The 140,573-nt window shown below is 44.2% G+C and overlaps 8 protein-coding genes across 12 annotated transcripts in view; 6 read left to right on the forward strand and 2 right to left on the reverse strand.

Annotated features, from left to right (window-relative positions):
* The window catches only part of SNX29 (sorting nexin 29), a 181,904-nt gene extending 167,195 nt beyond the window's left edge, over positions 1-14,709 (reverse strand). The window contains exons 1-6 of one of the 2 annotated variants that reach the window (XM_087878406.1): positions 14,633-14,709; positions 9,776-9,840; positions 9,488-9,540; positions 5,207-5,331; positions 1,432-1,612; positions 444-514 (exon numbers count right to left, since the gene is read on the reverse strand). In XM_087878406.1, the coding sequence (XP_087734532.1) occupies positions 444-514; positions 1,432-1,612; positions 5,207-5,331; positions 9,488-9,540; positions 9,776-9,840; positions 14,633-14,639 (502 nt within the window). In that variant the 5' untranslated portion in view covers positions 14,640-14,709. The remainder of the gene's footprint in view (positions 1-443; positions 515-1,431; positions 1,613-5,206; positions 5,332-9,487; positions 9,541-9,775; positions 9,841-14,632) is intronic. The other variant, XM_060692920.2, reaches the window with a different exon arrangement.
* Positions 14,710-18,207: 3,498 nt separating this feature from the next.
* Positions 18,208-52,199, forward strand: GSPT1 (G1 to S phase transition 1). Of its 2 annotated transcripts, none has more exons than XM_060692923.2 (15): positions 18,208-19,096; positions 30,869-30,913; positions 31,589-31,630; positions 33,610-33,834; positions 35,021-35,054; positions 35,881-35,958; positions 37,842-38,022; positions 38,992-39,146; positions 40,790-40,930; positions 42,579-42,672; positions 42,918-42,998; positions 47,539-47,712; positions 48,591-48,680; positions 50,096-50,264; positions 51,618-52,199. In XM_060692923.2, exons 1-15 carry the CDS (start codon positions 18,733-18,735, stop codon positions 51,668-51,670), a joined length of 1,926 nt encoding a protein of 641 aa, XP_060548906.2. In that variant the 5' UTR covers positions 18,208-18,732; the 3' UTR covers positions 51,671-52,199. The 2 variants fall into 2 exon arrangements, with proteins under 2 accessions (XP_060548906.2, XP_060548904.2); XM_060692921.2 differs by having other exon boundaries at positions 18,229-19,096; positions 33,607-33,834.
* A 5,126-nt stretch (positions 52,200-57,325) lies between these two features.
* Positions 57,326-68,527, forward strand: RSL1D1 (ribosomal L1 domain containing 1). Its single transcript, XM_034430237.3, has 9 exons — positions 57,326-57,484; positions 59,465-59,607; positions 61,313-61,451; positions 62,217-62,365; positions 63,461-63,562; positions 64,784-64,877; positions 66,834-66,956; positions 67,656-67,871; positions 68,077-68,527. Exons 1-9 carry the CDS (start codon positions 57,437-57,439, stop codon positions 68,395-68,397), a joined length of 1,335 nt encoding a protein of 444 aa, XP_034286128.2. The 5' UTR covers positions 57,326-57,436; the 3' UTR covers positions 68,398-68,527.
* Positions 68,528-69,918: 1,391 nt separating this feature from the next.
* LOC117673075 (uncharacterized) lies at positions 69,919-74,022 on the forward strand. Its single transcript, XM_060693063.2, has 2 exons — positions 69,919-70,636; positions 73,736-74,022. Exons 1-2 carry the CDS (start codon positions 70,099-70,101, stop codon positions 73,807-73,809), a joined length of 612 nt encoding a protein of 203 aa, XP_060549046.1. The 5' UTR covers positions 69,919-70,098; the 3' UTR covers positions 73,810-74,022.
* Positions 74,023-75,182: 1,160 nt separating this feature from the next.
* On the forward strand, positions 75,183-96,655 carry RRN3 (RNA polymerase I transcription factor RRN3). Of its 3 annotated transcripts, none has more exons than XM_034430235.3 (18): positions 75,183-75,439; positions 77,779-77,882; positions 78,351-78,407; positions 80,443-80,532; positions 80,633-80,762; positions 82,544-82,600; positions 84,018-84,081; positions 85,511-85,580; positions 86,195-86,293; positions 86,777-86,854; positions 87,605-87,722; positions 88,968-89,098; positions 90,322-90,452; positions 90,578-90,762; positions 91,614-91,722; positions 92,760-92,912; positions 93,502-93,589; positions 94,337-96,655. In XM_034430235.3, the coding sequence occupies exons 2-18, from the start codon at positions 77,790-77,792 to the stop codon at positions 94,481-94,483; spliced, it is 1,800 nt and encodes a 599-aa protein (XP_034286126.2). In that variant the 5' UTR covers positions 75,183-75,439; positions 77,779-77,789; the 3' UTR covers positions 94,484-96,655. The 3 variants fall into 3 exon arrangements, with proteins under 3 accessions (XP_034286126.2, XP_034286127.2, XP_087734536.1); XM_034430236.3 differs by having other exon boundaries at positions 75,202-75,359; XM_087878410.1 differs by lacking the exon at positions 75,183-75,439 and adding an exon at positions 76,329-76,509.
* Positions 96,656-101,188: 4,533 nt separating this feature from the next.
* On the forward strand, positions 101,189-109,712 carry LOC117673081 (CTD small phosphatase-like protein 2-B). The gene is made up of 9 exons (XM_060693062.2): positions 101,189-101,270; positions 101,623-101,725; positions 102,436-102,529; positions 103,394-103,480; positions 104,533-104,595; positions 104,784-104,863; positions 106,132-106,258; positions 107,759-107,854; positions 108,738-109,712. The coding sequence occupies exons 1-9, from the start codon at positions 101,189-101,191 to the stop codon at positions 108,807-108,809; spliced, it is 804 nt and encodes a 267-aa protein (XP_060549045.2). The 3' UTR covers positions 108,810-109,712.
* Positions 109,713-112,494: 2,782 nt separating this feature from the next.
* On the forward strand, positions 112,495-122,829 carry NTAN1 (N-terminal asparagine amidase). Its single transcript, XM_087878412.1, has 10 exons — positions 112,495-112,654; positions 113,639-113,741; positions 113,829-113,894; positions 114,871-114,979; positions 116,682-116,755; positions 117,447-117,500; positions 118,175-118,228; positions 118,515-118,612; positions 120,134-120,247; positions 121,385-122,829. The coding sequence occupies exons 1-10, from the start codon at positions 112,574-112,576 to the stop codon at positions 121,559-121,561; spliced, it is 930 nt and encodes a 309-aa protein (XP_087734538.1). The 5' UTR covers positions 112,495-112,573; the 3' UTR covers positions 121,562-122,829.
* A 2,469-nt stretch (positions 122,830-125,298) lies between these two features.
* The window catches only part of PDXDC1 (pyridoxal dependent decarboxylase domain containing 1), a 42,217-nt gene continuing 26,942 nt past the window's right edge, over positions 125,299-140,573 (reverse strand). Inside the window, exons 15-23 of the mRNA XM_034430234.3 lie at positions 139,678-139,754; positions 137,753-137,858; positions 136,715-136,886; positions 135,895-136,001; positions 134,003-134,124; positions 131,439-131,531; positions 131,248-131,344; positions 129,494-129,598; positions 125,299-127,874 (exon numbers count right to left, since the gene is read on the reverse strand). Of these exons, the coding sequence (XP_034286125.2) occupies positions 127,627-127,874; positions 129,494-129,598; positions 131,248-131,344; positions 131,439-131,531; positions 134,003-134,124; positions 135,895-136,001; positions 136,715-136,886; positions 137,753-137,858; positions 139,678-139,754 (1,127 nt within the window). The 3' untranslated portion in view covers positions 125,299-127,626. The remainder of the gene's footprint in view (positions 127,875-129,493; positions 129,599-131,247; positions 131,345-131,438; positions 131,532-134,002; positions 134,125-135,894; positions 136,002-136,714; positions 136,887-137,752; positions 137,859-139,677; positions 139,755-140,573) is intronic.

The raw sequence follows: 140,573 nt of genomic DNA on the forward strand, positions 1-140,573 counted from the left end.
GGAAACAAAACAGCCACTTCATAAACCCACTCCCTTAGCCTATTTAAGGAAGGATGACGACTGAAGCAATTTGCAGGGAACAACTTCATTCACTCTCCTTCGTGCCTTAGTCTTAGTTCTCTGCAAATTGCTTCTGGGTTTTCTGCCAACCATAGTAAGATTTAAGATGATTTATTCTTTGGATTCTTGTAGGCTAAGAAAGTTAATTAACAGCCTTTGTTTGAAAAAAAAAGCCCTGATTTAATTTAGTAAACTAAGGTTTGTACAGACTTTGTGTATGCTGCGTTCTTTGGGGTCCGTAGCTGGGGCAAAACCCCTTTGCTGCAGATTATTCAGCAGGATACATCTTAAATGATTTGCTTAAATCATAGCTAGACAACGAACGAACCCAGAAGCTTTTTAAGCTGCCTTGGCTTGGTTCTAAGACATTGGGCCACGCTTACCAGCTGCCATGGTGGGAATCATACTGGAGCGTTCTTCATCCATCAAGAAGGACCAGTCTTCATAGAAGACACTGGAGACAAAAGGCAAGGTAAAAATACAAACAAACAAAAAAAAAGTACTGTCTTGCTTAGCAGTGGAAATTTTGGGCTCGACTGTCATAAGTCGAGGACTACTTGCAGTAGGGTTTGGAGGATTTCTAGCCCAAAAATCTTTGCCCGTGGAAGGAGATCCAGTACAATTTCAGACAAATGGATATCTGTTTTATTATTATTATTATTATTATTATTATTATTATTATTATTATTATTATTATTATTATTAGGACTGATGCTGTGGTCCAGTCTGGTAATGAAACGTCTGCCAGAAAACAGCTACGTTCCTCCTCTTCCTCCTCCTCCCCCCCCACAAATGCCCCTCCCTTCTAGCACCTGATGATATTACCTATTTGGGTAATAAAATGTCTGTTAGGAAACAACCAAACTCAGAGAGCACCAAGAATCCCACAGTCCTCCTCCTCCTCCTCCTCCTCCTCTTCCTCCTCCCCCCCTGCAAACTCCACTCCTTTCTAGCACTGATGATGTTACCTATTTGGGTAACAAGATGTCTGCTAGAAAACAACCAAGCTCAGAGATCACCAAGGATCCCACAGTTCTCCTCCTCCTCCTCACAAATCCCATACTCTTCTAGCACTGATGATGTTACCTAGTTGGGTAATAAAATGTCTGCTAGGAAACAACCAAACTCAGAGAGCACCAAGGACCCCACAGTCCTCCTCTCCCTCCCTCCAAACTCCCCTCCCTTCTAGCACTGATGATGTCACCTATTTGGGTCATGAAATGTCTGCCAGGAAACAACCAAGCTCGGAGAAACCCCACCGTTCAATGCTTAGCTACGAATGTTCTCTTTTCCCGAGAACTACGGCATATCTACCTAAAAGCCCCGTTTTCAAAACCTTCCCCCATGAAGAAGAGCAGGTAGAAAACTTACCTAAGATGGTTTTTATCTGCAAGCAACATGTGCAAATATCTTTCTAGGGAATGTTCATTGAGAGCACAGCGTAGCCAAGCCCGCCCTCGCCCCGTATCCGTAGTGATGTTCCTCAGAGAATAGAAACGTTGCAGTTCGTGTTTATTAAGAACTTCCTTCACATAGTACCAGAATATGGATTCTGAGGAGAAAAAGGGTATTTTCACAAGTACGCTTGAAGTTTGCACCGGCAAGATTGGCAAAAATGCATAAAGACAGATCTGCTAAACGTTGGAAGTGTAATCGATCATCTGGCACATATTACCACATGTGGTGGACATGCCCGAAAGCCAGAAAATACTGGATGAAAATACACACGTGGCTTGGAAAAAAAAATGATAAAACAACACATAGATCTGAAACCGGAGATATTTTTGTTGGGCATTCTACCAGAAAAATATGATTAAAAAGACTTGCATATTTGATCCTGCATATACTAACCGCAACTAGAATTGCATTTGAGCAACAATGGAAACAGGATGAGTTCCCGTCCGAGGGGAATGTAATGAAGAAAATATTAGAATGTGCAGAAATGGACAGATTAACACTCGCTATTAAGGATAAAGAAGAAACTGAGTATTTTTTGATATGGGACATATTTTATCAATAGCTAGATAACAGAAACAGAAGTTAGAAAGGAAGAAATATAAAAAAAGGGAAATGGTAAAGTGGTAAAGTTGTTAAAGAAGAAGTGTTAAGTATTAAGTATTAATGCTATTATATTATTACGTTATTATATTATATTATCAATATAATGATGATGAATATCACAACAAAGATGGGTAATATGACTATAACACACACTGTTTATGAAAATTGAACGTTATATAAATAAAACAAATAAAACATGGGGGGGAGGAGGAAAGAACTTTTTTCACATAGTACCAGAATATGGATTCTGAGGAGGAAAAAAACTAAATTCACAAGTACGCTTGAAGTTTGGCTACCCATCTCAACATCGCAACTCTGGGCAGCTAAGAATGGATGGAGAACACAGAACTCTCAATCAATTTATTCCTTCCCAATACTTATACACTGCCACAATTACAAATCTCAAACCATTAAAAAAAATGTTTTTAAATCATAATTCATCATCTTTTAATGACCCCATAATCCTTTGTGGAGTGGAGCCTGGGCAACTAAATGGAGCTGAGTGATTACTGGCCAGATGCCCTTCCTGTCACCATCACGGAGTTGATCTCATAAAATAGCAGTAAAATTTAATACAGCCCACAGCCAATCACATAGGACAATGTTTCTCAACCTTGGAGATGTTAAGATGTGTAGAAGAATTTCCTAGCCAGCTACTCTATGATGTGTGGACTTCAACTCCCAGAATTCCCAGAATCCACGAATTTCCAGAAATCATGTCTAGAGTTCAACTCCCACAATTCATGCTGGCTGGGGAATCAGCGGCCAAGATTGGATGCTCCAGCATTAACTCAAAAGAGCTTTGCAAGATAGGCTGTTCTACTACCCTGTTTCCCCGAAAATAAGACATCCCCTGATAATAAGCCCAATCGGGCTTTTGAGCGCATGCGCTAAAATAAGCCTCCCCCCGAAAATAAGCCCTCCCTGAAAATATTTAAATGCAGAGCTGGAAATCATTAAGACGGCAAGAGGAGCCCCATCTTGTTCCACGTGCCCCAAAATAATAAGACCTCCCTGAAAATAAGGCCAAGCGCTTATTTCGGGGTTCAAAAAAATATAAGACAGGGTCTTATTTTCGGGGAAACACGGTATTTTAGAAATCTCATTTTAAATCATGTTGAAATTAGGTTTTGAGTGATGTCCAAGTTAATTTAGGCTTAGGCTTAGAACCGGGGTATATACGAGACCGCCTTCTGCCATCAACAACCTCCCACCGGCCAATACGCTCCCACAGAGAGGGGCTCCTCAGGGTGCTGTCGGCCAAACAATGCCGACTGGCGACACCTAGGGGGAGAGCCTTCTCTGTGGGGGCACCAGCCCTCTGGAATGAGCTGCCCCTAGAGCTTTGTTTTAGCCCCGACCTGCGTACTTTTCGCCGCGCCCTTAAGACCCTTCTATTCCAGCAAGCCGGACTGGCCTAGTACGAATTTTAAAATGGGTGTATGTGTGTTTTAATTAGCGGGCCAAATTTTTATACTTAATTTTAATTGGTTCTAAATTTTATAAATCTATGTGTTTTAATATCGCTGTACACTGCCGTGAGTCCTTCGGGAGAAGGGCGGTATAGAAATCTAATAAACTTGAAACTTGCGGTTGAATGCCTTGATCGCAGGGTTGATTTAAGAAATTGTGCGTGGACTTCAACCCCCAGAATTCATGCTGGCTGGGGAATTCTGGGAGTTGAAGTCCGCGCATCTTAAAGCCACCAAAATTGAGAAACACTGATATAGGAAGCAAAGCATAGCTGAAGTTCTCCAAAGACCATCGCCGTATTTTAAGTGTTTCTGAAAAGCGACTTAACTTTTCCAATTGGCAAGGAAAAGCACCAATATATTGCAGAGAGAGAGTCCACAATCAAAGGATATTTCTTCCTGACCACTACCCTCTTCAGCTCCCAAAGTGAAGTGAATTCCCAGGATCTCAGCTCACTCACCACGATGCAAAGAACCACAAGCATCAAAAAAACCCACTCAGAAAGAGCTAGTTACTCCACCGGTGTACCTGTCATTTTTTACATTTATTGCCTGCTTTTTAGGAAAGAGATTTGCAGCCAAGTTTGTTTTGTTTTTTTCCCCAACAGAGCACCTCCGGGCATACAACCACAACAGAAGAGATGTGCCCAGCATGGGAAACAATAACCATTATATATCGGTGGTGCAGTGGTTAGGGTGCAGTACTGCAGCTACTTCAGCTGACTGCTAGTTCAGCAGCTCAGCGGATCAAATCTCACCGGCTCAAGGATAACTCAGCTATCCATCCTTCCGTGGCGGGTAAAATGAGGACCCAGATTATTGGGGGCAATATGCTATTTAGTATACTGTCTTTGGTGTAAGCCGCCCAGAGTCCTCGGAGAGTGGGCGGCATAGAAATATGAATAATAATTATTATTATTATTATAAGGAGGCTCATCCAAGCTTCAACTCGGGTAAGAAACAATCATCGCCTCCTTCCTCCCCGCGATGCTGTTGAAAAGAGTTCAGTTGGCACGGGAGGAAGACCGCGCCGAAGCATTATTACGGAAACAAATTAAAAAATGAGGAAGCGGCAAGCATGCTTAGAAGGCTGAATTTACAATATTTAACATTACACATACTAACGGCAGCCCGCAGTGTCTTTGTGCAAAATTGGAAGAAGGAAAACCCACCAAGAGAAGAAGATTTAATTAAACAAATTTTAGAGCGCGCAGAGATGGACAAACTAACAAAAGAACTCAAGGAGAAAGAGGATACAGAATATTATAAAGTGTGGTGTAGATGGTATGAATGGTTGGAGAATAGGAAAAATGAGAAAGAGGAATAAAGGAGAGAGTGAAAAAATGTTAAAGATCAAGGTATAAGATAGATGAAATAAGGAAAGACAGACATTAAGTGGAGTACGATAAAGTTAAAATATGTGTAAATAGTAAGAAAGGACCACTTCGAAAGAGCTGTTAAAAAAATATAACAGCATTTATATATTATATATTATTTATATATTATAATATATATGATACATAAATGTTGTATGTTTGTGTCTTGTTTTAAATGTGTTTATAATAAAAAAACTTTATAAAATAATAATTAAACAAAAAGAAGGCTGAATTTACCCATTTCGGTTTTAGTGGAGAAACCGGTGACTTGTTTGATGGCGGCGGCAGTTAAAGCTAATCCTCGGGTCCTCTTTAAACCATGCTGAAGGACGGACTCGAATTGCGCGCAGAGACACGTGACTCTGAAAAACAAACCGCAGATTGAATGGGAAACGCCGCGCAAAAGGGAGGGAAGCAGAGACCAAGCAATAAGGTGCAATGGCAATAGAGGTGAAACCGGCGCCCTGCCGATGCCAAAGTGGTACAGGGGTTCAAGCGTAGGGTGGGAAAACGCTCCACAGGAGGCACAGTCAAATCTCAAATGGGCATGGATTAAGACAGAGATGTCAAACTCCAGGCCCGCAGGCCGGATCCGGCCCACGATGTGGTTGGATCCGACCAGTGGTGAAATCTAAAATTTGTTACTACCGGTTCTGTGGGTGTGGCTTGGTGGTGGTGGTGGCGGTAATGTGACTGGGTGGGCGTGGCCAATTTTTTTTTTAACTTTTAAAACCATTTTTTCTACAACTTCTTCGGCTGTAAAAAAATGCTTTCAAAAGGCTCTGACGATCCCAGCTGAGTTGCCTGATCGGCAGAGGTTTTTTTTTTTTCCTTTTAAATGCCTCTGACGATCAGGCAACTCAGCTTGGATCGTCAGGCATCGTCTTGGATCGTCAGCTTGGATCGTCAAACTCAGCTTGACGATCCGGCAGCTCAGCTTGGATCGTCAGAGGCATTTAAAAGAAAAAAAAAGCCTCTGATGATTGCACGGCTCAGCTGGGCATGGGGGGGTGGGCAGGGATTTTTGCTACCGGTTCTCCGAACCACCCGCCTCCATCGCTACCGGATCGCGCAATCCGGTCCGAATCGAGAGCATTTCACCTCTGGGGCCATCCTGGAAAATGTAAGGGACCAGCCCGCATCGCTTCGGCCCGGTCTACCGAATGCAAAGAGGAAACGTGCCAGCAGTTTGGGGAGTGGCGTCAAGATGCTCATGCCCACCTGGCCACACCCACCCAGTCGGCCACACCTGCCCGGCCCCCCCGAGGTCAACCACAGCCCTGATGCGGCCCTCAATGAAATTGCGTTTGACACAGGGGTGGGCTTCAAAAATTTTAGTAAGGGGTTCTCTGCCCAGTTGCTGGGTGAGCGTGGCCATGATGGGTGTGGCCTAGTCAGCCTCCTGCACCATGGCGGTGGGTGGGGGTATTTTTGCCCTCCCCAGGCTCCGGAGGTTTTTCTTGAGACTCCGGGAAGGCGAAAACAGCCTCCCCAGGAAGCCCTCTGGAGGCCGGAAACAGGCCCTCCCTGAGCCTCCGCACGTGCCCTGCACTTACCTGCATCCAAAATGGGCTGTGTGGGAACTCCTGGAAGGGGCAGGGTGGGGTCAGCCAGGAGTGGGATTTGGGGGTTCTCCAAACTGCACAGAATCTTAGCTAGAGGTTCTCCCGAACCCCTCCGAACCCCCAGCAGTCCATCCCAAAAGTCTGCACGCTCCTGGGGGAGATACACCTCTTTGGACTGAAACAACCTCAGGAATTTTAAGCCGGATGGGGAATTCTGAGAGTTGATGTCTACCCAGCTCAAAGTTCTAAGAGCTGAGAAACACCAGTCTAAGGATGAGAAAGGAAAGTCCCTTCTCTCTTTTGTTCGTTTTTAGAAAGGACAATGTTCAAACCACACATTCAATGAAGATAATCGGGGGTAACCCCCACTCCAGAGCTAAAAATCCCCTCTCCCTAATTCTGTTTATAGATTTCCTTATCAAGGGCTTAAAAGTTTTCTAAAAGCTGAAGATGTACTGCAAGGCAAAAACCGTCTCAGCCCTGCAGCTTCATTTTATAATAGCCATGATGGCATGAAAAGGAAACAGAAGAAGAAGAGAAACAAGACTTCGAAGCACCATTGCTTTTCCGGAGAAACAGACGGGATGCAACCGCACCATAACAACAGAAATCCCCTGAAAATTATTGGTTAAGTATTATGTCCCTAACCCCAAAAACAGAGAAGAGAAACTGAGGGGTATGAAAGCTTCTTATATCAACTTCCTCAAAGCTAAGTGGGAATTGGGGGCCCCATAGCCCCTGCCAGGGTGGATAAAAATCGATGCTTTTTTTTTTAATGGATTTTTAAAAAAATTAAATCAGATTTTTTTTATTATTTTTATCCAATTTATTTTAATAAAATGTTTTTGGACAAAAAATCTATCTAAAGATAGTTTTCTATTTAAGATTACATTAATAATCTAGTTTATTCAGCATGAAATGGAGCTTAGTTATGTAGCATGAGGCTGTATATTCTGCAATATTGGGGCTGTCAGTGAGTTAACAAAAGGTCAGAAGAGGAGTCGCTGCGGGACAGAGATGACAGTTGCTCTTTAAAAATTATGATTTAAATCGGGTTGATTTAAATCAAGCCTTTTTATTAGAGATTTAAATCATGATTTAAATCGACTTGATTTAAATCAAATCCACCCTGGCCCCAGCTAAGAATTTGCAAGGAGGTGCAGAGATATAATCCATTTCTCCCTCTCTCTCTCTCTCTCTCTCTCTCTCTCTCTCTCTCTCTCTCTCTCTCTCTCTCTCTCTCTGCACACATAAGATGAATTCCCTGCTGTATAATACCTGTGCTTTTCTGGGATTCCCAGAACAAGACTGATCCATTGTACTTTTATCACTTTCATTTTCAAACCTCTTTTCCATCTTACAGTTTAGAACAAGATAAAGAGGACGACAAGGACAGAAGACGAGGGGAGGCTTGCTAAAGATGATGTCTCTTGCTTACAGACATCTTTTGGGGTTGATCGAACTGTCTGGGCCATCATCAAGTCACTGGTAAGATGTCCCACCAAACCATCTCCAAATGGTTTGGGCAAATTGCATCTCCTATACGTTGAAAAATGTATTCTGATCTGTATTCCGATCACCAAATCACGAAACAGACTCGTCCTGAAAAAAAACCCCTTTTTATTTGGCTAATGTGAATTCCTAGCATTCACATCCAGCAAAGTCCCGGCAGTCTTTCAAGGATGAACTGCAACCACAGGCCTTATCAGTCCTTGGATAGTTGCCAGGCCGATATCTTCCAAATGCAATGCTGTACAATGAAATACTTGGCAAGGAGTCTCTTTGAGGCACCAACTCAGATGAGCAAATCTTCACACTAATAAACGAACTAATTGTCTCCTGCAAACACCACTCCCCTTTTGCTCCGATTTATTCCCTATGGGAGGGGCATTCAGTGTCCCCTTGTGCCTTTACTCCTGAGTCGACCCTTGTTCTTTAGCTGTTCCCTTCGTCTGGCAACTCTGTGCATGCGCACACTGGGAACAGGATCCAGCTGTTCCTCTACCTCACTGATGTCTGACTCTGAAGGTAGCTGATAACTGGCATACAGCCCTGGCCCCCTCTCTGCCTCCCATGCAGAGCCCTCATCAGAGCCTTCCCCAGACTCCAGGACTGGCCCATGTTCCTCCCCAACCTCCTCATTATCCGAATCTGTCGCCAGCTCTGCTGGCCGCTGGTGGGCCAGAACAAAAAGTACAAAATTGACAAGAGAGGCCAGACATTTCCAATGAGGGGGAGGGGATGCTGGTTGGCTGGAGGATTATGGGAGTTGAAATCCAAAAGTCTTAAAATGGCCAAGGTTGGACACCCCCTGTGTTAAAAGTCTTGGCTCAGCTCGTCCATTAGAAATAGATTGTTAGGATGACTTTTGGCCAGTCCCTCTCTCTCAGCCCCAGGAAAAAAGGCAATGGCAAACCACTTCTGAAAAATCACATGGACTCGAAGAAGCCCATTTTAAGGCAAATACTTCAGTTACTTGGGCAGTTCCGGCCAGAACAGGCAAGAAATCATGCCACCAGCCAACAGTAATCATGGACAGATTTATTTGAGGAATACAAAATAAGGCATTGAAAAGCTCAGGCAGTCTTCCTCTGTTGCAGAGGCTCTCAACAAGGGGTGAAATCCAGCAGGTTCTGACAGGTTCTGGAGAACCGGGAGCGGAAAGTTTGAGTAGTTCAGAGAACCGGCAAATACCACCTCTGGCTGGTCCCAGAGTGGTGGGGGAATCGAGATTTTGCAATATCCTTCCCCCAGGAGTGGGGAGGGAATGGAGAGTTTGTAGTATCCTTCCGCTGCCACGCCCACCAAGCCACGCCCACAGAACCGGTAGTTTAAAAAATTTGGATTTCATCACTGCTCTCAACGTCTTTTGAGACTTCATGCCCTCCATCAAACCCCTGCAGATTGAACTTCTCATTCAAAAAAAAAAAAAATCATGTTATTTCAAACTCACCTGCTATCTGAATCAGAAGCGATCTCTTTCCTTCCTCCAAATCGGATCTGGCACTGTAAAGCAAAGTCTGTGTGTTAAGAACAAACCTAGTTGGGATAAACTTTCATGCACTTAACAGTTTTGCACAACATACAATTTTAAACGCCGGATTTCTTTTTTTTAAAAAAACGAGAAGAAAAGAAAGTGTGAGATGCTGCAAAATTGTTAAGTGCGAGAATTGGACACAAGGCACTTCCCCCCCCCCCAATGTCAGCATAACTTTGAACAGGTGAACTTTCCACTTCTCACCTGTTTAACCGCATCCAGTAAGCGCTCAAGTAAAAACTGTCTTCGGGCAGCACTGTTCTGCAGCCCTAAAATTCAAGAACACACGTGTTATGATATATTAAATATTCTTTCCGTTTCCAGTTAGGTGAGAACGAATGAGACGTGACTTTGCAAAACCAGGGGGTTTTTTTTACTTCCTTTTCTCCAAAACAATTCCAGCTCCTTGGAAGCTAACTGAACTATTTCTGCAAAAGAGGGAGAGGGAGAGGGGGTGGTATCCATAACACAACTAGAGTAAGCAAAAGTGAGAAGGTTACTTGGCACACTTGATATATTGCAGAAAGAAGTTTTGTGCATTTGCAGTTTATTGAGAAATGCGGATTTCTAGCCCCATAATCCACTTTTAATAGCAGGCTTGGGTGCCCATCTTGGAACGGAGGCGAAAGTAGTGGTGGATTGCCTCTGGTTCGGACCGGTTCGGAAGAACCGGTAGTAAAACCGGCAGGAGGCTCCGCCCACTGACCCGGACGTCATCATAGGTGATTTGCGCATGCACAGAAGAGTGCGGGTGGGCGCGATGCGAACTGGTAGTAAAGTTCGCATAAAGTAGAACCCACCCCTGGGCGAAAGGATTATCAAGAAGCAAAATGAAACATGGATAGTCTTGAGTAAAGAGTAAAAACACTTTGTATTATCCCAGAAGAAAATACCAGCTGTCTGAAATCCAAAACATTTTAAAGGATACTGCACATTATTAAAGGATACTGCGCATTAATAAAGGAGACTGCATTCAATAACACTTTTCAGTCCAAGGTGCATCTATTCTATTCTATTTTGATTTTCAAGCAGGCTTGTTGGGTGGGTTCAGAAATCCACCAAAGGAATCCAACTCTAAAAAGCAACTTTCTGATCAACACACAGTCAAGGGCTCCAATCTGAAACAGGAATTTCAAGCACAAAACACGAGGCTATTTTGAGCTTGGGAAATTTTCTGGGAATTATCAGAAGGGTGTCGTAATTCTTCCTGTAAGGTTAGAACGCTGTTTTCAATTTGAAAAAACACACGCTTAAAAGCTCAAAACAAGAGTGCTTCAAAATCAAAATATTTGCCACATCATTATTAGTCAGAGGTCTACGGGAAGCGCCAAAAAAATTACACACAGAAAATTATTCACATTTAAGGGTCTCGGAATTAATTTACAGGGCTTTCAAGTAGGACAAAGAAAAATTGTGAACCAAAAACCTAATCAGCATTTATGGAGACTGTTATTAATGGCCGAATAATCAGAAACATCCATTCTGTTTCCCAGCGTCAGTTAAGAGCTAAGTTGCTAATTTTGCATTCAGTCACACTCGTACGATTTCTGAGAACTATGGATTTCAACTTTGGACTTGTGGCCCGAGCTGATTTCTATATAAGTGACCAATTATTCCTTAAATGATTTCAAGGAAACAAGAGAGGTAGGGGGAAGGAAGGAAAGGAAGAGCAGTCATTTCTGATATCAAATTGTTGTCTTGCCCAGTCTATCACTTTTCATCCTTACTCAGCAGCTGCACATTTTATTCCTGAATGCCAAAAACAAGCCTCAACACATCAACAATTCAGCTAGAGTATATTGGATGACTCTACGCAAAGCACAGGTATCAAATTGTTGTTGTTTAGATGAGTAGTCGCTGCTCCAGAGTACATGACTTGCAAAATTATATTAGGAATATCTCCATTTAGCCAAAAGCCCTGAATTCCCACAAGATTCTCTTCTTGATATGGGATAAAAAGGAAAAAAAATAAAAAGGAAAAAAGAAATTAAGGCTGTTTGCCAACAGATTGTAATTTTCAATATAACAGAAGGGAAGAGGATTTAAACACATGAAGTGTTTAATTAAGAGCATCTTCTAAGCCACTGCTTCTCAGTTGGTGTTATGGATACCACAGTGAAATTCTGATATATTCTAAATGGAACCTAGGAGGAAAGTCACTTAAACTGTAATATAATAACATCATGGCTGCAAAGCAAAGTCTTTCTTTAAAAAATGTGAGTTTTTTAAAAAATTCTGCTGGGTTCCAGATATTTTCCTAAAGTAACAGATGGGATTTAGCTATGGCAGTCGATTTGCAGAAGAAGTTAAAGGATATCTGAAACTATAGTATCCATTTACTCATGCAAGGAAGTTTGCTTACTAAGCAACATTATGCCAACAATGTAAAAATATGGAGTCAGCGTGAGAAACAAAGTTACTCAAATCCAACAACAACACGCACACACAAATGTTGTTGATCCTTTCCACCGGATTCCCTCAAGAGGTAAACAAATATTTAAAGTAACTGTAGTGAAAAGTGAAGCGATCAAAAGTGACTGAATGCATTTGTGAGTATGCAAATAAACGAATCTGGATTTTCTGCCTGAGTGCACACATGTCTTAACAGCAGCGAGGATTACTTTCGCACAATATTGAGAAAGTGAAGAAATACCACAAGAGGAAGAGATAATTAAGAAGATATTAGATTGTGCACAAATGGATAGACTTACACTGAAAATCAAACAGAAAGAAGACACGGAATATTATCAGACAAATGGTTGGGAAAAAAGGGTGGAAAGTAAGAAGGGAATTTATATTGTTAAGCAATTTAAATACCCAGACAACACGATGTTTATTAAGCACTTAAGAAATATAATAAATAAAAAATAGAATTTTTTTTTAAATGCTGTTGATCTTTCCACCAGATTTCCTCAAGAGGTAAATAAATATTTAAAGTAACGGTACTATAAAGTGAAGCTATCAAAAGTGACTGAATGCGTTTGCGAGTGTGCAAATAAATGAATCTGGATTTTCTGCCTGAGTGCACGCTTTATGGTTCCATTAAAAAGAAATCCGCTTGAGCAATTCTATTGTCAAGTAACTACATATCCGGACATCCATTCCACCACCAGCATAAAAGAGGGCGATTGCAGCCATGTCATTTAGCTCTGAAAAAGTGACTCACGGCTAGTTCAGATAGCAAGTTGAAGTTTAACAGAAGATTTAACCTAGACATTTTATTTCCACTTTCACAACCGAAGCAAAAACAATCACAAAAACAATTGGAAAGATGCAGAAGGGTTTTTACACCTCGAAGAAATAAGAGAAATAGGTGGATATCTATGGAGGATATCTATGGAGAAAAGTGCTTTCTGAATTTTCTTGGGTGGTTTTTTCCTTGAAGATATTTTGCTTCTCCTCCAAGAAGCTTCTTCAGTTCTAAAGAACTGAACTAACTGAAATGAAGATGATTTTTGGAGAAGAAGCGAAATGACTTCAAGGGGGGAAAAAACCCCAAGAAAGTCAGCTGCCATCTATCTATCTATCTATCTATCTATCTATCTATCTATCTATCTATCTATCTATCTATCTATCTAATTTGTATACTGCCCTTCTCCAACAGGACTCAGGGCGGTGAACAGCCACAGTAAAACACAACATATAAAATTTAAAAGCAGTTTAAAAAGCATTAAATAATTTTGGCCATCAATTTAAAACAACCCAGTTAAAACCAATTTGAAAACACACCTTTGAAAGAAAAATAGGAAGGTGTCCCTGAACAAGTAGAGAGTGGCCATAACCATGTCAGCAACCCCTTAAGAAAATGGGCAGACTCTGAGCAAACGCAGAGTGCCTAAAAAGCTTCGTTAACCTCTTAAGAAAAGTGGCAAGAGTGCCCCTGGGTGGGTACAGAGTGCCCAGAAGCTCAACTCCTTAAGCAAACGAGAAGAATGCCTCTGAGCAGGTACAGAGTGCCCAGGGCCACATCACCTCTTTAAGAAAATTGGTAAAAGGCAAAAAAAAAAATATTTATACAATTAGAAGAGAAACCAAAAGTATATTGGCAGAAAGTCCCTGAATTACTATAAAGAGTCCGGAATCTCCTCAAGCCGTTAAGAAAAACTGGCAAAGCCTCTGAGCGGGTACAGAGTGCCCAGAAAGTCAACTCCTTAAGCAAATGAGACGAATGCCTCTGAGCAGGTACAGAGTGCCCAGGGCCACATCACCCCTTTAAGAAAATTGGTAAAAGGCAAAAAAAAAATAAAAAATAAAGATTTATACAATTAGAAGAGAAACCAAAAGTTTGGCAGAAAGTCCCTGAATTACTATAAAGAGTCCGGAATCTCCTCAAGCCGTTAAGAAAAACTGGCAAAGCCTCTGAGCGGGTACAGAGTGCCCAGAAACTCAACTCCTTAAGCAAATGAGAAGAATGCCTCTGAGCAGGTACAGAGTGCCCAGGGCCACATCAACTCCTTAATAACATTGGCGGAGAGACCCTCTGAGCGGCCAGAAACACCCTTCCAGAAAACTGGCTGGGAATGCCTCTGAGCGGGTACAGAGTGCCCAGAATATCTCAACGACCTTACCCAAAACAATCAGAAGGCTTCTGAGCGCGTACAGAGTGCCCAGACAGAGCCTGGCCAACAACCCCTTTAAGAAAAAAAAAAAAAATTGGCAAGAGGATGAGAGCCTCTGAGCGGGTACAGAGCGCTTCCTTCTTCCTCGCCCCCCCCCACCCTGCAACAGCAATGCCCGTCAATCCCCCCACCCCAAAAAAAAGCAGGCAAAGTGCCTCTGAGAGAGTGCAGAGCGCCCTTGCCCCTGTTACCTCTGAGCATACGCCAAGCGCCGGGAGCTTTCGAGAGATTTGAAGGAGGCTTTTTTGACAGCTCATCCCCGAACCGCAGAAGGGATGGGAGGCTAATAATAATCATGGGCAAGGGAGCCCCTGAGCATGTGCAGAGCGCCTGCTCCTCCTCCCTCCCTCCCTCCTTCCCCCCCCCCATCCTCGGCAGGAGCCAGAGGGAGGGACACCCCCCCCACAAAAAAAAAAAACACCCCACCGGCAGCCCCACTCACCGCTCATGGTGCTGGCGAAGCCGGAGCAACTCGAGCTCTCCCGCCGGCCAGCCGCCCGCCCCCCGCCCCCGCCCGGACTGCCAGAGCAGGGCGGCAGCCGCCGGAAGTGACCCTCCGCCCCGGAAGCAAAATACGGGGAACCCGGAAGCGTCCTGCAGAGAGAGGGGGGAGGGGTGTTGTTTATCGTGGTCGCGGAGGAGGATGGATGGATGGGGGGGGGGGTTGGGGCTCGGGTGCTCGCCTTCCCGGGTGGGGGGGAGTGGGAAGCAGAGAAAGGAAGGAGCAGCCCACAGGCCCAGCCTTTATATATATAGGGTGCCCTCTTGACCTAGCAGGGAATTGGACTAGAAGACCTCCAAGGTCCCTTCCAGCTCATGGTATGCTATGCTATGCCATTCCCTATTCCATTCTCTATTCTGTTCTTCATTTGTATTTCTGTTCTGTCCTATTCCTCATTCCATTCCAATAGTCTCTTCTCTTCTAATCCTTCATTCCATTATTCCTATTCTATTCTATTCTTTTCTATTCTATTCTAATTCTTCATTCTATTCTAATTCTTCATTTCATTATTTCTATTCTATTCTATTCTAATCCTTCATTCCATTATTCCTATTCTATTCTATTCTTTTCTATTCTATTCTAATTCTTCATTCTATTCTAATTCTTCATTTCATTATTTCTATTCTATTCTATTCTAATTCTTCATTCCATTATTCCTATTCTATTCTATTCTAATTCTTCATTCTATTCTAATTCTTCATTCCATTATTTCTATTCTATTCTATTCTAATTCTTCATTCCATTATTCCTATTCTATTCTATTCTATTCTATTCTAATTCTTCATTCTATTCTAATTCTTCATTCCATTATTTCTATTCTATTCTATTCTAATTCTTCATTCCATTATTCCTATTCTATTCTATTCTAATTCTTCATTCTATTCTAATTCTTCATTCCATTATTTCTATTCTATTCTATTCTAATTCTTCATTCCATTATTCCTATTCTATTCTATTCTAATTCTTCATTCTATTCTAATCCTTCATTCCATTATTTCTATTCTATTCTATTCTAATTCTTCATTCCATTATTCCTATTCTATTCTATTCTATTCTATTCTAATTCTTCATTCTATTCTAATTCTTCATTCCATTATTTCTATTCTATTCTATTCTAATTCTTCATTCCATTATTCCTATTCTATTCTATTCTAATTCTTCATTCTATTCTAATTCTTCATTCCATTATTTCTATTCTATTCTATTCTAATTCTTCATTCCATTATTCCTATTCTATTCTATTCTATTCTATTCTAATTCTTCATTCTATTCTAATCCTTCATTCCATTATTTCTATTCTTTTCTTTTCTATTCTATTCTATTCTATTCTAATTCTTCATTCTATTCTAATTCTTCATTCCATTATTTCTATTCTATTCTAATTCTTCATTCCATTATTTCTATTCTATTCTAATTCTTCATTCTATTCTAATTTTTCATTCCATTATTTCTATTCTATTCTATTCTAATTCTTCATTCTATTCTAATTCTTCATTCCATTATTTCTATTCTATTCTATTCTAATTCTTCATTCCATTATTTCTATTCTATTCTATTTCTTCATTCCATTATTCCTATTCTATTTTATTCTATTCTATTCTATTGTATTCTAATTCTTCATTCCATTATTCTATTCTATTTTATTCTATTCTATTTTAATTCTTCATTACATTATTCTATTCTAATTCTTCATTCCATTATTCTATTCTATTCTAATTCTATTCTATTCTATTCTAATTCTTCATTCCATTATTCTATTCTATTCTATTCTATTCTATTCTATTCTTCTGTCAGGTTCTGATTTGGGAGGAGCAGCAGTGGAGGTCGTCTTTGGGACCACAGGCTCCATTATCCCCAGCTTGGAAACAGGGTGGGAGAACTTGAGGCACGTGGGGCTTCGAACCAAAGGGCTGTGGGAATGATCAGCCTTGGGGAGGTTCGTAGAAAAAGATGGTGAGGGAGAAAAAGGGTTAGGTGAGATGGCCAGCGTATAAGTTTTAATCAGTAAAGAAAAATGTAATAAATAAATTCAAATTAAGCCAGCAGAGCGCCACATTTTCATTCCCTTTCTTGTTTCAGTTGCTGAAATGCTTGTAAATATAGTTTTAGATGGGGGAAATTTTATTTTTCTTGGTGCATTAGATTATTTGGGTATAAGAAAATAGAAGTACAGTACCTTGGAGAGCGGATCCCTAAATAAAGCTCTATGCAGCTTTCTTCAGCATTTCCAGAGGGGATGCAAGATTAAGTTTGTACTCTTATTTGTGATCATTATGAATTTCTAATTCAACATCATCAATAATCAAGTGGAGAAAAAAACACGATTCACTTTGCATAATGTAGGATAATGAATAATGTATCTTCTGTAATATGGTTTGCAAAATCATTACAGGCAGTTGGTGATGAAAGGAAATAATTCATGTGAGAACTGATGATGCAAGGCTTACCCATGCTCATTAAAATCACCAGACGGTTAAATCTTAAATCACATTTTTTCTAACTACGATCAGATAGAGGACGATTAATTAAAGCATTATTGACTGTCCAACTAACATCCTAATACCCCTGGAGCAAATTAATTCCCTCTCCCAAGAAACAAATCTCATTTGAAAATTGTATGACTCAAGAGTGACATCCAGTGATAGTTCTGCGAAAGTTTCCTGATTTGTGACATAGACAGACAGACAGACAGACAGACAGATAGAATTCTTTATTGGCCAAGTGTGATTGGACACACAAGGAATTTGTCTTTGGTGCATATGTTCTCAGTGTACATAAAAAGAAAAGATACATTTGTCAAGAATCATAAGGTACAACACTTAATGATAGTCATAGGGTACAAATAATCGAATCATACTAGGAAACAATATACTGTATATCGGAATGGAGAAGATGGATTGATTATATTCAGAACAAATATCGGACTAAAAAGTTTCAAATAGCTTATGAATGAAATAAATATTTTCTTTTTGACTTATGTTTTGTCAGTTGAAAGGGGAGTTAAAGAGCAAGAGGGAGTTTGGAGACTACAGAAAGTTAGATTATTTTAGCTTATGTTTGTTATGCTATACACTGTTTTTGCTCTGGGAAGTGGGGGGGAGGGAGGTTGGAGGGAGAGGGGGGATGGGGGGTGGGTGGAGGAGGGAAGGGGGGAAAGAGGGATGGGAAAAATTGTTGTAATACTTGTTAAAACTTTTTAATAATAAAAAAAGAATTCCTATTCTATTCTATTCTATTCTATTCTATTCCATTCCATTCCATTCCATTCCATTCTTTCCTAATTTCATTCTATTCTATTCCATTGTATTCTAAAAAAATATTCTTCTCCTTCCTTGGTGACAAGGCTCATTAAATCTCTCGCTTTTTGAACGCCATTTCCATCAAATACATCCATCACCACCTCTCAACTCCCACTCCCTTGCCGTAAAAACTGCTTCTGATCTCTTCCTTTGCAACAGAAATCAGAAAATTCCCATCGGGAGAGGGAAGGAAGAAAGAGCGCGTGCGCATAAGGCAAGGACCGCGCGATGGCTGCTGGGGATTGTTGTTTTTGCAGAGGCACGGAGGAATCCACGCCAAGCGCGAGGGAGGGAGCGGAAAGAAAGGAAAAGGCAGTGAGCTGTGCTTCCCGTGCGTATCTCTCTCTCTCTCTCTCTCTCTCTCTCTCTCTCTCTCTCTCTCTCTCTCTCTCTCCTCCCCGACGCCTTTCGGGAGTTGTAGTCCTCAGCCCGGCAGCGCCCACGTGTCGCAAGGGCTTACGCGAGGACGTTAGGACTACCGAGCGTCCAGGCGGCGCCCGCGCCTGCGCACGGAAGACGAAGCGTACGGCAGCTGAGGGAGGCCATACTGCGTCGGGGCGGTGGGGCACACGCGGAGCGTGGCCCGAGCGAAGACCGGGGTCGCCGCCTCCGCCTCAGCTTGTCGCCGTCCGTCCGTCCGTCAGTCCGCCGCCTCTCCGCCCCTTCCCTCCCCTCCCCTCCCCGCCGGGGAGGCGCTTGGGCCGCCGCAAGAGAGGCTCGTGAGGGGGCCGGCCGTACAAAATGGAGGCGAACGGCAGCGGGAGCAGCAGCGACTCGGCGCCCGATTGCTGGGACCAGGCGGACCTCGAGCCCAGCAGCGGAAGCGCCGCCGCCGCCGTGGACGAGGAAGCCGCAGCGGCGGCGGTGGCGGCGGCGGCGGCAGCGTCGGGGCCCGGCTCGGCCCAGCTGGAATCGGAGGAGGAGCAGCAGCAGCAGCTCCTGGGCGCGGCCTTCAGCCGGCACCTCAACGTCAACGCCAAGCCCTTCGTGCCCAACGTCCACGCCGCCGAGTTCGTGCCGGCTTTCCTGAGGGGAGGCCCCGGACAACCCGCGCCGCCGACGCCCCCTTCGCCTCCGACGCCGACCGCCCCGTCGCTGACACACGGTGAGCCCGCGGAACGGCCCGACACTGGACGGGGACCCTCTTTTCCCCCCCCACACACACACACCTCCGTGGGGCAGCTTTCTAAAGACTCCCTCCTCCTTCGCCCAATTACGGCTGCCTAAGACAACCCCCCCCTTCCATTATTAAACAAAAAAAACCCCATTATTGCCGAGGCAGTTCTTGGGGGGTCCCTTCAGTCTTTTAATTCCCCTTCTGACTGGATTCAGGGGCACCTTTCTAAAGCCCCCCCCTCTGCCCAATTAGGCTGCCTAAGACAAACCCCCCCCCATTATTAAACAAAAAAAAAAAACAATTATTGCTCAGACAGTTCTTGGGGGTCCCTTCAGTCTTTTAATCCCCCCCACGACGGGATTCATGGGCACCTTTCTAAAGGCCCCCCCTGCCCAATTAGGCTGCCTAAAACAACCCCCCCATTATTAAACACCCCCTCATCCCATTATTGCCCAGGCAGTTCTTGGGGGTCCCTTCAGTCTTTTAATTCCCCTTCTGACTGGATTCAGGGGCACCTTTCTAAAGGCCCCCTCCCACGTCTGCCCAATTAGGCTGCCTAAGACAACCCCCCCCCCATTATTAAACACCCCCCATTATTGCTCAGGCAGTTCTTGGGGGTCCCTTCAGTCTTTTAATTCCCCTCACAACGGGATTCATGGGCACCTTTCTAAAGGCCCCCCCTCTGCCCAATTAGGCTGCCTAAGACAACCCCCCCCCCGTTATTAAACACCCCCTCATCCCATTATTGCCCAGGCAGTTCTTGGGGGTCCCTTCAGTCTTTTAATTCCCCTCCTGACCAGATTCAGGGGCACCTTTCTAAAGCCCCCCCCCCACCTGCCCAATTAGGCTGCCTAAGACCCCTTTCCCCCATTATTGCCCTCTGCGCCTTGGGGTTTAGGCAGTCTTCAGTCTTTTAAGGGGCTCTCTTTGAATTCCCTTTCCCCCCACACACACACGATAACTTTGTGGGGAAGGTCGCCCTGAGTTAGAGAGCCCCCTCCCCTTCCCAGGAGCCACCATTGGGATGCAGATCTGGCCTTGACCCACCCCAAGGGCATCAATATATATATGTGTGTGTGTGTGTGTGTGTGTGTGTGTGTGTAATGTGTACGTATATATGTATATGTATGTGTGTGTATATATATATGTATGTATGTATGTATGTATGTATGTATGTATATGGGTGCTCCTCCCCATCCCTTCCCCAGAATATATTGGGAGTAGGCCTGGGAGAGGGTGGGTTGCCTCTAAAGGGTTTGAAAAGGTTGCCAACGAGATGGGAGTTTCTCCCCCTCCCAAAAAAATGGGGGGGGCTCAGCAGAGAAAGGATTGTGCTCTGGGGTTGTCCATCAACAACCCTGCAAGGTAGGTCAAGGTCTAAACCAGAGATGTCCAACCTTGGCAAGTTTAAGACCGGGGGACTTCAACTCCCAGAATTCCCCAGCCAGAGTTCCTTTAACTAAACCAAGGGTGTCCAACTGGCTGAGGAATTCTGGGAGTTGAAGTCCCCCAGTCTTAAAAGTTGCCAGTGTTGGACACCCCTGGTTCAATTCTGGGAGTTGGAGCTCAACAAGTCTTAAAAATTGCAAGGTTGGACACCCCTGGTTCAATTCTGGGAGTCCCCAAGTCTTGAAGTTGCCAGAGTCGGACATCCTTGGTTCCATTCTGGGAGTTGAAGTCCACCAAGTCTTAAAGTTGCTGAGGTTGGACACCCATGGTCTAAACCCAGGATGAACAACAGGTTGGCCTGAAGACATCCTGGCTGGGAGTGGCTGGCCTTCTTCTCCCTTCCCTTCTGATAATTAGACAGCTGGTTGCTTGCAAGATTGCTTGACCCGTGTTTTTCTGGGCCTCTGCCAAGGCAGTATGATTGGGGTTGCACTCCGAAACTCCCCGAGGGGAAACCCACAGCTTGACCTAGTTCTTACCGTTTTGCCACCCTCCGTCAGAAGAGGAGGATGGCAGGGATTTTTTTAAAAAAAGCAGAGCGATCCTCACAGCCATCCCATCCCAGCGGGAAAGTCTGAACAGTGATGGAAGAGGCCCCTTTCTCTGGCCATCAAGGCAACCTTCTCGAGGAATTTCCGAGGGACATTTCCAGAGTTCAGCCTTGAGCGAGTGGGACGGGAGAGCCTCTTGGTGATTCTGCAAGACAGGTTTCCCTGCTTGTGGTAGGAAGAGCTGTTCATCCGTCTATACTGGGGCCGCTGAGCCAAGGAATGACTCAGAGCAGCACCCCCTTGGCCTGTGATGCAATCTTGAACGGTGGAAAGACGTCAACCTTCCTTTTTGGCAGTAGAGAAAGGTGTGGTGGGGGGAGAGAAGAGTATTTCCTGGTAGTCTCAAGAGTTGCTGTGAAACCGCTCAGAGGAGACTCTTCATTCTCAAGCCACTTTTCAAATAGGCGGTTGGTTGGTGATCCTTTTTCTTGACTTTTTCCACAAGGCTGCTTTTCCCTTTCGCTGTAAAACTCACTGTCTTTGAGATAAGATAGGGTCAGGAAATAAAAAGAGGTAAGCTGTGTTTTTGGGGATCCAGGCAGGTTCAGTGACTTGGAAGCCAGCAAGGTCTCAGGGGGACAAAATGTAAAGGTATTTTAAAAAGAGGAGCAGGAAGAAAAACAATGGAGACGCCCCAAGGCCTTTATTGACAGATAGAATTTCAAATAATTAACAGCATTCAATCCTTGTCCTGGAGTGGATAAGACAGACTAGTAGAGGCATTCCTAGGAATTGCGATGGGTTTAAGATTATAAAGCTAGTTTGGTGTCGTGGTGAAGCTGCTGGCCTAAAAACTAGGAGATGATGAGTTCTAGTCCTGCCTTAGGCACAAAGCCAGCTTGGGTGATTTTGGGCCAATCACCAGGAAACCGTGAGTTCTAATCCCACCTTTGGCATGATAGCTGGTTAGGTGACTTTGGGCCAGTCCCTCTCTCTCTCTCTCAGCCCAACACACCTCACAGGATTTTTGTTGTGTGGGATAATAAGAGCAGGAATATTAAGTATGTTCAGTTATATCTAAAAAAGAATATTATTAATAGTGTGCCAGGCAAGAAGCCCGATAGACCAGGGGTTTACTTAGTGTGCTAAACTCTAAACATGTTACCAAATACAATTGTAGTTTTCATATAACCTGCCCAAACACAAAAGGCATATTTGACAGTTTGATTTGACTTGGCTTTGGGGAAGAAGTGATGGTTAAATTCAATTTTCTCTTGTAGGAATTTCAGAAAAGTTAACATAAAGCTCTCGGGTAATCCCAACATTTTTACTCACTTTGTCTTGTGGAATCCCCTTAAAATGTGTTCATAATCTTCTAGTGTGCCTTTTGTCTTGGGTTTTAGATAAGTGCCTACAGCTGCTTAGCCTAGGTTAGGCTGCCTGATGTTCTCCATGTGTTTTAAACTCCAACTTCCCAGCTAGTCTAAAGGCACAAGAATGCTGGATGTAAAGTCTTAATATTCTTGCAGGCCACTAGTTTACTTTCCTGCCCCAACGTAAATCATATTTGACCCTTTGAGTATCAGTTTAAAGGGATGTCCTCAACATACATTGCAGGTATGTTCATTTTGCTCTTAAATCCAGCGTCGTTTTGCCCACCCAATATCTTCCAGTAAAGTGAGTGCGTTCCAGGACTCCTTCAATAAACACTGTCGTCCTGTTGGCAGAAGGAAAGGGTGCCTTCTCTGTTGAGGCCCCCATTCTCTAAAACAGCCTTCCCCACCCCCAAAGATAAGGGGCCATGAAGATGAGGCTTTAGCCATTAAAGCCAGCTGGCTGACTCTCTCAATCCAATCAACTTCACAGGGTTGTTGTGGGGAAAGCAGGAGAAGGATGTTTTGTTGGATACGTTTGCCACCTTATTTGCAAAAAGAAGGGCAGGACATAAATAAATAAGGGCAGCATTATGTCTCTCAGAGTTCCAGAAAGTCTTGGAAACCTTGGTTTGGTCCCAGGTCTGAGGTTGGTGTTTATTAGTTGCCTAGGTCCCTGTTTGGTTGGTTTCTAGTTGGGTTTGTTTTTACAAAACTAGGTTTGTACGCTGCTCAGAGTCCATTAGAGTTGGGCGGCTAATAACATTCGAAATTAAGCATTTGTTTTCTGGGGCAAACTTCAGTAAGTTAGACATGTAAAGAAATCCATCGTATCTTGCAACAAGAATTGATTCCAAGTAGGGAAGACCTGATTAGCTGGCTCTCTTTTTTTTCCTTTAATGTCAGATTATCTGTAGAGCTGGGTCCTATGCTTATCAGGATTGTGCAAGCATACTTCTGGAGACTGCCCAATCATTTCTATTTTTTAAAAAAAAACCTTGCCAGCATCTAAATGAGCAGTGAAACTTTGAATCCAACATTTCATTCAAGTTGGAGATTTCTGGCTTGTTATAATCCCATATGGGTCTTTCAAATATTGGAATCCAGGGCTTCGTGCTTTTATTAACTTTATTAAATATTTAGCAAACTGCTTGGAGAGGTGCCCTACTTTAACTGTTGCTTCGGGGAGAAATTCCCCGAGTGAGACCGTTTATTTAGCCGCTTGCTTGCATTATCCTGTTGTTTGATCTCAACAAGACAGAATTTTTCCAAATGTTGTCTTTTGAGGGACATCCAAAGCACAGGTGTCCATCTGCATGCAAAACAGTTCCTGCAGACGTTTTGTGAAATACCTTGTTTTTAATACGAAACCACTGATTTAGCATTTTGCAAGCTTTCTGAGTTTGAAGTAAAAAGTATTCTAAGTTGAAACACTCCATTACAGACGAAAAATGTTTCTAGAACACACAAAGCCTCCACTTCTCCCCATTTTATTTATTTATTTGTTTGTTTGTTTGTTTAGACTTATATGCCGCCCTTTCTCCGAGAGGACTCAGGGCGGCTCACAACAATAAAACAGAAAAATAAACAAAAACTCCGGGTTAAAAGTTACACATGAAATCCCTAAAATCAATTAAAATCCATATTAAAACCCTCATCAGTCTAGGCCGGCCAATTTTGCACACCAACGGAAGCTTTCGCGAAATTCCACGCATCTAACATTTCGCACACCTCTCTGCCAAGTGTGAGGATAGTAAACACACGTTTGATTTAGTCATTCCCATGGGCACGATTCTCAAGGCTAAAATAAAACCTAGAATGAAGCTTAAGGATGCAGATGTGTGAGTTTCTTTTTATCCTGTTTTGCTAACTGGGACCAGAAAAGCAACGGAGACTCTGGAAAGAATGCAGAAAAGAGCAACAAAGACGATTAGGGTGCCGGAGGCTAAAAAGAACAGTTACAGGAATTATTGGGTATTTCTAGTCTAATGAAAAGAAGGCCTGGGGGGGTGACATGATAGCAGTGTTCCAATATTTGAGGGTCTCATACAAAGACAAAGGGGGTCAACCTATTTTCCAAAACACCAAAAGGCAAGACAAGAAAAAAAACCCAAGGAGAGAGCCAACTTACCCTGTTTCCTCCAAAATAAGACATCCCCTGATAATAAGCCCAATCGGGCTTTTGAGCACATGGCAATAAGGCCAAGCGCTTATTTCAGGGTTCAAAAAAATATAAGACAGGGTCTTATTTTCGGGGAAGCATAGTAGAATTAAGGAGAAATTTCCTGACAGATCAATCAACTAGTGGAACAGCTTGCCTTCAAGAGTTGTGGGTTCCATCACTGGAGGCTTTTAAGAAGAGACTGGACAGCCAATTGCTGTCTAGGGCAGTGGTTCCCAACCTTTTTTTGGCCATGCCCCACCTAAGCATCTCTAAAATCCTGATTCTTCCCCCACCCCTCCCCTGTGACATATAATTCTTACCAGTGGTGAAATTGAATTTTTTTTTACTACCGGTTCTGTGGGCGTGGCAGGAGAGGGATATTGCAAAATCCCCATTCCCACCCCACTCTGGGGCCAGCCAGAGGTGGTATTTGCTGGTTCTCCGAACCACCCAAAATTTCCGCTACCGGTTCTCCGAACCACTCAAAATTTCCGCTACCGGTTCTTTAGAACCTGCTGGATTTCACCCCTGATTCTTACTATTCAGAAGTGACACCTACTCACACGGACGAAGCCTAAAATCCATTAACTTCGGTTTAAACAAGGTTCCAATTGCCCCCGTTAAAAATCAAATTGCCCCCCTGTGGGGCATTGGCCCCACATTGGGAACCACTGGTCTAGGGTCTCCTGCTTGAGCAGAGGGTTGGACTAGATGACTTCCAAGGTCCCATCCAGCTCTGTTATTAGTGATGCAAGGGAAGTTAGATGCCATCTGGTCTACACTGCAGAATTTGCAAATGGGTTTGCTGCAATCTCAGGATAGCAGCAGGTCTGCCATCCCTTTCGCTCCATGTTGAACCTAAGATACTGGCTTAATTGCTGACCGCATTACCTCCTCATGGCACACGAAGGGCATGTTATCAAGCAGCGTACAGAAACACAAGGCTGTACCTCCGATAAGGGTGTGGAAGCACCCGCTTTGCCCTTAAACAGATTGGCACCGGGTGCCCCCACAGGTTACAGAATAAGAGAAGATGGGATTTAACGATCCTTGGTTGGAAGAAGAAGCCTCAGGCGGCCAGAAATTCATCCCAAGTCGGAATTGTTTGTATTTTCTGCAATCCTATCCGCTAAGTAAGCATTTCTCGCCTATTCGGGGTCAGTAAGTTGCTGACCGATTGTAACCTGTTTTGTACGCGGATAGTCATCTGACGATCACAAATGTGATTTTGCACCAAAGGAAAGTGCAAAAAAAAAAAATATGAATCTGCTAGCGGTTCTTCCAACTAACTGAATTTTATTAAAAACATAAGTTTTTGTGAGCGGCAGCTCATTGGACCAGATGGAGGCAACGTAGCTCACGAAAACTTGTTCCTTTTAGTAAAATTTGTGGGAAAAGAGTTAGCAGACTCCTGAATTATTTTCCCCGCCATAATAACCTGCCCCTCCTCCTAGTGACTCTAATTGGACGTCATTAAATGCTTAGCTTTACCTTGGACCTGATTCAATCATGAAAGGGATGGTGATTCCTGTTTTTCTGCTTAGCTCACGTTTCTGTGTCTTTTTTTTTTTTTTTTTTTTGTGCCGCTTGCTTCAGTCTCTGCAGAATGGCAGTCATAATTGATAACGTAGACCAGGGTAATCAGCTCTAACTGGTTTCTGCATTCCAAGAAAAAGGCATAAATAGGAGAATAAAGAATAAAGTAACTTTTTCAGAGGTATGATTCCTAAAATTAGGAGAGAATCTCTCTATGTAAAGGTAAATGTAAAGGTTCCCCTCGCACATATGTGGTAGTTGTTCCCGACTCTAGGAGGCGATGCTCATCTCCGTTTAAAGCTGAAGAGCCAGCGCTGTCTGAAGATGTCTCCGTGGTCATGTGGCCGGCATGACTCAACCCCAAAGGTGCACGGAATGCTGTTCCCTTCCCACCAAAGGGAGTCCCTTTTTTTTTTTTTACTTGCATTTTTTACCTGCTTTCAAACTGCTAGGTTGACAGAAGCTGGGACAAGTAACTGGAGCTCAGCCCATTTTGTGGCGCTAGGGATTCGAACCGCTGAACTGCCGACCTTTCGATTGACAAGCTCAGCGTCTTAGCCCCTGAGCCATCACGTCCCTATGTAAACCCAGCCAATTGCTAGCCGAAAATTACACATATGCTGGCTCTTATTGAAAACTGCCCATACCTATGTAAGTGGAGGTTACTTACGGGTTACATAATGTCTCTGAGGATGGCAACTACGGATGGTCCTCGACTTACAACCATTCATTCAGTGGCCATTCAAAGTTTACAATAGCACCTTCCTCCTCCTATTTTCCCCCCAAGTCATCCAGCCGGCTGTCATGGCTAAGGCGGAACTTGAACCCACAGTCTCCTGCTTTCCAACCCTGTGCCTTAACCACTGGCATGTTTGAGAATCTTGACTTTAGAAAACTATTTCAACCCAGGCTTTTTTTTTTTTTTTTTTTCAAAACCACCTGTTCGAAAGGGTTTGGAATTTGTGTGTTTTTCCTTTTGCCTTCCAGTCAGTCTTAATTCCTGGCAATTGCATAGATAAATTCCGGCTGTTTTGTTGGCCACATTTTTAAGAAGGCCTTTTCTTAGGGCTGAGAAGGAATAACCTTAAAAAAAAAAAAAAAATCAGAATTGCCTGATCCAAATAATGAGGTCTTTCCTTCTCCAGGAAAAGCAAAAAAAAAAAAATTTCCATTTGCATTTGAACATCTTATGACCCTCTCTGGAACATCAGATTCTCACTTGAGTTGTAGTAACATGTTCCACAACTTTAAAAACAACAACACCTAAGTGATGTACTACTCCAGTGATGGTTAACCTTTTTGCTGTCGTGTGCCAAAAGCAGGGGGAGTGCGGGGGTGGGGAGTTGCGTGTGTGTATGCTCACACACCCTGCCCCCCCTGTGCATGTGCACCCGACACACACACACACACACACACACACACGTGCTTCCCCCGTTTTTGGCACACGACAGCAAAAAGGTTACGGTAGGCCCGCTTTTTGCCCTCCCCAGGCTCCAGAGGCTTTCTTGGAGCCTGGGGAGGGCAAAAATAGCCTTCCCTACTCCTCCCGGAGGCCCTCCAGAGATTGGAAATTTCCCGACTTCTGGTGGGCCTGGAAGGCCCAAAAATCAGCTGGCCGGCACGCGCATGCATGCTGGAGCTGACCTAGGGCACCGCTCACGTGCCCACAGATATGGCTCTGTGTGCCACCTGTGGCACGTGTGCTATAGATTCGCCATCACGGTACTAATCCCTGCTTCAAATTAATGTCTGAAACAATATCGCTCAGCAGTCTGATCTAAATTTCCATGTTCCGTGTTTAATCTCACTGATCTTCTGACAAGTATTCCTCAGTTAGGGCTTATATTTTCAATTTTTCATGCTAGAACTGTTGTTGGTTTTCATCTATTGTTGTTCTTATCATCTGTTGCATCGATATAAACACTGAGGGCAACGTGCTTTGATCACTTTGTGTTATCCTCACAAGCTTGTGAGATGGATTTGGCTGCGACATGGTGTGTGACCCATTGAGCATCATCTTGGTGTTTTGAATCTGGATCTCCCCGAGTCTTAGCCCACCATAGCTGCATGTATTTATTTAGAACCGTGATGGCAAACCTATGGCACGTGTGCCCGAAGTGGCACGCGGAGTCATGTCGCCTGGCGTGTGCGGCGTCACCCGTTGCTCTTCCAGGTTTCTGTCACGCATGCCTGCGCGACAATCAGCTGGTCTTTGTGCTTGCGTCAATGCTGGAAACAAAAGAATTGGTCTTCCATTTTCTGGTGTGAGAATGTGCGCTGGCCAGCTGATTGGCATGGGCGCATGTGCTGCAGTAACCTGAAGAAACCGCAAGTACATTCTCTGGCGCATGCATGCCCCCGGGCAACTCCTATTCCTGGTCTCGATCCAGACGACCATGCGCACACGCGCACAAACTGCTCCCTTTTCAGCACTTGGTGCCACACCTGCACGCTTCCTTTTCAGCACTCGGTGCCGAAAAGGTTCACCATCACCGATAAAGAACATATGTGTCCATTAATTAAATTCTGAAAGCAAGTAGGAAATTTTATCCTCGGATGGTCTGAAACTGGAGGAAGAGCTTCAGTTCAAACTCAAGCTTTCTTGTCTGTTTGCTGATCTTACATGGAGCAAGCAAATGCTTTTTTTTTTACAAGCTTGGTAGGACATTGTCCAGTGTTTGTACGAAAAAGAAAAAAAAAATTCCTCTGCAAAGAGAATGGAAAGATTTAAGTATTTATTGCAGTCCGGTTGTGCAATAGTCACAAACAGAACTGCTTACAGAATTACTTACAGCACGGCCGCTTCTAACATGTCACACGCTTCTTGCCTTTCATCAGAGTTGACGTAACTTTTATTCCGCTCTTCCAAAAGAATATGAAGTCACAATTCTCCTGCCTTGGTAGTTGTCAAGAGTTAATTCCGTGGAACTGGTCCCTAGCGCCAAGAAGGCTGGGGACCGTTAGCATCCAAGGTCCCTTCCAATCAGGGGTGAAATGCTCCCGGTTCAAACCGGATCACCCGATCCGGTAGCAATGGAGGCGGGTGGTTCAGAGAACCAGTAGCAAAAATCCCTCTCCCACCCCCATGCCCAGCTGAGCCACGCGATCATCAGAGGCTTTTTTTCCTTTTAAATGCCTCTGACGATCCCGGCTGAGTTGCCTGATCGGCAGAGGCTTTTTTAAAAAGCCTCTGCCGATCAGGCAACTCAGCCGGGATCGTCAGAGGCATTTAAAAGGAAAAAAGCCTCTGCCGATCAGGCAACTCAGCCGGGATCGTCAGAGGCATTTAAAAGGAAAAAAGCCTCTGCCGATCAGGCAACTCAGCCGGGATCGTGAGAGGCATTTAAAAGGAAAAAAGCCTCTGCCGATCAGGCAACTCAGCCGGGATCGTCAGAGGCATTTAAAAGGAAAAAAGCCTCTGCCGATCAGGCAACTCAGCTGGGATCGTCAGAGCCTTTTGAAAGCATTTTTTTACAACCTCTTCGCCGAAAAAATGGTTGTAAAAGTAAAAAAAATTGGCCACGCCCACCCAGTCACATTAACCCCCCCATCAAGCCACGCCCACAGAACCGGTAGTAACAAATTTTAGATTTCACCCCTGCTTCCAACCCTGTCCTCCTGTTTCACTGATGCTTTGAACAGAATTGCTAGGAATAGGGCCTTGAGCCTGGTCCACACGCCAACGTAGGCCAGTTGGGTAGGTTTTTGCCTGCCACGCTTGCAGACAAATTGGCCGCAGGGAAAAGGGCAGACCGTGATTATTTATACTTTAGTGAGCAGTAGTGAAGTGTGTGCCCCCGCCCTCCGCTCAAAGACACTCACAAGGAAGAGCTTGGGTGTGTGCAATTTCATGCTTTGAACCAAGTTGGGGAACCGATGGCCTTTTAGGCGTTACTTAGCGGCAACACCCCTGCAGCCCTAACCAACATAGCCAATTACGAGGCCCGCTGGAAGGTATAATTCAGCAACATCTAGAGAAGCAGGCTCCACGTTATAGTCTGGTTTACTCCTCCTGCTACGCCGTAAGATTGCCTGGTTTTATGTTAATGACGGGGTAAGAAGACATCCCCATCCATCCCTTAGTTCTGGTTTAAGTATAGTTTTCAAAAGCTTAATCTGAGTAGTACCAATGTTTCGGTGTTTTGTTTTCTTACCTGTTTTATAACTTGTAAACCGCCTTTATAGTTGGCTTATAGTGTCCCCCCTAGGGACGCAGTGGCTCAGTGGCTAAGACGCTGAGCTTGTCGATCGAAAGGTCGGCAGTTGAGCAGTTCGAATCCCTAGTGCTGTGTAACGGGGTGAGCTCCCGTGACTTGTCCCAGCTTCTGCTAACCTAGCAGTTCGAAAGCAGGTAAAAAATGCAAGTAGAAAACTAGGGACCACCTTTGGTGAGAAGGTAACAGCATTCTGTGCGCCTTTGGCGTTGAGTCATGCTGGCCACAAGACCACGGAGTGCTGGCTCTTCGGCTTTGAAACGGAGATGAGCACCACCCCTAGAGTTGGGAACGACTAGCACATATGTGTGAGGGGAACCTTTACCTTATAGGTGAGATGGGCTGCATAGCATTTTATTTTTTAAAAAAAAAAATGCTTTGTAAGGATTGAATTGGCCTCTGAGTCCAGAGTCCTGAATATTCAAAGAATAGGAGAAGAGCACACCAGCTTCGTTTTTCCTTCTGAACAGTGGCTAGTTTTGTTCTTCAATTTTCCCTGGAGTTATACCAACTGTTTCTTTTTCTTTTTGAAGGGGCGTCGGCAGAATCATCACAAGAAGACCTGCCGTCTTGTGAAGGTAATACATTTCCTTCTTTTTTTCTTTTTCTTTTTCCGTGTCTGACAAATGTAACGCTCAGCTATTGGGGTTAGGAAACAAATTTGTGGAGCCTTTACACAATTAGAAGCAATCTGGAACATCATGGCCCTCTAGGTGAGACCTGCCCCCATCCTATTGGTCTTATAAAAAGGCCACAAAAACCTGGCTCTGACCCTTCCCCACCCCACCCCATTGTGTACTGGTTCCTATCTCGGCTCATTTTTGTTTATGTAATGTTTTATATTGTTGCGTGCGTCATGTTGTAAGCCACCCAGAGTTGCTTGACAGTGAGATGGGCAGCATATACATTTAATAAATAACATCACCAGTAGTAATAGGAGCCTTGGGTGCAATCCCAAAACCATTGCAGCACCACTTGGCGTTGACAATCAGTCAATTACAAAAGGCAGCTGTCCTTCACACAGCTTACATCCTGCGAGTGTAACTGCAACAGCATCAAGCCTCCACCTTTGTCCGTCCCAGGCCCTTGGAAAAAGGACTCGAGAGGTGGACAGAAATGCCAAATCCAATCTGAGCATCTGGCTGACTGCGCAATGAGCAAAAAACGATGAAGTCCAGTGCTCAAAAAGAATATGAACTGGGAAGACTTGAGCTGATGCAACCCCTTTAACCTGCTTCTTCCTATTCTTCCAGGGTCAAACGTTGCCATTGGTATGGAAATCTCCGAAGCCGTTGGTAAGAAACCACATAGCATAGCTTGAACTGGGCCCTTCCCCTTGCAACCTTGAAGCTCTTCCTAACTGGTCTCTATATTATGATCGCCTCTGGTTTGTGGAACCGCTTGGCCAATTTAGAAAGCTCGGGTACTCAAGAGATGGTTACAGGTCGTCCTCAAGTTACAACCATTCATTCATTCAGTGACCATTTGAAGTTACAATGGCCCTGAAAAAACGACCGTTTTTCACCCTTACTACCGTGGCAGCGTCCCACTTGGTCACGTGATCAAAACTCAAGACGCTTGGCAACTGACTCACATATATGACAGTTGCCGTGACCTGAGGTTGCGTGATCCCTTTTTGCGACCTTTTGACAAGCAAAGTCCATGGGGAAGCCAGATTCACTTAACAACTGTGTTACTAACTTAACAACTGCAGTGATTCACTTAACAATTGTGACAAGGAAGGTCATAAAAATGGGGCAATTAGCAAACGTCCCACTTAGCAACAACTTTGGGGCTCAGTTGTGGTCATAAATTGAGGACTACCTGTACATTTGCAGTTTCTCCTCGAATGGTGTGTTGCTTCCTGATTAGTGGTGGGTCCCAGATGCTTTGCAGAAGATCTGCAAAGGTTCACTTTAGCAGTACCAACCACAGCTGGTTTTCCCATTCCAGAGAAGCCGTGCTTGGGGGGGGGGGTGAGTATTTATGGGCATGTCCGTGCCAAAGACAGAGAAGATGATCGGTAATTTCAGGAGCCATGTGGAGAAAGCAGTGCTGAGATCAGGATATCCCCAAGTAGAGTCAGTTTCCTGACCTTTGAGTGAGATCCAGGACTGCATTTATATTTGTTTAATAAAGCTGTTTCAAATCATGGAAGGACAGATAACCCTCCCTTTGTCAGCCTTTTCCAGCCTGGTATTCTTCTAGCTAAACATTATGGAAGCTGTCAACTATCCCATCAAGAAAGATACTTAGATTGGACATCCAAAAAATAGACATAGACGGAGATTTAGGAGAGGAATTTGGGAGGCAAGTCCAAAAAACAAAAAAGTGCATAGCTTTTTTTGTTGTTGTTGCTGTATTGAGTTACTTCTACCACTCTCCCTCTCTATTCTTTTTTTTTCCTTTAGGCAGGTGACATGATTAGAAGTTAGACAGGAAAGAAAAAGAACGTTTTGTAAGAAAGGGTGATGATTAAAAGCTAGAATAAGTGATAGAAATAAGGGGAATATTAATGGATACATTTTTATTTTATAAAATGAAAGTAAAGAATGAAAAAATGTGGAATAATTGAACAGTGATAGACTGCAACTTAACATAGATGTGTATTGTTATTAGAAATACATAAATTGATTGAATGTAATTATGTTTAATCTGATCAATTTCATTTGTATTGGAATGTATGGTGCCCAAATGCCACACTGTTCACACATTGATTTGATATTTTTATAAAAAATTTAAAAAAATATTAAAAAGTTGGAGAGAGAAAAAGAAGAAAGATTGTGGCAGTAGCTTGATTTTAATCCCCAAATTAATGCAACCTGTATTTTAGGTTTTCATAGGAAAATAAGCAGAGAAAGAATAAGAAAAGATGACTAGCATTCAGTAGCTCTCACAAACAGTTCCATTAGTGAATTCCAGCACACTGTTTACTCTACTAAAACTTTATGGTCTGGAGGTTGTTTTCAGCATTCCTACCGCTATAGTTGAGAAAAGGGCTTCTGTGTTAAAATAGCCAAATCTTATGAATAGTAGCTTGCTTTACATTATTTACTTACAATCAACCTCCAAGTGGTTGCTGTAAAAATGGAAGTTTTAAAATGTGTATCCCAAAACTCTGGGACAGAGGAAAATAAATAAAAAACGGAACTTAAAAAACAGGCAACTGCTCTGTAGTCTTGCTAAGCCTTCTCCTCTCCTCCCCACCCCTTCCCAGGAAAGCCACTGAAAAGCCCTTCTCTCCTTCAAGTTACTGTTTATTCCATCCTAGTAGAAAATGGAGAAACGGAAATGTCCCCCGAGGAATCGTGGGACCACAAAGAAGAAATCATTGAACCCGAATTAGCAAGTGGCCCTTCCGGTGACGCAGGGCCCATTGAAGAGAGCACCCAGGAAATGATGGAGGAAGAGGAGGAGATGCCAAAACCCAAATCCATGGTGGCTCCCCCTGGTGCTCCCAAGAAGGAACACGTGAACGTGGTGTTCATTGGACACGTAGGTAAGTTGCTCCAGAAAGCTCCAGAGATGACTTTGGAGCCAATATTCAGGCATTGTTACCTTCTGGTCCTCCATGGACTTGGCTCCCTAATCATCTATAGGAGAAAAGCAGAATGGGGAGGGCGGAGTTAAGCATGTCATCAGTTTAGAGTAGTTACAATGCCACAAACAGCCCAAGTCCAACCCCTTTTGAATTCTCTTGAGCCTTCTGTGGCACCAATTTAGTATTGAACTTTAGTTTTCTAGATTCTTGTGTATGGGCTTAAGCCAGGGGTGTCAAACTCAAGCCCCACGGGCCATATTTGGCTGCGGGGTGCTTAGATCTGGCCCGCAGGGCTGCCTTGGAAACAGTGAAAGACCAGCCCGTGGAGCCTCTGCCAGCGAAAACGGAGCTTGGCCCTCCTGAGCTCCATTTTAAGCCACGATGCCCTCCTGCAGCCCTCTGCCAGCGAAAACGGAGCTCGGTTTTTGTTGGCAGAGGGCTCGGACCACCATAGGCACTTCTGACACGAGTGACGTCAACCTGGCCACGCTCCCCCCCCTCCCCGAGGTCAAACACATGCGACCCTCAATGAAATCGAATTTGACACCCCTGGCTTAAGCAATAAATCTTTGAGCTGCAACCTAACGTTTGGTCCTGATCCTTTGCATCTCTAGGTGTATTAAAGGATTACAGTAAGGAAATGGACCACCTGTACAACTTTCAGATGTTGAAATGCAATTTCCCAGCATCCCTCTTGCTGGCTGAGGGTGCAGGGAGTTCTAGGTCAGGAACATCTGTTGAGCCAGAGGTGGCATGCCTGTAATTGAATAGAATATGTTTTGCTTTTCATAGTTTAAATTTTAAAGAAAAAGTCAAACAAACTGGTTTGTTTGATTGATTATGTGGCATCAACTTGTTTCTAACATAAATGTTAACATAAATGGGTAGACCACATTGATAGTTAGAAAATGGCTTACGTACCAATTGTAATACAATCGGTGCTGCTTATCAGAAATTTTCCAAATATATAATCCGAACAAGATGTTTCTTCAGAGAGAAAAAAATCCATCCTAAATTATTAGCCCTCTATGATTATATAGGACAAAAACAAATGCTGATGGAAAAATTAAGTCCTTTACAAAAAAATTTAGCTTAGCTGCTCATGAAGAACTAATTTTAAACATCTTTTGTCTTTTTTTTTTAGATGCTGGAAAATCAACAATTGGAGGGCAAATAATGTAAGTAATCCCCCCCCCCCATACATGCTCCATTCAGTCATCTTAAGCTTCCTTAAATTGACCTTTTAGTCTGAATCAAAAGGTATAATTATAATCAAAGAATACTGCAGCTGATCATCTGAAGCACTTTTATTACAAAATAATTTTCCATTTTTCTGAGAGCTTGTTAAAAAAAATAGTTAGCCATTACTGCTGTTCTCTCCACTTTTGTAATGTGCCACCTCTTGATCTTCCCAATTTGTTCTGAGGGAATTTTTTTTGTGGGGGGGGGGAACCCTTAACTTTAAATGCAGCTGTGTATTCTTGAAACTATCGACTGGCCGAATGGGGTTCAGTTTCAACTCGGGCTATTTCATTCCCTAGTCTTCGACTTACAGACAAGCATAATGGAGCCTGCCATTACGGTCATAAGTTGTGACGGTTGAAAAGTGGGTCACCCATCTGACCAATCTGATTTTACAACCTTTTCATGGTGGCCGTTAAGTGAACACCGTGATCATATAGCAAATGCTGCCGTCGTAAAACAAACCTGTTTTAAACTGTGGTTACGTGACCCTGGGGCATTGCATATGGTACAACATGCAGGCCGGTGGCTAAATGCTCAAAATTTGGTCGTGTGACTTCAGAGCAGGCCATTGGAATGTGGGAACTGGGTTATAAGGGCCTTTTGGGGCGGGGTCCATCATAACCTCAGACGCTCACTAAGTGACTGATCGTAAGTCAAGGAAACCTGTACATTAAAAAAAAAAAAAAAAACTTCAAATCTACTGAAACTGCTTTCTACACGTGTTTCTTCTTCATATCTCACACACCGAATTCTTTGCAGGTATTTGACAGGCATGGTTGATAAAAGAACGCTCGAAAAATACGAAAGAGAAGCTAAAGAAAAAAACAGAGAAACCTGGTACGAAGCCTACGTTTTAAAATTTTAATCCACTTTAAACGATGATAACCTCATGTGCTCCAGTTGTGCTTGACCTAGCTTTCTGAATCCCTGAGTCTTTGAACCGGAACCTAGCTTCCTCACTTCAGAAGACAAGAGAAATTGTACATCAAGATAAAAATTAGGGCTTCTGGAAAACAGATGCAACAGGCTAAATGCAACTTCTAGGTCCATGATGACGAACCTATGGTGCCCTCTCTGCAGGCACACACGCCTTCACCCAGCTCAGCTGCACCGCGCATGTGCGGGGGCAGAGCACATGTGGGAGACGCGTGTGCATACATATGGGGGCAGGGGTCGCATGCACGAGAGGGAGTAGCGCCCCCTCCCACAGCCTGTTTTTGGGCCCAGCAGGCTGCAGGAAGGACTGCTAGGCCAAAAATGCGGGGGGGGGGTCGCGCTCGCATGCATGGGGAGAGTGGGAGTCTCACCTGCATGCACGGGGGAGCAGGGGTCAGGCTTGCATGCGCAGGGGGCTCACGCACGCGCGGGGGGCCCCACATTGCATTATGGGTGCCGGCACGCACGTGCGCTTTCGGCACACAACGAGAAAAAGGTTAGCCATCATTGTTCTAGGTTGTTTAGTTATGGAGCTAGCTGGAAAAGGGGGAGCAGAAATGAATGGGCTACATGGGTGCTCAGCATACTCTCTGGGGAATTCTGGGAGTTGAAGTCCACGCCTCTTAAGGTTGAGAATCACTGAATTACATTTCTGACTTTGAGCATTGTCTGCCCAAGGAATGGATGTAATACCAATTAAAAACTGTAATCCAAAACACACACCCCTGTCTGCTCGAGGAATCCCCCTGTGTTGGTATAATGTCATTACAAATGATTTTCAATTTAGGTTCTTGCTCAGTTAATTATAAATTTGATTTATAATCGTCTGGGTCCATCCACTAGGAAGAGGAAGAAAATTAGCTCTTCTGCTAAGTTCTTAGGAGCTAAAAAAGTCTCTTTGCCACCGGGAGGAGACAGTGAGTTGGCAGACACCCAATAAAGAGTAACCAGAGTCTTACAAGTCCATAGAAACTAAGTTATCCTGAGAGAATAAGCCATAGGGAGTAGATTTTTCCCTAGGAAAGGATTAGCAGCACCTTGGATCTCTTCTTGAGAGAAGAGAGCATGAAGAAACTTCAAACTTGTAGACTGGACTGAGAAATGGATAACAGCAACCTAGAAGGGCTTAGTGGCAACCCACCAACTGCAAAAATACATCTATGTATTCGCCATTCATAACAGATGTATACAAAGGGGGTGCGGCTTCGATCACATGTTTGTGGCCACCATCTTGACTTGTTTCACCCTCCTGCCTGCAGATAATCCCCTGCATCCCATTCCCTGAGTCGCATGTCGGAGCCCAAAACAAAATCCACAACTGCAACTTTGTCCAACTTTGGCAACTAAGACTTGTGGACCTGTGGGCAAGCTGGATGGGGAATTCTGGGAATTGAAGTCCCCCAACTTTCTGGGAATTGAAGTCCCCCAACTTTAAAAAGTTGCCAAGGTTGGACACCCCTAAAAAGTTGCCAAGGTTGGACAGCCCAAAACAATATCCACAATTGCATAGAGTAAGTGTCTAACTTTGGCAACTTTAAGACTTGTGGACTTCAACTCTCAGAATTCCCCTAGCCAGTTTGGGTGGCTGGTGAATTCTGGGAATTGAAGTCCCCAGGTCTTTAAAAAGTTGCCAAGGTTGGACACCCCTGGTGTAGAAGCATTTAACTTAGTTATTGGAAAGGCTGAGAATGTTCAGAGAAGTTTTAGAGTAGCATCTATCATAAATTTATCCGAGAACAATCAGTTTTATAACAGCTATTTCCATTCTTATTTTTTTTTAATAGGTATCTCTCTTGGGCCTTAGACACAAACCAAGAAGAACGGGACAAGGGGAAAACAGTGGAAGTAGGTCGTGCCTATTTCGAAACAGAAAAGAAACACTTCACAATTTTAGACGCCCCAGGGCATAAGAGCTTTGTTCCAAATATGATAGGCGGTGCTTCTCAAGCTGATTTAGCTGTATTGGTAAGAGCCTTTCTTGTGTACGGATCGATTGGAAAACTCTCTTAATACATCTGCATGTCTTTGTATAAGTTACGTTCTTTATTTTAAAACCGCCCAATAGGTGGTAAGCGCTCTCTGAAAAATTAATACTAAGGCAGATTAAAAGCATATAATAGAAATGTGTACATGTTAGATTCTCTTATCAATCTTTGAAAAGTCCTTATACTGTAGAAATAAGAAAACGAAGCAGTGTTTTTCGGTATGGTCTCAAGTTACCAACAAGTGAAAATCTTGATGGGTGATGCAGAGTTTTGCCCTGTATGTTTTTCAGTTCATGGGTGTGTGTGTGTGTGTGTGTGTGTGTGTTAGTCTATTGTGATTGTGTTGGTTTTTTTTTTTTTTTTTTTTTTTTTTTTTGCTTTAATTTATATGCCGCCCTTCTCCGGAGACTCAGGGCGGCTTCCAATGCGTTAAGCAATAGCCTTCATACTTTTGTATATTTTATACAAAGTCAGCTTATTGCCCCCAACAAACCAGGTCCTCATTTTACCCACCTTAGAAAGGATGGAAGGCTGAGTTGACCTTGAGCCTGGTGAGATTTGAACTTGCAGTAATTGCAAGCAGCAGATGTTAATAACAGTGCTTTAGTCCATTGTTGTTTATTTTTCCTGTTAACTCCAGAAATAAAATTATAAAAACGGCTATTTAATCGTCGTGTCCACAGCACGCTGTAAAAGATGTGTTTGAATGGACACTTTTTACCTCACCGTGTATCTGTTAAGGAGATTGATATTGTGAAACTGGGAGCAGTGACAAAAACTGCTCAGACCGGCACCTATGGGCTTGTGGGGATTCTCGGCATAAAACATTAAAGCAAAGCCTTTTAGTTTGAGACCTGCCTTGTAATCCTCCTCCTTCCCGGAGGCAAACCAGATTGCATTGTAGCCAAACCCTCCAAATCTTTTAACTGGACTTCTTCTTTTCAATCAGGTAATCTCTGCGAGAAAAGGAGAATTTGAAACAGGTTTCGAGAAAGGTGGGCAGACAAGGGAGCACGCCATGCTAGCAAAAACAGCGGGTGTAAAACACTTAATAGTTCTCATTAACAAAATGGATGACCCAACTGTGAACTGGAGCAACGAAAGGCAAGTTTTTTGTGTTTAGTTTTGTGCCGAAGTTAGATGTTAAAGAGTAGCATTTGGCTGGCACTTGTAGAAAATGGATCTGGGCTCATACAGCTTTGGTGAATAAGGTCCAAAGATCCAGTGTAACTACCCTAATGAAGGCAAATATGTATAAAAGTATATGCTGGTTTCAAAAACCTTTTCAACTACCGTGTTTTACCAAAAATAAGACCGTGTCTTATATTAATGTTTGCTCCAAAAGACGCATTAGGGCTTATTTACTAGTTAGGTCTTATTTTGGGGAAATACAGTACTAAATGCACCCATCTGGCTGACAATCTTAACTGGGGCTGATTTTGGGGGTAGGGCTTATATTACGAGCATCCTGAAAAATCATGCTAGGACTTATTTTCTGGTTGGGTCTTATTATCGGGGAAACAGGGTAGTCAGGGTAAATTTGACTTAACCTCTGAGTTCAGCTCTGGTGTGCAGATAGTCCTCGACTTACAACCATTTGTTTAGTGACCACTCAAAAGTTACAACAGCATTGAATAACGGTTTCCAATCCATCCTCACTCTTGCAACCGTCGCAGCATCCCTGAGCAAACCTGATCACAATTCAGGCACTTGGGCAACTGATGTGTATTTACAACGGTTGCACCATCTATGACCACCATTTGCGGCCACAGAAATTCTTGTCCTAATTGTAGTTGAGGACTACCTGCATCTCAAATATATTTTGAGATGTGACATGTATGATGGTGATGATGATGATGATAATCAGTGGTTCTCAGCTTGTGGCCCACAGACCACTGGGAGGCCACGATGTCACAGGGGATCCATGAAGAAATGTTACAATTTAAATTTTGAGTTAAGTCTTAGGGGACCATGGTCACAAAAGGTATTAGGTATTGAAGAAAAGATTGGAAACCACTGATGTAGATGATGTCATTGTGAGACTCACAACACTGAACCACCAAATGCTTTAATTCCGATCTGGTGTGGCCCACCAGTAGCCAGCGGATCTGGCAGCAGATTCGAACAGTGAGGAGGTTGGGGAAGAACATGGGCCAGTCCTGGAGTCTGGGGAAGGATCTGATGAGGGCTCTGCGTCGGAGGCAGAGAGGAGGCCAGGGCCGTCTGACAGTTATCAGCTGCCTTTGGAGTCAGACATCAGTGGGACAGAGGAACAGCTGGAGCCTGTTCCCAGTGTGTGCATGCGCAGAGTTGCCAGACAAAGGGAATAGCTAAAGGACAAGGGTCAACTTGGGAGTAAGGCCACAGGTGGACGATGAAGGGCCCCTCCCAGAGGGAATAAAAGAGGAGCGAAAGGGGAGGGGAGTTTGCAGGAGACAATTAGTTCCCTTAATTGGTTCGTGACTCTCCGAGACTCCTTGCCAAGTTTTGAAGATATCGGCCTGGCAGCTCTGCAAGCCAGATAGGGTCTTTGAGTGTAACTTCTCCCTTGAAAGACTTTGCTGAAGGTGAATGAAAGGAATTCACTGTTTGTTTAATAAAAGGGGTTTTGTCGGGACCAGCATTCTGCTTCGTGCTTTTTGGGGAAGCCTAGGTCAGAACACTACCCAACATCTTGTGACAATGTGGCTTCATGGCTCCTCTCAACATCTAATTTTTTTTTTTCTCCCCTGCGGCTGATCTTTCAGGTATGAAGAATGTAAAGAAAAACTGGTGCCATTCTTGAAGAAAGTGGGTTTCAACCCCAAAAAGGACATTCACTTCATGCCCTGCTCGGGACTGACTGGAGCGAATCTCAAGGAGCCATCTGACTTCTGTCCTTGGTATATGTAGGTATCTCATTGAATGGGGTCCCTGCGTTGCCACAATTTTTTTTTTTTCCTACGACCCTGTAATTCCTTGTATCACTCCTTTTGGAGTGAGACGCGGTGGAGTAAGAGCGACTGAATGGAGCTGAGCATTTACTGGCCGGATGCCCTTCCTGACTCCTACGCAAAGTTTGCAGCAGATATTTACTTTTTGCACCCAGATAGAGAAACATCTTCCACTGCCTAGGATCGAACTCACAGCCTCCTGATTGTGAGGCAAGCATCTCCTCTAGACCACCATTGAGCACAATGACCAAATCAAAAAGTCTTGAAACAAAACTCACGTAAACAGAAACAGTCAAACAGTTACTCTAGGTTCAGGGATCTGAAAATAATTTGTTTTTCTCCCAGGTTGTATTGCTAACAATGGCATCACTAACAGTTGGCTAAACTGGGGGCCTCTAAGGATCTGCCTTTGTAGGATGGCAAAGAAACAAGTGATTCTCTTATTCATTAGTCTATTAATGCTACTTTTCATCTCCAAAGCCAAAAGCAGATTATTATTTTTTCTTTTTGAGGCTGACAGATTGCATATGGAAAGGAAACCAATTCACTTTGTGCTTCAGTCTTCCAGACATTCTGCTACCTCCAGTTCAGAGCATATCTTGACACAAGCAGACAACGTTGTAGGTTTTATCCTGTTAATCAAATTCAGCCTAAATCAGGCTAGTATGGGGAAGCACCCCCGATGCCCTAAGGAAGTGTTTTTCAACCTTGGTAACTTTAAGATGAGGGACGTGGTGGCTCAGTGGCTGAGCTTGTCGATCGAAAGGTCAGCAGTTCAGCGTTTCAAATCCCTAGTGCCGCGTAACAGGGTGAGCTCCCATTACTTGTCCCAGCTTCTGCCAACCTAGCAGTTCAAAAGCATGTCAAAAAAAATGCAAGTAGAAATATAGGGACCACCTTTGGTGGGAAGGTAACAGCATTCCGTGCGCCTTTGGCGTTTAGTCATGCCAGCCACATGACCATGGAGACATCTTTGGACAGCTTTGGCTCTTCGGCTTTGAAACGGAGATGAGCACCGCCCCCTAGAGTCGGAAACAACTAGCACATATGTGCGAGGGGAATCTTTAACTTTAAGATGTGTGGACTTCAACTCCCAGAATTCCCCAGCCAGGGGGAATTCCCCAGCTAGAGGGAAACATCTTAAAGTTACCAAGTTGAAGAATACTTCCCTAGTGACAGTGACTTACCATTTTGGCTGAGGATTTTGGAGATTGTGGCCCAAGACACCAGAAGCTGCCAAGTTGAGGAAGGACATTGTCACCATGGTGCATAATCACACGGGCCCACAAGAGCATATCTAACACAAGCAAACTAGGGCATGAAGCAACGGCAAGATTCAGTTTGCCCAAAGAGAATCGAGGTATTATATTTGATATTTGAGGATAAAGTGCTCTGTTCATTGAGTTCTTCATGTTCTCTGCAGTTGCTGGTAAAAAGGCATAATTTACTCCTGCAGCTCCATCTTATACCTTGACTTGATTATCTCTCACAAAGAATCTTGCTGTGTTTAGATGTTAGTTGCATCATGGATGGAAATTTTGTCCATAATCAAAAATTTTCCATAGGTTTTGATCCTGTATTCCTCTTTTTTTTCCTCCCCCAGTGGGCTACCATTTATTCCATATCTGGATAACTTGCCAAACTTCAACCGATCAATTGATGGACCAATCAGGCTGCCAATTGTTGATAAATATAAGGTACGCAACTAAATAAATATGAGGTATATTTATATTTATGTTGATCAATATAAGGTACGCTTCCAACACGGACATAGTAGTGGCAGTTATGCAACTTAACCTGGAAAATATAAAACTGTTGCTTTAGGGGGCCAGTCACATGGCACAGCCAAGTTAACTCTTGATAAGGGAATCGGACCCCGTTTTGACCATATTCTCTTAACCTGGTTGTTGTTTTCTCATTCTCTCCCTTCCCCCACGTGAAGGATATGGGCACAGTGGTGTTGGGAAAGCTGGAATCAGGGTCTATTTGCAAAGGACAGCAGCTCGTGATGATGCCAAACAAGGTATACATGTTTTCTCTTTAAGCCTCTTTCAAATCTAGCAAATGTTTATTTCTGGAGTGTCCAGCCTTGGCAATTTTAAAACTTGGGGATGTCAACTCCCAGAATTGAACCAGGGTGTTGGGGCCCGCTAGCAGATCTGGCAGCAGATTCAGACAGTGAGGAGGTTGGGAAGGAACACGGGCCAGTCCTGGAGTCTGGGGAAGGCTCTGATGAGAGCTCTGCGTCGGAGGCAGAGAGGGGGCCAAGGCCATATGACAGTTATCAGCTGCCTTCAGAGTCAGACATCAGTGAGGCAGACGAACAGCTGGAGCCTGTTCCCAGTGTGCGCATGCGCAGAGTTGCCAGACGAAGGGAACAGCTAAAGAACAAGGGTCGACTTGGGAGTAAGGTGGACGATAAATGGCCCCTCCCAGAAGGAATAAAAGAGGAGCGAAAGGGGAGTGGAGTTTGCAGGAGACAATTTGTTCATTACTACATATCGGCCTGGCCACTCTCCAAGCCTGATAGAGGTCAGTAATTGTGAACTATCTTGAAAGACTGTGGGAGAGGAAAGACTTTGCTGGAGAGGAATTCCCTGTAAATTAAATAAAAGGGGTTTATCGGGATGAGGACTCGGCTTCGTGCTGCTGGGGAAGCCTAGGCCAGAATACAGGGCTGTCCAACCTTGATAACTTTAAGACTTGTGGACTTCACCTCCCAGAATTCTTCAGTCAGTTGGACACTCCTGTTTTAGTTAAAGGGATTCTTTGAATTTGGACTGCTGCTCTATAACAGCAGGTACCAATCACGGCTGGCAAGACGGAGGATGAAATTTTTCAGGGAATATCAAGTGAGCTGAAAACCAGATTGCATTATTAGCTCAAAGTCTGATATGCGAAGTTTCTTTTCTTCCTCTTTCCTGTAACAGAATGTGACTGCCACGTTAGTTTAAGAAAAGAAAGTAAATAGATACTCCTATTACAGCACTGCATTCTGGGGCCTCCCATTTCCCATAGCAATTGTTTAACAACGAGGTTGTTAATTTGGATTGTTGTCTTCTCCTCAAATGTCCCACAGTGGTTGGCATTTAAGATTTGAGCCCGCCCTGTATTCTGCAGTATCCTTGAATCTCTGCACTCAAGCAGGAGGTAGAGATGAAAAGCAGTTCTTGGCCAAACCACTCGCAGGTGGGCAGATATATTCTAGAAATAGAACTTGAATGAGGCAGAAAATAATGGAAGTTGCTAGAATGCAGCATATTTGTATGTGCAGCCTTTTCAAGGTTTCACGATGCAGCTTTCACACAAAGAAACTATAAATATAGGGATACAGTATTAGCAACTCCCAAATGCATAGACCTGTGCAGAAGAAAGCAACATTTGAATAGAAATTACCGTAAAGAGGTAGGATTCAGAAGAAACGTGGCACAAATCTTTTTAAAGCTCAGAAGCGAAATAAGAGCTGGGGTCTTTTAAAAAAAAGGACAGATTACTTCGAATATTTCCAAAAAGATTGTTTGGAAAAAAAGGGAATTTCTGATGTGGGTTAGGACTTGCGCTGGTCGGAAGGTGCTTTCCCTTTGCTGAATTTTAACTGCAAAATATGTGAGGGTTAACTTCCTTCACCATCTGCTTTTGCACTCTTAAAAATGCTTGCTCACCAAGGACAGAGTTTGGGTCATCAAAACCTCCAGCAGATGTTCCCCTGGCATTTTAGCCTTCCTGGAAATTTTCCATAAAGGCGGTTCGAATTTCACACACAGTTGCATAAATAACATGTCTCTCCGAATCATTGGCAGGAAAGCAAAGCCAATCTGTTCTTCAGTATATTGTACACTGGGCAAACTTTTTTTATTATTATTATTATTATTTTTATTGAAAAGTTTTTAAAGAAAAACAACAATTTTCTCCAACCCCTTTTCCCACCCGCCCGCCCCCCCCAACCCCTGTCCCCCTCCCCCCCCCCGACTTCCCAGAGCAAAATACAAGGTATTTCAATTAACAATTAAACTAACAAACCCCCCCTTAACACCTTAACTCCACCATAAGTAACATAATTTTAAGATTTAACATTCATTCATAAACTATTTGATATTTTCTAGTCTGATACTTATTTTGAATATAATCAATCCATGGAGACGGGTAAACTTTTCAGAGCTAGGAACCCTGCCTAATTTTGGGCTATTTAATGCAAAAAGAAAGTGCCCTCTTCTATCACCTTCTCAATGGGGTGGTGAGGTCCAAAACAGACTGTCCAGCCGTGAAGATATCGATGGCAATCTTGGAGCTCAAGATCATCCGTCGTACCGTCGCAACGCCAGTTCAGTCTCAGTTTCATTTCTCATATTTGAGAAAATCCATATTTTCTCATATATATAGGGAGTCCTCGATTTACAACCGTTCATTTAGTGACCATTTGAAGTTACAACCACACTGAAAGAAGTGACTTATGACCGCTTTTCACACTTACGACCATTGCAGCACCCCATGCTCACGTGATCAAAATTCAGACTCTTGGCAACTGACTCACATTTACGACAGTTGCAGCGTCCGGGGGGGGTATCACATGATCCCCCTTTGCAACCTCCTGACAAGCAAAGGCAACGAGGAAGCCAGATTCACTTAACAACCATGTCACTAACTTAGTAACTGCAATGAATCACTTAACAACCGTGGCAGGAAAGATCGTAAAATGGAACAAATGTTTCACTTAACAACAGAATGTTTGGGCTTGTGGACTACCTGTAATTCATATTGAGAAGATTCATATTTTCTCAATCTTACTTTGATAGAAAATTAGATGATTTTCATTCTGGTGGAGAAAAAAACTCCGAAATCCTAAAGAAGGGTTCAGAAGCCCCATCTTCCCCCATATTTGGTGGGAATCCTCAATACTACCATAAGTATATGGAAAGCCAACGAGGAAAATAATAAAACTAACTTGGTTCTTAAGGCCTGTGATGGTTATCAAATACCGTATTTTTTGGAGTATAAGACGCTCCGGACTATAAGATGCACCTACCTTTTTCGGGGAGGAAAACAAGAAAAAACAAAATCTGCCTCTGCCTCCCAGCAATTTGCCTCCTTGCAGCAAAGAGCAAACAGCCTGCTTTAGTTTCATTTTCAGCACAGCCTGATTAGCACAAGAAAAAAAATCTGCCTCCCAGTAATTTGCCTCCTTGCAGCAAACAGCGGAGGCCTGCACGGCAATGGCAATCCCTGCAGCCTGAAACAGCTGAGTGTCGGGAGGCCGATTCAACCCACAATCAACTGCATGTGTTAATCAGGATGTGCTGAAACTGAAATGGGCTGTTTGCTGCAAGGAGGTAAATTGCTGGGAGTCAGAGTCCAAAGGGTGGGGGCCAGCAGGTGGGCGGGGCTACATTTGATGTATAAGACACACCCAAACTTTCACCCTCTTTTGAGGCGAGGGGAAGTGCGTCTTATACTCCGAAAAATATGGTAGCTCTGTGCTCCTGCCAGGCATTCTTTCTGCCCTGATTCTTGCCTTCAAAACAAATATTTCTCAGAATGTTTGCCTTCCAGCAAGGGACTTCATTTCGCAATTTTGTTTTGGCTTCCCACCAGTTCTCAAATTTTAGTGGATTGGGATGTGGTTTCAGAAGTTATAAATAACCGGTATGGGGGTTGTCTCTCTGGCTTAATGCCATGTTGGGGTCCTAGTTTTCAAAAGATTGAAGACCAAAGCAATCCTACCTGATTTCGTCGGGGCAATCCAAACATCAGAGGGTCCAGCAAGGCTCGGAGCAAAAAAGGGGACATTTCTCTTCCCTCACCCGAAGGGTTTTTCTTTTTAATTCAAAATACTGTAATGCGTTTCACGTGTGTGTCTTAAAAAGGAATGTTTTCCTCTATTGGTAAGCTTTCTTGCCAAAAGAAAAAACACATTGGTTGTGAGTTCCTTAAGAAAAGAACAAAAAAAATTCCAGTTAAAAAAATATACATATTTAGTTGGTTGTAACTCTTTAAGAAAGGATCTCCAAATGTTATTTTTGGAGTAATAAAGTGACAGCAAGTAAAGTATCAAGATGATGAGGATAAATTAATTAAATTCATGATGATGAGGATAAATTAATTAAATTCACCCAATTCCAGAAATTAATGTAGCATAGGTAACACTATCAGTGCTAAGTAATCATCATCTAGATAACATTAGTACTACCTAGCACTGATGATGTTACCTAGTTGGGTAATGAAACGTCTGCAAGAAAACAATCAAGTTCAGAGAGCACTAAGGACCCCACAATTCAATCCTGAGCTACAAATATTCTCTTCTATTGCCATTCTTGGACGTGCCAAGTTGAAATAAGACAGAAGAATAGGCTTGACGTGCAGAAATATATATTTGGCAGGCCATGTTGCAATTGTAAACCCAAAAAGCAAGATGACCTTTAAAAAATGCCGTTATTTCATGGCATCCGGAAAAAAATCTCCCGTTATGTAACTGGCAGGTAACATCACAGCCTTTTGCACGACCCTAAAATATTGTTAAGCATGTGCAACGTTTCATGCCTTCGACCACCCTAATCTCTTTTTTTCAGCACAACGTGGAAGTCCTTGGAATCCTTTCCGACGACGTAGAGACCGAATCCGTAGCTCCAGGTGAAAATTTGAAGATCCGACTGAAAGGAATCGAAGAGGAGGAAATTCTCCCGGGCTTTATACTCTGTGATCTTAATAACCTATGTCATTCTGGACGCACGTTTGATGCTCAGGTATGTCTCCAGAAGAAGGTCTGCTCTGTTAATTTGGAATACTCGTTCCCGACTCTAGGGAACGGTGCTCATCTCCGTTTCAAGGCCATTGAGCCAGCACTGTCCAAAGACATTTCCACGGTCATGTGATCAGCATGATGTCACAGAGCGCTGGTGGTGTGGCCTGTTGGCTGCCGGCCCCTCCATCAGCCAAATCAGAGGAGGAGGCATGGTTGTCAGGCAACCTGAGAGCTCCGAGGGGGAAGAGGGAGTGGAGCTATCAGAGAGAGAGAGACAGAAGCGGAGCCTGGGCCGTCCGTCAGCCCTCAGATGGAGAGTCAACAGCCCCCAGGTCTGGAGGTGGCTGATGAGGAAGAGGAGGAACAGCTGGGTCCAGTGCCTGATGCGCAGAAGGCAGAGGAGAGGAGAGCAGTGGAAATCTATGGGCCAGTCCTTGGGACGGAAGAGCTATCGCTGCTAACAAAGCCCCACCCTAGCTCGGGGGATAAAAGGCAGGGGGTGGAGATGAATAGATGTGGCAGACAACTATTCATCTTCCAGCTGGATGGACTTGTTAGCCTGCGTTGAGAGAGAAACTTTTTGCCGGGGCTGCTGGCGCTCCTAATAAAGGAATCTTAGAGTTAACTTCAGAGGGTTTGTTGTGTTTGGAGAGCTGAGTCAGAAACAGTTGGTACCTATTTATCTACTCACAGTTGCATGCTTTTGAACGGCTAGGTTGGGGCGAGGACGGGAGCTCACCCCATCGCATGGCGCTTGGGTCTCGAACTGCCAGCTTTCCAGTTGACAAGCCCAGCGTCTTAACCATTGAACCACCACCCAATTTAGAATAAATATTACTGAAATCAAGATGATTTAACCGGCCTCTTCTTTGATTACAGATAGTGATCATTGAACACAAATCCATCATCTGCCCAGGTTACAACGCGGTGCTCCATATTCATACCTGCATTGAAGAAGTTGAGATTACAGTAAGTGCAAACGATCTTCGTTTTGAGGATCGACAAATACTCGCCTGTGTCAAAGACTGCAAAGGGGCTACTAACTGGTCTTTTTTAGGGCAAAATGTCTTAGGTTAAAAATAAAAAGTCCAGGGGAAAAGGCAGATTTAGCACAGCTTTCCTCAAAGGTGCTTTTTCCAAAGGCAACTGGACTTTTGTTTTTCCTTGAAGACGTTTTGCTTCTCATCCAAGAAGCTTCTTCGGTTTTGCTCCAGAACGGAAGACTGCAGAATTGAAGAAGCTTCTTGGATGAGAAGTGAAACCTCTTCAAGGAAAAACGAAAGTCCAGTTGCCTTTTGAAAAAGCACCTTTGGGACAACCATGACCTGGATGACTGAAAATCTCCACAGACATTTAGCCTAGCTTCATGTTGTTTTAAAGATGTCATAATAGGCTGGATTTAACCAACATAAGCCATAAACTTAGTACATAAGCCACATTGGCTAGATTCACACGACCTACTAAATCAACCAGAATCAGCTCAACTCCTTTGAATCTGCCAGGAAAGAAGCTGCTTCCGTGCCTCCCAAAAAGTTCCACATTTTGAGGAAGGATGAAAGCTAGAAGGTGCTGCTTTTCTACAGCAGCCACCAAATGCTTTGAAGAAGATGAGAAAATCGCTGGGGAAAACGTTAAAAAGAGTTATTTCGGAGAGCATTCTCCCACGATTCAGCTTAGGCGGGGGAGGGGGGGTGTTATGATGTTTCTTTGTCATTTTAGCTTTAACCCGTTCCTCTTCTGAGTTTCTGGTGCGATGATCAGCTGCCCTTTTTGCATGCAGAAGTGCTGGAAACTAGAAGATCTTTCAGCTGGTCTTCCTTTTTTCTGTGTGAGCATGTGCGCTGGCCAGCTGATCGTCGCGTGCGCATGCACGCCAGACACCCGGAAGAGTAACTGGCTGAAACTAAGAGCCTTGATAGTACAGTGGTTTAGTGCACCCTGTTATTAACACAGCTGCCTGCAATTTCTGCTGGTTCGAATCTCTCCAAGGCTTAAGGTTGACTCAGCCTTCCATCCTTTCTAAGGTAGGTGAAATGAGGACCCAGTTTGTGGGGGCAATAAGCTGACTTTGTATAAAATATACAAAAGTATGAAGGCTATTGCTTAACGCATTGTAAGCTGCCCTGAGTCTCCGGAGAAGGGTGGCATATAAATCAAATTTTAAAAAAAACAAAAAAAACCTGGAGGTTCAGTAGCTGAAACCAGAAGTTCATTTTCGGGCGCGCGCATGCGTCCTGCACTACCTTTTTGGCACCCGGTAACCGAAAAGGTTCGCCATCACCATACTAGAGGTTCTTCTCCCAGTTAAAGACGTAGAGTTCCGTTTTGCGAAATGAGTGTGCGACCCACACGGTGTTTCCCCTGGGTTTCTATTCTTCCCGCAGGCCTTAATCTGTCTGGTAGACAAGAAATCAGGAGAGAAAAGCAAAACACGGCCCCGTTTTGTCAAACAAGATCAAGTATGCATTGCCCGTTTACGGACGGCAGGAACGATCTGCCTCGAGACATTCAAAGACTTCCCTCAAATGGGCCGCTTCACCTTAAGAGACGAAGGTAGGACAATTATACATTGTTCTCGTCGTTTTGGGGGGGGGGAGGGCCGATATCCAGATCTCTGAACTGTAGCACTTCAAATCTACACGTAGTCCTCGACCTACAACCATTCATTCAGTGACCTTTCAAAGTTGCAGCAAAGCGACTTGCAACCGGTTCTCGCCTAGGCTGGGACCACAATTCAACATCTCCTGATGATTGGCCCAAAGTCACCCAGCCGGCTTTCATGGCTAAGGCGGGACTAGAACTCCCAGTCTCCTGGTGATTGGCCCAAGACACCCAGCTCAGGACTAAGGCAGGACTAGAAATCACTGTCTCCTGATGATTGGCCCAAAGTCACCCAGGCTTTCATGGCTAAGGCGAGACTAGAATTCACAGTCACCTGGTAATTGGCCCAAGTCACCCAGCTCAGGACTAAGGCGGGACTAGAACTCCCAGTCTCCTGGTGATTGGCCCAAGTCACCCAGCTCAGGACTAAGGCGGGACTAGAACTCCCAGTCTCCTGGTGATTGGCCCAAGTCACCCAGCTCAGGACTAAGGCGGGACTAGAACTCCCAGTCTCCTGGTGATTGGCCCAAGTCACCCAGCTCAGGACTAAGGCGGGACTAGAACTCACTATCTCCTGGTGATTGGCCCAAAATCACCCAGCTGGTTTTCATTGCGAAGGCAGGACTAGAGCTCACAGTCTCCTGGTAATTGGCCCAAAGTCCACAAGCTACCTTATATGGCTAAGGCAGGACTGGAACTCACAGTCTCCTGGTGATTGGCCCAAGTCACACAGCTGGCTTCCATGCCTAAGGCAGGACTTGAACTCACGGTCTCTTGCTTTGTAGTCTGGTGCCATAACCACTAGACCAAACCGGCTGCCATATTTTGCTTTACAGATAGTCCTCAACTTACAACAGTTCGCTTAATGACTATTCGAAGTTACCATTTTTCACACTTATGACCGTTGCAGCATCCCCAGGGTCACGTCATTTACATTCGGATGCTTGGCAACTGACTCGTATTTATGACGGTTGCGGTGTCCCGGGGGGTGTGTGTCACATGATTCCTTTTTGCGACCTTCTGACAAAGCAAAGTCAGTGGGGAAGCCAGATTCATTTAACTAGCATGTTACTCTAACTTAAGAACTGCAGTGATCCGCTTAACAAATGTGGCGAGAAAAGGCGTAAAATGACGCAAAACCCGTTTAACGAATATCTCACTTAGCAACCTAAAAATTTTGGAGCTCAGTTGTGGTCGTAGGTTGAGGACTATCTGTATTTTATGTGAAACCCTGATGGTATTTTTATGTGAGACCTCCTAACGTTTTCTACCTTTATTCTTTCTTTTTTTTTTTTTTCTTTTTAGGTAAAACCATTGCAATTGGTAAAGTTCTGAAATTGGTTCCAGAGAAGGACTAAGCATTGTTTTTGACAAGCCTGCACAAATACTGTAAGGAGGGGGGGAAAAATGACTTTGCAGAGCCCTGTTCCACATTGCCTTCTTTCTTTTCGTTCCCCCCCCCTCCCCCTCCCCCCCCCCCCCCCCGATAATCTCTGCCCTTCTTTTGCAAAGATGATATTTTACCGCAAAGGTCCACATTATGTCAGCTTTCTCATATTGAGAGCTCTGGTATGCCAGTGTGGAAGTTTTACCCTTGAAAAGTTTCATATTTTTTTTTTGTTTTTTCCTCCTCCTCCTCCTCTTCCTCCTAAATTCAGCTCCCCACCCCCCCTATCGGAAAGATTTGGCAATAGCTTTGTAAAAGTGATGTGGACATAATTGCCTAGAATTATGAAAAAATGAAACAAAAAATCTACAGGATTTCTGTTTTAATTGTGTCCCCCTCCCGTCAGACGGAAGCATTTTTCAAAGGCAGATCATTCAGGTGTGCCCACGTGCACATGTTACAAACCCAATTACCATGTTAATAAACTCTCCAATTTGAAATCTTTTTTTTTTTTTTTTTTTTTGGTATCTTAATTACTTTGGAATAACGTTTTCATCCGGATGTCATGCCTGCCGTATTCGCTTTTAACCCACAGAGCAAATCTGAACATTTGATGACTTGGGGTTTTCTAGGGGAGTGGAAAAAAGCACGGGTTCCTATCTTTGACAGATTCCCCAACTGTTTTAAATGAAGCAATTAGACCAGTGGTTCCCAACCTTGGCAACTTTTAAGTGTGTGGACTTCAACTCCCAGAATTCCTCAGTAAGCATAGCAGGGCTGAGGAATTCTGAGAGTTGAAGTCCACGTATCTTAAAAAGTTGCTGTGGTTGAGAAACACCGAATTAGATCACTGACAAAACTCGTATTAAAGTTTCTTTTTGCCGGTTTTTTTTTTTTCTTTTTTTCCGGTGGTTCAAAACCCATCAAAAGAGGTTCGTGCAAATATGGTACTGTTTCATTCGTGATGCATCCAATATATCTCAAACTTAATTTAAACGCAGACGTGCAGGCCCAGGGTAAAAGTAAGATCTTCCAACTCTGTCCTGGAGAATATTATCATTATGATTTTTTTTTTTTTTTGGTTCCCTAGCAGCACAGGCTAGTGACTAAAACAAGTAGGACTGTTATATCACAACTCTTGCAATAATTCTGGCGTGTCACGTTCAGTACGAAAACTGAACTCGGGCGCCGGTTTAGGGTTTTAAAGCTTCCTCTGCTACTTTTAACTTGGAAGCCTGGAGAATCTTTGTAGTTTTTCTTTTTCTTTCTTGAGAAAGGATTGATTTGAAGGGAAGGCCTTGGGTAAGAGAGGCGTCTAACCCTCTTCAATCAGCAGCTGGATGTTGTCTCGGGAATTGCCACTTTTGTCCTCAAACCGCTGGGTCATTTAAATCTGAGTAGACTCTACCAGTGTTGGCGAATATTTTCAGTACTGAGTGCCGAAACGGGAGCGCACGTGCGTGCCGGAAACCGGAAGAGCAGTTACCTGGTATGCATGTGCGCACCGAGAAGTAGATCTCCTGGTTTTCAGCGTGCGCATGCGTGCCGGCCACCTGGTCTTCCGGTTTGTGGCATGCATGCATGTGCAAAGATCAGATGGCCGGTGCACATGCAGCGCCGGAAACCGGAAGATCGTGTTCCTGGCGCGCGCACCGGGCAGCCTCTCTTCTGTTTTCCAACCTGCCCACGTGCATAAAGACCAGCTGGCCAGAACCCGGAACAGCAACGGGCAACGGCTCGCGTGCACGGAGAGATGGCTCTGCATGCCACTTCCAGCACGTGTGCCATAGGTTCGCCATCACAGGTCTATACATTTTTGCATATCAGGCAATGCAAGCTAGCTTCACCTTCCCCAGATGGTTATCTGGAGATTATATCCAGGTTCCAGTTCTCAAGACACTGGGGTTGACTTTTCGGGAAGTGACGGCTCCAAACACAGCTTGTGGGCTCTTGGTTGAGGAAATAAGAACCTTACAAGGAAGCAAAGCTAGGACGTGAATTGAGACTCGTGTTTCTCTCAAACTTGGCAACCTGAAGATCCGTCGACTTCCAACACCTGGAATTCCCCAGCCAGCATTCAATTCTGGGAGTTGAAATCCACACACCTTCAAGTTCCCAAGTTTGAGAAACACTGCACTGGAATAGTTGGTAAGACTAGGATACTAAGCTTGTATCTTTGGCAACGAGTAGCAGGCAGCATCACTGCCATTGATAGGAATATAAGCTGTAGAAGAATAACTGGTGCTTAAAATCATTTAACTGCATTTCCTATTCTAGAATTCATTACAGAAGGCTGATTCTCTGTGGAGATTCTCCGTCATCCAGGTCACGATTGTCCCGAAGGCGCTTTTTTCAAGAGGCAACTGGTTTTTCTTTGAAGACGTTTCTCTTCTCAAGCAAGAATCTTCCTCAGCTCTGACTGGGCCTTTCAATTCCGTACCATCCACTCAAGAGCTGAAGAAGCTCCTTGGATCAGAAGCGTAAAACGTCTTCAAAGAAAAACCAGAAAGTCCAGAAAAAAGCACCTTTGGGATTAAAGAAGGCTGGTTTTCCAGTTCAAAATGTTTTTTCCATATTGGTTGGTAGGTTCCAAAGAGAACATGCCCCATTTCTCTTTATATAAAAAAAAAAGGCAGTCACAAGAACTGTTCCATTTTACACAGCTCTAAATTTAAAATGTTGCCTCTCCCCCCCTTTTTTTTCCCCCCTTTGTAACCGTGTCCATTTCACGTAAGGCTACATTGTACGGACTAAACAAAGTCGACTGTCCTTCAAATTCATCTACAGTTGTAGCTACCATAATGCATGAAAATTTAAATAAATTTTATTATGTCTGCAAATATCTGGCCTTTTAATTTTTTTTTTTTTTTTTTTGCAGTAATATGAAAGCTTTTTTAAGTTATCGTACCTTTTTCAACAAAATTGTCTTTGGATCATTGTTTTTAAGTAGCAAACTAGGGGAAAGGGGTTTTTTTTTTTTGTGTATGTGTGTTTTTAAAGGCTAGGAGAGTTTAGACAGCATTCTACTATCTGGCACTCTTTGGCATGTTGGATTACTAACTGTATTTGGGCATAATCTTCCACACGAGCAAAAGTTTCTGTGCACAATTCCAGAACTGATGCTTACAGCATGCAGAAGAAAATGGGGCTGTATTGTTCTGATCTAGGCTTCCCAAGAGCATGAAGCAGACTCCTTGTCCAGACAAAACCCCCTTTTTATTAAGTACTGTGAATTCCTCTCATTCACATCCAGTAAAGTCTTTCAAGGGAGACTTTACAGTCTCAGCCCTTATCTGGCTTGGAGAGCTGCCAGGCCGATATCTTGGCAAGGAGTCTTGGAGAGTCACAAACCAATTAAACAAACTAATTGTCTCCTGCAAACTCCCCTCCCCTTTCGCTCCTCTTTTATTTCCTCTGGGAGGGGCCATTCATCGTCCACCTGTGGCTTTACTCCTGAGTCGACCCTTGTTCTTTAGCTGTTCCCTTCGTCTGGCAACTCTGTGCATGCGCACACTGGGAACAGGCTCCAGCTGTTCTTCTGCTTCACTGATGTCTGACTCCGAAGGCAGCTGATAACTGTCCGACGGCCCTGGCCCCATCTCTGCCTCCGACGCAGAGCCCTCATCAGAGCCTTCCCCAGACTCCAGGACTGGCCCATGTTCCTCCCCAACCTCCTCACTGTCCGAGTCTACCACCAGCTCCGCTGGCCGCTGGCAGGCCACAACAAGTATGCTGGTATCAAGCTAACAGTCCTGACATCCCCCAATTCCAGCAAAACAATAGTTCATTGAGAATTCTGTAAGCATGCACTCCTAACACACTTTTTTGGATGTCTCATCCAAAAAAAAGAAAAAAAGGCTGGGCTAGGCTAGCTGCCATCTTGAACATATTTCAAAATAGATCTAACTGGAACCAAAAAGATCAGGTTCTAATAAAAAGGGATCAGCTGGCTTTGTACTCAAGGGAGACTAAAACTCAGTTGTCTCCTGTTTTCTAGCTTGCTGCCCTCATCTCTGCCCCAAGGTCTCAATAAATAAATTTGTAAATTTTCTCAGCAAGATTTCTGGTTTGGCATGGCCTCCTCCCTAAAACGGAATGAGAAGGACTGGCCTCATAGTCACCACAGCTGAACTTTCATGCCTCAGGTGGGACTAGAACCGGCAGTCTTCCGATTTCTACTCTAGTGCCTTAACTATCCCACGTGGTCCCTCACTCCGACTGCAGCAGAATTTAACTGCGCAGCCACCTCACCTGATCCCACACACACAACCAGCCAGCCCCATATGTGTGGGAAGAAGGATGCTGTAAGATGACTTGGGTGTCTTCAGATTCTGTTCACCATAATCTTTAGGACCCATGGCACGCTGGCCTCTGAACATTAATGAAATCTGGAGTGTCCGTTTAATAGAAAGGGAGGAGATCAGCCAAATTAATTTGGCAAAGTGAGTTACACTGATTATTTCTTGGCTGAAGAGTTATTTCTTAACCTTAGAGCACTTGATTCTTGAGAGTCCTGTCTCCCCTCCCCAGGTGTGCTCTCCTGAAAGATGCTTTCTCAATCCCTTTCATTGGCAGTGAGAAAAGCATTACTTGATCTTGGCTGGTTTTGAAAAACCTAAGCAGGATCACAACTGCTTGCCACTTGGAGGGAAGGATAGTGAAAAGATACTGTCAGAATGTTATTGTGCCATACACTAAATAAATAAACATTGTATTGCAATCTCTTGGGGGGGGCACCAGCAAATTTTGGGGGTTGTCACAGATTTGGAGGAGGTTTCAAAGCCGAAGAAGAGCCAGCGCTGTCCGAAGACGTCTCTGTGGGCATGTGGCTGGCATGACTCAATGCCAAAGGCGCACGGAATACTGTTCCCTTCCCACCAAAGGTGGTCCATATTTTTCTACTTGCATTTTTTTTACGTGCTTTCGAACTACTAGGTTGGCAGAAGCTGGGACAAGTAACGGGAGCTCACTCCATTACGTGGCGCTAGGGATTCGAACCGCTGAACTGCCGACCTTTCGACTGACAAGCTCAATCCCTTTGGAGGAGATACACGCAGTCAAAACTGGGAGTCCAATTTAATACAGTTCCTGCTTTCCCTGGATAAGCCAGCTGGGCAACCTGCAAACTGCATTGCTGGCTGGGGAATTCTGGGAATTGAAGTCCACAAAAGTTGCTAAATTTGAGAAACAACGACTATCAATCAAGGTTAAACTTAACCCATCCTGGCTGGGAATGGATGTGCAATAGTTTATTACGGGTGGGCAAATGTGGTCCTATTACAACCTGTGGACTTCAACTCCCAGAATTCCTGAGACAGCCAAGCTGGCTCAGGAATTCTGGGAGTTGAAGTCCACAGATTGTAAAAGGGCCACATTTGCCCATCTCTGGTCTATAACACTCCACTTTTGGGGGGGGGACTTTTATATAGGATGCCCCCAATAAAATCCAAATTATTATTTTTTGCATTGTCTTTTTTTCGTTGCTTTCTCCCAAAATCAAACTCGGAAGTCCTAATCCTATCCTAGGCCTCTCTTTACTATTTCCGGTTTCGTGTCTATGATGATTCGACGGAGTTTCAACATCGGAAGTCCGCTCCCTCTGCCCCACCTACCTCTATGGTGCCTTTCCTCTCTCTCCCTCTCTCCTTGCAAGATAAGTTGAAAGGCGCCTTCTGATTGCGTCACGGCGCGGCGACGCCCGGAAAAGGCTGCTCCCTCCCCACGTGGAAAGAGAAGCATGGAGGCGAAGGTAGAAGCGGCGGTGCTGCCTTTGAACCAAGGCCAGGTGAGGCGGCGGTTTGAGGGAAGGGACCCCCAGCCCCAATGTACAACCTGGGCGCTGCCTTTCCGCGGGCGGTGTGGGGTTCCCCCACGACCGCCCCGCTGTGGGTGCGCTGCCCATTGAACCCCATTGCCTGGGTTCGCCCTATGGACCTCAACCGCAGGGAGTACATGATTGTTCTTATTCTTCAATATTATTTGGTGCTTTCGACTTAAGTCTTGTACTAAGAATTCTATTCTATTCTATTCTATTCTATTCTATTCTATTCTATTCTATTCTATTCTATTCTATTCTATTCGGCATGGCTAGTCTAGTGAAGAGAAGGACCAGGGGAGACATGAGAGCAGCCTTCCAATATTTGAGGGGCTGCCACAGAGAGGAGGAAGGGGGTCAGCCTATTTTCCAAAGCACCCGAAGGCCAGACAAGGAATAATGGACGGAAACTGAACAAGGAGAGATTCAACCTGGAAATAAGGAGGAATTTTCTGACAGTGAGAACCTGTTTCACTGGGTCTCCAGCTTGGGCGGGGGGTTGGACTAGATGACCTCCAAGGTCCCTTCCATCCTGATTGAACTGAAAAGAGCGTTAGAATGGATGATTGGGGGACTGGAGACGAACGGTTGCAGGAACCGGGCACGGCTAGTCTAGGGAAGAGAAGGACCAGGGGAGACAGGATAGCGGTCTTCCAATATTTGAGGGGCTGCCACAGAGAGGAGGAAGGGGGTCAAGCTATTTTTCAAAGGCCAGACAAGGAATAATGGACGGAAACTGAACAAGGAGAGATTCAACCTGGAAATAAGGAGACATTTTCTGACAGTGAGAAACTGTCTCACTGGGTCTCCAGCTTGGGTAGGCGGGTTGGACTAGATGACCTCCAAGGTCCCTTCCATCATGATTGAACTGAAAAGGGTGTTGGAAGGGATGATTAGAGGGACTGGAGACTAAAACATACGATGAACGGTTGCAGGAACCGGGCATGGCTAGTCTAGTGAAGAGAAGGACCAGGGGAGACATGAGAGCAGTCTTCCAATATTTGAAGGGCTGTCACAGAGAGGAGGAGGGTCAAGCTATTTTCCAAGGCACCCGAAGGCCAGACAAGGAATAATGGATGGAAACTGAACAAGGAGAGATTCAACCTGGAAATAAGGAGGAATTTTTTGACAGTGAGAACCATTAACCAATGGAACAGAAGTTGCCTTCGGAAGTTGTGGGAGCTTCATCACTGGAGGTTTTCAAGAAGAGATTGGACTGCAATCTGTCAGAAATGGTGTAGGGTCTCCTGCTTCAGTGGGGTGTTGGATTAGATGATCTACACGGTCCCTTCCCAGTTAATCTGTTTTTTAACATCTGTTAAAAAACATACGTTAGTCTTGACTCCTGAATTTGATTAAGGACTGTGAGAACACAACACATCTGGATTAAAGTGTTGTGTCTGAATAGAATAGAAATCTTTATTGGCCAAGTGTGATTCAACACACAAAGAATTTGTCTTTGGTGCATATGCTCTCAGTGTACATAAAAAGACAAGATACATTCGTCCAGAATCATAAGGTACAACACCTAATGATAGTCATAGGGTACAGATAAGCAATCAAATCATATTAGGAAACAGTCAATATAAATCATAAGGATACCAGCAACAAGGTTACAGTCATAAGTGGGAGGAGATGGGTGATAAGAACGATGAGAAGATTAATAGTAGTGCAGACTTAATGAATAGTTTGACAGTGTTGAAGGAATTATTTGTTTAGCAGAGTGATGGCTTTAGGGAAAAACTGTCCTTGTGTCTAGTTGTTCTGGTGTGCAGTGCTCTATAGCATCATTTCTAGGGTAGAAGCTGAAACAATTTATGTCCAGGATGTGATTGGTCTAAATATTTTCACGGCCCTCTTTTTGACTCGTGCAGTATACAGGTCCTCAATGGAAGGCAGGTTGGCTTCGAGATATGGAGATTCTATGAGTAATAACAATTTTTGTTCTAGATCAAAAAAGCCACTCATGCATTACTTGCCTATAACGCGAACAAACAGAAGTCCGGAGAAAAAGTGTTGTTGGATGTAGACCAGAATATCTTTTTGATGATTACCGTCTGGAAAATCCCCCCAAATGAGCAAGTAATCAAAATGTAAGTCTGCCTACTTCTGTACTTTAATTCTGCTTTTCCACCCCAGTGAAATGCTATCCACAATTGGGCATAACTAGGAAGATTGGAAACTAAGATGCAGCAAGAAATAAGCCCCGTTCAAAAGCAGAGTTCTTATATATACAGTAGTGGCCAAAATTGTGGAAACTTTTTGGGAAAAGTGTATTTTCTAAAATTAGCTAATAACACCACTTTTTTTTTTTTTTTTTTGAGTAGTACCATAAAATTATATATCAATGGAAAGATAATTTAATCAAGAATGTAATGCAATCACTTTTAGGAAGGATTTGCTATTAGAATAGCAGTTGCAATATAAGGAAGAAAAGTGAAACATGTAGAAAAAACGAGATATACGAAAATTATCATGTCACTTAATATTTTGTTGGGTAACCTTTAGCATGAATTTCAACCTTACAACATCTTCCCAAGGAGTGAACCAAGTCTTTTAGGTTTGCGGCTGTTATAATGTGAAACCAAGATTGAAGGATGGCTTCTATTAACTGGGTTTTATTGCTGGGTCTCTTCTGACTAAGAAGTTTTAGTCAGCTCCATAGATTTTCAATTGGGTTAAGGTCTGGGCTATTCCCAGGCCATTCTCAGCAGTGGAATACGATTATCTTGAAACTCCCCCCAAAAAAAAAAAAAAAAAAAAAAGTGGTGGTGTTAGCCATTAAACCTCAAAAATACACTTTTCCCAAAAGGTTTCCACAATTTTGGCCACTACTGTAGAGCAGGAGTGTCCAACCTTGGCAACTTTTAAGACCTGTGAACTTCATCTCCCAGAATTCATCATGACCGGCTGAAGAATTCTGGGAGTTGAAGTCCACAGCTCTTCAAAGTTGCCAAGATTGGACAGCCCGGATGTTGAATAAAGATCGACAATGTAGGTAAGTCCTCAGCGTACGACCACAATTGAGCCCAAAATTTATGTTACTAAGTGAGACAGTTAAGTGAGTTTTGCCTCATTTTACAACCTTTCTTGCCACCGTAGCCAATTGAGTCATTGCAGTTGTTAAAGCGAATCTGGCTTCCCCCGTCGACTCTGCTTGTCAAAAGGTGGCAAAACGTGATTGCATGACTTTGCAACCGTCGTAAATATGAGTCAGTTGCCAAGCATATAAATTTGGATCACATGACCATGGGGAGGCTGCCACAGTCGTAAGTGCGAAACGGTCATAAGTCGCTTTTTTTCAGTGTGCCGTCGTGACTTCAGATGGTCACTAAACGAACTGTAAGTCGAGGACTATCTGTAATTACATCTTAGCGACCCTACAGAAGGGACGCGGTGGCTCGGGGGCTAAGACGCTGAGCTTGTTTGATCGAAAGTTCGGCAGTTCAGCGGTTCGAATCCCTAGTGCCGCGTAACGGGGTGAGCTCCCGTTACTTGTCCCAGCTTCTGCCAACCTAGCAGTTCGAAAGCACGTAAAAAATGCAAGTAGAAAAATAGGGACCCCCTTTGGTGGGAAGGGAACAGCCTTCCGTGAGCCTTTGGTGTTGAGTCATGCTGGCCACATGACCACGGAGACGTCTTCAGACAGCGCTGGCTCTTCGGCTTTGAAACGGAGATGAGCACCGCCCCCTAGAGTCGGGAACGACTAGCACAGATATGCGAGGGGAACCTTTACCTTTACTTAGTGACCCCACAGCTGTTGCTTTGCTGAAGCCTGCGGTCTGTTTTGTGTTCTAGAAACCTGCCTCATAGCATTCTGCCGGACACCTCTGAGGTTTGCCTCTTCACCAAAGACGAACCTGGCTTAACAGCGGAACAGACGGAGAACTTGTACAAGAAGCTGTTGGACCAACATGGAATCACATCCATCACTGAGGTATGAAACTTTTGGTGAAAGCTATGCCGATTCCTTTTATTTCCTATGCTCTGTCTATTTTGGGAAAGGAGCAAAATAACGGCCTCGTCCGAAGACTGTGCCCGCAAGAGTTTCTTTAAACATGTAATTATGGCTTGCTGAATAAACCACAGTTGCACCGTCTATGGAGATTCTCGGTCATCCAGATCACGGTTGTCTCAAAGGTGCTTTTTCAAGAGGCAACTGGACTTTCTGGTTTTTCTGTGAAGACGTTTTGATTCTGAGCCAAGAAGCTTCTTCAGCTTCAACCATTCCCCACCATCCAGTCAGAGCTGAAAAAGCTTCTTGGCTCAGAATCAGCAAAATCTTCAGAAATACGAACTGTTGTCTCCTACGACAACTACTCCCCTTTCCTTCTATTTATTCCCCAGCCAGGGAGGGGCCATTCAGTGTCCACGTGTGCTTTGCTTCCCAAGTCAACTCCTTGTCCTCCATTGCTCTCCTCTCCTAACAGCTCTGCACATAACGTGCATCTGGAACAGGCCCCAGCTGTTCTTCCTCCTCACTCATCCCAGCCTCCAAAGACAGCTGCCTCTCCAGTGGCTGGGAAATGTCGGACGTCTCTAGCTGACGCAGAGCATCCATCATAGCCTTCCCCAGACTCCAGAACTGGCCCAAGTTCCTCCCCAACCTCCTCATCGTTTGAGTCTGCCGCCAGCTCCTCTGGCAGCTGGCGGGCCACAACACGGGTTCTCAATGTTGTCTGTCCCCTTCTGTTTCTCACAGGTCATCTCTTACAAGACATTCAAAACCGAATACAAGCCCTTTGAAGCGAAATGCCGCCTGCTGAATCGGTTTGCTCTTTTCTTGTCCGACGATCGTATTCGAAGATTGCTGCCTTCGCAGATGGGAAAACATTTCTATCGGCGTAAAAAGTAAAAACAAAATCCCTGGCCTCATTTTTTATTATTTATCAAATTTATCTATTTATTTATTGGTTCGATTTATATGCTGCCCTTCTCCGGAGACTCAGGGCGGCTTACAATGCATTAAGCAATAGCCTTCATACTTTTTGTATATACCTGCTTAGGGCTTTCGGGGGCCCCTAAGCGGTGTTGTATTTTATACAAAGTCAGCTTATTGCCCCCACTATCCGGGTCCTCATTTTACTTACCTCGGAAGGATGGAAGGCTGAGTCAACCTTGAGCCTAGTGAGATTTGAACTTGCAGTAATTGCAGGCAGCTGGTGCTAGTTAACAGCACTTTAGTCTGCTGCGTCACCAAGGCTCCATCTCAGCAAAAAATGACTCTGGGCAGCTTGCCATGAAACGCGTGTACATACGTTATTTCAAACTTGACAAAAACTCAACGTTAAAAGAAATGGAATGTAATTAAAATTAAAAATAGACAAACCCCAGCTAGAGAGAGAATGAGTCTGTCCTTCATCAACACAGGTAGTCCTCAACTTACGGCCACAATTGAGCTCAACGTTTCTGTTGTTAAGTGAGAAGATGGGGCTTCTGAACCCTTCTTTAGGATTTTGGAGTTGTTTTTCTCCAGCCAGAATGAATTTAAAAAAAAAAATCTTAATTTTCTATCAAAGTAAGATTGAGAAAATACAAATGTTCTCAATATGAATGACAGGTAGCCCACAATCAAGCCCAAAAGTTCTGTTGTTAAGTGAAACATTTGTTAAGTACTGGACTTAAATTGAATAAAGGGAAAACTAAATTGTCGGTATCTTAGTATCTCGTGTTCTGAAGGGGTGTTTTCACATGCTGGGCATATACCATTCTCACTTTTGTCAGGATGTGTAATATTATGTATATTGACCCTTTGCTATAGCCATCTGTTATAATGCCTATAATTTCCTTTCTGATGGCCTTCCTTCGCCTTGGGGTTTTTTAGATATGTTGAGTTACATTCCCCATCATCCCCCCAACTGGGGTAATTTGGTTTGGCCCATTCTGTAGCCACTGAATTTGAAGCCGTGGAAACCTCACTTCCTACCTTCTCTCTCCCAATACCAGGGCACCTCTCTGCGTGGACTTGAAAGCCAAGGACCTAGCTAAGGAAATCCACAAACGCCTCCACGGAACAATTCTCCCAGTCACTAACAAGGGCAGTTGCTAGTAAGTATCTTGACTTGCAGCTCTCTAGTGGTGGGGGGCGGCGGCAGAGTGGCTCAGCGGTTGGGCTGGCAAGCTGGCAGACCAGGTTCGAAACCTAGCACCATGGGATGGGGTGAGCTCCCTTTCCTTGCTCCAGCTCTAGCAATTCGAAATCATGGAAATGTGAGTAGATAAATGGATAGCACTTAGACTTATATACCACTTCACAGTTGTTTTACAGCTCGCTCTAAGCGGCTTATAGAGTCAGCCTACTGCCCCCAACAATCCGGGTCCTCCTTTTACCAGCCTTGGAAGGATGGAAGGCTGAGTCAACCTTGAGCCTGTGGGACTCGAACTGCTGGCAGCCGGCAGAATTAGCCCTGCAATACTGCATTCTAACCACTGCGCCACCACAGCTCTTTGGGTACCACTTTGTTGGGAAGGTAACAGTGCTCCGTGACGTCATGCTGGCTACATGACCATAAAAATGTTTTCAGACAGCTCTGGCGCAATAGTTTGAAATAGAGATGAGCACCGGCCCGTAGAGTCAGCAACGACCAGTGGAATAAATTCCGATGGGAATTCTTTGCCTTTTTTACTCTAATCCAGGTGTTGTGAGAAGTTTAGAGGGAAGTGGCAAGCAAGCCAAGAGGACTACCATAAAAGGGGGGGGGGAATGGGGAATCTATGATGCGATGGTGGGATATGGTGGCTCAGTGGCTAACTAACGACCCTACAGAAGGGACATGGTAGCTCGGGCTAAGACGGTGAGCTTGTCGATCGAAAGGTCGGCAGTTCAGTGGTTTGAATCCCTAGCACCACGTAACAGGGTGAGCTCCCGTTACTTGCTCCAGCTTTTGCCAACCTAGCAGTTCGAAAGCACATAAAAAATGCAAAGTAGAAAAATAGGGACCACCTTTGGTGGGAAGGGAACAGCGCTCCGTGTGCCTTTGGCGTTGAGTCATGCTGGCCACATGACCATGGAGACATCTTCGGATAGCACTGGCTCTTCGGCTTTGAAACGGAGATGAGCACCGCCTCCTAGAGTCGGGAACAACTAGCACATATGTGTGAGGGGGACCTTTACCTTCTTTGATGCAATGACAGTGAGATTAAGCTTTTTATGAAGTTTGTAGGTCAACCATAGCACACAGACCTGAAGCCCCTTTCTTTGTGATTCCGAGAATACCCCAAGATGATGCTACTGTAATCCAAGAGGAAAACTTTCTGAATTTCTTTCAGCATGGTTCGCATTGGACACAGCAGTATGGACGCATCGGAGATCACTGAAAACGTCATAGCAGCTGCCAAAGCGATAGCTATCAAAGCTCCACAGGTAAGGCTGTTTGTTGACGTAAGAACAGAGCTGGGAAGGGGTGGTGGTGGAGTTAAACGAATCATTAGCCTAGAATCGTTACGTTCCCACAAATGGTCTTAGGTCCAACCCTTCTTTTTTTTTTTTTAATTTAATTTATATGCCGCCCTTCTCCGGAGACTCAGGGCGGCTTACAATGCACTCAGCAATAGCCTTCATCCTTTTGTATATTTATACAAAGTCAGCTTATTGCCCCCACAAACTGGGTCCTCATTTCACCTACCTTAGAAAGGATGGAAGGCTGAGTCAACCTTGAGCCTGGCGAGATTCGAACCTGCAGTAATTGCAGGCAGCTGGTCTTAATAACCAGCTTAATAACAGGGTGCCTTAGACCACTGTACTACCAAGGCTCTTGAATTCTGTTGACCCTTATCTGGTCCCAATTTAGTGTTGAATTTAAGTTGACTAGATTGTGGTGTATAAGCTTAAACAATAAATCTGAACTGCAATATAACATACGGCCCTGACAGTGAACTACAGGTAGTAAGTTTCAGACAGACTCTGTACAGGTAGTTGTTGACTTAACAACCAATCAGTTAGCAACTATTCAAAGTTACGACAGATCCCCTCACCCAAAAGCTACTTACAATCGAGTTCCGACGACTGCACACACATACCCATGGTCATGTGACTGCATTTCTTACTGACCAGCTCACTTTTACAGCCAGTTGCAGTGGTAATTTGCTCACAATTTAGATACAATAAGGCTCACTATAGAGCCTTGGTGGCACAGTGGACTAAACTGCTGCTGTTAAAGTAGCACTTAGCTGCCAGCTGCCTGCAATTACTGTGAGTTCAAATCTCACCAGGCTCAAGGTTGACTCAGCCTTCCATCCTTTCGAGGTAGGTAAAATGAGGACCCGGATTGTGGGGGCAATAAGCTGACTTTGTATAAAAAAGAACACCGCTTAGGGGGGTGCTGAAAGCCCTAATAAGCAGGTATATACAAAAGTATGAAGGCTATTGCTTAATGCATTGTAAGCCGCCCTGAGTCTCCAGAGAAGGGCGGCATATATAAATCGAACTAATAAATCAATAAATAAATTTATGGTTTTTTGCCAGTTTCCAGCAAAACCGCCCATAGGAATATATTGATTCGCTTAATGAATCCCCACATTCAATTTCAGGTCCCATTACAGTTACAAGTCAAGGACTAGCTGTACCTGCTTCCTTGGGGGGGTGTACAGTAGACACGTGTCACATTTGGCAAATTGGGGATGAAATGTTCCATGGAAGGGGCTGGAAGATGTTCCCCCAAAAAATGGCCTCCAGAAGTTTCTTCGTGTTGGCTGGGGAATTCTGGGAGTTGAAGTCCACCCATCTTCAAATTGCCGAGATTGGGAAGCATTACTACAAATCATACTATTGAAGGACCACTGAAGTAGGGGGGGTGACCCCATTCATCATAGTGGGGCTTCCTCCTCAGGATGCTGTTTCAAAATTCCCAAAGCAATTTGATGGGATTTACTTTTTGGCGTACGGGATGCGGTGGCTCTGTGGCTAAGACGCTGAGTTTGTCGATCGAAAGGTTGGCAGTTCAGCGGTTCGAATCCCTAGTGCCGCATGACGGGGTGAGCTCCCGTTACTTGTCCCAGATTCTGCCGACTTAGCAGTTCGAAAGCAGGTAAAAAAAGCAAGTAGAAAAATAGGGACCACCTTTGGTGGGAAGGTCACAGCGTTCCGTGTGCCTTTGGCGTGGAGTCATGCTGGCCACATGACCACGGAGACGACTTCGGACAGCGCTGGTTCTTCGGCTTTGAAACGGAGATGAGCACCGCCCCCTAGAGTCAGGAATGGCTAGCACAGATGTGCGAGGAGAACCTTTACCTTTTTGTTTTTTGGCTTCTCTCTTTTCGTTTGCTCGCCTTCCGACATTACAGGTGTCTCTTTCAATCCTCCTTTTATGTTGCTCTTCAGATCTGGAAAAGCGTGAAAGTTCTTCACCTCAAAACCAGCAAATCAATTGCACTTCCTGTGTTTCACTCTACTTTCCAAGGTGAGGCTGCTGTTCAGAAAACAGAAGGCGCTGAAAACCAACAGGTGAGATTCTGAGCGGCACAGCCAGCAATACCGACTGGGTATTTCCCATACACATTGTATGCCAAAATCTCTATTTAGGCAGGGGTTTTAGTGGGACTGATCTAAACACTGAACAACCAGTCAAGTGGGGAAGGTATCACAGTAGAAGGGTTGTGTCCTGAAGCAAGTCAGTATAGGCTGGTGTCTTCGGCTTCGTGCTTCTAGGAGCAATGTGTGTGATCGCAGCTGTTTCTTCCTTTTAACTGCCAGTGGGGGTGTGAAGCTCCCACCCAATCAGTTCACACCCCCACTGGCAGTTAAAAGGAAGAAACAGCTGCGATCACACACATTGCTCCTAGAAGCAAATATAAATTATTATTATTATTTTTTAATTTGATTTATATGCCGCCCTTCTCCGGAGACTCAGGGCGGCTTACAATGCGTTAAGCAATAGCCTTCATACTTTTGTATATTTTATACAAAGTCAGCTTATTGCCCCCACAAACTGGGTCCTCAATTTAGCTACCTTAGAAAGGATGGAAGGCTGAGTCAACCTTGAGCCTGGTGAGATTCGAACTTACAGTAATTGCAGGCACTGGTGTTAATCACAATGCTATCAGTCTGCTGAGCCACCTATTTGTTTAGCACGATGCCCACCTTAAAACAAGGGGAGCAATTGTTAAGGAGCCAATTTCTCCTTTTTTTTTTTTTTTTTTAAAGACTGTTCAAATAAAGAAGAAAAAAAGAAAAGCTAAACCAAAGATTACAGCTCAGTCAGGCACAAAAGACGACACGAATGGGGCTCCAGAAGCTGACGTGCCTAAAACAGATGTGGTGGAACCCCCTACCCTGAAATCAAAAGGAGAAGAAGAGATTGAGGAAGAAATTCCACAACTGGTTCCTATTGAAACTCAGCCCCCTGAGAAAAATGATCAGGTATTTATTTCACCTTAAGTTGGAATGTGTCAAAAAAAAACAACCAAAAAACTGATTTCCTCCACAGGTAAAAGTCGTAAAAGCTTCTCGATTTAGGGCAACGGCTCTCGGCCTGAGCAACTGTGGACTTCGACTCCCAGAATTCCTCAGCCAGCTTTCCTCTGAATGTGTCTTTCTGTCTTGGTTTTTCCCTTTCGGCAAATAGGTGGGCAAACTGAAGTTGGGTGCGAAACCAGAGCTGGAGACGGGCTCTCCGAAACTCCGTAGCAAAAGGAAGGCCGAGATTCCTGTTTCGCAGCCGGAAACACCCACAGAGGCTTCGGCCTTAGAGAAATCAAGCCGACAGACGCCTGGTCGAAAATGCAAGATGGCCAAGCAAGAGGTTTCGGAAAAGACGCAGAGCAAGGATGCCAAGCAGCCCTTGGCAAAGCCGACTGTGGCTCCCAAAAGGCTAAAAGCTCCTAAATCAGACACGAAACCTCCCAAACGGGACCTGAGAAGAATGAAAGTGCAGCTGTCCCTTTGAGCAGAGGGAGAAAATTGGCTGTTTTCATATCGGAATCAAAGGGAGGTTGGCGGAGAAGACATTTATTCAACTTGTAAAACATCCTGTATTTTGTTTTTCACCGGGGGGAATAAAACAATGTCCTATTTTATTGTGTTCTCCGAAGCTGAATTTTCCAAAGAGCTGTCTTTTTCCGTAGATAATGAATGTGACTTTATGTATACTAATCATCTAATTTTGTGTATAATAACATTTTAGAATTAATGTCCATAGAGATTCTCCGTCATCCAGGTCAAGGTTGTCCCAAAAGTGTTTGTTTTTTTTTTCAAGAGGCAACTGGACTTTCTGGTTTTTCTTTGAAGACGTTTCGCTTCTCATCCAAGAAGCTTCTTCACCTCTGACTGGATGATGGGGAATGGAAGGATTTATACTCCTTGCAGACAGGAGTATGAATGAATAATCTTTATTTATCGATTAGCCCTTAGGACATATCAAAGTGCAGAGCTCCAGAAACAATTATTACAAAAATTTGGTGGAAACAGTTTAAAATGAAATTGGAATAGGAATAAAACACGATTTAAAACGTGTTCATTTTAAATTTCATTTAAAATGAAATTAGAGTAAAATACAACCTAGAATGAAATCAGACTAGAATACAATAATTTGAAATACAAATTAAATATGATTAAGATTATATTACAATGTCCCCCCCTGCGTCTACCCAATCAGTCTTAAAACTACTAAGAGAATTACATTATTATGTCAAATGCTCTTTCCTGCAATCTACCCCATTCTGCTGCACCAACTTTGTCCTTTTTTCCATCAATATATATACACATATATACATATATATATACACACACACACACACACACACACACATATACATATACAGTAGTTTTGTGTTCCCTTTAGTTGTTTGAGCAGTGTATAAACTACTGTATGTAAAGAACAAAGTATTTAATAAGACTATTTCATTCATTCAGATCTCGGAGGTCTTCTGCTTGTGTTCCCTTTATTTTTTTGAGCAGTATAATTCATTCCTCTAGGAAAGGCGTAGGTGCTAACTTCCTACACCTCCTAGAAAGAAAAAGGTAGGAAGGAAGGAAAGAGGAGGAAGGAAGAGAGAGAAAGAAAGAAAAGAGGAAGGAAGGGAAGGAAGGATGAAGGGAGAGAGAAAGGAAGGAAGGAGAGAAAAAAATGAAGGAGAGAAAGAAAAGAAAGAGGAAGGAAAGAGGGAGAGAGAAAAAGAAAGGATGGAAGGAGAGAAAAGAAAGAAAGGAAGGAAGGAGAGAAAGAAAGAAAAGAAGGAAGGAAGGAAGGAGAGAGAAAAAGAAAGAGGGAGGGAGGGAGAGAAAGGAAAAGGAAGGAAGGAAGGAGAGAGAAAAAGGAAGGAAGGAGGGAGAGGAAGAAAAAGGAAGGAAGGAGAGAGAAAGGGAAGGAAGGAAGGAGAGAGAGAAAAAGAAAGAGACGCCTTCGGGACTTTTACAGGCTAAGACCCTGAACTTGTCGATCAGAAAGAAAAGAGGTCGGCGGTTCGAATCCCTTCCTACAGGTCTCCTGCCTGAGCAGGGGGTTGGACTGGATGACCTCCAAGGCCCCTTCCAACTCCGTCCCTGTTCAAAGAGTTCGTGGAGGCATTTCCAGGGGCGGGGGGGGGCGGCGTTGACGTCAAGGCCCCTCCGCCCACGGGGTAGCGTGGGTGGGGGTCTCATTCCCAGGATGGCAAGGGAGGCTGCTGCCCGGCGCAAGCGGAGCCGGTGCCGGTGCGCGCTGGGGCTGGCGCTGCTCTTCGACGCGCTGGGCTTGGCGGGGCTGCTGGTGGGCGGCTTGCTGGAGACGGAGGTGTCGGACCTGCTCATCTACCTGGGCGGCGTGGGCGTCTTCTTCAGCCTGCCCTGGTGGGTCTTCTGGCACGTGGGCAACCTGGAGGTGCCGCCCGAGGAGCTGCGGGACGACGTGGGGCTGAGCTGGCGGAGCGCCGACGCCTGGAGCCTGGAGAGCTGGCGAGCCCGGCGCTTGGCTCTCCTCGCCCGCGCCTTCAGCGCCCACTTCTCGCTGCCTTCCGCCGCCGCCTCCGCCTCCGTCCCGTCTCAGGTCGGCCGCCTCCGCGCCCACTTCGCCGCTTCCACCAGCCTCATCAGCCGCCCCAGCGACTTGGAGACCCTGCAGCGGCCGTCGCGCATCCAGGAAAGCCCCAGCCTGGCCCCTTCCCTGCCCGGCCTCTCCTCCTCCAGCGCCGGCACGACAGCCCCGCAGGGTAGGTCACAATGACGGCCCGCTTGGCTGCCTGCCGGGCTTTGGGGCGATCAGCCCTTGGTGGCGTGCCCATCAAATGCCCATCGGTTGAAGGAAGGGCTTGTGGCAAAAAAACTAGGTAGTGGTGTCGGATAGAAGACGCCAGGCTGGAAGCCAGGAGACGGGGAGTTCCAGTTCCTCTAAAGCCAGCTGGGGGACTTTGGGCCAATCACCAGGAGACCATGACTTCTAGTCCCCCTTTAAGCCATGAATGCCAGCCGGGTAACTTTGGGCCAATCACCAGGAGACAGGGAGTTCTAGTTCCACTAAAGCCAGCTGGGTGACTTTGGGCCAATCACCAGGAGACTATGACTTCTAGTCCCCCTTTAAGCCATGAATGCTGGCTGGGTGACTTTGGGCCAAACACCAAGAGACAGGGAGTTCCAGTTCCTCTAAAGCCAGCTGGGTGACTTTGGGCCAATCACCAGGAGACTATGACTTCTAGTCCCCCTTTAAGCCATGAATGCTGGCTGGGTGACTTTGGGCCAATCACCAGGAGACAGGGAGTTCCAGTTCCACTAAAGCCAGCTGGGTGACTTTGGGCCAATCACCAGGAGACTATGACTTCTAGTCCCCCTTTAAGCCATGAATGCCAGCTGGGTGACTTTGGGCCAAACACCAAGAGACAGGGAGTTCTAGTTCCTCTAAAGCCAGCTGGGTGACTTTGGGCCACTCACCAGGAGACTATGACTTCTAGTCCCCCTTTAAGCCATGAATACCAGCCGGGTGACTTTGGGCCAATCACCAGGAGACTATGACTTCTAGTCCCCCTTTAAGCTATGAATGCCAGCCGGGTAACTTTGGGCCAATCACCAGGAGACAGGGAGTTCTAGTTCCACTAAAGCCAGCTGGGTGACTTTACCAGCTGACTATATCGGGACGCCGGGAGCCACAGCCACTCAGTCTTGGAGGGATTGAGTCGGAGCCTGTTCCTCCCCATCCAGACCCGCACCGCCTCCAGGCACCGGGACATCACTTCAAGGGCATCGTTGGGGTGGTCTGGGGTGGAGATGTACAGCTGGGTGTCGTCAGCGTACAGATGGCGCTGCACCCCGAAACCACGGATGATCTCGCCCAGCGGCTTCACATAAATGTTGAACAGGAGAGGCGAGAGGACCGACCCTTGTGGCACCCCACAAACCAAGTGCCTTGAGGTCGACCTCTGCCCTCCAGCCAACACAGACTGCGACCGGTCGGAGAGAGAGGAGGAGAACCACCGTAAAACAGTGCCTTCCACTCCCAACCCCTCCAACCGGCGCAGCATGATACCATGGTCGATGGTATCAAAAGCCGCTGAGAGGTCTAATAGGACCAGAACAGAGGAACAACCTCTGTCCCGAGCCCTCCAGAGATCATCAACCAACGCGACCAATGCCGTTTCCGTGCTGTACCCGGGCCTGAAGCCGGACTGGAACGGATCTAGATAGACGGTTTCATCCAGGTACTGCGGGAGCCACCCGCAGTACCTATGACTTCTAGTCCCCCTTTAAGCCATGAATGCCAGCTAGGTGACTTTGGGCCAATCACCAGGAGACAGGGAGTTCTAGTTCCACTAAAGCCAGCTGGGTGACTTTGGGCCAATCACCAGGAGACTATGACTTCTAGTCCCCCTTTAAGCCATGAATGCCAGCTGGGTGACTTTGGGCCAAACACCAAGAGACAGGGAGTTCTAGTTCCTCTAAAGCCAGCTGGGTGACTTTGGGCCAATCACCAGGAGACTATGACTTCTAGTCCCCCTTTAAGCCATGAATACCAGCCGGGTGACTTTGGGCCACTCACCAGGAGACAGGGAGTTCTAGTTCCACTAAAGCCAGCTGGGTGACTTTGAACCAATCACCAGGAGACAGGGAGTTCTAGTTCCTCTAAAGCTAGCTGGGTGACTTTGGGCCAGCCAATCACCAGGAGACAAGGAGTTCTAGTTCCACTAAAGCCAGCTGGGTGACTTTGGACCAATCACCAGGAGACACGGAATTGTAGTTCCACTAAAACCAGCTGGAACTGGGTGACTTTGAGCCAATCACTAGGAGACAGGGCATTCTAGTTCCACTAAAGCCAACTGGGTGACTTTCCCTCTTTCTCTAAGCCCCACCCATCTCACAGGCTTGTTGTTATGGAGAAAATAGCAGGAGGAAGGAATATTAAGGTCTGTTTGCTGCCTTGAGTTATTAATAAAAACGATAAAGGTTTATGATAAATTTCATAAATGTCGAAGAGGGAGCAGTTTGTAGCAGATCACTCCTGCGTTCGATCTCGGGATCCTTGTCCAAGCCTTTCCACCTTTGTTCATTTCATTACTACTTTACTAAGGCAACCTTCCGGGAAGAGTAGTCGACTGGCGGCCCCCAGGGAGAGGGCCTTCTCTGTGGGGGCACCTACTATCTGGAACGAGCTCCCCCCGGAGATACAGAGGATCCTGGATCTGCGCACCTTCCGCCACGCTCTTAAGACCTTTTTATTCCACCAGGCGGGCCTGGCCTAACTTTCTCCCTCTTTTTAAATAATTTTTAATATTTTTTAATATTTTTAATATTCAGAGTTTAATTTGTTTTAAATTGATTGGGGTTTTTTAATCTGTCTGAGCCAAACTATTTAATTCGATTTTATTTCTGCTTTTTAAATTTTGTATGTATTTTATTGTTGGCTGTTCACCGCCCTGAGTCCTTCGGGAGTAAGGCGGTATATTATTATTATTATTATTATTATTATTATTATTATTATTATTATTATTATTATTATTATTATTAGTTAATCTTTAGTGAGATTCACAGCCTTTGAGGCTGGTTAATAGCTCAGCAGCTCGAGTCCTAACCAAAGACCTAGGAACTGTTAAGGTATCGTCGGAGGATGTAAGCTGTTCTGAGTAAGGTGGTTTATTATTATTATTATTATTATTATTATTATTATTATTATTATTATTATTATTATTATTTTATCATATTTGTATACCGCCGTACTCCCGGAGGACTCAGGGCGGTGAACAGCCAAGATAAAAATACAAAAAACATATAAATCAAATAAAAGTAAAGTAAAAGTAAAGTAACCGGTGGAATTTCTTTTCCAGATTCGCCTGAAACCCAAGATCGTGGAACACAAACAAGTTTTTTCAAAATCATTGGACTCCACAAAAAGACCTAAACATAATTACCCTCTCTGAAACAGTTTATAACACCCTGGAAAAACTGTTTTATGCCTCCCAGAGACAATCAAACAGCATCATAAAAGGACTGGGCTCAGTTACTGAACTGGAAGTTAATTTATGGGCCTGGACAAGGTTGATGTCTCTTATATAACAGGTGGAACCAAGCATTAGGGCTTCCGAACTTAAAATAAAAATTTAAAGTAAATGTAGAATTGCCCAGTTACTCATCATCTTGAAGCAAAAGTCAAAAACTCTATAGTAAACTTCCTTCAGTGCCCAACAACACATTAAAAAAAAAAGTTTTACTGCCGGTTGGAGTCACCCTGAGATATTGGATCCAAATTGAAGGGGGTTTGAATTGGATCCAAATTGAAGGGGGTTGAAGGTGGATCCCCCTTGGAATCCACTGACCTGAGATCCATGCTTGCCCTTGTACATTGCATGTCTAAAGGGAAACTTAAAATCAGCTACTTATAAACCAGCCCGAGGATTTTAATTTTTTTAAAAGGGTCTTTCCAATTTTCATTGTTTTCTTAATTTTGCAGGGGAAACTTTTGACTAGTTGCCATACATTGCACTGATTTGTAAACATATATCTATCTTTCCTTTTTTTTTTTTTTTTTTTTGGAAAGTGGTCTAAAAGTAACCAGAAGTTTAAAAAAAAAAATGCAACACCATGGAAAACTTGAAGCTTTTGACTATTTGCACTCTATTGCATTTATTTCCAAAAGAAAAATCTGGGTGTTTTTTTTTGAAAGTGGAAACATAAAGAATGTCATATAACTCTCTTTCAATTTATGGAAAGTGATCTAAAAGTAACCAGAAGTAAAAAAATAAAAAAAAATGCAACACCATGGAAAACTTGAAGCTTTTGACCATTTGCACTCTATTGCATTTATTTCCAAAAGAAAAATCTGGGTGTTTTTGTTTTTTTTTTGAAGGTAGAAACATTAAGAATGTCATATAACTCTTTTTCATTTTATGGAAAGTGGTCTAAAAGTAACCAGAAGTTAAAAATTAAAAAAAATGGAACACCATGGAAAACTTGAAGATTTTGACTATTTGCACTCTATTGCATTTATTTCTAAAATAAAAATCCGGGTTTTTTTTTTTGTTTTTTTTTTGTTTTTTTTTGGCAAGCAGAAAAATTAAGAATGTCATATAATTCACTTTTATAGGACGTCTATGGAGAGTCTCCCATTCCTTTTATTCCCATCTGGAATAAAACCCCTGCGGGCAGTCACCGCCCCCTCCACCCCGCCTCTTTTCTGCGCAGGCGCCTCGGCAGATTCCAGCCAACGCGGCGTTCGATGGCGAGCCGGAAGAGGCGGGGCGCGCGTGAGCTCCCTCTTTCTCTTTCGGGAGCCGGGCGGAAGTGACCTTTCGCTTCCGGTGTCGGGCGGAAGCTGTGGCGGCTGCGTGCGCAGGAGGTTGTCTTTACTCTCCGGGAGCATGAGGGGGAAGAGGCGGCGGCGCTGGCGGAGGTTTGGTGAGGCGAGGACGGAGCGCGGCTGAGCCGGCGGAGGCTGCCGAGCGGGGAGAGGAGGTGCGGGCCGCGAGGGGGGAAAGGACTTTCCGTCCCCCCCCCTTTCTGCGTCGTCTACTGCTTCACAACAGCCTTGTGAGGTAGGCCAGACCGAGGAGTCGTGTCTTCTACGTACCTGGCTCTGATGGGGGTTTTGTTGACCCCTCAGGACCGAAGCTGGAAGGGTAGATTGCCCTGACGGAACTCGAGGCCCTGGTTTCTACTACAACTCCCATCATCCCCCAGCACCCCGGTTGTATTTGGGCTGCAGGAGGGTAGATTGTCCTGCCAGAACTTGAGGCCCTGGTTTCTACTACAACTCCCATCATCCTCAGCACCCCGGTTGTATTTGGGCTGCAGGAGGGTAGATTGTCCTGCCAGAACTTGAGGCCCTGGTTTCTACTACAACTCCCATCATCCTCAGCACCCCGGTTGTATTTGGGCTGCAGGAGGGTAGATTGTCCTGCCAGAACTTGAGGCCCTGGTTTCTACTACAACTCCCATCATCCTCAGCACCCCGGTTGTATTTGGGCTGCAGGAAGGTAGATTGTCCTGCCAGAACTCGAGGCCCTGGTTTCTACTACAACTCCCATCATCCCCCAGCACCCCGGTTGTATTTGGGCTGCAGGAAGGTAGATTGTCCTGCCAGAACTTGAGGCCCTGGTTTCTACTACAACTCCCATCATCCTCAGCACCCCGGTTGTATTTGGGCTGCAGGAAGGTAGATTGTCCTGCCAGAACTTGAGGCCCTGGTTTCTACTACAACTCCCATCATCCTCAGCACCCCGGTTGTAGTATTTGGGCTGCAGGAGGGTAGATTGCCCTGCCAGAACTCGAGGCCCTGGTTTCTACTACAACTCCCATCATCCCCCAGCACCCCGGTTGTATTTGGGCTGCAGGAAGGTAGATTGTCCTGCCAGAACTTGAGGCCCTGGTTTCTACTACAACTCCCATCATCCTCAGCACCCCGGTTGTATTTGGGCTACAGGAAGGTAGATTGTCCTGCCAGAACTCGAGGCCCTGGTTTCTACTACAACTCCCATCATCCCCCAGCACCCCGGTTGTATTTGGGCTGCAGGAAGGTAGATTGTCCTGCCAGAACTTGAGGCCCTGGTTTCTACTACAACTCCCATCATCCTCAGCACCCCGGTTGTATTTGGGCTGCAGGAAGGTAGATTGTCCTGCCAGAACTTGAGGCCCTGGTTTCTACTACAACTCCCATCATCCTCAGCACCCCGGTTGTAGTATTTGGGCTGCAGGAGGGTAGATTGCCCTGCCAGAACTCGAGGCCCTGGTTTCTACTACAACTCCCATCATCCCCCAGCACCCCGGTTGTATTTGGGCTGTAGGAAGGTGGATTGTCCTGCCAGAACAAGACCCTGGTTCAACCACAACTCCCATCATCCCCCAGCACCGCCATTGTATTTGGGCTGCAAGCAGGGCCGCCAGGAGGGTACATTTTCCTGCCAGAACTTGAGGCCCTGGTTCTACTACAACTCCCATCATCCCCCAGCACCCTGATTGTATTTGGGCTGCAGGGCCGCCAGGAGGGTAGTGTCAGGTTTCGAGGTCGTCTCAAATAAATTGCATTTCAAACAAAGTCTTTGATGAAAAACTCCCATTTATTAAGCACGACATTCTAACTCCGACTCCATCGCAGCCAACACTGACTTCCAGCCCCAAAACCCTCCCTTTCCGTTCCCCACTCCCCTGCACTCATTGGCCATCTTCCAAGTCACTCTACCCCTAATCTACTGCTCCAGCTCAAAGGAATTTCCCCCCTCCCATCCCATCTCCTAGGGGATATTATCTCCAGGGAAAATAAGTAGGTGAAAAGTCAAACGTCCCTTTCCAGACGCCTCCGCTTCTCCTTCTTATGTCAGCACTAGAGTAAATGCAGCTTGAAGTGCTGACAGGTAGATTGTTCAGCCAGAACTTGAGGCCCTGGTTCTACCACAACTCCCATCATCCCCAGCACTGCCCTTGTATTTGGGCTGTAGGGTCGCCAGGAAGGTAGATTGTCCTACCAGAACAAGGCCCTGGTTTCTACTACAACTCCCATCATCCCCAGCACTCCGGTTGCATTTGGACTGCAGGAGGCTAGATTGTCCTGCTAGAACTCGGGGCCCTGGTTCTACTACAGCTCCCATCATCCCCAGCACCCTGGTTATATTTGGACTGCAGGAGGCTAGATTGTCCTGCCAGAACTCGAGGCCCTGGTTCAACCACAACTCCCATCATCCTCAGCACCACGGTTATATTTGGGCTGCAGGAGGGTAGACTGTCCTACCAGAAGTCGGGGCCCTGATTCTACTACAACTCCCATCCTTCCCAGAATAATTAACACCAGTTGGTTATCCTAGCCGCGGATTCATCAACATCAAAACGTTTTTCACTTTCATGGTCAGATGCCAATCTTGCATTGCAATTTTATTTTAAGGATTTTCTGACATGTTGGCTGAGGATGAATTCCTGAGATCGCCACCAAAGAAGACGGTCAGATTCGGCGGTACTTTGGCAGAAATCCTACTGAAATATCAACAGGTAATGCTGTAGGGTAGTGTTTGCAAGAAAAAAAATACATCCAATGTATGGGATGCGTTCATAACGTTTTCTGTTTTTAATACTGATAATTCATCCACGAGGAACTGTTTTGTCTTTGTTTTTCTCCACTGATGAGGAAATTATATACTATATCTGGGAAAAAGGATTTGTGGAGTTCTTTATCATCATCATCTTCTAACGATCCCATAATCCCTCACCGGGTAGAGTCTGGGCAACTGAATGGAGCTAGCAGAGTGTTTACTGACCGGTTGCCCTTCCTGTCGCCAATGCAGAGTTTTGTTTGGCAGATATAGTCTCATTGTGCCCAAGGAGAGAAATATCTGCCTCTACGTAGGATTGAACTCGCAGCCTCCTAATTGTGAGGCAAGAGCTCCACCTCTAGGCCACCTCACCACTCCTTGTGGAGTTCTTTATGCAGAGCTCAAAATTGCACATTTTCTCTTTCAGGGCAAGACCACTGAGTTTGATCTGCTGAAGCATCAGCTGTTGGATCCAGACATAAAAGTAAGATTTCTATAACATTCAAATACTCTGAAAGGCCTCCTTAGATTTAAGAAAGAATGAAATAAATAATTTGAATCTTTTTTTTTTTTTTTTTTAGTATTCTTTATGGGTTATAGTTTATAATTGCTGAGGAGCCAGAAAGTTACCCAAACACAATCTGGAAAATGAATCCAGTCAGATTTATAAATTCATTTTTAAATAAAACATTATCACACTGTTCTGTTCCCGTCTCACACAGGCACACAAACAGTCAGCCAGGAGTTAAATAAAACTTGCAGACAATAAATTCCTTCGATAACAGGATTGGCAGCAACCCAGTAGCTGCTTGCCAAGAACTTTACTCACAGAGGGAGGTGTTCCTCCTCTATCAGATAAACCAAAACAAATACACAAAGCCACAGAATTGTCAAGTCCAGTCCGTATTAAATCCAAAGCAGGCAGATAACGTAGTTTCAGAGATACAATGCGACTCGCTAGTAGTTTAGTTTTGTCCGTCACAGAGCCTGAATGGCCACCACACCCCCTTTTATCGCCTGTGCGATGTGGTCCAGTGACTCAGCTTAATCTCTGGCACCCCTCCTTTTCTGCTGCGTGCGCTTGTCTCTCCGACGCTGGCGTGGATCCAGCCAAGACTTATCTCCGTCACTGTCTGACTGCAACTGTTCGGAGATACCTGGCTCCTGGCCAATCTCTCCTCCTTCGGGAGACACCTGAGGCATTGCCAGAGAGGAGGCTCCTGGAGAGGGAGACCTGGCCAACTCCTCTCCTTCACCTTCGGAGTCTTCTCCCTCCGATAAGACGGGCTTGGGGGTCGGAGTCACAACACACACCTTTCTAAAATCCACCACTGTTTACCAGGTTTAGCAATCACAAGTGTACCTAGTACTGTCGTGTCAGATTAATTGGGAAAACTACATTACCCAGTGCACCTTGCCATTTGCAAATAGCCGTGCTAATGTGCCAGGCATTTTAACTGGGAAGAACCAGGGCTGGGCTCCTGGGGGTTCGGGAGAATCTTTAGCTAAGATTCTGTGTGGTTTGGAGAACCCCCAAATCCCACTCCTGGCTGGCCATGGCCACCCCTCCCAGGAGTCCCCACAGACCCTGTTTTGTATGCAGGTAACTGCAGGGCGCACGCAGAGCCTCGGGGAGGGCAAAAAACGGGCCTACCGGAAGTTTAGAAAGGCCAGAAACGGGTCCGTTTCCAGCCTCTGGAGGCTGGGGAGGCCGGTTTCGCCTTCCCGGAGGCTCGAAGAAAACCTCCAGAGCCCGGGGAAGGCAAAAATGCCCCCCCCCCCCGGCTGTGGTGCAGGAGGCTGACTGGGCCATGCCCACCATGGCCAAGCCCACCTAGCAACCAGGCCGAGAACCCCTTGCTAAAATTTTTGAAGCCCACCCCTGGGAGCGACTATATGTCCTTTTCCTCTCTATGACAAAAGAATAACACTGACAATATAAAAAGGTTTTATATGCATATGAGAGGTGGGTCTAATTTATTGGATTTCGTTGAACTAGACTACCCAGATGCTTAATTTCTCCCATTCGGTGCATGGATCCGGTGAATAGATTTCCTGGGAAAGCGCAGGACGAAACTCTTTAACTACAAATAGAAGAGAGTATCTGAAGCTCACGGTTGAACTGCGAGGTCCTTGCTGGTCTCTGAGCTTGTTGTTTTCTTGCAGATCCAACTAGGTAACTTCAGTGCTAGAAGGGAGACAGAGAGCAAAGCTCACTCCTTTCTAGCACTGATGATATTACCTACCTGGGTAACGAAATGTCTTCCAAGAAAACAACCAAGCTCAGCGAGCACCAGGGACTCCACAAAACTTTTAACTCCTTCTGCTGTTTCAAAATTGAGAGGCTGATCTAGCTGACACACTTAAGTCGTGACAAGCAATGTGTGAGCAAAATGTGGCAGGTTGTTGGCCTGATGGTCTTTATCTTAAAAGCAAACTAACCGCTTCTCACCCCAGCTAAAACTTTTGGCAGCCGGTGTGATTTAGTAATTAAGATATGATGGCTTCTGTTTTTTTAGGATGACCAGATTATTAACTGGCTCTCTGAATTCCGGTCTTCTATTACATTTTTGACCAAGGAGTTTGAACAACTAATTATCATCCTGTTGGTAAGAATTCTCTGGTTGCATTGGGTGCTCTTTTTGCTTTGGATTTGGGGGGGCACATCAGATGCTCCAACTTCTGATCCTGTTGTCTCTAAAAATGCAGAAAGTGCCATGGCTGAGACGAAGCCAGCCTGTAGTGGAGGAGTACCTAGCTTTCCTGAGTAACTTAGTGTCTGCTCAGACAATCTATCTTAGGCCATGCCTGCAAATGATCGTCTCGCACTTCGTACCCCGTAAGTACTTCCCCCCCCCCCCCCAGTTTTATTGAAAGAAATGGAATAGAAAATATTTTAACAGTCAAGAAAAAAAAAATGAACCCTCCATCCCTAAGAATACAGCTACCCAACTTAAAAAAAACCAAGAAACAGAAAACAGAAAGACTCTCCCTATATATCACCTCAAAGAGAATGAATCTACTTTGGAGAAGGGAAAGGAAAAATAATTCGTCAGTGTTACAAAAAATAATAATAATAAAATCTTGTCTTGAGGGGTCCTTGGTGCTCTCTGGGCTTGGTTGTTTTCTTGCAGACGTTTCATTACCCAAAGTAGGTAACATCATCAGTGCTAGTCAATAATAAATAAGAATAGTAATAATAAAATCTGTCTTGCCAAAAAGCATACTACTGTGTTTTTCGGACTAGAAGATGCATCTAAGATTTAGAGGAGGAAAACAAGAGCCTTGATGGCGCAGCAGACTAAAGTGCTGTTAATTAGCACTTAACTGCCAGCTGCCTACAATTACTGCGAGTTCAAATCTCACCAGGCTCAAGGTTGACTCAGCCTTCCATCCTTCCGAGGTAGGTAAAATGAGGACCCGGATTGTGGGGGCAATAAGCTGACTTTCTATAAAAAAGAACACTGCTTATGGGGGGCCGAAAGCCCTACTAAGCAGGTATATACAAAAGTATGAAGGCTGTTGCTTAATGCATTGTAAGCCGCCCTGAGTCTCCAGAGAAGGGCGGCATATAAATCGAACCAATAAACCAATAAACAATAAGAAAAAAAATAGTTTTTTGCCTCTGCTGGTCCTGTTTTTGCCCTCCCCAGCGTCCAGAAGCACTCTGCAGGCCAAAAACAGGCCTGTTATTGGCCTGCAGAGTGCTTCTGGACACCGGGGAGGGCAAAAATGGGACCCAGGGAAGGTTCTGGAGGCCAAAAGCAGTCCTGTATTTGCTCTAGAAGACGCACAGACATTTCCACCCTCTTTTTTGGGGGGGGGGGGTGTCTTATATTCCTAAAAATACAGTATTTTTTTTTTTGTTAGATAAAATCGCCCTTTTGCCCAGAGTAATAATAGCAGCTGTGGTTTACAGAATAGAATAGAATAGAATAGAATAGAATAGAATAGAATAGAATAGAATAGAATAGAATAGAATAGAATAGAATAGAATAGAACAGAACAGAACAGAACAGAACAGAACAGAACAGAACAGAACAGAACAGAACAGAACAGATGGAAGGGACCTTGGAGGTCTTCTAGTCCAACCCCCTGCTTAGGCAGGAAACCCTATACCACTTCAGACAAATGGTTATCCAACAACTTCTTAAAAACTTCCAGTGTTGGAGCATTTACAACTTCTGGAGGCAAGTTGTTCCGCTGATGAATTGTTCTAACTGTCAGGAAATTTCTCCTTAGTTCCAGGTTGCTTCTCTCCTTGATCAGTTTCTACCCATTGCTTCTTGTCCTGCCCTCAGTTGCTTTGGAGAATAGCTTGATTCCCTCTTCTTTGTGGCAGCCCCTCAGATTTGTTTATTTTAGAATTAATAATAGGAATTCAAAGCAAGGAAACTTGGATTCAAGTCTGAGTTCACAGCCCCCAAAGCTCTGTGGGAGACTGTTGTAAACCTCTTAAGGAAAGCTGTGTTTCTGATAGATAGATAGATAGATAGATAGATAGATAGATAGATAGATAGATAGATAGATAGATAGATAGATAGATAGATAGATAGATGTTCTGCAAGGCATTTTTTGTTGATCAACAAGATAACTATAAGCTCCTCTGTTTCTTCCCAGCCCGAATAACCATCCGGGAGAACGATGTGGACATCTCTGATTCGGACGATGATGAAAGTGAGTACTTCCCTTTTTCTATTTCTTGATTGATTCTTTTATCTATATGTATACTATTTCTATTTTTCTAGCTGGGTTTCTGCACCCAAGGGAGTATTACTTGATTCAGTGTGGCCCTGGTAAAAGATGGGAGTCCACAGGTTGACCAACGTACAACCATTCGTTCAGTGACCATTTGAACTTTCAACGGCATTGGAAAAAAATGACTGACATTTACAGCCATCATAGGCTACCCATGATCATGTGATCAGGTTTCAGGCACTTGGCAACTGGCATGTGTTCCGGGTCATGTGATCATATGGTGGCACAGTGTTTAGAATGCCGTATTGCAGGCTAATTCTCCCGATTGCCAGCAGTTCGATCCTGACTGGCTCGAGGTTGACTCAGCCTTCCAACCTTCCGAGGTTGGTAAAATGAGGATCCAGATTGTTGAAGGCAATAAGTTGACTTGTAAACCGCTTAGGAAGGGCTGTAAAGCCCTGTTAAGCGCTATATAAGTCTTAAGTGCTATTGATATTGCTATCGCCATTTGCAACCTTCCCAGCCAGCTTCCGACAAGCCAAGTCAGTAGAGGAAGATGATTCACTTAATGACTGCAGCCATTCGCCTGGCAACCGTGGCAAAAAAAAAAGGTCATAAAATCAGGCAAAGCTCACTTAACAACTGCCTTGCTAAGCAATGGGAATTCTATACCCCTTGCGTCAGCACTTCAAGCTGCATTTACTCTAGTGCTGACATAAGAAGGAGAAGCGGAGGCGTCTGGAAAGGGACGTTTGACTTTTCACCTACTTATTTTCCCTGGAGACAATATCCCCTAGGAGATGGGATGGGAGGGGGGAAATTCCTTTGAGCTGGAGCAGTAGATTAGGGGTAGAGTGACTTGGAAGATGGCCAATGAGTGCAGAGGAGTGAGGAAAGGAAAGGGAGGGGTTTGGGTCAGGAAGTCAGTGTTGGCTACGATGGAGTCAGAGTTAGAATGTCGTGCTTAATAAATGGGAGTTTTTCATCAAAGACTTCGTTTGAAATGCAATTTATTTGAGAAGACCTCGAAACCTGACACCTTGTCTATAAATCTTGAATGTGCCTGGTCCTTTAGTGTTCAAAACCATAGAGTCTGCTCAGACATTGTGACAAGTTGAGCGACCGCTCCTCCGTGATTGTGTCGATCTCTCTTGCAACCCTCCAAAATCAAGGCCGGCATTTTTCAAGTGCAGCCTTTTTTGAACAGGGTGTCTGCAGGAAGCAGGTCATATTGAAAAAAAGGTTTCTCATATATAGTGGGGATAAATAATACAGTAGCAACAAAACCGCCCTCAGAAATTGGAAGAAGTTCTTGACCACGTCTAAAATAGAGGTCTGCTTGTATCCACCAACTTTCTGGGTTATAAACAGACATGTTGCTTTTCAATCTCTGCAGATGTTGTCGAGAGCTTCACCACCTGCCACAGAGCATTGCAGACAATTGTGAAATATGTCCCTTTGTAAGTTAAAATATCTTTTATTTTTCTGGGCCGGGGGAAGACAATGTGTAACATAAGCTGCTTTTTTGTTGCCCATGTTGTGGCCCACCGGCGGCCAACGGAGCTGGCAGCAGAGTCGGACAATGAGGAGGTTGGGGAGGAACATGAGCCAGTCCCGGGGGCTGGGGAAAGCTCAGACGAGGGCTCTGCATCGGAGGCAGAGATGGATGTAAACAGCAGCAAGGCAGAGGAACAGCTGGAGCCTTTTCCCAGTGTGCGCATGCACAGAGCTGCCAGAAGACAAGAAAACTCCGAAAGCAGGGTCGACTTGGCAGTAAAGCCATACCTTGGAGGTGATTGGCCCCTCCCATAGGAAACAAAAGAGTGAATTTTTTTGGAAAAGCAAATCATACATTGGGGGAAATGATGTTCCATAGAGAAGGAGAAACCTGTAAACACAATCAGAATCATCGAACGTGCATAGGACAGACAGGAACAGTATTATCCTCCCCGAAAATAAGACCCTGTCTTATATATTTGCCACCAAAAAAGGGCACCAGGTCTTATTTTCAGGGGATGTCATCCACTGACTAACCTCACTTGTGCACGTCATCCCTGGCCTCGTTTTCACTGTCAGAGGCCTTCAGGAACTTCTTCTGCAGCCGGCAAGGTTTTCCTGAAGGCCTCTGCAGCCGATTTCAGAGTTCCGGATCGATCCGGAGCTTTGTTATCAACTACAGAGGCCTTCAGGAAAGCCTTGCCGGCTGCAGAAGAAATGGGACGGCGAGGCAGGCGTCGGGGTGTGCGAGGCCTGGCTGCAACTGTCCAAAGGTAAGTAGTAGGGCAGCTCCATGCACCTCCCCCCATCCCCACCCTAGCTTAATTTTTACCCATGCACTCTGGAGTGGGCAGGATCTTAATTAACAGTAATAACTTTATTGTCATTGTACGTGTATACACAGTATACCCATACAACGAAATTCACTTAACACCCAAAGACCAGGTCCAACACACATAACAATCCCCAAACATACTCCCTCTACCACAATTCCCCACCCCTAAACCACCCAAACATCCACACCACAGACCAAGCAATGCTGTCCAACAGCTCACTGATGGTGGCCCTTTAGTTCATTGTTGAGTGCAATTATAGCTCTGGGATAAAAACTATAAAAACTAATTAGGCCTTATTTTGGGGATAAGGCTTATATTAGGCACACGTGTAAAAATCAAGCCAGGACTTACTTTCAGAGTAGGTTGTATTTTTGGAGAAACGGGGTATTTGAAGACGTTTCCAGACTATGAATTAATAGTGGTGCGATCAGTTCTGGGAGCACTTTTCCACTGCATCTGTGTTTGCTCTTCTAGGCTCCCTCTTAAACCTTGCCTGTAGTCCACACAACAAAATAAAGGATGGTTTTGCTTATCTATTATATTTTCTGTGTTGTAGGACACCACAATTTCTCATGCCAGTGCTGGCTGAAAAGTTTCCCTTCATTAATAAATCAGAAAGAACATTAGTAAGTACCTGATTTTCTGGAAATGAAGATTCTTTCGTGCTTTTGGTGTCTGCTGCTCGTTTAATTCAAGGCTGCTTTAAAAAATCTGTTAGTGGAAAATGTGATCTTGATGCCTCAGAAACAACTGGTAGTCCATCATGATTATTACCGAAGCCTTCTTCTCCTTTGGATATTTAATTATTAGTTTTGCTTACCTTTGCTAAGCCCAATCTGTTTGATTTGGTTTTATTTTCCCATTCTGTAGAAGTGATTGTGTTTTGCACAGCATGGCTTGTGGCTTAGCATGTGTGAAATTAGCAAATGGCAACTTAATAAACCATAAATAAATCCACTTACGTACGAACCCAGTTGCTTTCTCAGATAAAAACATCTCCGATGGATATATTGTGTTTGAGCAGTATGATAAAAAGTGCATATACCGGAGAAGGGCGGTATACAAATTTAAAAATAAATAAATAAATAAATAAAATTTTAAGGAATGCTGTATTTAAATACATGATGATTCTAAAATAGGATATAAAAATTGGAGATCCTAAGATTTGTTTCTCTTAGTTTTCTAGATGTGATTTTTAAAATTCCTTGAAGTGTTTTCATGGGAAACTCTTCCATTTCAGCAATGTTATCTCCATAATTTGCTACGAATAAGCGTATATATCCCATCATTAAGGCATGACATTTTGGAGCTGGTTGTTGAGAAGCTGCTAAAAATTGATGTAAGTACAGAATGCTGTAAATTGTGGTTGTTTATAAAGGGTCTCCATAGTTCCCCTTGGGAAAACTGGTTTTACTTCGCAAACTTCATATTCTTCAGTAAACGATGCTGCTATGTTTGTATTTACTGAACTGTTGGGCAATGAGATAAGGAATATACTTGTTATGCATTGATAAAAGGAGAATATTTGTAGCTCAGGGTTGAAATGAGGGGTCCTTGGTGCTCTCTGAGCTTGGTTGTTTTCTCGCAGATGTTTCATTACCAAACTAGGTAACATCATCAGTGCTAGAAGGAGTGAGGTTTGCTCTTGGTTCCTTGAACATTCTCCTCTAGCACTGATGATATTACCTAATTTGGGTAATGAAACATCTGCAAGAAAACAACCAACTCAGAGAGCACCAAGGAGCCCTCACTTGTTACACACTTCTGTACCTTAACTATTAACTTCAGAAATACTGAAACTCATCCCATTTTAATTCAACAGGTAAGCGCCCCAAGAAAAGATATCGAAGCTGCCGAAGAAGATGAAGAGGGAAACAGTGAGAAGGGACTCTTCAATATGGTAAGTTTGGTCATTAAACTGTATTAATACACGCACACACATACATTATCCTAAATCTTACAGGCCAAATAGCTTTTTACTCTTTAAGGAATAGTTTCTTATCAGAAAATGTAACCAGTTTTTAATCTCAGCGTCGATTCCCATTGCTGCTTTGAAGTTCTCTTACTCAAATCAGAACTAGATGAGTTTTATTCCAGGGATATATGAAGCTCCCACAACTTCTGAAGGCGACTTGTCAGGTGTGCCTCCTTTCAATACTCAAGAAAGAAAAACCCCAACTCCATTTTCTTTGAAGAAAGGTACTTTTACTGAATATGAACTGAACGCAACCATAGAAAAGCAAGATCTGAAGCATAGGCGCGAAAATCACATATAGAAAGCATCCCCTCCCAACTGTCCAGCGTAAATCATCCAATCCACAGGTCTTCCAGGGGTCATGTGGGAGCACACGTCTGGCAGTGTCGTCATTCTGGTATGCCCCGACCATTGACCTTGAGACATATCAACTTCAAAGAAAGAACGGCTGCAAAGATTCACTTTTGTTTTACTCCAGCACGCTTCCCCCCCCCCAAGAATACCCCTAGCTCCCCCTCCCCCGTTTCCATGGCAGGCGAGCAAGTAAGCATCGAAAGAGCAGAGTCTTGACAGCGACTTCTGTTCCATGGGTTGATTGCTCTCGCTGTCAGAAAGTGAGTGAACTGTTGTAAGTTTGAGCACCACCTATATTTAGCCGGGTTTTGATTTTATCAGGATGAAGATGGGGAGAACGCGGAGAAGAGTGACATGATGGCTCACCCCATTGCAGAACGCCTCGACATCTTGATGATCGTGATGTTTTCCTACATTAAAGATGTTTGCTATGTTAATGGTAATAAACCTGGGGCAGTTTCCCAGCATTATTTGGCAGTGCTGAGCAGAGCATTTGGGCTTAATGTAGGCAGCCACTTGAAAGGAATTCCTGGATGATGTTGTAGTGTTATTGCTGTAATTCATAATTTGGGCATGTAAATGGAAAACATATCATTCTTTAGCTCCACGGTTTCTGTTCCTCTTAAGACAATTCAAGTTCTTCTAATTAAGGACAGTCAATCTTTCCCCCTTCAGATAGATGATAGATAGATAGATAGATAGATAGATAGATAGATAGATAGATAGATAGATAGATAGATAGATAGATAGATAGATGATGAATAGAATAGAATTGAATTGAATTGAATTGAATTGAATTCTTTATTGGCCAAGTGTGATTGGGCACACAAGGAATTTGTCTTTGGTGCATATGCTGTCAGTGTACATAAAAAGAAAAGATACATTCGTCAAGAATCCTAAGGTACAACACTTAATGATGGTCAAAGGGTACAAATAAGCAAGCAAATCATACTAGGAAACAATATAAATCGTAAGGATACAGCAATAAATTATGCAGTCATAAGTGGGAGGAGATGGCTGATAGGAACGATCAGAAGACTAATAGTAATAGAAATGCAGACTTAGTGAATAGTTTGACAGTGTTGAGGGAATTATTTGTTTAGCAGAGTGATGGCGTTCGGGAAAAAACTGTCCTTGTGTCTAGTTGTTCTGGTGTGCAGTGCTCTATAGCCTCGTTTTGAGGATAGGAGTTGGAACAGTTTATGTCCAGGATGCGAGGGGTCTGTAAATATTTTCCCAGCCCTCTTTTTGACTCGTGCAGTAGACAGGTCCTCCATGGAAGGCAGGTTGGTAGCCATTGTTTTTTCTGCAGTTCTAATTATCCTCTGAAATCTGTGTCTATCCTGTTGGGTTGCAGAGCCAAACCAGACAGTTATAGAGGTGCAGATGACAAGACTCAATAATTCCTCTGTAGAATGTATTAATGATAGAATATTCAGCATCTGAAAGCTGCACAAACGAACAGCCTTTTTAACCTCTTTTTCTAACAGTAACAGAGTTGGAAGGGACCTTGGAGGTCATCTAGTCCAACCCCCTGCTCACGCAGGAGACCTGTGCTAGGGATTCGAACCGCCAAACTGCCAATCTTTCTGATTGACAAGCTCATTGTTTTAACCACTGAGCCACCTTACTCAGGCTCTTAGCATATAATTCTAGGAACATAATTTTTTTTTTTTATTCCTAGGGAAAATTGATGTTGGCAACACCAAAGATTTATACCGAGACCTTGTGGCTATCTTTGATAAGCTGATTTTAACCACCCACGGATCATGTCACGTGCAATTCATCATGTTCTACCTCTCTGGTTTCAGATTGGTAAATAATCAAATAAACTTTTATTCCCTTCCTTCTTATGTTTTTCCCCTTTCTTAACTGGATCTTCCTGTCCTGTCCTATACTCCAAGAAAATGTGAAACTGGCTAAAACCTACCAAGTCACCTCCTGCTATTGCCCTCACCCCAAATCCCTGACGGAAAACAGTTATTTGCTTTTAGTTGGACAAGAAGCACATTGGGAACTATTTGGAAGTTAGAAATTAATGCTTCTTTTCTTTTCCCTACCTTTCCTCACTTCTCTCTCCCCCCTTCCCCTTCCCTCTCACTGCTCTTTTATTTACTTTCGTATTTTTGCATTTTATAATACTTTATAATCTAATTTTTAAAAAATGGAAGTTAAAAAAAAAGAAGTACATTGGGAACTATTGATGTATTTAGTTCTCGTTCTGTTCCTTTGTTGTTTATTCTATTAATTGACTTCTGAATACCTTTTCATTTTTTTTCATTTTTTATTGTAAGCCACCTAGAGTAGCCCCACAGCGAGATAGGGGGCAAATAAATTTAAACAAATTAATAAATAAAATAAACCTTTGATTCCAACTTTATAGAGAATAGAATAGAGTAGAATAGAATAGAATAGAATAGAATAGAATAGAATAGAATAGAATAGAATAGAATAGAATAGAATAGAATAGAATAGAATAGAATAGAATAGAATAGAATAGAATATTGGAATGAAGAATGAAATAGAATAGAATAGAATTCTTTATTGGCCAAGTGATTGGAAACACAAGGAATTTGTCTTTGGTGCAGATGCTCTCAATGTACATAAAAAGACAAGATACATTCGTCAAGAATCATAAGGTACAACACTTAATGATGGTCAAAGGGTACAAATAAGCAAGCGAATCATACTAGGAAACAATCAATATAAATCGTAAGGATACAGCAATAAATTATGCAGTCATAAGTGGGAGGAGATGGGTGATAGGAATGATCAGAAGACTAATAGTAGTAGAAATGCAGACTTAGTGAATAGTTTGACAGTGTTGAGGGAATTATTTGTTTAGCAGAGTGATGACATTCAGGAAAAAACTGTCCTTGTGTCTAGTTGTTCTGGTGTGCAGAGCCCTATAGTGTCGTTTTGAGGGTAGGAGTTGAAACAGTTTATGTCCACGATGTGAGGGGTTATCTTTTCTCTGAACTGACTAACTGATACCTGTGGTCACTGCCCCAGCCTTAACAGCTGTGTATGTCCTCCAGGTAATCGCAGAGGCTTTTGTGGAACATCTGTGGAAAAAGCTACAGAATCCAAATGTTCCTGCTGTGATCCGACAAACCACCGGGAACTACATTGGCAGCTTTTTGGCACGGGCCAAGTTTATTCCCATTGTGTAAGTAGGTCACCAGAGTGATCCTTGGGTGGATTAACCTGCCAAGTAAGGCTACATCCCAAAGATGTCAGCCCACGTCTGGTTACTTAGCCATGTTTTGTTTGGTTTTTCTAAAATCATTTCAGGACAGTGAAAGCCTGCTTAGATCTCCTGGTCAGCTGGCTGCACACTTACATCGACAACCAGGGAACGGGGTCCCGAGCATTTTGTGACGTTGCGCTCCACGGCCCGTTCTACGCAGCCTGCCAGGCTGTGTTCTACGTTGTCATCTTTCGCCACAAGCAGCTCCTGGATGGAAATCTCAAGAAAGGTGAGCAGAAGTTCACCAGACAGGGAGAAGAAGAGGTGGGCGGAACATGTCTGTTTCTAGCCTGGGCGTAGGAGGAGGACAGGCAGAGCCTGGGGGTGGAGTCAAGAGCGGAATCAGCCTAGAATCATTACATTCCCACAAATGTATGTCCTGTTTTTTACTTTGGCTGTTCACCGCCCTGAGTCCTATTTGGAGAAGGGCGGTATAGAAATTGAAACAAACAAACAAATAAATAAATAAATAAAATAAACAGCCTGCTTTTTTCAAACTTTTCCCAGTGATTTTATAACTTCGAAAAGTCGCTAAACAAATGGTTGTAAATTGAGAATTACCTGTATGCATTTTTCTCATTGATCTACTAAGAATCTGCTAAGCCAGGGGTGTCAAACTCTTATTTCATTGAGGGCCGCATCAGGGTTGTGCTTGACCTCGAGGGGCAGGGGGGGACACGTGTCCGGGAGGGCATTGCCAGCTCGACATCACTCATCGAGACTCCGTTTTCGGCCACGACAGCTTTCTGAAACCCTCTGCTGGTCAAAACGGAGCTCGTGCGGCCTCCCTGAGCTCTGTTTTTGCTGGCAGAGGCACCGTGGGCTGGTCCTTCACTGTTTCCAGGGCAAACCCGCAGGCCAGATCTAAGCACCACGCAGGCAGGATGTGGCCCACAGGCCTTGAGTTTGACACCTCTGTGCTAAGCCATGTTTCCCGGAGAATAGTGTCTTTTTTAGAAGCCTCTACAACATCAGAACGGTTTCAATGTATTTCTGTTAGAATTAAATTTTGTTAAATGTAGCACTTCATAGAAAGCCAAGATTGAATGTAGTCAATTCCTCTGGTCTTCTGTTTTCAAGGTTTGGCCTACTTGCAAAGCTTAAACTTTGAGCGCATTGTTCTGTGCCATTTAAACCCCCTGAAGGTCTGCCTGCCAACCATTGTGAGTCTTTTTGCTGCCCTGACCAGGTACAATTGTTTTCTCTCTTGCAAAGTTTGTTTATTCATTAAATGCATTTGTTTACGCCAACAATCCCTCTAAAATTTGGAGTGTTTTGCAGAGGGACTCTGTCCATTTATTGAATGCATATAGAAATGGGGCGATAGTGAGGACACTCACTATCTTACGTGTTTTAAATCAGTCCCAGGCAGGGGTGTCCAGCCTTGGCAGCTTTAAGACCTGTGGACTTCAACCTCCAGAATTCCCCAGCCAGCTAAGGGGATTCTGGGAGTTGAAGTCCACAAATCTTAAGGTTATCAAGTTTTGGACATTTTTGGTCTAAGCTAAGGCATTTCTTGAATGCAAAACTGTAGACATCTCATCTGCAGTTCCTGCTGTTGCTCAAACAGAGAAAGGATTTGATGCATCCAGAAATGTTTATTAGCCTGTTGAGGATCCAAATCTTGGGTTTATTCCATTTCCACGGTCCTAGCCTAACCGGTGCCAAGATAGCAACCTCATATTTACTTCTCTGAACCTGGAGGAAGGAGAAGATACTTGTTTGAGAAGAAACTCTACTCTTATTTCACTGACATCCTGGGGATCTTTTCCCAAGAATTTCAGGCCTTGTCCTAGTTTGAAGGAAACCTCAGCAAAAGGAAGAAAGCTAAGGAAAGAGAAAATAGTAGTAGTTAATAGGATAGGATAGAACAGAACAGAATAGAATTCTTTATTGGCCAAGTGTGATTGGACACACAAGGAATTTGTCTTAGGTGTATATGCTCTCAGTGTACATAAAAAGAAAAGATACATTCGTCAAGAATCATAAGGTACAACATTTAATAGTTCAAGATATTGTCTCTTTACTAACACAGAAGAAGGCAGCTAAAGTACTGGAATGAGGAAAGAGTAGCTCCCAGGTGACCAAGGGAGAAGATGTTTCCATACCTTGCCCTCAGAAGCTCTTCTGTGAAATGTAGATGAAACAGGTTGATGGAATTGTGAATTGTGAACTTGAAAATAACTTCCGTTTTTCTCCTTTCCTCTTCCTCCTCCCTCCTTCCAGGAAGTACCAGGTGGCCTTCTGTGACACCATCATTGAGAGAAACCGGAGACAAATATTGCCAGTTGTCCGAAGCAGCTGTGGGGGAGAGTCCATTGAGACGGCCACAAACCCCCTTGACAGTTTTTTCCCGTTCGATCCTTACATTCTTAAAAGGTACCTCGTTGAGAAATGCGCAACCCTCACCTGAAACATGCTTTTTTCGGTTTTTTTCAACTCCAATGGGCAAACTGGCCCGTATTTTTGTGCAAGTTAGGATCCTTAATCTAGAGTCAACCCTGGAGAAGCCCATTTCTTCTTATTTATATCCCATCGACTGAAAGAATTAGAATAAGAATGTAGAATAGAATAGAATCCTTTATTGGCCAAGTGTGATTGGACACACAAGGAATTTGTCTTCGGTGCATAAACTCTCAGTGTGCATAAAAGCTATAAGTGATAAATCATCATCATAGTCGTCATAAAAATACATTCGTCATGAATCATAAGCTACAACACTGGGTGATAGAATCAACATAAATCGTACTAGGACACTAACTAAAACAATATAAATCGTAAAGATACAAGCACTATTATAGTCATAAGTAGAAAAGGAGATAGGTAATAGCAAAGATGAGAAGAATAATAGTAATACAGTCTTACTAAAGTTGTGCACTTTCAACTCTACAGTTCCTGTTAAGCAACATCTCGTGTTTTGTCTTTCCCTCTCCTGCCCTCTCTCTCTCTCTCATCCCCTCTTTCTCAGATCAAAGAACACAATCAATCCTTTATATCAGTTTTGGGAAGAGCAGAGCGCTGAGGACCTCAAGGAGACGGCAGAACCCGTCAATGAGGTGAGCCGTTTCATTCAAGCTCCATCAGCCTGTTTTCTTGCGAAAGATATTTGCTTCTCCCTTGGGCTGGGAAGATTGCTAATTCCCGCACATCTGGGGGGCTTTCAGGAGCCTGGATAGCTCTGCAGACTAAGCACTGTAATTTAACACCAGCTGTCTGCAATTATAGTAAGTTCGAATCTTGCCAGGCTCAAGGTTGACTCAGCCTTCCATCCTTCCTAAGGTAGGTAAATTGAGGACCCAGTTTGTGGGGGCAATAAGCTGACTTTGTATAAAATATACAAAAGAATGAAGGCTATTGCTTAACGCATTGTAAGCCGCCCTGAGTCTCCGGAGAAGGGCGGCATATAAATCAATTTTAAAAAAAAAAAAAAAAAAAAGGAGGTCAGCTTAGATCAGCAGTGGGGAACCTGCAGCTCCCAGATGTTGTGAACTCCAGCATCTTCAGCGTCCTTGGTCCTCCTGAGAAGATAGTTCGGCAACCATCCCACAAATCCAGGGGAGAGCAGTGATGAAAAACGAATTGGAAAGTGCTTGTGTGTTCGTTCTTTAAAACAGCGTCTCCAAGTTTGGCCTTTCGGAGATGTGTGGACTTCAAAGCCCGGAATTCCTCAGCCAGCACACTTCCTGGGGAATTCTGGAAGTTAAACACACATCTTCTCAAATGGACAAAGTTGGGAGATACTGTTTTAAGCCATCGTATTGCCATTTTCGTTTTCCTTGGAACTATTGTGTGTTTTTATGCAGGGCAAAGGTGAAGAGGAAGATGATTTCTTGAGAGGTGAAACCCCCCAAAATGATGGCATGATCAGCGTGACGCCGGGCTCCTTCAACGCTCTTGTTCACAGTTCAGAAACCAGTCTCGGATCACCCCCAGTTGAACTGCAGCTCTGATCTTTGGACAGCAACAGATAGCAACGACATTTATATATATATGAGACCTTTGGCAGGAGATGGGGGAACAATTTCTAAATTCTTCATTTCTTGCATTAATTCAGCTATCCAAACTGAACGTTTGCATCCCGGATAGGATGATACTTTTTGTACTTTATTTACTACAAAAAGCTGCAAGTATCAGAACCATTAGACTTTCACATTACTTTTTTTTTTTTTTTCCTTTTGCGTTTCCCTAAATTGGGACAGATCCCCTCTGATTTAACACAACACTGTGATCCATTGATCCAGAGAATGATGGTGCTGCATGTTGATGCCTGTGGATTAAAAAGGCAAAAAGAAAGCTACATTTTCAAAGCAAACTTGCTAATCAGAACCCAGAGATCTGCTTCTTTGGGTTAAAAAAAGAGAGGCCTATTTGAATACAGCTTTTACAAGATTTCTGCTTAATCCGAGAATATGATAAGAGTGTCAAAAGTTATGCCAAAACAATCTGAGATGTTCATATTCAGGGGAGTTGTATAAAATAAGATTTGGGGTTATTCTGATTTCTGTTAAATTACGTGGCCTATGTCAAAAGAAAAGGGACGCGGTGGCTCAGCAGCTAAGACACTGAACTTGTCAATCGAAAGGTCGGCAGTTCAGCGGTTCGAATCCCAAGCGCCGTGTAATGGATGAGCTCCTGTTACTTGTCCCAGCTTCTGCCAACCTAGCAGTTCGAAAGCACGTAAAAAATGCAAGTAGAAAAATAGGGACCACCTTTGGTGGAAAGGGAACAGCGTTCCGTGCGCCTTTGGCGTTGAATCATGCCAGCCACATGACCACAGAGACATCTTCAGACAGCGCTGGCTCTTCGGCTTTGAAACAGAGATGAGCACCGCCCCCTAGAGTCGGGAATGACTAGCACATATGTGCGAGGGGAATCTCTACTTTTTTATGTCAAAAGAATAAGATAGCATCTGCTTTAAGTATAAAAATACTGGCATGACAACTGACTCTCCATACCATCATCTAGTGCTCCATGCTACTGAACACAAAGGAAGTTTGCCAGCTGAAGTGGTATTTAGCCAGCCACATGGCACCCAACTAAAACCTTGTTATCCCACAGCTGCTACCAGGAGTGATACGCCCTCTGCTTATAGTAGAGCCAGCCCTAACTGTTGTTTACCCTACTGACTCTATGTAAAAGTTTTAGCTTCAGTGGCGCATGTGGTTCATTGCACAGCAACCAATGTGTGAAAATCACAGGATTTTGCCAAGATTGAAACTTGCCAAGATTGTACTTGCCAAGATTGAAACTTCCATAGACAGCCTGTTCCACCAAATTCCAGCAATTTAGATTTCAAACGTTGGCCTTTGGAGAGCTGTTTTCCAGCATTGTGGAAGTATCTCTCTGAAGCTGGGTAACTAGTGGTGAAATTCAATTCTTTTTACTACCAGTTCTGTGGGCGTGGCTTGGTGGGCGTGGCAGGGGAAGGATACTGCAAAAGCCCCATTCCTTCCCCACTCCTGGGGGAAGGATACTGCAAAATCCCCATTCCCTCCCCACTCCAGGAGAAGGATACTGCAAAATCTCCATTCCCATTCCACTCGGGGGCCAGCCAGAGGTGATATTTGCCAGTTCTCCGAACTACTCAAAATTTCCGCTACCAGTTCTCCAGAACCTGCTGGATTTCACCCCTGTGGGTAACAATGTAGTTTCCAAACGCTGGTTTGCAAGCCCCTGGATGGGACAGAAGTAAATTTGAGGCGGGGGGGGGTCATAAATTGGGAGGGTGAATGAGTTGCAGATGCCAAGAGGAATATTTTTTAAGATCTTACCTTTACTTTGCCTGGATAAGCTGATAATACTGGACCATCTTTCTACCCAAAGCTGGAATTACTGTCTTCAGATCTTGGTCCCATTCTGCCTGGGCAGACCAAAACCAAAATCTACAATTTCTGCTACTTTTTTTTTTTTTTTTTTTAAATAACCCAAACCAATGTGGAGCAACAAGCAAGAATGGTCATTTCAAAAATGAAACCCACATTTCAGGAATTATGCGAGCAAATAATCTTTTTTTCATTATTAAGGTTTTGTTATATTTCTAATGAAAATGTTTCATTTGGCAAAGCTGAACGATTCTGTCATTATTTAATTCTACAGATTAAAAGTTATTTATTAAAAGTGAATGGGTTTGTGTGTGTGTGTTTGTTTTTTTGTCTGCTCAACCATTATCCCTCTGAAATTATTAGCATACAGAGCTATTTACCAGTTTAGGGGATTCCTTGAGTCCTCTGGTCCTTTTTGTCCTTTTGCTTCCATGGACATCGTTTTCTTAAAAAAGTCCAAATTCAACTCTAAATTAGAAGCTTGACAACAAATGTTGGGATTGCTACTCATAAACAGAATTTCCACTGGCTGAAATAAGGACAGTCGCTTTTCTGCAACAGATTTTTCTACAACTGCACCACTAAACAAACATTTGGGATGATCTTAAAGATTGGCTTGATACCTGCTTAAGAGGAGACCATCCACAACCGTTCGCCCTAGAATGGATCATTTTTCTGGGATACAGTGTTGGAGAGTTTGCGAGTCAGTTTGGCAGAGTGATTAAGGTGCTGGCCTAAAAACTAGGAGATAAGCTATGGCAAAGGGACGCGGTGGCTTAGTGGGTAGGACGCTGAGCTTGTCGATCGGAAGGTTGGCAGTTCAGCGGTTTGAATCCCAAGTGCCGCGTAATGGGGTGAGCTCCTATTACTTGTCCCAGCTTCTGCCAACCTAGCAGTTCGAAAGCGCATAAAAAAATGCAAGTAGAAAAATAGGGACCACCTTTGGTGGGAAGATAACACCGTTCCGTGTGCCTTTGGCATTTAGTCATGCCAGCCACATGACCACGGAGACGTCTTAGGACAGCGTTGGCTGTTCGGCTTTGAAACGGAGATGAGCACCACCCCCTAGAGTTGGGAACGACTAGCACATATGTGTGAGGGGAACCTTTACCTTTACCTTAAGCTATGGTAAATCTAGACAGCATACTAAAAAGCAGAGACATCACCCTGCCAACAAAAGTGCGTATAGTCAAGGCGATGGTTTTCCCAGTTGCAATATATGACTCTGAAAATTGGACTATAAGAAAGGCTAAGCACCAAAGAATTGAGGCCTTTGAACTATGGTGCTGGAGAAGACTCCTGCGAGTCCTTTGGACTGTAAGGCCATCAAACCAGTCAGTCCTAGAGGAGATCAACCCTGACTGCTTTTTAGAAGGCCAGATCCTGAAGAGGAAACTCAAATGCTTTGGCCACCTAATGAGAAGGAAGGACTCACTGGAGAAGAGCCTAATGCTGGGAACGATTGGCGGCAAAAGAAGAAGGGGACGGCAGAGAAGGAGGTGGCTGGATGGAGTCACTGAAGCAGTTGGCGTGAGCTTAAACGGTCTCCAGGGAATTGTAGAGGACAGGAAGGCCTGGAGGAACGTTGTCCATGGGGTTGCGATGGGACGGACACAACTTCGCAACTAATAACAAAAATGAGGATAGAATAGAATAGAATTCTTTATTGGCCAAGTGTGATTGGGCACACAAGGAATTTGTCTTTGGTGCATACGCTCTCAGTGTACATAAAGAAAAAATAAAATTATTCATCAAGAATCATAAGATACAACACTTAGTGATGGTCATAGGATACTAATAAGCAATTAAATCATACTAGGAAACAATAAAAACAATATAAGTTGTAAAGATACAAGCAACATGGATATAGCCATAAGTGGGAAGAGATACGTACTAGTAAGGACGAGAAGAAGAATAGTAATACAGTCTTAGTAGTTAATTTGACAGTGGTGTGGGAATTAGATGTTTAGCAGAGTGATGGCATTCGGGGAAAAAAAACTATGAGATGTTTTTTAGGCATGAAAGCCAGCTGGGCGACCGAGCCAGATCCTCTCAGCCCAAGTCACCTCACAGCATTGTGAGGAAAATAGGAGGAAAAAGGTGTATTAGGTATGTTCCATGCCTTGAGTTATGTATAAAAATAAAGGGATAACAAACATTTTAAAATTAAGAGAATGTTCCTATCTTCCCCCAATGATGAGGGATGGTGAAACTTGAATGGATCAAATAAACAGGAAGCTAGCTATTAAAGACACAAGAGTCCCAATAGGACAAAACTTTGCAGTTTTTAAAATTATTCACTGGTACTGGGTTGTTTGCAATCCTAAGTAAGAGAAAATGGAAGGAGAATACATTTGGATAACTCAATCCAGTGAAGAACAATTAACTTCACAATGTCCTTTCCCTAGCAAACTCCGGCCCATACAGGCTGAAGAATATTAGAAATGAAACAAGGTCAAATTCCTACCTAAAGGATTCTTTAGCGAAAATGTATTTTGCCACATTTGAAACAAAAAAATACCCCAAAATCGCCCTGTGCAAGATCATCCTAATACGATCTGCAGATATCAATTTCTATGCATTGAAGAATGAGATCTTCAAAACAAGATTTATCAGGACTTCTTCAAAGGGCTTCTGGTCCCTTTAAGGGGAAAAGGTTCTTCCTGTATCATTTATTTCATCTTCTAACCTTCACACTCTTATCGGGGGTTTGTCTGGGCTGCATTGAAAAAGTGAGTCGGAATTCCTTTCTTAGAAAGTTTGAAATGAATTTGACTGCTGTCCTCGAAATTACAGTGTCCTACTCTTGTTTGTCAACAAACAGCCTTAAGTGTGGTGTAACAGCTACCACATTGGTCTCCTCTGAAGTCTTGCATTGGGCAGGAAGGAGAGGAACTCTAGAGAAAAATGGACAAGCCAGGATTGGCATTAATTGTGGTTGTCGGAATAAGCTACATCAGTGGTGGGTTTCAAATTTTTTTACTACCGGTTCTGTGGGTGTGGCTTGGGCATGGCATGGGTTGATGGGAGTGGTTTCCTGGGCGTGGCAGGGGAAGGATACTGTAAAATCTCCATTCCCACCCACTCCAGGGGAAGGATACTGTAAAATCTCCATTCCCTCCCCAATCCAGGAGAAGGATACTGCAAAATTAAAAAATTAAAGAGCCTTGGTAATACAGTAGTCTAAGGCACCCTGTTATTAAGCTGGTTATTAAGACCAGCTGCCTGCAATTACTGCAGGTTCGAATCTCGCCAAGGCTCAAGGTTGACTCAGCCTTCCATCCTTTCTTTCTTTTTTTTTTTTTAATTTTTTATTATATTTTTATTGTTAAGGAATAGCCTTCCATCCTTTCAAAGGTAGGTGAAATGAGGACTCAGATTGTGGGGGCAATAGGCTGATTTTGTATAAATATACAAAAGGATGAAGGCTATTGCTAAGCACATTGTAAGCCGCCCTGAGTCTCCGGAGAAGGGCGGCATATAAATCAAATTAAAAATAAAATAAAATCCCCATTTCCTCCCGATCAGCTGGGACTCAGGAGGCAGAGAATAGATGGGGGCAGAGCCAGTCAGAATTTTTACTACCGGTTCTCCAAACTACTCAAAATTTCCACTACCGGTTCTCCAGAACTGGTCAGAACCTGCTGAAACCCGCCTCTGGTGTCTTGGTTATTACCTGTACTTCAAGTTGTCTACTCAGTTCGTTTGGGAAAATAATCAAAGAGAAATAGTTTTTGCTAAAGATTCAAAGGAAGAGACAAAGCGATTGCACTAAGGGTGCTATTCAGCAGGTTCTGACAGGTTCTGGAGAACTGGTAGCGGAAATTTTGAGTAGTTTGGATAACCGGCAAATGCCACTTCTGGCTGGCCCCAGAGTGGGGTGGGAATGGAGATTTTGCAATTTCCTTCCCCCAGGAGTGGGGAGGGAATGGGGATTTTGCAATATCCTTTGCCCAGGAGTGGGGAGGGAATGGGGATTTTGCAATATCCTTCCCCCAGGAGTGGGGAGGGAATGGGGATTTTGCAGTATCCTTCCCCTGCAGTGGGGTCGGAATGGAGATTTTGCACTATCCTTCCCCTGCCACGCACACCAAGCCACACCACACCACGCCCACCAAGCCACGCCCACAGAACCGATAGTAACAAAATTTGAATTCCATCACTGGATTGCACCCTGATTGTATTGCTTTCTAGCAATATGGTGGGAATAGATAATTTTTTTAAATGGTTCCAGACTTAATGGTTCCCAAATTCTCTGGATTTACAAAGTGAAAATGTTGTTTTGCACCAGGAGGCCTTGGGTATAAAGAAGTGGGCAGGCAAACTTAAGTCCGCACGCCAGCTTCTGCTTATCCCTGACACTGTGTTTTTAATCACTGTAGGATCTGCAGACAGGTAAACCATTAGCATTGGGTGGAGAATGTCTTCCCCACCTGGAATTAGCTCAGGTTAGTAGTAAACACCTAGAGGAGAACAGCTGTGCTCCCCACTTCCTCTGTAGGACTTTTTTTTTTTTAAATTTGATTTCTATGCCGCCCTTCTCCGGAGACTCAGGGCGGCTTACAAGGCGTTAAGCAATAGCCTTCATACTTTTGTATATTTATACAAAGTCAGCTTATTGCCCCCACAAACTGGGTCCTCAATTTACCTACCTTAGAAAGGATGGAAGGCTGAGTCAACCTTGAGCCTTGGAGAGATTCGAACCAGCAGTAATTGCAGGCAGCTGTGTTAATAACAGGGTGCTTAGACCACTGTGCTATCAAGGCTTCTTAAGGACTTTCCAGCCAGTGTCTGTCCTCCTCCTTTCAGGGTTAATTGAAACAGCTTCTTGAGATGTTTCCATCTTCTTCTTGGGAGCCCCAAAATATCCCCGCAGGCTGCGTTCCCTTTGAAAGCTACTTCTCAGGAATCACAGGTAAGTTCTGGAAAGCAAACCCAATGGAATAAAACCAGAGTACTCAGTCAGACCAATACTAGAGGTAGTATTGGAATGGCCAGGATACCTAGCAGTTATTGGAGCATGTGACTCACAGTCTTTCACCTCTCCTGAGCCAAGGAACAGTGTCTTTCCGTCATTCAATCCAGCTTCAAGAATCCCATATTGATGGGTTTAAAATAGGTGTATATGTATTTCTATCTGCAGAGGTTCTAAAATGCTTCATTGCATCATATACCTGCAGATATTTTTTTGCTGAACTTCACCGACATAGAAGGCACCCCCTAAAAGCTATCTAATTCAAAAGCTTACTGCAGTCTCTTCCTTGCAGACCCAGAAACTCCAAAATTAACAATAGAGAAGCCTCAAGTAGATGCCATGTATTTAGGCAATCCCTTGCAAGAAGCATCAACTGGAGTCAACGTGCTGAACATGTAAGTGATGTCATCAGCCTCCACTTCCCTTGTTCCCTTCTCTGGAAGGTGAAATAACAGAGGTGTCAGGGTTCCGATGGATGCCCTAAGTAAAACATGAGCCTTGAGCCGAGTTTCAAAAGAAATCCAGTTATTTATTAGGAGCTTCATGTCGGCACGTTCCCAAGTGAAGCCAACTCTGACCCCACGTAATTTACGGCCCCAATCACGACTCTGTTTCCCCCCTCCCTCCAGGGTGTGTCATCAATCACATTCGTCAACAGAGTAATCTCGCGGGTTGTAGAGATCACTCCCCTCCGGCTGCTGTGGGTAACCCTGGGAGACAGCCTTGAGAAAGATATGTCTGGAATGTGCTCCTGTCTTTGGCTGCCATGCTGCTTCGTCGGTTTCCCATCCCCCTTGCCTATGGCAACTCGAGAGCAGGCCAGGGATGCTTTGCGATTTGACAGGAGGATGTAGGGAGAGATCACCTAGGGTGATGGTTTCATAACGTCCTAACTGGAGTCTCTCCCATCTCCAGAGAAGATGGAGAACACTCTTTGTGAAATGCTGGAGAACTGCTTGGTCACTTACTCATTGGGATGGACCAGTGCAAATCGTGTTTTAACTATAGCTGGTTAAGCAATGGTGGTGGACCTCAACAAGATAAGCTTGAGAGAAAATGATAGATTCTAGTTGAGGACAAAGGTTCTTTCTCTTTGATGAGCCAGGTTTGCCCAGCCAACAAGAGTCATTCAGAAACTTCAGAGAGGCGTACCAAGGAAGATGCGTGGGACCCCAAAGAATACACTCGTCTTGGAAGTGGTAAAGCTCTTCAAACCATCTGAAGCATCTCTTAATTTTCCAATAGTTGAGGGGAATGAGACACTTCCCTTCAGCTTTCTTTTAGGATTTGCCCGTTGTATGTAATTGAGTCTAAAAACTGACTTGAGATGAGGTACTTTGAGAGCCAGGATTCGTGATAACTTGCTTTAAATAAAATACAGCCAGAATCCTTTATTTTGAAGGTTGCTGTCAGGGTTCCGACGGAAGCCTTAATTAAATCATGAGCCTTGAGCCAAGCTTCAAAAGAAATCCAGTTATTTATTAGGAGCTCCATGTCGGCATGTTCCCAAATGAAGCCAACTCTCGCGGGTTGTAGAGACCACTCTGCTCTGCCCTCTGTAGGTAATCTTGGGAGACAGCCTTGAGAAAGATATGTCTGGAATGCACTCCTGTCTTTGGCTGCCAGCTGCTTCGTCGGTTTCTCACCCCGCTTGCGTATGGCAACTCGAGAGCAGGCCAAGGATGCTTTATGAGTTGACAGTTATATAATATGATTATCTCCACGAACTTTGCTTTGCACTCGTTTCGTGGGAAATAATGTAGAATTTCTTGGTCTCACTCCAGATTTATAGCTCTTCTCCCCAGTTCCAACTACATTTGGCAAGTCAGTTTTTCCTCTTTATTTGGAGACTGAAGAGATGTTTTGTAGCGAGGAAGAAATGTCCTAGCTGTTTGTAGAGCGTGAAGTTTGCTGTCACAAGTCAAAGATGTTTTCCTGCTTTTTTTGAGGTGTCTTGAACTCAAAGATCTCCTGCGCTGAAGGTCTCTCTTATATGAGACTCTTATGCAAAACACCAGTTCGTGTTTGAATCTTCAGCCTTGTTTCGCTGGTATTTTCTGCAGGAAGGGACTCTGGCATTGTCCTCCTTGACGGCTGTATGGGATGATGCCTCAACATTCACCACACCATTCCAGGACAGGCGTTATGAGGTAAGTATCTACGGAGAGGGAGGTCCATTTTTAACAGGACACGAGGCCCCAGCCGGAGAACATTTCTGAAAATGTGCATAGTTGCCTCCTGACATTATACAATCTTGACTCAGCCTTCCATCCTTCCGAGGTGGGTAAAATGAGGACCCAGATTGTTGGGGGCAAAAGGCTGACTCTGTAAACCGCTTAGAGAGGGCTGTAAAAGTACTGTGAAGCGGTATATAAGTCTAAGTGCTATTGCTATTCAAAGCAATGTGGATTTGTCTTTCTGTCTTGAGTAGTCAATTCCCAGATTATAGGACAGCACTTATCTGGTGTAGTTTTGAAGGTGCTGAACTAGAAACCAGGAGATGGTGAGTTCTAGATTATGTTCTAGTTCTTATACCAACACACACACTTTCCTTTTTTGATAGCTTTAAAAAAAAAAAAACTTCTAATTTTAAAAAAGAGAGGAGTTAGTGTGCTACAAAGCAAAATCTCTAAGGCCTCAACATTCTTGGGCATTTTTGGACAATAAATAAATGATTGCTTTGTTTAGAATGAAAAAGGACAGTTTAATTTGGAAGTAGTCATTTTTCAAGTCCTATTTTCATAATTGGACTACTTGACTACTAGTTCAATCATCAGCAATTAGAAATCCTTTGAACCAGTAGTGAAATCCAATTTTTTTTACTACCGGTGCTGTGGGCGTGGCTTAGTGGGCGTGGTAGGCTACTGCAAAATCCCCATTCCCTCCCCACTCCAGGTGAAGGATATTGCAAAATCCCCATTCCCTCCCTACTCCTGGGGGAAGGATATTGCAAAATCTCATTCCCACCCCACTCCTGGGGGAAGGATACTGCAAAATCCCCATTTCCACCCCACTCTGGGGCCAGCCAGAGGTGGTATTTGCTGGTTCTCCAAACTGCTCAAAATTTCCGCTACCGGTTCTCCAGAACCTGTCAGAACCTGCTGGATTTCACCCCTGCTTTGACCTCATTATGAGTTTTTCTGGATTGTGTTGGGAGTTAACTGACCTCTCATTTCAGTTTCCTAACCCTTGTGTCTTTGAGGTTTCGATCAAGCTGAGACCACACCTTCCTGAATTTCTAGAAGCCCTGGCCAAAATCTATGAGGTAAGCGCTTTACCACAATTAAATTTGATCTGTGCCGAATTTAATATGATGCAGAAGATCTGTAGGAGGTGGCTAAGGATTCACAAAGGAGCCACTGTCCAGAAACAGGACATATGTCTTCCTAGCAGAAGCCCTTGAGTTTAGGCTCCACAACCTTCTGAGAAATCCTTCTTGCTATTTCCTTATAGATCTTTGTGTTCACCACGGCCAAGCAAGATTACGCTGATCAAATGTTGAAGGTCCTTGGACCACAGAGGAAACTAATCAGGTGATGAAGGCCTTGGAACAAATTATGGGGCAAGACAAGACCTGAAGAAGGTTGAATTTCTTGGATGCTCTTCAGCTTTATCTCCCTTACAAAGGAAGGCAAATATACATGTCCCAGGAGAACGTTGCGGGATCCAATCTGGATCAGTCAATGGGGACCAGAGGTTTAGTCTTCTGAGCTTTTGGACTCGTGCTGGAGTCCATCCTCAGGGAACTTCTCTCTCTCTCTCTCCTTCTCTGTCTCTGTCTCCCCTTCTCTCTCTTTCTCTGTCTCTCTCTCTCCCCCCTTCTCTCTGTCTCTGTTTCTCTTTGCCCTTCTGTCTGTCTGTCTCTCTCTCCCCCCTTCTCTCTCTCTGTCTCTCTCTGTCTCTCTCTCTCTCTACCCCTTCTCTCTGTCTCTGTCTTTGCCCTTCTGTCTGTTAGTCTGTCTCTTTCTCCCCCTTCTCTCTCTCTCTCTCTCTCTGTCTCTCTCTCTCTCTTTGCCCTTCTATTTGTCTCTCTCTCTCTCCCCTTCTCTCGCTCTGTCTCTCTGTCTCTCTCTGTCTCTCTCTCCCCCTTCTCTCTGTCTCTGTCTCTCTTTGCCCTTCTGTCTGTCTCTCTCTCTCCCCTTCTCTCTCTCTCTCTCTCTCTCTCTCTACCCCTTCTCTCTGTCTCTGTCTTTGCCCTTCTGTCTGTTAGTCTGTCTCTTTCTCCCCCCTTCTCTCTCTCTGTCTCTCTGTCTCTCTCCCCCCCTTCTCTCTGTCTCTCTCTCTTTGCCCTTCTCTCGCTCTGTCTCTCTGTCTCTCTCTCCCCCTTCTCTCTGTCTCTCTCTCTCTCTTTGCCCTTCTGTCTGTTTGTCTGTCTCTCTCTCCCTCCCCTCCTCTCTCTCTTTCTCTGTCTCTCTGTCTCTCTGTGTGTGTGTGTGTGTCTCTCTCTCTCTGTCTCATCTGTGCACTGGGTTGTTCCATGTGTAGTATTTCTCTGGTGCCTGGTTCTATGTGTCTGTTAGTTGTTAATTGGGGTGTGGATGGCTGGCTAGTAAGTTGTTGGTTGTTGTTCCCTTGTGCTGTTGGTCCTCGGCTCCTAAGTACCTGATAAGCTGGTGGTACATTAGCACTCCTGTGGCTTGAGAAGGGGCCCGTTTCCCAGGCTCTAATAATTTCCCCGGCTATTTTTGTCCTTACTCAGCCAGCAATCTTAGTTGTTGCAAAGTTGAATGAAGTATGTCCTTGTTCATTGAAATGGGAGCTACCAATGAGTTTATCTTTCTTCTTCTTCTTTTCTTCCAAGGCACCAGCTATATCAAGAGGACTGCCTCTGTAGCCAGGGTTCCTATGTAAAGGACCTGTCAGTAGTGGAAAGAGATCTGGACAGGACTGTGGCGGTTGCAACTTACCTGCAAGCGTTTCCTTACCAGGTAATGACCAAGGTGTGGTACTCCAGCATGACAAGAGAGGATACTGTTCCATAGCAAGCCATCCCATGGATTTCTCAAGCTTGGGACAAAGTATTTTGATCTGGAATTGTTCCCTGCAGGGTCTCTGGGAGAAGTTTTCTGCATCAACCAGTCTCTGATTGATTGATTGATTGATGAGGAAGGTATGTCCTGATTAAATGTGAATGTGGATCCCTTGGTGCTTTCAAATTGGTGGTTGACAACATTTCAAAAGTCAGGACTAGCTGCTTAATAATTTAGCCCAGTGTTTTTCAACCGTGACAACTTTAAGGTGGGTAAACCTTTAACTCCCGGTGCGGGCTGGGGAATTCTGGGAGTTGAAGTCCCCCATCTCAAAGCTGCCAAAGTTGAAAAACGCTGGTTTAGAGGAATGAAAATGTAGAAAGTGTGGATTGGTGATCTAGTGCACCAAAAGAGAGTTCTGCATTTTTTTTTTAAAGTTGAGGGTGCGAGGTCTTGTTTCTTTTTTTTTAAAGCTGCACCTGTATCATTTTTTGTTGCAGATGTTGTGTTTTTCCTCCTTAAAATGGCAAAAGATGGCATCAGTCAGCAGGGACAATAGCACCAGTGAAAATCACACTCATTTTCTAAGGGGAATGACAAGAAAGGAAATTGGGGAGACATTTTATTTAGATCACGGAATATAGTCAGACTTTTCTTGTTCTTTAATAGAATTAAGAGCCCGATTAAACTACTATTGAGCTGATGGCGGTGGAAGCTCAACTATCTGTAAAGGAGAACATTTATAGCTCAGGGTTGAGATGAAGAATCCTGGATGTTTTCTGAGCTTCGTGGTTTTCTTGCAGACGTTTCATGGCCCAACTAACTAACTTCATCAGTGCACTGATGGATAATGAAACGTCTGCAAGAAAACAACCAAGTCCTTCTTCCCCCTCCCTGAAAGCCCTACTACCTTCTGGCACTGATGATGCTACTAGTTGGGTCAGGAAACATCCACAAGAAACCTACCAAGCTCAAAGAGCACCAAGAACATCACAATCTTCTTCTTCTTCTTCTTCCTCCTCCTCCTCCTCTTCTTCTTCTTCCTCTTCTTCTTCTCCTCCTCCTTCTTTCTCCTCCTCCTCCTTCTTCCTTCTTCTCCTCCTCCCTCTGCTTCCTCCTCCTCCTCCTCCTCATTCTTCTTCCTTCTCCTCCTCCTCCTTTCTCCTTCTGCCCCTCCTACTCATTCTTCTTCCTCTTCCTCTTCTTCCTCCTCCTCCTCCTCCTCCTCCTCTTTTCTTCTTTCTTCTTCCTCCTCCTCCTCTTCCCATTCTCTTTCTCCACTCTGCAAACCCCTTCTAGCACTGATGATGTTACTTAGTTGGGTCATGAAATGCCTGCAAGAAAGCAACCAAGCCCAGAGAGCACCAAGGACCCTTCATCTACCTGCCCAAATGTTACAATGCTCGAGTGCGTCTGATTGACGCTTGGCCTCAAATGAATGTTCTTGTCTCCTCGTAGATGTCCAATGTGATCGTGGTCCCCGAGTGGCAGGGCGATCGTCAAGACGAAGAATTGCTTCGCCTTATTCCAGCTCTCCGAAGTATTAGTCAGGCAGTAAGTCAATGACTTTGTATCAATCCAGTGGTGGGCTGCCACCGGTTTGAACGAACCAGTAGTTCCAGTGGTGAAATCCAAATTTTTTTACTACCGGTTCTGTGGGTGTGGCTTGCTGGGCATCGTGTGGCTTGGTGGGCATGGCTTGGTGGGCGTGGCAGGGGAAGGATACTGCAAAATCTCCATTCCCACCCCACTCCTGGGGGAAGGATATTGCAAAATCTCCATTCCCACCCCACTCTGGGGCCAGACAGAGGTGGTATTTGCCAGTTCTCCGAACTGCTCAAAATTTCCGCTACCGGTTCTCCAGAACCTGTCAGAACCTGCTGGAATTCACCCCTGGGTCGTTCCGACGATCCGAATGAATGGAGAAGTCACAGACCTGAATGGATAAACGCTTAGAGCGGTGAGATTATATACTAAAAAGTTTCTAGCTTTTCAATCAATGCTCCGTAACCTCTTCGATGAAAACCTTAAATGGAATTAAACCTGCCAGCAGATGGCTGTGTCCATCTTTTGCTTAAAGTGAACAAGAACAGTTTTCGCTTTAGACTGTTGCTTTAGGCCAGCGGTGAATTGCTGGTTATGGAAAGATTTTTAAAACATTTTAAAAACAGTCTAGTCTTTTAAAATGAAAGATAGACCAGAGTTAAAGAGCTTAAAATGATTTTGCAGCCTTCTCTGTAGCCCAGGGATATCTAACCTTGGCAACTTTTAAAACTTGTAGACGTCAACTCCCAGAATTCCCCAGGCAGCTGGCTGGGGGAATTCTGGGAGTTGAAGTCCACAGGTCTTAAATTTGCCAAGGTTGGACACCCCCTGCCAGTAATATTTGAAACTGAAATTCTTACTTTCCTTTTATTTGTCCATGTCGCGTTTACAGGTTGACATTCGCACTGAAATAGAGAGAAAACATCGTGGCCGAGGAATGGTTGAGCGTCTGTTTCCATTATAAATCTCCTCTTCAGATTTGATTTGGAACCTCCAGACTTTCAATCGCAACGTAGTTTGGATATTTTGGCCCAACTATTCTTGTTCATTTCTGTTGCTTTCAAGTGGATAGAAATTCAGGCACTGATGAGGAATTGAATCAATAGACACACACACACACACACACACACATATATGTATTTAACCATTTCACAGAAACGATGGAAGCTCAAAAATGCTTTTTTAAATTTTTGGGGTGGAGAGGAAAACCGGTATCGTTCCATCCACGATGTACGCGCGCGTTTTTCTCCCGTTAGAGATATATGTTGAAGTGTGCTTGAAGGAGCATCTTCCAAGTTTCTAAATTAATTTCTTGGCTTCTGCAAATGCACAAACGAGACATAAATATATGGTTCTTGATAGGGCCGTGATGACGAACCTATGGCACAGGTGACAGAGTTGGCACGCAGAGCCCTCTCTGCTGGCATGCGTGTTGCCTCCCAAGTCAGATCTCCGGGGTGTTTATTGTGTGAGCGCTTCTGTTTCCCTGCAAACGACAAAACAGAAGCTCATGTAAGAAAAAAGATCTTCCCTCTTGCCGTGTTGCTGGTGTTGGGATGCCCCGGCTTCCTCCGGCCAGCTGATCTGCACGTCTCTGCTGTGCATATCAGCGCATGCATGTGTTCGCACATGTATGTGTTCGCAATTACATGTGTTCGTACAGTCACACGTTCGCGCATGCACTTTCAGTTTGGGCCCTCGGTGTCTAAAAGGTTTGCCATCCCTGTGATAGGGTGTCATTTTTAAGAGGCTGGGCTTTGCAGAAGAAATTCTTGGTCTAAAAGTGTTTCCTTTGTGTTTTATTTCTGACATTCTCCTTCCACCCAAATGCAATTTCAGACACGAGTAATAAAATGAGGTTTGTCTTCAGCTTATGTGTTTTTACTACTCAACCCTCCTACTCTCCTGGTTTTCAATCTACAAGAAAGTAATACAGGTAGTTCTCGTTTAGTGTCCGCATTGCTTAGCAACGGTCTCATTTAGCAACCGTTCACAGTTACGGCGGTGATGAAGAAGTAACTTTACAAGCCGTCCTTGTGTTTACAGTCTCTAAAGGAATTTAAACCAGAAGTATTCTTATTAGGAATTATAAAAGAAGGTTAAAGTAAAGGGTTAACGTATTTAATATGACATGTCATCACAGCAGCGAGAACAGTTTATGCCCAACAATGGAAGAGTGAGGACATAGTACCTAAAGAAAGGGAAATAATGAAAAAAATACTTGACTGCGCAGAATGTGATAGACTGACACTGGAACTGAAAAATAAAGGAGAGACAGAATACTATGAGATTTGGAATAGATTTTACCAATGATTAGATTTAAGGAATGAAAGTTGGAACAGATAAGAACAAGGACGTGCAGATCAAAAGAAGATGTAATATATGTACTGTATTTTTCGGAATGTAAGACGCACCTTTCCCCCCCCTAAAAGCGGGTGAAAATTTGGGTGCGTCTTATACACTTAATGTAGCCCCGCCCACCCACTGGCCCCCACCCTTTGGCCTCTGCCTCCCAGCAGTTTACCTCCTTGCAAGCAAACAGCAAGAAAAAACACCTCCTTTCAGCTTCAGCACAGCCTAATTAGCACAAGTTGTTTAGATGGCCTCCCGACTCTCAGCTGATTTGCTCTCAGCTGTTTTGCACAGGGCACTGCTGCTTGCTGCAAAGAGGTAAATTGCTGGAGCAGATTTTTTTTCCTTGTGCTAATTAAGCTATGCTGAAAACGAAAATGAAAGTAAAAGCAGGCTGTTTGCTGTTTGCTGCAAGGAGGCAAAATTGCTCAGAGACAGAGGAAGATTTCTTTTTCTTCTTTTCCTCACCAAAAAAGGTAGGTGCGTCTTATACGCCGGTGCGTCTTATACTCCGAAAAATACAGTGATTGTAAGCGTTTATAAAAGGTTAAGTATGTGTATATAATTAGTAATTAGTAATGTATATTGAATACACAAGAGGCTTGTGCATTCCATACACTTTAGTTTTGTATGGCGGAGATAACGCCAAGATGGTTGCACCATGTCCAACTTTTTTTAATAATAAAGACAAAATTAAAAAAAAGGAAAGGAAAGGTGAAGTCAGATCAGAAGCAAAGTTGCATCACACTTAGCGTCAGCTGTCCGAGTAAAAAGCAGACGGGAAACAGGATGAGATGAGTTAAATCTAGATGAGTTAAAACCCATGACTTTATTGTTAGGCTATATTAACAGGATCTTGCAAGTCTGAAGGAACAAGCTTCCTCTGCCACTTTTAATTGTAGAGCAGGTCCTTCCTAAGTTTCTTCCCCTAACCGTTAAGTATCTGCAGGCTCCTCCATTTCTTATCTATCATCCCTAGGTAGCAGCATCTCTTTCCCTCATCCCCCAAGGTCATCCACACCTTCCATTACACCTAGCAATAGCTTCTCTTAATGACCAAGTTGCTGATCCCAATTATTTTTGCTAAATGAGGACCATTTCTATTCTTCCATGGATTCTTTCACCCTTTGGAACAATGAAATCGGAATGTGTGTGTGAGAGGGAGGGAGGGAGGGAGGGGGGAGAGAAAGAAGAAAGAAAAAGAGAGAAAAAGAAAGAAAAAGAAAAAGAAAGAAAGAACACTATGGGGTCTTGAGCTAGGTTGTTTTTCTTGCAGACATTTCATAACCCAACTAGGTAACATTAAATAAATATTTAAATAAATAATTTAAATAAATAAATAAATAAATTATTTAAATAAATAAATAAACATTATCAGTGCTACCGTAGAAGAGAGTGAGGGTTATGGAGTAGAGGAGGAGGACTGGGGGCTCCTTGGTGCTCTCTGAACTAGGCCGTTGGCTTGCAAGGCATTTCATGACCCAACTAGGTAACATTATCAGTGCTACCGTAGAAGAGAGTGGGCATTATGGAAAGGAGGAGGGGGGTCCTTGGTACTCTCTGAACTAGGTTGTTGGCTTGCAAGGCATTTCATGACCCAACTAGGTAACATTATCAGTGCTACCGTAGAAGAGAGTGGGCATTATGGAAAGGAGGAGGGGGGTCCTTGGTACTCTCTGAACTAGGCCGTTGGCTTGCAAGGCATTTCATGACCCAACTAGGTAACATTATCAGTGCTACCGTAGAAGAGAGTGGGCATTATGGAAAGGAGGAGGGGGGTCCTTGGTACTCTCTGAACTAGGTTGTTGGCTTGCAAGGCGTTTCATGACCCAACTAGCTAACATCTTCAGTGCTAGAAGAGCGTGGGCGTTACGGAGAGGAGGAGGAGGAGGACTGTGGGGTCCCTTGGTGCTCTCTGAGCTAGGTCGTTCGTTGAGGGCTCCAACATGGTTTACCCCTCCAGATGTTTGCAGAACCACACAACCCTACATGATCCCTTCTCCAAGGTCAGCAAAGTCTGGGAAGCCACCTGAGAACCGCAACCCCATTGCAGAGCAGGGCCCAGATGGACCAACCATCCCTGCTCTTAAGAGGCTTGGTTGGGGGAACCCCAGCAAGACCCCCCTTTGCAGGCAATTGGAGAGTCCCTGAACCATATACCACCCCCCCTCCCCAATCAGGGAGGGGTGGGGAAGTGGGCGGGCCTCCTCCTGTGCTCCAATCCCCCCCCCTCAAAAAAACCACCCTCCAATCTCCGGACTACATTTCCCAGGGTGCCTGGCAGCCGGGGCGGAGCCTGAGTCCAGCTGGCTGGCACCGAGCAGGAAGCTTGCAAGTCGCCCTGCGGCTTCTTCTCCGGGGTGGAGGCTGCCCGACATGCCTGTGTTGGTGGAGGGGCGGCGGCTCGACCCGGCTCGGCCCCTCCGGGAGCTGCTGCGCGCCTTCCCGGAGCTGGAGGTGAGCTGGGGGCGGGGGGAGAGCAGGGGAGGGCGGGGCTCCTGCGCCCCAGGTGAGACCAGGTGCGCCCTGCACCTTGCAAAAAAGGAGCTGCAAAGGGCGCGCTGGCTTGGAGACCCTCTTTTTTTTTAATTTATTTGATTTATATGCCGCCCTTCTCAGGAGACTCAGGGCGGCTTACAATGCGTTAAGCAACAGCCTTCATACTTTTGTATATATTTATACAAAGTCAGTTTATTGTCCCCAAAATCTGGGTCCTCAATTTACCTACCTTAGAAAGGATGGAAGGCTGAGTCAACCTTGAGCCTGGGGAGATTCGAACTTACTAATTGCAGACAGCTGGAGTTAAATTACAATGCATTAGTCTGCTGAGCTATCCAGGCTCCTGTTTCCAACTTTTGCAGAAATTCCTTTGCAAACATCCAATAAAAACTTTCAAAACAGGATTTTTTTCCCCGCCTGTAACGGAGAGTTGGGGGAGAGGGAAAATTTTTTAATTTTTTTTTTAAAAATTTTGATTTATATGCCGCCCTTCTCCGGAGACTCAGGGCGGCTTACAATGCGCTAAGCAATAGCCTTCATCCTTTTGTATATTTATACAAAGTCAGCTTATTGCCCCCACAATCTGGGTCCTCATTTAACCTACCTTTGAAAGGATGGAAGGCTGAGTCAACCTTGAGCCTGGGGAGATTCGAACCTGCAGAAATTGCAGGCAGCTGTGTTAATAACAGGGTGCAACCACTGTACTACCAAGGCTCCTAATAATTGAAAACGTTATGTTTGTGGGAATAAAGTGGTACAGTTCAAGCAATTCCCAGTTTATGTGAAGCTCTGCTTGGTTTCCAGATCTTGGGAGAGGTGTGAGCTGTTTCTTAACTTTGGAGGCCCAGATCAGAGAACATTTTTATAGCTGTTTTGCTTACTGAAGTTGTGTTGTCTGTGACCCGCAAAGACCTGTACAAAAACTCTTGTTCCCCAAATCAGGAGCAAGCCAAACAGTTCCGCAGCCAACCCGCTCAAGCGGTGGGACCAAAAGGACTTCTCTATGTCCAGCAAAGAGAATTTGCAGCCACCACGTCCAAAGATGGTAGGTGGGACCTCGAGTGAGTATAAACTCGCAATTCAAGAGAAAACAGCCAAGATCTTACATGACGTCCTTCTGCTTTCTTGATAGGTTCCGTTTCCATCCTTGGTTCAGATGATGCCACAACGTGCCATTTTGTCGTTCTGAGACATACAGGTAACTGAAATACCTGGAAGATGCCTGATTTGGTTCCCATTCTCTATAATTCGACGTTTATAAAGTTTGAGGTTGCGGTTTAGAAGTGGAATAAGAGCTTGATGGAAGTCCTTGAGATAGATTGAGGTTTTTGTTTTCTTGGCTCCAGTGTTTAGAAGCACCACAGAAACCCACAGATTTTGTCACAACTGGCCGTAACCCAGGGGTGAAATTCAGCAGGTTCTGACAGGTTCTGGAGAACCGGTAGCGGAAATTTTGAGTAGTTCGGAGAACCGGAAAATGTGACCTCTGGCTGGCCCCAGAGTTTGGAGGGAATGGGGATTTTACAATATCCTTCTCCCAAGAGTGGGGAGGGAATGGGGATTTTGCAGTATCTTTCCCCTGGAGTGGGGTGGGAATGGAGATTTTGCAATATCCTTTTTTTTTTTTTTTGCTTTAATTTATATGCCGCCCTTCTCCGGAGACTCAGGGCGGCTTACAATGTGTTAAGCAATAGCCTTCATACTTTTGTATATTTATACGAAGTCAGTTTATTGCCCCCACAATCTGGGTCCTCATTTCACCTACCTTTGAAAGGATGGAAGGCTGAGTCAACCTTCCCCCAGGAGTGGGGAGGGAATGGGGATTTTGCAGTATCCTTCCCTGGAGTGGGGAGGGAATGGAGATTTTACAGTATCCTTCTCCTGGAGTGGGATGGGAATGGAGATTTTGCAGTATCCTTCCCCTGCCATGCCCACCAAGCCACACCACTCCACGCCCACCAAGCCATGGCCACAGAATCGGTAGTAAAAAAATTTGAATTCACCACTGCCATAACCTCACTGTCTTCCAATTAAGTGATTTTCAACTCCTCAGAAATGCTTTGACTGATATGTGTTTTGATAAGTCTGTTCTAAATAGAGAAATGTTCCTTATAGCTACAGTTGTCCATAAGATGCAAATTCTCATTGTAGTTTTTATTTTTTTATTTTTTAAGGGAGTGGAGCAATTTGTCTAACTCACTGCGATGGATCAGATACCGAAACAGAAGTTCTGCTGATCGTAAATGCAGTAAAAGTGCTTTCTCTAAGCACGGACTGTGGAAGGTCAGTTTTTTTAAAAAATATAATAATAATCCTTTTAAATAATCTGGTGAAAAGTTGGGGCGTCATACTTCTCAGCTGCTTTCTACCTCTTCAACTGAATAGTTAGATTCAGGTAGTCTTGATTTACAACAATTCGTTTAGCAACCAGTTGAAATTACAACGGCAGTGAAAAAAATTATGACGGGTCCTCGCACTTAAAACTATCATCATGTCATCCCCGTGGTTGCATGATAACCACAATAAGATGGTTGCAGCATCCTTGTCGACATTCCAAGTAAAGCACCCGTAGAAAGCAGAACTCCGAGCCAGGGAGATTCCTCAAGGAACAAATTTATTGGATACATCATATTGGCACAGCTGGTGAAAATCAACTATTGTGGTCTGCCAGCGGCCTGCGGATCTGACAGCAGACTCAGACAGTGAGGAAGTTGGGGAGGAACATGGGCCAGTCCTGGAGTCTGGGGAAGGCTCGGACGAGGGCTCTGCGTCGGAGGCAGAGAGGGGGCCAGGGCCATCTGGTAGTTATGTGCTGCCTCCGGAGCCTCCGGAATCTGACATCAGCGAGGCGAAAGAACAGTGTGAGCCTGTTCCCAGTGTGCGCATGCACAGAACTGCCAGAAGGCAAGAACAATTAAGGAAAAAAAGGGCGACTCGGGAGTAAGGCTTAGAGATGATTGGCCCCTCCCAGGAGACATAAAAGAAGAGCAAATGGATATGAGCCTTTGCAGGAAGCAATTAGCTCATATAGTCAATTCAAGCTCTGAGAAGTCCGTTTGACTCTGTGCTCCGTTTGGCCTTGCAAAACTAATTGACAGTTAGGTCTCTTGCAGCGTTTCAAGGGAGATAAAGGTGGGTGCTTATCAACATTACCCTGAAAGACTGTGTCAACTTGAGCAGACATCTGTCGGAATCTTCACAGACTGTGAATCGTTACGGGCTGTGAATGACCGTAATTCACAGCCATCTCAATAAAAGAGGTTTTTTGGGACTAAAATTGTGATTTATCCTTTCTCAGGAAACCTAAATCAGAACACTGACTCCGAAAGTTCTCGCGGTTTTCACCTAATTAAAAAAGAAAGTTTTTCCCTTTTCTCCAAGTCATCAGTCACATGGTCCAATCGAGGTGCTGGCCAGTTGCTTGGTTACTTTGCTCCTCCTCTCCCAGGCCCCTGTTGGAATGACCTTGGTTCCCACAGGGAAACTTTTTGTTTTGACGGCAAAACCCCAGCTAACTATTTCCCTCCCGCTCCCATCTAGTGGCAACCCTGAAGCCTCAAAGATGGCCCCAGCCAGTTTTGCTTCAGGGTTAACAATCCTGGGATCATGTGACCACAACTTGAGACCTTCCAGTCAAGCTGGATTCATTCAGTGTCTGGGTGATTCACTTAACAATTGTAGTGATTTGCTCAACCATGGCAAAAGAGGTCGTAAAAGCAGGTGTGATTCACTTAACAACTGCCTAGCATAGCAACAGAAATTCTGTCTTATTTATAAGTCAAGGACTTACAAATAGCAGAATGTCCCTGATATACATCCTGTACTGTAGTTACTTACCAAAGAAACAAAATTGAATCATCGTGAGAAATATGCTAATCATCATCATCATAAAAGGTGCATTTTCACATCCAGCCTAATTAATTCAAATTCCATCTGAAAGGGATTGAAAAGTGAACGAATGTTTCTGGATTTTTGTGTCTGCTAGGTTGGAGTTGCACCTGGTTGGAGGCTTTTGTGACAATAGGCGCTTGTCCCAGCGTCTTACCAGTCAGCTGTTAAGTAAGTTTTGTGTTTTTGATTTTGCTGGGGTCTTCATAAAAAATTGAGGTTCTCTTTGAAGCAGAATAAAATTGTTGTGTGAGCTGGTGGGAATTTTGTAGACTCCAGAGCTCCCAAACAATAGATTTCTACTTTAGAAAAATGGCTTACAGGATGTAAGTTGTAATGAAGGGAAGCCAGTTATATTTATGGAGAAAAGGGGATGAGTCATGTTGATGCCTACAGAATATATCATACCATCGGTAAAGGTAAAGGTTCCCCTCGCACATATGTGCTTGTGCTAGTCGTTCCCGACTCTAGGGGGCAGTGCTCATCTCCGTTTCAAAGCCAAAGAGCCAGCGCTGTCTGAAGATGTCTCCGTGGTCATGTGGCTGGCATGACTAAATGCCAAAGGCACACGGAACGGTGTTATCTTCCCACCAAAGGGGGTCCCTATTTTTCTACTTGCATTTTTTACGTGCTTTCGAACTGCTAGGTTGGCAGAAGCTGGGACAAGTAACAGGAGCTCACCCTGTTACGCGGCACTAGGGATTCGAACTGCTGACCTTTCGATCGACAAGCTCAGCATCTTAGCCACTGAGCCACCATGTCCCTTATATTTGAATAATACAATTGTTTTTCATCATGTAGTTAATCTGTATTTCTTTCCTCGGCCTATGAGTTTCATAGTCTTTCTTTTTTGTGTTCTTAGGAGCATTTGACCGCTTGTTAGACAATGTTTATTTGATGACATTCTGTGTCACAGGTAATTATATATGTCTTTGTCTTTATTGTATTGTCTTGATTGGTTAATAATACAACCCACTTCCTTCTGTTTTGAATTTTGGCCATTTTACAATCCTGGTGTCAGCAGAAAAATCTGTAAAATGTTGCCAGAATTTTATAAAAACATGACTTATTTTAACTTTGGTCAAATAAACAAACATTACATTCCTTCCTTTTTACTTAATTAAGGTCTTATTCATTCATTCATTCAAATGTTATTGTAGGATTTGATCTCTGTTCAATTTTTCTTTGTCCCATTGCAAAGGAAAGTTATTTTCTTAACAAGGAATATATGCCAGTAACCAAAGGAAGGAATCAGTCTAAAAGCTAATTTTCCCCAACCCCTGCCCCAAATGTTTGGGTATGGACCCTGGGACCCTTAAAAATACTTGCAATATGGAATTCTTAATATGGCAGAAGGGAAAAATTAAAGAATGCATGGAGAGGAGTCATGCTTATTGTATTTAATCGACTTAATATATTATCTTGGTTCTGTCTTCTCCTTTTGTGAGGCTATTCTCTGTCAAATCTAAAATATAATTCCCAGCCTGAAAAACATTGTGCACCCCAATCTGAAGTGACTTAGCTGTGCCACTACATACTTTCCAGTTTATTGCTTTTTCGATAAAGTCAATTTTTATGGGTTCATTACAGAACTGAATGATCGCCAAGAAAATGGCAGGCATTTGCCATATATTTACGGAATCGGTGAGTTAACATTTCTTGCATTTCGAGGCCAGGTTTAAAAACTGGCTTACAATTGTGAGATCAGGTATTGCCACCTTAAAATTATTATTTTTTTAAACTGGCTGATTAAGGTACCAATGAATGGAAATAAAAGATGCATGTTTTGTTTAACACTTAAAGAGAGGCAGTTTGAAAGATTTTTCCTGTCAATCAACTTGCTCTGTCCTTTGACTTAATGTTTAATGAGCATTTCAGAATTCCTTCGGAAGGAACGCATTTTCTTATTACGTGGCTCCTTCCCTTTCAGCTGCGAATGTTAAAACGGGTGAGATTTTCCACGCCACATTTCCAGACCGAGGACCTGATGAAGACATGCGGTCTGCCAGGGTCTTAGCAGGAGCAAAGGTTAGCAATGATGGTACAAAAGAATGAGAAAGGGAACCACACTTCAGGGGAAAAAGTCCTCTGTCAAAGACTTACAATCTAAAAGATAAAACATAGAAGAGAGTCCTTGATCTTCTCTAAGCTTTTTTGTTTGTTTGTAGACATTCATTACCCAACTGGATATCATCAGTGTGAGGAAGTGTGGCATTTGCTCCCTGTTTATATTAAGAAATTTGAGATAGATAGATAGATAGATGATAGATAGATAGATAGATAGATAGACAGACAGACAGACAGACAGACAGACAGACAGACAGACAGACAGACAGACAGACAGACAGATCGGTAGGTAAGTAGGTAGGTAGATAAGTAGGTAGATAGGTAGATAGGTAGATGAGATAGGTGAGATAGATGATAGATAGATGATAGATGATAGATGATAGATAGATAGATAGATAGATAGATAGATAGATAGATAGATAGATAGATAGATAGATAGACAGACAGACAGACAGACAGACAGACAGACAGACAGACAGATCGGTAGGTAAGTAGGTAGGTAGATAAGTAGGTAGATAGGTAGATGAGATAGATGAGATAGGTAGGTGAGATAGATGATAGATAGATGATAGATAGATAGATAGATAGATAGATAGATAGATAGATAGATAGATAGATAGATAGATAGATAGATAGATAGATGAGATAGATGATAGGTAGATGAGATAGATAAGTAGGTAGGTAGGTAGGTAAGTAGATAGGTAGATGAGCTAGATGAGATAGGTAGGTAGATAGGTAAGTAGGTAGATGAGTTGATAGATAGATAGATAGATAGATAGATAGATAGATAGATAGATAGATAGATAGATAGATAGATTCTATCTCTCTTATCATCTATCTCATCTACCTATCCTCTATCTCATCTAACTATCTATCTATCTATCTATCTATCTATCTATCTATCTATCTATCTATCTATCTATCTATCTATCTATCTATCTAGATGATAGATAGTTAGATGAGATAGATGATAGGTAGATGAGATAGATGATAGAGAGATAGACAGATTAGATAGATAGATAGATAGATAGATAGATGAGATAGATGAGATAGATAGGTGAGATAGATGATAGATAGATGAGATAGATAGATAGATGAGATAGGTAGGTAAGTAGATAGATGAGATAGATGATAGATAGATAGATGAGAGAAAGATGGATAGATAATGATGGATGGATGGATAGAGGGAGAGATAGAGATAGATGATAGAAAGTTGATAGAGAGAGAGACGATAGATTGATAGAGATCGATTGCCCTGCCATTGTTGGGGTGTGGTGGTCTCCTGGGAGAAAACTGATAGAAGAGTTAGAGCAGGGAACATAAATGAGAATCAGAGAAAGACATAAACAGGATTTGGCATTATAAACGGGGCCAGGATGAACCCTTCTGCTTCTGGTTCTGCTGAGCCACCAGAGTTTGTCCTGCGCTTTCTCCAAGTTTCGCCTGCCCGTAACCTGCTGAAGCTGTCCTGTCTCTTGTTAGATGATCAGCATTTATGACTCCAAGAAGGAACAACTTTGCATTGGGCCTTACTACTGGATGCCTTTCCCCCACGTGGATTTCTGGTTGGAGCAGAGCAACCAGAGCATCTTACAGGTAGCTGGAGTTTGCCAAGGACATCGGGGACCCCACTTGGAGAAAAGCTCGGCTGAAAGATTGCCGAGTTCGTGTATTACGTTCAGCCGCAATATGATTCTTTCGTTTTTGGCTTACCGTTTTCTGGGTCTCCAACCATCGCTGTTTGTAAACCATAGCTTACTACAGTGTGTACTCCCAGGAGGTTGTAAACTTAGCCAGCAAGCAACGGGGAAGCAAAGTATGTAATGTCTGAACGCCAGTTGAGCATTCCATTTATTTATTTATTTTTATTTATTGGTTCGATTTATATGCCGCCCTTTCTCCGGAGAGTCAGGGTGGCTTACAATGCGTTAAGCAATAGCCTTCATACTTTTGTATATACCTGCTTAGTAGGGCTTTCGGCCCCCCCTAAGCGGTGTTCTTTTTTATACAAAGTCAATTTATTGCCCCCACAATCCGGGTCCTCATTTTACCTGCCTCGAAAGGATGGAAGGCTGAATCAACCTTGAGCCTGGTGAGAATTGAACTCGCAGTAATTGCAGGCAACTGGTGCTACTTAACAGCGCTTTAGTCTGCTGCGCCACCAAATTGGATTTCCTTGTTGTGGTTTGATCACTCCATCTATTGACTTGTGTGTAGGAGTAACACGTTTTGATAATCTTATGTAAACGGTAACCCTAAGACTCTCCTAAAATCAATAGAAGAGAATATTTGTGGCTTGGGGTTGAAACTGTGGGGTCCTTGACGCTCTCTGAGTTTGGTGGTTTTCTTGCAGACGTTTTATGATCCAACTAGGTAACATCACCAGGGCTAGAAGGGAGGGGTATTTGTGGAGAGGAAGAGGAGGAGGAGGGAGAGAAAGAGGAGAAAAAGGAAGAGGTGAAAGAGGAGGAGAAGGACTGGGGGGGTCCTTGGAGCTCTCTGAACTTAGTTGTTTTCTTGTAGACATTTCATGACCCAACTAGGTAATATCATCAGTGCTACAACTTGAGAGTGGGGTTTGTTGTTTTGTTTATATTCTAGTGGCTGCGTAATGAAACATTTGCAAGAAAAATGGTGTGTAATGAAACATTTGTAAGAAAAGGAAAAAAAAAACCAAGCTCAGAGAGCACCAAGTCGGTTTCCTTAAAATATTCCCTTTTTGTATCTCTGCAGAATCTCTCCACATCGCCACTGGCTGAGCCACCGCATTTTGTGTCACACATCAGAGCTACCCTGCTTTATCTAAGAGAGCATCCGTTCCCAGATAAGACCCTCTTCCCAACTCAAAAACCTCGCCTCTACGAAAAAAACGCCGAGGGCTTGTGGGAGAGAGTCTCTGGCCAGATCTAACCCAGAGTGGAGAAACCAGGAGAGCTCTGGAAGTGAAAGTCAAGAAAGGTGTCAACAGACCCTCCCTAGGCCATGCACCTTTACCTGGCGAGCCCCCCCGCCACAAAAGACAATCAGGGAAAACCAGTGGGCTACATTTATGGGATGAGGGTCTTAACGTCCCTCAAAATATCCCGTGTTTTCCAAAACAGGCGGCCCAATTCGGTGCAAAATTAGATAACCTTTTCACATTTCATGGAGTTGGGTCCAAAATTCTCAAGAACATAAAATGGGCCTCAGTGTCGTTTGCAAAGGAGGAGGTGGAGCCTCCTTCGTGGGTACTCCCGTCCCTGCTCCGTCACGTTTTCTTGCTTTTAGACGTTTCTTCAAGACCAGCGTCTTAACGCAAAGCTGCCATTCTGCTTGCTTCATCGGAGCGAGACGTCCTTGATAAAATATCACCTGGAGACGCGCAGAACCTTCCTGTGGGCACGTTCTCACGTTGGAATGAAGCGTGTTCTGGTCCCTGAAATGGTCCATTTCGAAGTCAAGACGTGTTCCGGTGAGGTTGGGATGACCTCTTCCAACATGAGGACGCTTCTGGTAGAGTTAGAACATGATTTTGACACCAGATGTTTCGGTGAGGGCCTTTCAACCTAGACAATTTTGCTCTTCTCTGGAACTATCTCAGAGGTGTTGAGGGAGCTTTCAAATGAAGGTAGATCTTGTTTGTGCCACACGAGGAGAAACCCCTCCAAGCTAAGAATAGATGTTTGCGTTGAGGCCTCCAAGTAGTAGCTAAAGAATGTCGATCGTGACATTCTTCTTGGACCGAGGACCAAATGTATGCAGGCAAATATGTTGGGTGGGGACTTGCCTACATACCTATCCTCTGATGTGGAACTTTGGATTCTAGTGCAGCTCAACATAGGTTGTGATTCTCCTCCGTTCCTTTTTAGAAGTTGATTTTTTCTACAATAAATCTCCATTAACTAGTCATAATTCCTGCAAGAAAAAAACCCACGTGGCTTCAGACGTTACTTTCACGGCACACGGTTTTGTTTTGTTTTTTGTTTCGGCTTTTTTTGTGTGTGTGCTGTTATTTTTCTCCACTGTTCAGCTTCCTCTTCTGTCAAAGAGAAACTGGTAGAATCTGGTCTGGGATCTCACCATTGCTGGGTTCTTTCAGCACCGGAGGAGGTGGGATTTTCATTGAACCAGATCCATCAAACCATTGAATGTAGCCAAAATAATAATACGATTAAAAAGCAGTCACCGCTTTAATCTTTTCCGTTTGTTATATCCTGGGCCTCATTTCTAAGCAAGGATCCAAACAAATTTTATCAAATGTATTATTTCTGTTAAACGAAAGTTTTTCAAACACCTCTCCATGTAAGGAAACTTTTAAAACTGCTTTGCTATTGATTTAATCTGGTTTTCTTTTTAGGTATTTATGCGTGTCTGAAGTAGGTACGTTTCAACAGAATAACAAAAGTTGGAAGGGACCTTGGAGGTCTTCTAGTCCAACCCCCTGCTTAAGCAGAAAACCCTTCTGTCAGGTTTCGATGTCATCTCAAATAAATTGCACTCCCAAACAATTAATCTTTGCTGAAATATTCCATTTATTGAGTACGACAGATCTGGCCCCGACTTCGTCGTACTCAATAAATGGAATATTTCAGCAAAGATTAATTGTTTGGGAGTGCAATTTATTTGAGATGACATCGAAACCTGACAGATAGCCGATACTAACCCTCTGACCCCCAAACCCTTCCCTTTCCGTTCCCCAATTCTCATCTTCTCATTGCCCATCTTCCAAGTCAGTCTCCCCAGCTTCTGACCTCACCCCACAGGAATGTTCCCCCCTCCCATCCCATCTCCTAGGGGATATTATCTACAGAGAAAATAAGTAGGTGAAAAGCCTCATCTCCTCCTTTTTATGGCAGCATCAGAATGCTGACACCTACACCATTTCAGACAAATGGCTGTCCAATCTCTTAAAAACCTCCAGTATTGGAACATTCACAACTTCTGGAAGCAAAGCCATTCCACTGATTTAATTGTCCTGTCAGCAAATTTCTTAGTTCTAGGTTGCTTCTCTCCTTGAGTTTCTACCCATTGCTACTTATCCTGCCTTCAGGTGCTTTGGAGAATAACTTGACTCCCTCTTCTTTGTGGGATGTTGGAAGACTGCTATCATGTCTCCCCAGGGCCTTCTCTTCATTAAACTAGACATACCCAGTTCCTGCAGCCGTTTTTCATGTTTTCGCCTCCAGTCCCCTAATCCTCTTTGTTGCTCTTCTCTGTACTCTTTCCAGAGTCTCCACATCTTTTTTTTCTTTCTTTCTATGCTGTTTTACAATTTCTGGGCAAGACCGAACATCCGTCTGGTGTTTGTGTATGTGTCAGACCTAAGAAAGCTAATTATAGGGTGGGGCAGCCATCGGAACTTCAGAACCTGATTGTACGTACCTTTTGAGAAGTCCGTCATAACTCTGAATGGTTGCTAAGTGACTAGTTGTAAGTTGAGGAGTACTTGCACGGAACTTTTAGCTCAAGCAGATGGCTGTATTTATCAGCTGGATTCACCAGCTGATGTAAAGTGGTATTTGGGTGTGTGTGTGTGTGATTGACTAAGTGCAATTTACAATCCAGTTCAGTGAATAAAATACTGTTCATTTAAGGGCAGCAGACCAATTAAAAATAGCAATAGCAACAGCAATAGACTTATATACCGCTTTACAGCCCTCTCTAAGCAGTTTAAAAGAGTCAGCCTCTTGCCCCCAACAACCTGGGTCCTCATTTGACCCACCTCGGAAGGATGGAAGGCTGAGTCAACCTTGAACCTGGTGAGATTCGAACTGCCAAATTGCAGTCAGCCAGCAGTCAGCAGAAGTAGCCTGCAGTACTGCACTCTAACCACTGCGCCACCAAAACCTAGATTTATTACTGGTTTACTCTTTCAAGTCTAACTTGGTTATGTAAGGTAAAGGTAAAGGTTCCCCTCGCACATATGTGCTAGTCGTTCCTGACTCTAGGGGGCTGTGCTCATCTCCGTTTCAAAGCCAAAGAGTCAGCGCTGTCCGAAGACATCTCTGTGGTTATATGGCTGGCATGACTCAATGCCAAAAGCACATGGAATGCTGTTCCCTTCCCACCAAAGGTGGTCCCTATTTTTCTACTTGCATTTTTTACGTGCTTTTGAACTGCTAAGTTGGCAGAAGCTGGGACAAGTAACGGGAGCTCACCCCGTTACGCAGCACTAGGGATTCGAACCGCTGAACTGCCGACCTTTCAATCGACAAGCTCAGTGTCTTAGCCACTGAGCCACTGCGTCCCTTGGTTATGAAGCAGTAGGTTTTTGTGGTTCTGCTGAGGCATCTACAGCCAGAAGGCAAGTAGAGATTTAAAAACAAAGACAAAACGAACCATAAACAGAGAGCAAACCCTGCTCCCTTCCAGCATTGATGATGTTACCTAGTTGGGTCATGAAATGTCTGAAAAGAAAATAACCAAGGTCAGAGAACACCCCAATCTAGAAATTGTCCAAATTTCTAGACCTTGATTTCATTTGCAGGGCTGTCTTTAAACTTGTTCACTTTAAAGATACTTAAAACCAAACATGGTTTATAATGATGCTCGATTTCTAACCACTGTCAGAAATTCTGGATTAAATAATCAAAAGTCTTCTAATGTGTATATTCCCTACTTCTCTAGGATTTTGCTGGTTGGTTCTTTTAAACCATCACAAACTCGGATACAACAAGTTGAAGAACCTTTATTGAAGCATTTAGGAAGTATCTAAATTAGGACTGTATTCCAGCAAAACTGCCAGCTTGATATAAAACATTAAAATTTATATTAACAATTATAACTTTAACCTTTCCCCCTCCCTCCCCTTCATGAACCCAAGTTAATATAAATCATTGCACTAAATAAACAGTCAAAAGGAAGACAGGAATTAAATTTGCACTTTAGAAAAAAAATCAACCCTTAATAGTTGGGAGTTAACTCTACATTTAACCAGTGATAATCCTCAAATCAAGAAAGAACGAGCTGTTGTTAACCTTTAACAAACGTTTTGGTCATTAAAGACTGTTGCTCCAGTACCCATGGAAGAGCTCCAACTGGTTCTAGCTGAGCTTCAAGAAACTGGTTACTCTAGAGTAAACTAGATCTGCTGACCATTACCTCTCAAACCTCCATAAATAATATTAAGCAAAACTTGGAACTCTTAATGCCCACTTGAGTGCAAAGGATAACAGATCCTCAAGTAAATTATTAGAAGAGAGGAGAAAATGCTAGCATTCACTGTAAGATCTAGTTTGGTGAGGACTTCCATAACTGATGTGAATCGTGTCTGGATCCTTGGGGATTTTAAAGCAGAAAAAAAAACCCTCCCATTTCCAAATTTGTAATTTCTACAATTACGACCACACGGGACTGTTTTAGACTTTCTTTCTTTTTGTCAAGGGAATGGCAATTTTTTTCTGCTTAGGATGCCTTGCAGTCTCAACACTGGATTATATAACTACCACCATCACCAAAAAAAAAATGATTTTGAAAATACCATTCCTTAATTTTTATTATCTGTGTTAGAATAGAATCGACGCCTTCAACGGCTGACAATAAAAGTCCCTTCGCTTACACTGGTTTTATTGATCGATTAAATCTAAACGGAACTCTTATTAAATGCCACCGCGTTTCCCCAACTGTTGCCATTCTCGGGATGTTGAATTTCATTTCCCCAAATTCGTGGGTTTCTGGGTGGAAACCGGTCCGATGTGCCCAGATAGCAGCAGATTGAGGAAAACTCTGCTACAGAGAAATATTGCTTAAAAAAGAATTGTGTGTGTGAAACAAAATCAGAACACGGGGTGAATAGGGGAAGAGAGATCAAGTGCAGCCAAGTCTCTTAGGGGAACCAAGTTGGTCTGTTTAACAGAGAGCTAAATGTCTCAGGGGGGGAGGCATAATTAATCACCAAGGTGAGGAATCCACGCTCGAATATCTACTCTCGACTTTAAAAATCAAATCAACTCTGTGTGTTTATTTCTTTCCCTTAGTGCGGTACTGTATAATAAGCTAATTTCTCTGAATATTTACAATATTTAACAAATGCAACCAACTGATGAGAAAAGCTAAGAACGGTAAAGGGAGAGGGAATGGACCAATAGGCCACCTCTTTCGGCGTCTTGCGATCTGCCCAAAAGCAGCATTGAGCAATTAAGGATGGATGTCCCTTCAACGCAAACCTTTCAAACTGGGTTTTTGTTCTGTGGGATATTTCTCCCCCGCCACCCCTACTTTTTAATTTGGCTCTGGCAAGGAAATGTCTAAAGCTACCTCTTTAGAGCTTAACTCTTAGGACCCTGGGAAATGCAAACATCTTGGTCTCCCTTTTTCGTCCACCGACCGGTGCTGAAAAAGGCAGTTAAGTCTGTCGAGGCAAAAATTTGGGGAACCTGAAAGCAACTTAACCCCCCGCCCCCACTCCCCAAATAGCGCCATGTTAAACAGTAAAGGCAGCTGGACTTTGAAAAATATTTTAAACACTTGTTAAATTAAAAATAGCCAGCAGCTGGTGGGCTCAGCAAACAGGAACTAGATTAATTTAATCCCAGCACAGCGTACAATCTAATTTAGAAAAACCAAGGAAAGACTGTGCAAAGCAACTTTTAATTTAATTTTAAAAAAATAAAATAAAATCAGGCATTTTTTTGGGGGGGGGGGCGACACTCCGTTCAGCTCCTAATTCTTGCACGTTCCCCGCTAAGAAGGGAAAAAAAACGTTCCTAAGCCACCCCAGATCCAACCTTGGCACTAAACGGGCGTGCAGGAGAAACGAGAGGAAACCAAGCGAGACAAGTAAAAAAGGAACTGAGAGAGCGAGAGAGACAGAGCAGCCTTTCCACTAATTTTTGTGCAAAACCTCCCGCCAATCACACACGAATAGCGATTCGTAACTGACTTCCTCCGGCAACGGTTTTCACATTTTTAAATGCGTCGTTCGGTTTCCCTTCTGGAGCGAAGTGCGCTTTTCTTTTAACCCCTGTACAAAGTCTGATTTGCACAGAGCTTTGGTCTTATCTAAGGTTCTCTTGCTCTTCGGTTAGCGGATGGCCATTTCCCGGGGCTTGAGACGTGGCGCCTGGGGAAACGCCCGTGGCTTCCTGGCGGAGAGGAGGCGTGCTTTCGCTCGACGGCTGGCCGTTCTCCGTCTTGATGGGAGAAGCTGCGAATTCTCCTCTGTCCAAGTCGGTAGCTAGGCTCACCGAGCTGGTTTCGCTGACCCCATCCGAGTTCCTCCCGGCCCGTTTAAACAGTTTTTGACCTGGAATGAAAAACACGGGGATGAGAAAGGTTCGCCTCTGTTAGCCTTGTCCGTGTAAGTCGTCGGTCCTTGATTTACAGCAGTTCGTTTAGTGGCCATTCAAAGTTACACCGGCACTGAAAAATGTGACTTGGGAACGGGGATGAAATGCTACTGGTGTTGTGACCCAGGTCCAAGTAAGTAGTAGGAAAAACAGTCAGTAAAAAAACAAACTTTATTCGAACAGCTGAGAATGACTTCATTCCCAGTGTCGTTCAACTAAATTAAAGCAAATTCCTCCCAACACAAATTTCTCAGTCCTATCGCAAGATTTTTTTTTAAAAAAAAATAGATATGTAAGTATTTAATTTTGACTTCCTAGTCTAGGCTAGGGACGTGGTGGCTCAGTGGCTAAGACACTGAGCTTGTCGATCGAAAGGTCGGCAGTTCAGCGGTTCAAATCCCGAGTGCCGCGTAATGGGGTGAGCTCCCGTGACTTGTCCCAGCTTCTGCCAACCTAGCAGTTCGAAAGCAGGTAAAAAATGCAAGTAGAAAAATAGGGACCACCTTTGGTGGGAAGGGAATAGCGTTCCGTGCGCCTTTGGCGTTGAGTCATGCCGGCCACAGGACCACGGAGACGTCTTCGGACAGCGCTGGCTCTTCGGCTTTGAAATGGAGATGAGCACCGCCCCCTAGAGTCAGGAACCACTAGCACATATGTGCGAGGTGAACCTTTCCCTTTCCCTTAGTCTAGGCCTTAGCCCTGGGATTTCCTGGTGCCACTAACCAGATTGAATCTGTTTAACTTCTTAGCGATCCACAAAAATTGACTAGGCTTCACGTGTTATTGGTTCCTGTTTTACTCGTCTCTTCCTCCCAGAAACTTCCATAGTAGTCTGTCACTAAGAAGGACATCATCACTGGCTTAGTTTTGGAGATGGCCGACTAGATGAGCCTTGCTCTCCTATCTGGTCCCATTCTAGGACATTCTAATATAAGGCTGTCCAACCTTGGCAACTTTTAAGACTAATGCACTTCAACTCCCAGAATTCCCCAGCCAGCCAGCATGTCTGACTGGGGAATTCTGGGAGTTGAAGTCCACGGGTCTTAAAGTGGCCAAGGTTGGACACTCCCGTTCTAAACACAATAGGATTTTCTAACTCTGGCTTCATAAACCAGAATACAGAAATAATTCTTCTCAATGCTTTTTTTTTTAAAAAAAAAAATAAAACTGAAGATGAAGCCAACTTGTCAACTCGCAAAGCATCCCTGTCCTGCTCTCGAGTTGCCATAGACAAGGGGGATGGGAAACCGGTGAAGCAGCATGGCAGCCAAAAGCAAAAGCACATTCCAGACATATCTCTCTCAAGGCTGTCTCCCAGGGTTACCCACAGCGGCCAGAGGGGAATGAGCTCTACAATCCGTGAAATTGCTCCGTTGGCGAATGTGACCGATGACACACCCTGGGGGGAGGGGGGAAACAGGGTGAAGTCTCGGCCGTAAATTACGTGGAGTCAGAGTTGTCTTCACTTGGAATGTGCCGACATAGAGCTCCTAATAAATAACTGGATTTCTTTTGAAGCTTGGCTCGAGGCTCATGATTTAATTAGGGTATCCGTCAGAACCCTGACACAACTTACCAGGGAACTTCTGTTTAGCACGGCTTGATGTGGGAGTGGGAGGTGGGGTGATCCCCGTGCCCTGGGCTTTAGATATGTATGTTGTCTCTGTGGATTCCAAAGAACCTGCCAAAGAAATGGATGCGAACACATCAGATCCGGATAAATGCATTGATCATAGGATGCAACAAGGAAGGAAGACATACTGATCTCCTAAGAGCCTTGGAACTCATGACATGTGCCATGTTTCCCTGACTGTGTTAAGTTGACTTTTCTTGGAGTTGAACATCTCCCAAGTGATAGTTTGAGAATTAACTGCGAAAGTTCAGAAATCATCTCTAACTTTCCAGTTTTAAGATCGCAATTCTGGCCACCAATCAAACATTCTAGACCACGGGTGTCAAACTCAATTTCATTGAGGGCCGCATCAGGACTGTGGTTGACCTCGGGAGTGGGGGTGGCCGATTGGGTGGGGGTGGCCAACCGGGTGGGCGTAGCCAGCTTGAGGCCACTCCCCAAACTGTTGGCATGTTTCCTCTTCGCACTGGGTAGACCGGGCCGAAGCCACGCTGGCCTGATCTTTCCTCTTCACATTGGGTAGACCAGGACAGCCTCGTGGGCTGGATCCGACCACATCATGAGCCTTGAGTTTGATACCCCTGTTTTAGACAGACCAATCTGGTGGTTCTATCAAAAAAGATTTGGAATGGAATCAGAGGTGAACTATATTCTCTATTGCAGGGGTCTTCAAACTTGGGAGTTGAAGTCCACAAGTCTTAAAGTTGCCAAGATTGGAGACCCCTGCTCTATTGGGCCTTTGGAAGCTTTCAAACCTCGGCCCAAAGGTGGTGTTTTCAAGAGGCATCTGGACTTTCTTGTGTCAAGAAACTCCAGCTGCCTCTTGAAAAAAAACATCTTTGGGACAACAATGACCTGGATGACTGAGACTCTCCATTGGCACTTTCAAACCTTGGAAAATATTAGTTCGTGTTTTCTTCTAGAGTCTCCTGCAGAAAACTGATGGAGATCCCTGCAGAGTTTAGGAAAACGGGACACCTGAAGATCAACGCACTTTTCCTCATGGCGTTATGGACAATGCTGAATTACAGCTAATGTCAGGCCTGGAAGCCATCTTTTACGATAGGCCTTCAGGCCTGCCACATTTTTCTACTGTGGGAAAATGGGAGGGGGCATTGTATGGAGTATGGGAGATATGTAGTCATAATAACACTCCTTTCTCAGAGAGTCAAGGACGCCTTGCCCTGGCACCTGGAGTCGGATGACTGGAAGGTGTTTCTAGTTTGGATGGTGGATGATTGGAACATGTGATGAACATGTGGCAGGGGCTTGAACTTTCACTTGGGTGGGGAAAACCTGGAAGCTTACAGATTCGGGTTTTCCCAGATGTGCCAACATGACATCTCTAATAAAATGGAACTTTGAGGAACTTCAAGCCTCCGAGTCTTCTTTCATTGGGGGTGTTACTTGAACCCTGACAGCTATGTCTTTCCTCTCTTTGAGCCCATCCCTGCTCATCTCTGGAAGCTGAAGTTCACAAGTTGCCAAGTTTGGAGACCTCTGGTCTAGCATCCTGGCTTCCTGCTTCTTTACAATGGTCAACCCTTATGTCCAAGCAATGGTGGGAAAATGAAAGGGTGGTGAAAAGAACTTGGAAGTTGGCTAGGAACGTCCTTCAAGCTAAATCTCCGGTATTTCTCGTTACCTCAGGATAATTAATCCTGGTTCAAGACTCGCCCAGTCAAATTTTACCTCACCTGCCGTTAGGTTAAAGGTTTGTCCCTTTGGTGAGGCATGGAATGGAGAGAACCAGTTGACGACCGAGCCCACCACGGGAATCTGTCGAAGCAAACCCTGGAAAGAACAGGAGAATTAACAATGAAGTGCCCAGCCAAATATCAAGAAGAGGAATGCCAGAAAGAAGAGGGCCTCCCCACCATCTGCTCACCTCTTCCAGGAGGCGTTCCTCGTTGGCTTTTTGCAACTGAACCTGTGCGTCTTGGATGCCTTTTCGAACAACCTCGGTCATGTTTTCCAAAAGCTGATCAGAAAGAAAATCGGATGAATGTGAAAAACGCCACTTCTCTAATCTATCTGAAAGTATTTAAAGCTAAAGACAGCAACTTTAAGACTTGTGGACTTCAACTCCCAGAATTCCCCACCAGCATGGCTGGCTGGGGAATTCTGGGAGTTGAAGTCCAGACTGACTGGGGAATTCTGGGATTTGAAGTCCACACTGGCTGGGGAATTCTGGGATTTGAAAACCAGATTGGCTGGGGAATTCTGGAATTTGAAGTCCACACTGGCTGGGGAATTATGGGATTTGAAGTCCACACCGTCTGGGGAATTCTGGGATGTGAAAACCATATTGGCTGGGGAATTCTGAGATTTGAAGTCCACACCATCTGGGGAATTCTGGGATTTGAAGTCCACACCATCTGGGGAATTCTGGGATTTGAAAACCAGATTGGCTGGGGAATTCTGGGATTTGAAGTCCACACCATCTGGGGAATTCTGGGATTTGAAAACCAGATTGGCTGGGAAATTCTGGGATTTGAAATCCAGACCGGCTGGGGAATTCTGGGACGTGAAGTCCACAAAGTTGCCAAGATTGGACATCCTTGATATAAAGTAATGAAGTGAAAGGGAATTATTTGAACGAATGAAGTAGTTTTATGGGAACTATAAATAGAATCGTTAGGTGGGGAGTTAGGGAAAATAAAAAATTTCCACATTTTCAAGAGTATCATAAAAATGGTGATTGAGGATTAAGAGCTGTGGTTTCCCCCCCCTCCCCCTTTGCTTTGAATGCCACCTTCATTATTAAAACCCTAGTTAATACACCTGGGTTAATTTGAGCATTAATCACGTCATTTAATTTACTGCTGCTGACTCCTGAAAATTAAATAAATTGCACTCCAAATGGGTTTGGGGGAAAAGTCCATTACTGCTTTTCCAGCGATACAAAATCAATCCATTAATGGCCTACTTCTTTACAGAAAGTTACTGACATTCAAATTGGAGAGCTAGGAGCTATTTAGTATTTATTTATTTATATCAAAAAAGGGCAATTTGATTAAGTTTCTGAAAGGAAAAAAGGGAACCAGCCAATTTTCAGATTGCTAATACATTTTCTCTTGGTTTATTAGTCTGACTTTACAGTACTTAAGACACTTTGTGTGGATTAAAGAAGGTGCAAGTGTGATCTGAGCCTTTGGAATAATAGAAACATGAGCCAGATTTGTTCAGTGACCAAAATCCAGACCAACAAACCCCAAAACTTTATTGACATAATATGAGAGAGCCAGTTTGCCTAGTGGTTAAGGCACGAGGCTAGAAAGCAGGAGACTGTGAATTCTAGTCCTGCCTTAGCCATGAAAGCCAACTGGGTGGCTTTGGGCCAGTCTCTCTCTTTCAGCCCAACCCACCTCACAGGGAGGTTGTTCTGGGGAAAATAGGAAGTGTGTTGGATATAGAGTAGAGTAGTGTAAAATATGGGATGGGATGGGATGGGATAGAATGGAATGAATGGAATGGAATGGAATGGAATAGAATAGAAAGAATAGAATAAATGGACTGGACTGGACTGGACTGGACTGGACTGGACTGGACTGGATTGGACTGGACTAGACTAGACTAGACTAGACTAGACTGAATGGAATGGAATAGAATAGAATAAATGGACTGGACTGGACTGGACTAGAATAGAATAGAATAGAATAAATTGGAATGGAATAGAATATAATAAATGGAATGGACTGGACTGGACTGGACTGGACTGGACTGGACTGGACTGGACTAGACTAGACTAGAATAAATGGAATGGAATGGAATAGAATAGAATAAATGGAATGGAATGGAATGGAATAGAATAAATGGAATGGAATGGAATAGAATAGAATAAATGGAATGGAATGGAATGGAATAGAATAGAATAAATGGAATGGAATGGAATAGAATAGAATAGAATAGAATAAATGGAATGGATTGGACTAGAATAGAATAGAATAGAATAGAATAGAATAGAATAGAATAAAATAGAATAGAATAGAATAAATGGAATGGAATGGAATAGACTAGAATAAATGGAATGGACTGGACTGGACTGGACTGGACTGGACTGGACTGGACTGGACTAGACTAGACTAGACTAGACTAGACTAGAATAAATGGAATGGAATGGAATGGAATGGAATGGAATGGAATAGAATAGAATAGAATAGAATAGAATAGAATAGAATAGAATAGAATAGAATAGAATAATATATGGTTCAGCAAAGATATCATATCAAAATAAAATGACTTGGCTCATGCATCAGGTGGGAGACAACAGTGAGTTTTTCCATCACCTGCTACCAGTCCCCATTTTAGCCTGTCTCAAGTGTTGTGTGCGCGAATGCAGCCACCACATCGGTGGCTTTTTCAAGCCTTTTCATCTCACAGCACGCAACGGGGCTAACTTGCACGATGGCACAACTGGGTTCCAAAACCCAGGGGGCTCCTGGTACGCACCCTTGAATTTTCTTCAATTTCGCGACCGGATGCTGCAATCGTTTCCACCAGTTCAGAGACGTCGAGATCCTCGGTGACCATTCCGATGTAAATGCAGTTCTTCTCTGCTCCAAATTCCGGCCCTAGAAGGAAGACAAGACAAAACAAGATGATGATGATGATGATTTTATTGCATTTTTACAATTAAACAAATCTTACTCACAACTTATGCATAACTGCAACCATTTATATACCATAACATTCCAATTCAAATATACACTCTATACATTTTTACTATACATTTTAATTGTACTTCTATTTTGTCTATTTCTTTTCCATTTTTTCTGTTCTCAATCCAGTCGTACCACTTCTCCCATATTGCGTAGTATTCCGAATCTATCTGTCCTTTCAGTTCAATTGTCAATTTGTCCCTTTCTGCACGATCAAATATTTTTTTAATTACTTAACCTTCGGAAGGAATGTTTGTATTTCTCCAGCATTGCGCGAAAGCTATCCTTGCTGCAGTTATTATATGTAAAATGATATATATATTATTCTTTTGTCGTATTTCCCTTTAAGTATTCCTAGAAGAAATAGTTCCGGGGTATATACTATCTGAAGTCCTGTTAATTCCTGTAACCCCGTGTCTTTTCTTCCAGTATTTTTTTCATTTCAGGGCACAGCCACCATATATGATAGAAGGTACTTTGTAGACAAAACAAGATTAATACCATGGCAGTTTCTTTCAAGGCTGACAAGAAGCTGCTTTCAAATAGAGATTGGGCTGAGCTTTTGATCAAAGGCGGGGGGAAGAAAGCTGAGGCAAGCAAGAGAACACTTTTCTACGATGCTCTTTTTAAAACTTGGGAGTGATTTGGCAAACTATGTATGGCCAAATCTTGGAAATAATATTGAATACACAGAGAGAACCATGAAAGACACCTCTTCACTATCTGTGGGATGGGAATCCTGTTCACAATGCCAGGATCTTTCAAAAAATGAAACAAAGAAAAAAAAAAGATGGTTTGATTAATACCGTATTTTTCGGAGTATAAGACACACCTTTTCCCCCCAAAAAAGAGGGTGAAAATCTGGGTGCGTCTTATACTCCGAATGTAGCTTCGCCCAGCCTCTCAAACGGAGGTTTCAGAGGCTGAAAAAAGCATCAGAAAAGAAGCTTCAGAAAAAAAGCCCCCAAACAGAGCTTCAGAGGCTTTTTTTCTGAAGCTCTGTTTCGGAGGCTTTCAGAGGCAGGAAAAACAGTTTTTTCTGAAACAGAGTTTCAGAAGTTTCAGAGGCAGAATAGAAAGCAAAAAAAAAAAAAGCAAGGCACAGAGCTCACAACCAAGGAACCTGTTGCTAAAATTCATCTCTGGGAACAGCTGATTGGGGATATTCCGGGAGGCCGATCCACCTGCCAATCAGCTTTTTTCTTATTTTCCTCCCCAAAAACTAAGGTGCGTCTTATACTCCGGTGCGTCTTATACTCCAATAATTCCAGGAAGCGAGATGAAATACATAAATGCAAATTTTCTCTGTGGCGTGACTACATAGTTGTTGGGCAGGGATTCTTTTTTTTAGATTTTTTTTTATACCCACCTTATTTTTATAAATAACTCAAGGAGATGACTATGCATACTATTTCTCCCTTCACCTATTTTCCCCATAACAACAGCTCTGTGAGATGAGGGGATCAGAGAAAGGACCTGGCCCAAAGTTACCCAGCTGGCTTTCATGCCTAAGGCGGGACTAGAACTCCCAGTCTCCTGGTGATTGGCCTTAAGTCACCCAGCCGGCTTTCATGCCTAAGGGTGGACTGGAATGCAGTGTCTAGGCTAGTATCTAGGCCGAACTTACTGATGTATCTAGAAGCATCTCTGACACACACACACGTTTCATAGATAGCCAATTACCTAAAGAAAATAACAGGTCTGATTCCAGTTCGTTGAGCTTCTTCAGAAGGCCGCTGTTTATCTTCTCCAAGTCTTTCTCCGGTGTCTCTTCGTTTTGGCCCTTGTACCTTTCCAAACCAAGTCAAAAGTAAATGCTGATTTACTTCCATTCCTACGTTTTTCCCCCTCCCTATTGATCTGTGCTTACGTTTACCAAACAAGATTACGGCATCAGTGCTATAAGAGAGTAGGGTTTGCTCTTATTTTATATCTTTCTTTTGACCCAGCTCCTTAAACACGACAAACCCTCTGTAGTTGAAGCAATGATTCCTTTATTAGGAGCGCCAGCAGCCCCGGCAAAAAGTTTCTCAACGCAGGCTAATAAGTCTGTCCGGCAGAGAGATGAATAGTTGTTTGCCACATCTATTCATCTCTGCCCCTTGCTTTTAGAGCAAGGGTTGGGCTTCGCCAGCAGAGGTGGCTCTTCCGTCCCGAGGACCGGCCCATAGATTTCCACTGCTCTCCTCTCCTCTGCCTTCTATGCATTCGTGCGTCTGGCACTGGACCCAGCTGTTCCTCCTCTTCCTCATCAGCCACCTCCAGATCTGGGGGCTGTTGACTCTCCATCTGAGGGCTGACGGACGGCCTAGGCTCCACCTCTGTGTCTCTCTGTGCCAGCTCCATTCCCTCTTCCCCCTCGGAGCTCTCAGGATGCCTTGATGCTGATCCTGACTCCCACACCGCCTCCTCCTCCTCCTCTGATTCGGTTGCTGGAGGAGCCAGCGGCCGGCAGGCCACAACAATACTAGTGGCTTGTTCTGTTTTGAGAGAACACACATACCTGACCACCCCGAGGCCAGGCCAGGTAAAATCTTCCACGTAGGACAAGCCGACGGTTCTTTTCACTTCCTGTTCGAATTCCTCTCTCAGCTGTAAAGTGCAGTTCAGAACTGGGACCTTCATTTTTAAGCAGTCCATCAACTGATCCACATCTTGCACTTCGGTTCCTAAAACTGAAAAGATTTGCTACGTTAGCGTGTCGCCTGTCTTCGGTTACAAGGACAGCCTTTGTCATCCTGCAAACCCAAGCAAATACAAGTAGTTAGGCTTGTTGGTATGAGCTCTGAGCTCGGCAATTTGGTTGCAAACGTTTCGTCACCGTTCGGGGAAGACATCGTCCGTGGCTTTTGAGTTGTGCTCGTCTGTCAGAAAACGGGTCTTTAAATACCTTTTTATGAGATGCAAATTAATCTGAATGTTGTCTGTTCCGGTATTCGAGTCATGGTCTAATTTCAGACCGTTTGATTGGCTGGCTGTATTTGTTGGTTGTTTTAAGTACTGTCTATGTCAAGGGTGTCAAACTCAATTTCATTGAGGGCCACATCAGGGTTGTGTTTGACCTCAGAGGGTTGGGGGAGGGGGACATGGTCCGGGTGGGTGTGGCCAGCTCAATGTCACATCATTGAGGCTCCGTTTTGGGCTGCGACGACCTCCTGCAGCCCTCTGCCAGCGAAAACGGAGTTTGGGAGGGCCGTGTGGCCTTCCCGAGTTCCATTTTCACTGGCAGAGGGTTGCAGGAGGCCATCGTGGCACAAAATGGAGCCCCGGAGGGCCGCGAACAGCCCTCCCGAGCTCCTTTTTCACTGGCAGAGGCAACGCAGGCTGCTCCTTCACTGTTTCCAGGGTGGGCCCACGGACCAGATTCTAAGCACTCTGCGGGCCGGATCCACCCCCCCAGGCCTTCAGTTTGACACCCCTGGTCTATGTGATACAGATCAGGATTAAGTTTGTTTGTTCGAATGCTTCTGAGTCATGTTCTGGTTTCGGTTTGTTTGACAAAGACGAACATGGTCCATGGTACAAAAAGGGAGCCGGTTACCTGCAGAAGTCATTAAAGGGCTGAAACGCACGCAGGTGCCTTCGTCCTCCAGATCCACCAGATCCACCCCGCTGGCAGGGACCAACTGCGCCAACTGTTCTCCAAGCTAAAAAAACAAAACAAACAAAAAGCAAGCAAGGAAGCCCAGATTAAGGAAAGTAAGAGATCTCCCACTGCATATAAATCACAAGCTGTTCTCTGATCTGTGAACGAAACAGGCTTCCGTTGTCCACAAGCTGATTCTTGCAGGCTCAAATTTGCTCTGAATTAAAAAGGCTTGAAGATGGTGGTGAAACACATAGCAAACCTTACCCTTTTCTTAGCAACTGTGTTAAAAAGAAGGATACCCAGAGCCAAAATAGAGTGGGGCTTCGCTAGCAGTGGGGGCTCTTCTGTCCCGAGGACCGGCCCATAGATTTCCAGTTCTCTCCTCTCCTCTGCCTTCTGTGCATCCGCAAGACAGGCACTGGACCCAGCTGTTCCTCCTCTTCCTCATCAGTCACCTACAGACCTGGGGGCTGTTGACTCTCCATTGGAGGGCTGACGGATGGTCCAGGCTCCGCCTCTGTCTCTCTCTCTCTGTCAGCTCCATTCCTTCTTCCCCCTTGGAGCTCTCAGGTTGCCCTGATGCTGACCCTGACTCCCACGCATCCTCCTCCTCCTCTGATTTGGCTGTTGGAGGGGCCGGCGGCCAACAGGCCATAACAAAGACCTAGAAGAAGGGCAGACAACTATGGCACTTTTACGACCTTCAACTTCACAGGTCGTAATGGTACCATAGTGGGCTACCCCCTGACCTAGAAAAATATAATCAGAACCTGGGCACCACAAGAATAGTTGCACGTCATCCATATCCGGGTAGTCCTTGACTTACAACCACAATTCAGCCCAAAATTTCTGTCACTAAGTGAGACATTTCTCAATGAGTTTTGACCCATGTTACGACCGTTCTTGCCACGGCTGTTAAACGAATCACTGCCGTTGTTAAATTGGTAGAGTGGTTGTTAAGTGAGCCTGACTTCCCCTGCGACTTTGCTCATCAGAAAGGTCATAAGTGTTGATCATGGGACACTGCCAACTGTCATAAATACGAATCAGCTGCCAAGCGTCTGAATTTTGATCATGTGACCATGGGGATGCCGCAATGGTCATAAAGTGTTAAATACGGTCGTAAGTCACTTTTTTCGTGCTGTTGTAATTTCAAACAGCCACTAAATGAAATTTGTAAGTTGAAGACTATAATCGCATTTTGCATCCTTGCCATTGAATACTTCCTAAATCATATATCTCTGCCCTAGTTGCATGGAGGGAACTGGTGTCCCAGTAAAGCCTATAAGTCAAAGCATATGTCAACTCGCAAAGCATCCCTGGACTGCTCTCGAGTTGCCATAGGAAAGCGGGATGGGGAACCGGTGAAGCAGCACGGCAGCCAAAAACAAAAGCACATTCCTGACATATCTCTCTCAAGGCTGTCTCCCAGGGTTACCCACAGCAGCCGGCGGGGAGTGATCTCTACAACCTGTGAAATTGCTCCATTGGTGAATATGACTGATGACACACCCTGGGGGGGAGGGGGGGAATAGGGTCAAGATTGGGCTGTAAATTACGTGGGGTCAGAGATGGCTTCATTTGGGAACGTGCCAACATGAAGCTCCTAATAAATAACTGGATTTCTTTTGAAGCATGGCTCGAGGCACATGATTTAATTAGGGCATCCGTCGGAACCCTGACAGCATATCTACTGTAATACTGTTCCTTTGTGTGGTTAAGTAACATTTGAACGTTCTTTTCAGAAAGTTTGAGAAAGTTTCGATGCCCATTCATCGAAACCATCATTGCACTGGGTTATTTTTCACCCCTGAAGAAATCAGGATTTGAGTCCCAAACTTGTGATTTACACGCTGTTAAGAAACAACCATACCTACCCACTGGTTAAAGGTATCGCAAACGTCCCTCTCATTCCCGGTGACCGCAGACGGTTGTGCCGCGTATAGCATCTGATCTGAACTCCAGAAAAGAAAAAGAAGAGAAATTGATTTAGCAGGAAGAAATGAACACGGCACGAGCGAAACTCCCATCATTTGAAGCCGTTAGAAACACTTTTTTCCCCTCAACAGGTAGAGTTTTTTTCCAGTTATTTTTTATGCAAGTTAAGATGACAAGGTTTAATTCTTACTTTACAGATTTCAAAATGTTGATACACTGCTTATTAAAGTAATATTCTATTGATGCCAGTGATGGTGAACCTTTTTGCCATCGCGTGCCAGGAACGGGAGGGGGGGGAAGGTTGCATGTGCGGCCCGCCCCCACGCATACGCGCGTGAACCCCCCTCCCTCCCCCCTGCTCATGGTACGCGGTGGCCCGTTTTTCTTTCTCCCCAAGCTCCAGAACCTTTCTAGGAGCTTGGGGAGGGCAAAACTCCCTTCCCCACCCCATCCCCAGAGGCAGGAAATGGCCCATTTGCCAACTTCCGGTCCCATTTCCTGCCTCCGGAGGACCTCCGGGGGGGGAGGGGGGAGTGTGGCAGGCTATTTTTGCCCTCCCCAAGGTCCTAGAAAGGCTCTGGAGGCTGGGGGGAGGGAAAAACGGGCCTTCCCCACCACCACCCCAGGCCTTCTGGAGGGAGAAAACAGCCTGTTTCCCTACTTCCAGTGGGCCCAGAAGGCCCGAAAATCAGCTGGCCGGCACGCATGTGTGCCGGAGCTGAGCTCGTGTGCCCTCTGATATGGCTACGCGTGCCACCTGTGGCACGTATGCCATTGGTTCGCCATCACGGATCTATGCGACGGGTAGGCAGCGTATACATTTAATCAATAAATC

This window comes from Pantherophis guttatus, chromosome 14 (genome assembly GCF_059756535.1).
Source record: "Pantherophis guttatus breed Tessera chromosome 14, ASM5975653v1, whole genome shotgun sequence".
In the NCBI taxonomy this organism is placed as follows: domain Eukaryota; kingdom Metazoa; phylum Chordata; class Lepidosauria; order Squamata; family Colubridae; genus Pantherophis; species Pantherophis guttatus.

Coding starts and splice junctions, on each gene's coding strand:
- GSPT1 (XM_060692921.2), top strand. CDS start 18,733: ATGGAGGCGAACGGCAGCGGGAGCAGCAGCGACTCGGCGCCCGATTGC. Junction 38,023..38,991: donor AAGCTGATTTAGCTGTATTG/GTAAGAGCCTTT, acceptor CTTTTCAATCAG/GTAATCTCTGCGAGAAAAGG. Junction 40,931..42,578: donor GACTTCTGTCCTTGGTATAT/GTAGGTATCTCA, acceptor TTCCTCCCCCAG/TGGGCTACCATTTATTCCAT.
- RSL1D1 (XM_034430237.3), top strand. CDS start 57,437: ATGGAGGCGAAGGTAGAAGCGGCGGTGCTGCCTTTGAACCAAGGCCAG. Junction 66,957..67,655: donor AAGGCGCTGAAAACCAACAG/GTGAGATTCTGA, acceptor TTTTTTTTAAAG/ACTGTTCAAATAAAGAAGAA. Junction 67,872..68,076: donor CCCCTGAGAAAAATGATCAG/GTATTTATTTCA, acceptor TTCGGCAAATAG/GTGGGCAAACTGAAGTTGGG.
- LOC117673075 (XM_060693063.2), top strand. CDS start 70,099: ATGGCAAGGGAGGCTGCTGCCCGGCGCAAGCGGAGCCGGTGCCGGTGC. Junction 70,637..73,735: donor CGGCACGACAGCCCCGCAGG/GTAGGTCACAAT, acceptor TTTCTTTTCCAG/ATTCGCCTGAAACCCAAGAT.
- RRN3 (XM_034430235.3), top strand. CDS start 77,790: ATGTTGGCTGAGGATGAATTCCTGAGATCGCCACCAAAGAAGACGGTC. Junction 82,601..84,017: donor TGATTCGGACGATGATGAAA/GTGAGTACTTCC, acceptor CAATCTCTGCAG/ATGTTGTCGAGAGCTTCACC. Junction 91,723..92,759: donor CTTTTTGCTGCCCTGACCAG/GTACAATTGTTT, acceptor CCCTCCTTCCAG/GAAGTACCAGGTGGCCTTCT.
- LOC117673081 (XM_060693062.2), top strand. CDS start 101,189: ATGTTTCCATCTTCTTCTTGGGAGCCCCAAAATATCCCCGCAGGCTGC. Junction 101,271..101,622: donor CTACTTCTCAGGAATCACAG/GTAAGTTCTGGA, acceptor TCTTCCTTGCAG/ACCCAGAAACTCCAAAATTA. Junction 106,259..107,758: donor TGCAAGCGTTTCCTTACCAG/GTAATGACCAAG, acceptor GTCTCCTCGTAG/ATGTCCAATGTGATCGTGGT.
- NTAN1 (XM_087878412.1), top strand. CDS start 112,574: ATGCCTGTGTTGGTGGAGGGGCGGCGGCTCGACCCGGCTCGGCCCCTC. Junction 117,501..118,174: donor GATGACATTCTGTGTCACAG/GTAATTATATAT, acceptor GGTTCATTACAG/AACTGAATGATCGCCAAGAA. Junction 120,248..121,384: donor GCAACCAGAGCATCTTACAG/GTAGCTGGAGTT, acceptor GTATCTCTGCAG/AATCTCTCCACATCGCCACT.